Genomic DNA, 133,694 nt, shown 5'->3' with positions numbered 1-133,694 from the left:
ATGCACAATTCTTCAGAATGTTGTATGTCCTCAAAAATCAAATAAGGTTTTCAGGTATTTATCCTAACACTTAATTTCCCCCAGGAATGTTACACCTGTTTTTTGTTGATACAGACACCATAAATGTTTTCATATTGTCACCACATATTTTGGTACCCTGTTCTACACTTACATATATACGTATGTACGTACACAATGACATTCATTACCCATGTACGTCTACAGTGACATCCATAACCAATGTACGTACAAAGTGACATCCATTACCCATGTACGTACACAATGACATTCATTACCCATGTACGTACAATGACATCCGTTACCAATGTACGTACAGTGACATCCGTTACCAATGTACGTACACATTGACATCCATTACCTATTTACGTACACAGTGACATCCATTACCCATGTGCGTACTCAGTGACATCCATTGCCCATGTACGTACACAGTGACATTCATTACCCATGTACGTCTACAGTGACATCCATAACCAATGTAGGTACACAGTGACATCCATTACCCATGTACGTACACAGTGACATTCATTACCCATGTACGTAAAAATGGCATCCATTATCCATGTACGTACACAGTGACTCCATTACCAATGTAGGTACACAGTGACATCCATTACCCATGTACGAACACAATCACATCCATTACCCATGTAGGTACACAGTGACATCCATTACCCATGTACGTACACAGTGACATCCATTACCAATGTACGTACACAGTGACATCCATTACCCATGTACATCTACAGTGATCTCTATCCATGGTAAATAGGGGTAAATAATAACGTTATACATCAGTATTCATCTTATCAGTCATAGAGAATTCGGGAAGTTCGTACTTATTTGCAATGTCCACTTTCATGGAAAATCATACTGAAAGGCCATTGCACGGTCAAACTGGTTTCCGCTTTGTCCTTGAATTAATAGTATATAAATCGATAACGGCGCTCTCCACAATATCGTGTGAATCTTAAGCTCTGTAGACGGCACTCTGAGTCCTTCTTGACATACCGCTGAAGACTTCCTTGTCATACAGGTATGTAAAATTTCTTATTTTATCATCATTATTATTATTTTGAATTTCTTTCGATACAAAACCCGTAGAATTAAAGCATGCAGGGAGGCAACAGGTTACACCATTCAATAGCTTTTTAATGAAAGAGAAATTCTAGCGACATTAGATTATTTTCTCAGTTCTTTAAATCCCCCCGTAAAATTAAAATTTTCTTCTTATGAACACGAAAAAATGTAATATTACGGCAATTCCAAACTTTATTACTTGGCGATATAAGCAGTGTTCATAAACAGTTGCTGCTGATCATGAAATTGAAAAAAAAAAAAAATGCAAAATAGTTTTTTTGCCCGACAAATTATGACATACCTTCACAGAAGCTATATCTTGTAAGTATCTGACAGAGTAACACTTGTTTCTTCTATTCCATCCGATCGGACAATCTTTGAATCATAATTTAAAACAAAAAGTCATGCTGCTTTGTGCCTTTATTTCACAATCTGAATAACAGTTTTACATAGTATGTACGAACTGTTAAGGCAATACTACAGTTAAATGACCATAAAGATAAAACTATAATAAAATAAACAATTAGGTAAAATTACGGCGTGAAATTTATTTCTTATATTGGCAAAATATTCATGTCGTCACGTGTTGGTGTGTTGTTTATCTATAGTCTAGTGAGGTTTACCCATGCACCATGCAATTCTATTTTTATCTGACCGTCTATGACCAATGTTTTTCATGAAAATGTTATTTCAATGTTAAGTTCGTCTGAACTCTGCTGCAGGTATTCGAGCATTAAACCCAACCGTAATATCATTCAACATGGCTCTACATGATGATTTCACAATCCTAAAAAATTCTCGTTTCGCTCGATGACCACTGTCTGAGTCTATATATCTTTTTGATGATGCAATTTAGTGTTATCGTATTTATCTCTAAACTTGTATTAAAGGGTGCTTGTTTATATTTTGTACAATTTAACATATTGGTTCGATATTACTTCATTATAAGCTATCTACCAGTAAGTAATAGTTGTATGTTTATCCTATCTATTTTTAGGTTTTATATATCCAGTTGTTGATGTTTCTTTCATGCCTCATTGTTTTGATTTGAAGATTAGAAAAGCATTGGCGAATTAAAATTATTTGACTTAACTAACTAACGTATTCTTTTCAGATCTTTAGATATGAATCGAAAGTTGTACACGGCCCTGGTTGGTAAAGTTGTTAGAGACCCAATAGTGCGTTCTGGCATGAAATTGGCCAGCAGGGTAAATTTATTCCAGGCGTTGAGGGAGAAACCCATGACCGTGCGCACACTTGCTTCTGAACTAAACATGAAAGAGAGGTAAGGGTTAATAATTAAAGGAAGCGCAAATGATTACCTCCCTTAGTGCACATAGGATTGTAGAGAAGATAGCAACTTCTATCGTTACCTCTCTCAGTGAACATAGGATTGTCATTGTGTATCATTGTGTTGTGAAGCCCAGTTATTAAAAGAGCATGATATCATTGTATTTCTGTGTATTGTGGAGTCCCTGTCTCTCTCACAACTTTCTAGATAGATCCTGAAAGTACTACTTCATAATCTTTCTTTAAAATTGTACACTGTGATTACATTTGGCGTCTGTACCTGTATCTGCTGGTGTTGCAACTCAGAAAAAATAAAACTCACCAAATGGGCAATCTATTTCGAGTGTCGTAATGCCCTGCGTTTGATACAGGATAAATTACTTGTAATTTGCAAAGCGGATAAAGGAAGGTATTTAATTGATAAATAGTGGACAAATGTATTCTCCATTAGGTTTGTTGACATCAACTAATTATTTTCTTCTGATAACATATGTGCAGTCTTAATCTATCATGGTAGGACTGACCATTGTAAGTCATGTCAGTGTAGCTAGATAAACATAGTCAGTCGGCTAGCTATTACTCTTATACATACAACAAATAGATGTTATTACCCAGTTCTATTTTTAATGTCCATGTAATATATAGTGAAGCGTATTTACCGAGACTTTGACATTAGTTTGTTGTCCTCTTCTCTGAATGAATTAAACATTTTGTTTTAGGTATATATGGGAGCTCAGCCAGGCCATGATGGCGTCCGGCGTGATCACCATGGATGCAAAGGAGCAGTTAGCCATACCACCAGATTGTGTTGACATATTGTTAGCTGAGACAGAAAAAGCTGCTTGGAATCCCCATCTTTTTAAGACCTTACCCATCCTTGATAGCTGTTTTCCGTTGGATGGAAAACCAGGTTTGTATTATTCATGTTAACTGAAAAAATCAATTGATAATATAATGTATATATTTGCCTAATCCCACATTATTTGGATGTAAGCAAGTGCTTTTTAAAAAAAAAAAAAAAAAAATTCTGCGGCTATTTAGGTGACATGCATAATCAAAGTTTACATTGTTGGGAATGTATTGTAGTGTTCGCATTGAACATTTATTTTGTATTTTCTGTTCAGTAGGAAAGATCTCATTGGACCAAGATAATCTAGACTCTATGTCCGTTTGCACAAAAACTTTAGATAATGAAGTACACTCAAATGTGTATCTATCAACATCTTGCTTATTTACAAAGTTCCGGCAAAAAACTAACAATTCAGAATAAATGTTAAAGAGTGAAACAATTCATCTACGATACCCTATGGGTTACGCTCACTTTCGTTGTACCCCTGGAACGTTCCAGGATTATATTGAAGAATTCATGACTCCATGTGGATCAGACGAGAAAACTAGTTTGATCCTTTCATGTAAACGAAAGTTAAAAAACTCGAGATCGCACGGGATTGACGTGTTGAGCTGACGTCTGTACTAGAAAAATCCTGCGCACCTAACGAGGCATATATATGAATCTTCATTCCTGTAATTTCAGGTTACACACTTGATGAGGCACCGTTCGTGCTGGATTTGCTAAATGAAGTTCGATCTCCATATAGAGCAAGTTTGGTTACAGAACTCGTGTCCAACATTAACCTCAATTACACGGTAGGTAAGTAACTGTTTAAACTTAACCGAGAAGCAGCTTGCCATCCGGGAAGGTAAAGGTAATTAAAACCCTCAAATAAAAGATCGAATCGTGACTTAGGTTATGAATTAGGCTTTCTTTACGGGGAAAAATTCTATAACAGAGAATTGTAAAATGTTTCTTGTCAAAACGACGAAAAACATGAAAGACAAAGAAACAACAGTGTTAATTATGATGGATATACATATCTGCAGCATAAACAATGTTTTATTACATATGTTGAAAAGAAAGAAGTAAAGCATAAGAAAAAACTAAACAACATTTGGAACTGATTTTAGTGATATATAAAATAAATAATCAACCAGAGGGAGGGAGTAATGAACAAATATGTGTCGCCGCAATAAAGGTGTAATAAAGAAAATAGAAATGTTGTAAAACTATTTTGTGGAAACTCGAGAGTTTGTTAACAAGACATCTGGAATTAATATACTACTTTATTATAAATAGATAAAGAGTCAGTTATGTTCTATCATATAAACATAGAGAAAAAAAATTCTTATCAAAATAATGGAGGAAAATTCATTATCTTATTCGGGAACTACATTAGTATTCAGTAAATTCACTTACGATCGTAAATGTATACAAGGTATTTCATGTAACAGAAATGATCCTATTTTGTGAATTTGATCAATCGTTGATACATCAACAGGTTTAATGATGTACTAGTTACTTATGAATATTGTTTCCAAAACAGTAAACGTTATAAAAAAAATAAAGATATTTGTAATGTATGTAGCCAGGTGATAGAATACATCATTTTAAATCATCGCGTAAAGCAAGTATGAAAGAATGTATGTATGTGCACGTCGAGTTCACGTCCTCTGTCCAGTCACCGCCAACTCCCACCAAGAGCCACCACACTCGCACAGCATCACTCAGACAGTCAACACGTAGGCTAACCTGTCAAATCTGACAGAGCACCAAAGCCGGCGTCCCTGGTAAGCTTAATTAATATAAGTCACATTAATATATTGTAATCTTCAAACTATAAAACATTCCTCATAATTTACCGCAGTGTGCAAGGTGTGTGAGTGAATGTGTATTTATAATTGTATTTTTAATTTTAGGTCTTCTTCAGACAATTAAATCATTTTCCAACCAAAGAAGGGGTTTTGGTAGTCTATCCACCCACGGTTACATGTAGATCAAACCGTGTCCGGTTTACCGAGTTTTTTCATCACTGCATATACTTAATATTTTCCCTAGGGATGTCCGCGTGGTGTATTAGTAAATTAGTTGTAAGGTACGACTAAAAAATGTCTTTCAACGTAATTACGTGTTTCTGTGTCAAAATACAAAACTATTAAATACAATGTACAAAGTAAAGTATTTGCTACAAAGGTTTATTTTTTGTTTGTTGTATGTGCACATTTGTTGCATATGTTTTCTTCATCTTGATTCAGGTAACCTGAAAAATGTGCTGGATGTTGGATGTGGTTCAGGAGATATCACTATTCCCCAGGCAGAGCAAATGCAAGGTATCAATGGTGTCGGGTGTGACACATCGGAAAAGGCTATCGTCACTGCATCAAAATCTACAAAGGTCAAGAACGTGTCATTTACTCATGTAGATAGTGGAGCCTACCAGAGGGATTGGATACAAAAAATGGACGTCATCCTGATGTTCGATGTCCTTCATGATCTTCCACATCCCCAAGAAACCATGACAGAAATTAAAAAAGTGCTGAAGGATGACGGTATTATGATTATCATTGACCCAGACGTCAGCAACAACCCTCAAAATAACATAGGGAACCTTCACGCCGCCAACGCTCTCACCTTCAGCTCGTTCTACTGCGTTCCTAGCAGCTGCTGTCATGCTCACAGTTCCGCTCTAGGTATCAGCTGGGGAAGAGAAGGAAAATAGTATTTACTCAACAGTTTAGGGTTGGTCGTGAGAAGCAGGGTATGCTTATCAAAAGTATGTTCTTTCACGCGTTTGTCTGTGTCAAATCCTCGTCGGCAACAGAAAAGAAACTGTAGCAATCTTCAGAATATAGCAATGACATGTCCACTGACGCGTAATGTCTTGATTCGATACCAGGTGATAAGCTGATTCGTTATTTTCTTGTTTTAACGCCAGTAGGTACATGGTGTACACTTGTGTACTTATACGAAATAGCAAGTGAATAACTAGCAAAGCATTGTCACGAACATACCAAAACGTATGATAAACCATGTATCTTATATGTCAATTTATACGTAGTTTCCTAACATGAATGTAGCTTTAGATTTTATTCTGTATAGTGTGCATTTCAATCCTTTTGTGGTACAGTGAATTTAACCTAGCCGCGATTTATAATGCACCACAGGCGCGTTATAGCAAAAGTAGTTTCAACTGATATTTGGAAACGTCATATTGAACACTGTTACTCGCAAACAATATATTCAGAATTGATATTAATGTAGATTTTTCCTCATGCTATATCGATAGTTCATCCTGGATAAATCTCATTTTACATACCAGTGTAAAGGAGATGAGCTGTGTCAACATATTATTATTCCAAGACATCGGCCTGGACATTGATATCGGTGTTCCTGACTCTCGAACACAATACTTTTCTCGCCTCTAGCCAATCTTAATAAAAATTCAAATCATCAACCATTCGATCAGGTTATTTAGGATGTCAACTTGTTGAAATTGCAAGTTTGACCCAGTTTTCGGCAAAATATAGAGCTTTTATATTCACGAACTGACATAAAACAGTAATTCAGGTTAGATTGCCTTTAAGTGCGATCGCCTACAGTTCCATATTAAATGGAAACGAATATAAGTATAGTTTATCATATACAATAGATACTTTTGTAACTATTTGTAAATATAACTTTTATTTAGACTAATACAAGGAATCTAAAGTGGCGATATTCTCACTCCACATCTCTTTCTTTGATGTGTCGCAAATATATGGTGCCACAAAGCTTTGGCAATGATACTGTGATAACAATATCAACCTCTTGCCAATCTTAGTTGCTCTAGGCCATGTTACACCTGTATGATAATCAATGGTAATGTTAGTGGTGTTGTTATGCTGACAATAGGGTGGTTTTGTGATAACCTCGAATAGATTTGTCAATGTTTTTAACATTCATCATGAATCACTTATCGACGGAAGTGGACACCTCTTAGGACAGGCTATAACTGGTATCATATGTAGGGAACAAAATGACCCTTATACTTCGTGTTTTACCGATAACCATTAACACAGATAAATGCCAATATCTATGAATATTTACTTTACTGTTCGACTCTGCGGATCGGCAATTCCACTCCATTCTGTTGATGTGGCAGGAATTTCTCCAATAACCATATTTCTGAACAGACAAAGTAACAGAGAGCAAAAATCTGCTAAGATAAGTAAAATGAAGCTTATTACATATTTTAGATAAACATACATTGAAGGCACAGTATACAATAGAGATAAATAAAAGTTAATCGAAAATCACCATCTATGAATTCAAATTCCTTTACATTTAACGTAATCATTATCAAAGAATGACCGTATTTATTGAAATGTAACACAATGCATGACGAATTTCAATTGTTTTCTCCTTCCATTAATGCACCAATCTGTAAAAGAACAATTAAAAAGATAAAGTAAAGAAATATGGAAGTACAATTATCTTAATAATTGACATAAATACATGAATTTGAAAAGGCAAATATAATTCATATTAGTGCTATTTAACAACCAATTAGAATTATATAAGAAAACTTATTAAATGAATCTTTGTAATCTAGTAATATTCAGTATTCAAATCATTACGTTTTTATTTTAATTGAAATGAAGACAATGTTAGGAAAACATCTATTCAATAGATCAATTTCAATGAAAACAGCACACATAATATATAAGATTTCTTCATTAATCATTGTATGTACCAATGCCACGAAGACAAAGTTATATTTAACACCAAGCCGATAGCAAAGGTAACAAAGCATTAACGGAACTCAACATGATACAAGTTAACTACGAACAGTGCAACATGACTCAAGGTCAACAGCTATAGTACATGAGAGCACAAGATTGGCATCAACATACAATATGGAGCAAGTTTGATATCTTCATCCAACTTACAACCAGATTTGTATTCACAATACAACATGACGTAAGTTTGACATCCACAATAAAACAACACAGAAGTTCTACATACACAATACAGCATGACATAAATTTGACATCAACATTACAACATGACACAAGGTTGACATTCACAATACGAGAAGCAAATTTAACATCCGAAGTACAACACGACAGACGTTCTACATGTACAATACAACATGACACAATGTTGACATCCACAATACAACATGACACAATGTTGACATCCACAATACAACATGACACAAGATTGACATCCACAATACAACATGACACAAAGTTGACATCCACAATACAGCATGACACAAGGTTTGACATCCACAATACAACATGACACAAGTTTGACATCAACAATACAACACGAATGAAGTTCTACATTCACAATACAGCATGTCATAAGTTTCACATCCACAATACAACATGACACAAGGTTGACATTAACAAATACAAAATAACGCAAGTTTGGCAACACAATACAGCATTCATAATAAACATGCCTTAAGTAAGACATTTACAATACAACAAACTACAGAAGGTGTACATCCAAAATACAACATGGCACCAGTTTGATATTCACAATACATCCTGCCAAAAGTTGTTCTATATTTACAATGCAACATAACATATGGTTGATATTCATATTACGACATGACTCAAGTTTTACGTCCACAATAAAACGAGACATAAGTTTAATATTCTTAATAAACATGTCTCAAGTTAGACATCCACAAAACAACATGACACAAGTTTGACATCTACAATACAACATGGCACAATACAAAATGAAACAAGTTTGACGTCCACAATAAAACGAGACACAATTTTGACATCCAAAATAATAAAATATAACATCAATTTGACATGCACTACAATATGTATCCAAGGATTCATTTCTGACAACTTATCAATAAATTCTAATATTTGTAAAATGAAATTAAAATGTTCAAAGCATACTTTAAAATGTCCAAAGCATACTTTAACTTTATAAATTTAATAAGTAAGCGTTTTATGTACTATAACAAATTGGCGTTACCTCCCCTTACCTCTTTAATTATATTTCAATGAATTAATGTATCGTTTTGCAGGATATGAATTGTATTCATGTACTAATTTTGGACTGAAAACGGAATAACTTGTTGCCAGATCCTATCAACATATGAAAAGTTCATGAAAGTAGTTGAAATTGAAATATATATGTTATACAGCATGAGACCAGTTTTACATCACAAACCAACGAGACATCGATTATATATCCACAAACCAATCTTAGCTCGACATGAAGAGTTCGACAGGACACCAATTATACATCAACAAAACAAGAGAACGCCAGCTGGACATTCAGAGTTCAAAAGGACACCGATTATACATCCACAAAGCAAAAGAACGTCAGCTGGACATTCACTGTTCAACAGGACACCAAGTATACATCCACAAAGCCAAAGAACGTCAGCTGGACATTCACAGTTCAACAGGACACCGATTATACATCCACAAAACAAAAGAACGTCAGCTGGACATTCAGAGTTCAACAGGACACCGATTATACATCCACAAAGCAAAAGAACGTCAGCTGGACATTCACTGTTCAACAGGACACCGATTATACATCCACAAAGCCAAAGAACGTCAGCTGGGCATTCACTGTTCAACAGGACACCAATTATACATCCACAAAGCCAAAGAACGTCAGCTGGACATTCACAGTTCAACAGGACACCGATTATACATCCACAAAACAAAAGAACGTCAGCTGGACATTCACAGTTCAACAGGACACCGATTATACATCCACAAAACAAAAGAACGTCAGCTGGACATTCACAGTTCAACAGGACACCGATTATACATCCACAAAGCCAAAGAACGTCAGCTGGACATTCACAGTTCAACAGGACACCGATTATACATCCACAAAGCAAAAGAATGTCAGCTGGACACTCACAGTTCAGCAGGACACCAATTATACATCCACAAAACAAAAGAACGCCAGCTGGACACTCACAGTTCAACAAGGCACCAATTATACATCCACAAAACAAAAGAACGTCAGCTGGACATTCACAGTTCAACAGGACACCGATTATACATCCACAAAACAAAAGAACGTCAGCTGGACATTCACAGTTCAACAGGACACCGATTATACATCCACAAAGCAAAAGAACGTCAGCTGGACATTCACAGTTCAACAGGACACCGATTATACATCCACAAAGCAAAAGAACGTCAGCTGGACATTCACAGTTCAACAGGACACCGATTATACATCCACAAAGCAAAAGAATGTCAGCTGGACACTCAAAGTTCAGCAGGACACCAATTATACATCCACAAAACAAAAGAACGCCAGCTGGACACTCACAGTTCAACAGGACACCAATTATACATCCACAAAGCAAAAGAACGTCAGCTGGACATTCACAGTTCAACAGGATACCAATTATACATCCACAAAGCAAAAGAAAGCCAGCTGGACACTCACAGTTCAACAGAACACCAATTATACATCCACAAAACAAAAGAACGCCAGCTGGACACTCACAGTCCAACAGGACACCAATTATACATCCACAAAACAAAAGAACGCCAGCTGGACATTCACAGTTCAACAGGACACCAATTATACATCCACAAAACAAAAGAACGCCAGCTGGACATTCACAGTTAAACAGGACACCGATTACACATCCACAAAACAAAAGAACGTCAGCTGGACATTCAGAGTTCACCAGGACACCGATTACGCATCAACAAATGAATAGATATTTAAGTTCGATATTAGCAGATAATACCAAGTGTACATTCACAGTCCGATTAAACATCCACTCGAGATAACACAATTATACATGCCACGATATCAGATCAGTCTAAAAGTCAGCATGTATAAACATATGACATCAAATATCCTTCCTTGTAATTATTTAATATCATAGTGCAATTTTGAAATAGAAATACAGAAAGTAGAAAAGTATTAGATGGTCCTGGAATTTAAAGAAATCGAATCATTTAATGATATTCTGAAACTTCTGAAGAAAGTCATCTCTTCTAACATTTCTAATGGATTAATTATTTTTAAAAACCGAAACTTAATTAATCTCCTTATTATAATGTCTTCTTGGACAGAAAACGTTCACCTGTAGTTTTGTAACTGATAACGACCACTACAATTAGGTAAATAACACACTCTTTCATTAAAGCATTAACAGAGAGACATATCCATATCAAATTTTCTTCTCTTTAATATCCATTTAAGCAGAAAATATTTCTTATACATCTTATAACATTAGGTTAAACGACTCTCGTCTACTTCCTGAAAGTATTATATACTTACTTCCAGTTACTGTCAATGTAATGGCGGCGCTCTGTCCTGTTCCTACAAAGTTGGTGGCGAAACAGGTGTAGTTTCCGGTATCTTTGATATCGGCATTGATGACAGTCAGGGATGGACTACTGACTGTAGATCTGGAGTAGTTGATACCGTCAGTGGTGATGTTCTGTGTGGCAGTACCAACATTACGCTGCCAGAACACTGAGGTGTGGGCGGGGTTTGAGTTCACGTTACATTCAAGAGTGATATTGTTTTCTGCAATTGTGCTGTAGAAGTTCTGTGAAATGGTGACAATTGGAACAACTGAAATGAGATCATACCATGTAAGGACAAAGACTTTCAATAATTCAGACCATGTTATATTGAAATATCAATAACAATCCTTTCCGTTCAGAGATTGATGCAGGACAAACAAATATTAAATGTATATCCTCAAATCCGAACGTTAATTTTACAAGGATTAGGTTCAAATTATTTTTGTATGGTTAAAAGTAAAGTGTTAGTTGAAGTAAATAAGTTTAAATGTTGTATTTTGAATAAAAACCCTTATTCATCCTCAAAGGATGTCGTTGTGTTATTTAATAAAAAAATTCCAATCATAGGAAAGTTGCAATTCGTCTTCTATATAAAAGAAACCAAAACATATTTGCCAATTCGATCTCATTTCACGAAATCACTAAAAGAGAGACATATTCACATCAAATTTTCTACACTTTAATATCCATTTCAGAAGCAAAGTTGTAAAAGTTCTTATAACATTACGTGAAACCATCCTCGTCTCCTTCCTGTAAGTATTATACACTTACTTCCAGTTACTGTCAATGCAATGCCGGCGCTCTGTCCTGTTCCTACAGAGTTGGTGGCGCACATGTGTAGTTTCCGAAATCATTGATATCGGCATTGATGACAGTCAGGGATGGACTACTGACTGTAGATCCGGAGTAGTTGATACCGTCAGTGGTGATGTTCTGTGTGTCAGTACCAATGTTACGCTGCCAGAACACGGAGAAATGGGCGGGGCTGGAGCTGACGGTACATATAAGAGTGATAGTGCTTCCTACAATTGCGCTATAGGCATTCTTTGAAATGGCGACAGCTGGAACATCTGAAATGAAATCATATATAAGGACAGAACCTTCCAATATCGAAGAGCATTATGTTGAAGTTACTATTCTGAAATATCAATACCAATCGTTTTCGTTTCATGATTTCTGTTGGTAAAATTATTTTAAAGCAAAAAAACCCCAACGTTTTTATTACGAGGATTCGGTTCTTTTTAGTTAGAACAGGGTGAAAACTTTTAGCTGAAATAAACAAACCCACTTTGTTAATTCTGAGCGCATCAAATCTTTCCTTCATGATTACACAATATTATGTCATTTAATAATACATTCCGAGTTTTAGGAAAGTAGAAATTTCTCCCCAATTTTCGAAAAATGCGTAAAGTTTATGCCAAATGATTGGCCTTTTCTAAGGCATACAAATCAATTAACATCCATCAGACCTTATCTACTTTTGTGTATCTTTCGACATAAAACGTTCACTGAGTTTTGTAACTGATAACGGCCACTAAGATTAGATAAAACGACACTCATCTCCTTATTGTTGGTATCATATACTTACTTCCTGTGACTATCAACGTAATGGCGGCGCTGTGTTCTGTTCCTATAACGTTGGTGGCGAAACAGGTGTAGTTTCCAGAATCATTGATGTTGGCATTGATGACAGTCAGGGATGGACTACTGACTGTAGATCCGGAGTAGTTGATACCATCAATGGTGATGGACTGTGTTCCAGAACCAACATTACGTTGCCAGAACACTGAAGTGGGGACGGGGTTGGCAGACACGGTACATACAAGAGTGATGTTGTTTCCTGCAATTGTGCTATAGGCATTCTGTGAAATGGTGATAGTTGGAACAACTGAAATGAGATCATACCATGTAAGGACAAAGACCGTCAATAATTCATACCATATTATATTGAAATATCAATACCAATCATTTTCATTCAGAGATTGGTGCAGGAAAAACAAATATTAAATGTATATCCTCAAACCCGAACGTTAATTTTACATGGAATAGGTACAGTTGTTTTCCTGTAAGGTGAAAAGTATGCTTTTGGTATTTTGTGAAAAATAAAGTGTTTGAACAACTGGGAAAATATCACGGCTGGATACTCACCCTGATCCTTACATATAAATCCTGCCTGGATACTCACCCTGATCCTTACATATAAATCCTGCCTGGATACTCACTCTGAGCCTTACATATAAATCCTCTCTGTATAAGCATTCTGAGCCTTAAATATAAACCCTGCCTGGATACTCACCCATATCCTTACCTATAAGCAATATCTGGCAAAACACCCTGATCTGTACCTATAGGCTCCGCTTGGGTACTTATCCTGAGCCTTTCCTATATGCCTCGCCTTAATACACACCCTCAACCTTACCTATAACCCCTGTAGGATACTCACTCTGAGACTTACCTTCAAACCCTGTATCGATACTTTCTCTGAGTCTTACATATACACCCTGCCTGGATATTCACCCTAAGCCTTACTTATAAACCTTGCCTGAATACTCACCATGAGCCTTACCTACATACCCTGTCTGGATACTGACAACAAGCCTTGCCTATATACCCTGCCTGAATATTCACCATGAGCCTTACCTATAAACCCTGTCTGGATACTCACCTTAAGACTTACATATAAATCCTTCCTAGATACTCACGTTCACAAATACATCCAGGTATGGTGATAGTTACCAGGAACAAAATGATACAAAGACGAAATGTGGATGATTCCGTCATTTTTATATTCCTCACAAGGACATATATCAAAGTCCTATAAGGTAGGTTAGTCGACCTGTCTTGGAACTTCTGTTGAAAGATAAACATGAAAATTTCCTATGATAAAGGTATTTTCTCTTTCTACGTCAGGGCACATCAACTAGAATAAAAAAGTTTTTTCATAATTCTCTGTCCAAAATTTCAAAAATATGAGATATTCATCATGAAGTTAGATTCTACTACTCGAGTAAACTTCATTCGAGTATAGTAATGTTCAGCTACACGTAAACAATTGATCATTAGATATAGACCAAAAAGTCAACTTCACTATCAGCAAGGCCGTCAATTGATGAGCGTCAGGAAATGTTTATGTACAAGTTTATTTATCTTAACATTATACAGAAGGTGTGTATTCCTTTCTTGGTAAATCAAAATAACTAATTTGGTCAATCTACCTTTACGTTTTTCTCATTTAGTCTAAATTTTGTGATTCAATTTATTCCAAACATTGGAAATAGATTTAACTATTCTTGCAATATATGGTATTTGACAGCAGTTAAGTTAAGCAATATGTATACAAATGATAAACTATCAGAATATTAAATAAAAAAAGAATTATTGCATCTTTTAGGCAATTAGTAAGTAAATCTGCATAATAGAGCAGTTTCGTCCTTTAAGGTCTCGTTAGTAATGTCATGGACCCAACATGATGAAGACTATGGGCGACCTCGGAAAATCGAAATTGAATTGAAACAAAATATCCCACAGGGATGTTGGCGCCCACCATTGTTTGATCTTGATTTGACCTTTGAAAGTTGGGCTTCTTCTCTTCTTTTCACTTCTCCAATATTGCTCTTAATGATAAGAAATATATTCCTTTGCAGAAAAAATGATGATAATCTTTATCTGCCAAATTAAAGATGGTCGCCTGAAACCGATTTAGTCCTTTTCTAAACACTCCCAAAATCAAACGAGCTATTATCAAACGGGAACACACGTAAGAAATTTGAGAGCGGTCAGTACTTCTTAAGAAATGTTTTCCATTTTCTTTTCCTGATCAGTACAAAAAATTAAAAAGCACAACTGGGGATCAAGGGAAACTTTCCCATGAAATTTGATGAAAACCTAGGCTGTTGTAGCGATAACAAACTAAAACAAAATCCAAGATGGCCGTTGTCAGGCATTTTGACTTTTTGATCAGACTCAGAATCAAATGGGGACATCTAAGATCAAAAGGAAAACAACCTACATATGAAATCTAAGAAAGATACATTTAGCACTTCTCAAGAAATAGCAATAACAAACTTTGCTTAGAAAAATACAAGATGGCTGCCTGTCGGCCATTTGATGTTTTGGATCGTTCCCATAATAATACAGGCACAACTAGCAACCAAAGGAAACTATCACATGAAATTTGAGAAAGATCTATGCTGCAGTTCTCGAGAAATAATGATTACAGAAGTTCAAAGTCAAAATTCAAAATGATCGCCTGTTGGCCATTTTGTCTTTCTGGTCTGTCCCAAAATTACAGTGGCACAATCAAGGACAAAGGGGAACCTACATATGAAATTGGAAGAGAGCCCATCAAGTACTTTTCAAGAAATAGCGATAACAGTCTGCATTGAAAAATACAAGATAGCCGTCTCTCAGTAATTTTGTTTCTCTGATCAGTCCAAAAAATCAAACGGTCACAACTAGGGACTAAAAGAATGTCTAGTACATGTATTTGTGTATAATTTGCATTGTTTCAATATAAATTCAAATGAGTTAAAAAGTGTTATGCGCAACCTCAAAGGAATATACACAAGAAACAATACCAGAAAAACCATTTTAAACGAGTTTGCCTTGTCTTACGTTTCATGTTAAGGTCTATATATGGACGTCACCAAGGACTATGCTACCATACAAATTTGCTACTGTTTTATGTACTGTATTTCTTTCGTATCGATCCCCAAAAAAGCAAAATTCACCAATATTGGACACGCAAATGTATACCATACTGTCCTTTTACCATTTGATCGGTATTGCCAAGCATACTAGTATGTAAGTATTTATAAATTACATTGACAGTACACTTCTCTCAGACAGTTTTATCCACAGCTTAACCTATGGGAGATTTTATTTTCTCCGATTAATTTGTTTAAAATCTTAAAAAATTCTTTTAAATCTTCCGTTTGTCAACTTAATCGTCTTTCCTTCCTTTCGAGATCTCCCAATCTCATCTCCAACGTAGAGACACCACAGAGGTAGTTTCTAGTAAGGATATGTCTGTGATTTACTTCTAAAAAATTAATATGATGAGAAATATGATTGTAGTTTGGTTCTTGATTATTAATACAAATTTACAGTCACGCAATTTCTCCTACATTGCGAAGTCACCACATACTAGCAAAAATAATGTATATTTGAAATTTTCAGAAAAAAAAGTTTTTTCACCAATAATTTCAAAATTATACTTTGAAGTATTTCATGCCTGAAACAGTGTTTTTTAGGGTGTATTGTTATATCTGCAAATTGGAATCTACTCACAATTGCCCGGATATATTAGCGGCCTTCCGATGTCGTGAGACTACGGTGTGATACTTCCACGAATGGTTCACAATCACATGAGTAAGTATCGGTGATTTTATAGGTAGACGCAATGCCAACAGTCAAATACTTCCTCTACGAATTGTGCAGGAGGTGTATATGTACTACAAATAGATATAACACTTATCGGTAGTCGATGTTACCGACACAGTTATAAATTGTATTCACCATTTAAAATTACCAATGATTATGTTTTGTGTATAACGCTAATTATCGTTAATAATTATCCTTAATAGGTAACCCTAGACCGAGAGTATGTGTGCAGTTAGGGACTTCAATGCCTTTAGCGTCCTTCAGCAGGTAAATAAGAGACATGCTGGCGATTAAATCATGTGTCCCTTTACTTCTTAGGGCTATTAAACTAGCGTGTTTCTTTCTTGTTGTATTATATACAAAGCTGTATGTTAAGCGTGATGATTGCAATTTCCCTATGTTAATAAAGGCTATAAATTGTATTATACAGTCTCATATACTACAAGATAGCCGCCAGTTGGCCATTTTCTATTCCTGATCAGTACACAAATCTAAAAGGCACAACTGGGGATCAAGAGAAACTTTCACATGAAATTTAATGAAATCTAGGCTGTTGTAGCGATAACAAACTAAATCAAAATCCGAGATGGCCGTTGTCAGGCATTTTGACTTTTTGATCAGATCCAAAACCAAATGGGCACATCTAAGAACAAAAGGAAAACAACCTACATATGAAATCTAAGAAAGATACATTTAGCACTTCCCAAGAAATAGCAATAACAAACTTTGCTGAGAAAAATACAAGATGATCGCCTGTCGGCCATTTTGTCTTTCTGGTCAGTCCCAAAATTATATTGGCATAACCAAGGACAAAGGGGAACTATATCTTTTTCATTTTTCTTTTACAGATTGGTGCATTAATGGAAGGAGAAAACAATTAAAATTCGTCATTCATTGTGTTATATTTCAGTTAATACGGTCATTCTTTGATAATGATTACGATAAATGTAAAGGAATTTGACTTCATAGATGGTGATTTTTTGATTAACTTTTATTTATCTCTATTGTATACTGTGCCTTCAATGTATGTTTATCTAAAATATGTAATAAGCTACATTTTTTCTTATCTTAGCAGATGTTTGCTCTCTGTTACTTTGTCTGTTCAGAAATATAGTTATTGGAGAAATTCCTGCCACATCAACAGAATGGAGTGGAATTGCCGATCCGCAGAGTCGAACAGTAAAGTAAATATTCATAGATATTGGCATTTATCAGTGTTAATGGTTATCGGTAAAACACGAAGTATAAGGGTCATTTTGTTCCCTACATTTGATACCAGTTACAGCCTGTCACAAGAGGTGTTCACTTCCGTCGATATGTGATTCGTGATAAATGTTAAAAACATTGACAAATCTATTTGAGGATATCACATGACCACCCTATTGTCAGCATAATAACACCACTAATATTACCATTTGTTATCATACAAATGTAATATGACCTATAGCAACTAAGATTGGCAAGAGGTTGATATTGTTATCACAGTATCATTGCCAAAGCTTTGTGGCACCATATATTTGCGACACATCAAAGAAAGAGATGTGGAGTGAGAATATCGCCACTTTAGATTCCTTGTATTAGTCTAATTAAAAGTTATATTTACAAATAGTTACAAAAGTATCTATAGTATATGATAAATTATAATTATATTCGTTTCCATTTAATATGGAACTGTAGGCGATCGCACTTAAAGACAACCTAACCTGAATTACTGTTTTTGTATTAGTTCATGCATGTTAAAAATTCCATATTTTGCCAAAAAATGGGTCAAACTTGCAATTTCAACAAGTTGACATCCTAAATAACCTGATCGAATGGTTGATGATTTGAATTTTTATTAAGATTGGCTAGAGGCGAAAAGAGTATTATGTGCGAGAGGCAGGAACACCGATATCAATGTCCAGGCCGATGTCTTTTAATAATGATATGTCGACACAGCTCATCTCCTTTACACTGGTATGTAAAATGAGATTTGTCCAAGATGAACTGTCGTTATAGAATGATGAAAAATTTACATTAATATCAATTCTGAATATATTATTTGCGAGTAACAGTGTTCAAAATGACGTTTACAAATATCAAAACTAATTTTGCTATAACGCGCTAGTGGTGCATTATAAATCGCGGTTAATTCTTTGAGGACATGAATCCGTGCTAATTAAGAAGATGGTCCTTACTAGCAATGCAATGTGAAAAGGCTTCCCTTTTCAACACTGTAAATAGAATAGGAATGTATAACTGGTACTGTTTTTTTTATATGATTGACATCACATGAGTATATCTCGATTGTCTTTTTAAAGTGGTAACTCTTATTTCAGGTGTGACAGGGGAAAGCGAAGTAATTAAGATGTTTTCATCACAAGAATTTCTATGCGAGGTAAATATTAAAAATTCGAAAATTTTGATGTCATAAGCACACTGATAGATAATTATACCATATTATCTATAAACGAAACTTTCAACTTTCTTACCTTGGTAACATCTCCTGTTCGAAAAAACAATCGAAACATTCGACAACAAAGGAAATGCTATTGAAATATGCATGCGTTTCTGATAAATATTTTAGAATACCAAAAACTGATGGTGATTTTACAATCTCGTTCATAATTTGTAGAAAATGTGGACGTGGATTAAATGGTATATGGAATTCAAAGAACCCGTAATACATAAACCATGTATTTTTCGATATTTGGTTATGCCTGAACATCCAGGTAACAAAATCACTTCACAAACAAGTGTCTTAACCACTTTCTAATTGAAGGAGCTTTTCATGCTCTTCTCCTATTAAAATCACTTTCAATGGAAAATCGAACGCAATTTGAACCTTTGTGCCAAGAGTTTTCACAATTTTCCATAATGACGGAAATGAACCAGACCTGCTTCAAAAAACTAAAACCGGGATGAAACATTAATAAAACCCACTTGTCTATTATTTGCTTAGGCGTTCTTTTGATTTAATACTGTTAATAGTCGCCGTGGGATTGAATCATTCATTTTTTTTCGTTTCATAATATATATCATTACACATGTATTCAATATAATGGACAAATAGACAATGTTAAAGCATACAAAAGCTTATCCACTGAAATATACAGACAACCAGGAAACGCCCTACAATCAAGATATCTGTTCATTCATCATTATCCTAATTCTGAACAATTGTTTATTAGTTACGTAAGAGAATGTTAGTGTTTTAGTATGTATAAATATCAAATAAAACTCATTCATGCTAATTGGTCCAACCACATAAGCTTTATGTATGAGAAAGCTTATAAACGAATAAATATTCTTAGAATGTTTAAGTACAAATTTGACAGAAAGTCACTTAAATTAATAAATATAACATTTATTCTTCCTATTTTAGAATATGCTGATATTGTTAGGTCTAACTGCACAGAAAGGGAATGCAACATCTTAGAATCAGTTCAATTAGAGGCAATACATATTATTACTGGTCTGAGACGGGGCACCAGTCATGCTATCCTTTATAATGAGTCTAGATTAATATCATTAGCTAAACGAAGACACCTACATCAAAATATCCATTTTTTAAAACATTTTAAAAAACAGATGCCCTCTTCATGTAACTAATTTTATTCAGCCTTTTATCAACAATGATACTGCTCATTATCCTCTTCGACACAACAGGTTGTTTGATGTGTCCCTTGCAAGAACTCGTCAATATAGCACTAGTTTTTTCCCAAAACTCATGACTGAATGGAATGACCCATCCTGTCTGTTTCCCTCATTGACATCCATTTATACAATAAGAAAAGCATTTTTGTCACAGCCTGTTATCAATCCTCTTTTACAATGCACTGATACTTTTAAATATTACGGTAACAGAAAGGCAAACACAATCTTGTGTCAACTAAGAAACTCTGCAAGTAATCTAAATTTTGACTTATTTAATTCCCACCTTAAAGACAACCCTGCCTGTACTTGTGGCCACCGAGTTGAAGATCCTACTCACTTCTTTAATCCATTGTCCGTTCTTTACTATCCAAACACAACTCCTCCTTAATTCTCTTTCTACTCTTAGTGATTCTATACCCCTTACCACTGATACATTTCTTAAAGGATCTCATACACTTAATGCAAATATAAATAAATATATTCTTGATTTTGTTCAGAGATTCATAACTGATACCGGTCGCCTGTTTTAGCCTTATTCTACTTATATATACATTTTTTTCTATTTTTAATTTGAATCTGTTATCTTACGTTTGGTCTGCCTGTCAATTTTTACGGACTCGGCTCAGGAGTGTGGGTATATGGACAGTTTGAACCTGCAGCCGTGATCAACTGACAAACTTTGACTACATCTTGTTATATATAATTTTATTACCTATCTAATCTTACTATTATTTAACCCTATAATTTAAGTGATGGTAATGCTTGCCTAACATTTCTGTTAGATAATTATTCATTTGAATCCATATTGTAAATTCTTATTCATAAAACTTTAATATCATGAGTCTTGGCAATAGGAATTCTATTGTTTTGCTTGAATTCTTTTATAATACGTGCCTGATGCACAAGGACATTGTCATTTTGGAAGCAGTATGGACTTGTAGAGAACTGACGAGCAATAACACATCAAGGCGGTGATCAATAATAATATCTTTTGAGCAGAAATAATACCTTGAACTATGCACAGGGTCCGAACACCACAGTATGAAATACACAAATACAAAAACTAATACACGTCATTGTCAGGGGACACACGTGTTGGGGTAAATATTATCCATAAGCCGTTCCACACATAACCAAGTTTGATACAGATAACCACATGACTTCATCGGAAAAAATATATACCAATACTAGCCCATGCAGAATCGTCTTTTGTCCGAATACCATGCTCAACGTTGTGCGGATACCAATCTGTATAGGGAGACTCTTAAGTTTGTTATCGGTTAATTACCAGCTGTAGCTAAACCGATTTTGAAGTTGATATCCCAATTTTAAGATGACATCAACTGAGAAACGCAGGGTTTCAAATTATATGGAAGTTGATAAAAATTATGAGGATGTTTTACGCTCGTTATAGTGATCGCACTGAGAAATACTCTACTTTGTGCGATTTGAAGGAGGATGTGTTTGATGCTCGTTAGTCTGTATCTCCAAACAGTTAAGATCTGTTTGACGACCTAAACAACACGCATGATAGACAAATGGAAAATGGCATAAACACTCAATATCAGAGCACCGAATAGCTTAAGTTTTTATAACTTGTCAAAATGTTCTTTCAACATAATATATAAGAAGATCCTTTCATTCAACTGACACACAAGTGAAAAATACTTTTTCACACAAATTTAGACAAGCTGCAGTAAAGCTTAACAATGAATTAAGCTGCATCATGCAGCTGTTTCGTCCTCCTTAGACACGTCAATGATGCTTACGACCTAAACGTTAAATATAATTAACCGAATTTCATATATATGCGAATTTTAGAAGAAGGTGAAGTACATATGCATGAATGAAAACTTGGAGTGCAGCATAGGGCAAACCTCGGAACTAATAGAAATGTTTTTCGTCCTTCTAGAAAGGAAAAAAAGTTGCAGTTTGATCCATTCGCATAAAATGATGTATGCAAGAAAAAAGCGTTATGGAATTAATAGCAATCTTCTATAACAAAACAAAAATAAGTCGACTTTTAAACTCCTGATGTTATACAGAATACTTTTGATATATAGAGTTGAATTGTTACATCCGAACAGAAAACAAAATAGGTGTGTATGGTCACATAATCAACGTGTTTTTTTTAATAAATTCCATCGCATGCTTGATGTTTTCTTTCATATACGATCCCGAAATTTCCCTTAAAATTTTATTTTATCATGAATGCATCATGAACTCGGATCTACATCTAGAGTTAGATCAATTCTGAAGTATGTGTATATATTGTTCTGTGCAGTATAGTAAAATAACAGGATATGTTAAGTGTCAAACACAATGACCAGATGTCGGTCACACGTGATGTCGGTCACACGTGAATCTGTATACATTTATAGATTTTGAATCAACATCGGTGTACAGTATATAACAGACTCAATTTACTTCTGATTGATAACTTTTTATATATAGACCAAACAGTGCCAATTAATATGTACGTATGATGATGATGAAGTTGTTGTATAAATATATTCTAAAAACAGTTTAGATAAGCATTGAAAAAAGAGATACTTCTGAGATTTGCCATTTATCTCACAGAAACTAATTTAGCGGCAAAAACAATACCTTCAAGACCTTCCTAGAAATAAGGGGGGCGTGATCTGATGAGTAGAAATCTTTTATCTATTCCAACATACAGTTATTCCTCTTTCGATAGATGATAAGTTTAGTATATACGTCAACACAAGTGTTTGTCTACTCGTCAACAGTCTTGCGTATACACATTGTGTGTGGTGACCTTCACAGTTAGTTTGAATAGAGAACTGTCCTTATGGAAGTCTTTATAATTAAACTAAATATTTGTATTATAATAAATGATAAAATCGTAATATTTTCTTATTTCCATGACCATAGATCATGCTAATGTTGCTACATACATAAAGATATTTAGATTCATGGAAATGTAGCTTTATAGAATTTTTTTCCTCCTTAAATGGGGGCGATTGCAGATTTTGGCTGTAGTCCAATTTCATTTGTATACAGATCTTTAACATTTTCCGTTGTTCTGAAATACAAAGTAAAACTTCAATTAACTCTAATAACTTTGAATTAAAATTAAACTGAACGATATGTCTATATCCAACTGAGCATTTTCAGCCAATAGGAAAATAACATGATATATCCATGATCAAACCTAAAGGTTAGATGTCTTGGAACATTTTCTACGGGTTTGTAGTGTCAATAGAATATAATTTCTTATGACATAACCAGTAGAAGACTAGAGTGTGACGTGTCGATGACTACACGGTCACCTTCATCTGACACATGACCAGTGTGGAGCGTACAAGCACTGATGTACGTAGTGTACGAGATGGTACGGAATCGACCAGCTTTTTCGGCTACACTATAATCTTATGTACACTAAGGTCGAAAATAGTGTGACGAGATGGTAATCAGATTATAGACCAAAAATGCACCAGATGGTCACAATGTACTGTAGTGAATTCGGCTACGGTCATCTGTGAATCTTCTATATACATTTACGTACATCGAATGAGCATCGTTAACCATGTAGGTAAGATACAATATCTTATCCTGATATGAATTTAAGTATATTACACGTAGATACGGGGTCTGGTTACTTTTTACAGATATCTTTTGCAAAATAGACCATTTATCAAATGTAGTGCGAATTAAAAAAAAGTAGTTGGTAAACAAAATGTACATTTATAAGTATGTAATTTACATGTATGACGATGGATGATTATATAGCAGTAGCAATATGTTATCTATACATTTAAAATAATCATTGATCAAAAAGGAGATAAATTGCAGACTTGTTCTTTGTATATGCACGGTATAGTGATTAATCGACACAAGTGATGCGTGACATTTCTCAAATTATAAAAAAGTTTAATAACACAGTTCAATTAATCAGACTTGACATAATGACCTCCCTTTCCATATGTGTTGCTATTAATTTTATGATACTACAAAAACCAGAAGCAGTATTCCATGGAGAAATTATTTCGAAGCAAGTAGTGAAACCGCAGCGAAATATAGTATTGAGTTATATAAACGTAGCTTGATTCTCTGTAATTTAAGATTTAATCTTCAGTTACTCGATGTTGTAGCAAGGAAAGGCAGTAAGCAAAAGAACATGATACAGAACTGTATATCATGTCCTATTCTCGCGAGAGTGAAAAGGGTACATTGTAAATTGCTCCTCCCGTGACAAGATATTTGCATGGCCAAAACATTCAAATCCGTATCAGCATACATCTTGAAAAGTGTACTCCGTGCAAACGTAATTAATTATTTCAATTAAAACTAACAAGAATCATGTAATGCTCAACATAGTCGTATTTCTTCGAAATTGAATAAAATATGGAAACCTGTCGCACAACGACACGTATAGGGGAGGTAACTCTAACAGAAAATAGCTCATGTGTATTGAGTGCTTGGTTTAGGCCAAAACACAAGTTCGGAAATGCTTTGCTCTTTTAAAAAATTTGTATTTTTAATTATCAATTTAGATTGACATTTTTGTAAATGAAATGTTTTTGAAACATGTAATGTTTAACCTAAAATCAATCATGTAACACGCAAAAATATAATCTAGATGACTCTATGCTTTGAAAATCGCTTCAGAAGTGCATCAACATATTACATAATGAATTCAGATTCGATCAGCATGTCAGTATTTTCTTTCTTGTTTTTAAATGGCATACATGTGTATGTATGTAAGCTGTGTATATTAGTCAGGCGTGAAGTTGTGTAATCTATACAAAGCTACCTAATGCTATGCTCCTGGTACAGAAATACAAGCATCGCAAAGTCATGTGAGTCAAACGTTTTACGGACTCCAAATGGTATATACATTGTAATATATAATATATACACGTAAATTCATGATAAACCCGTTCATATCTTCGAGTAAATTAAACAGGTTTATCCACAAAGAAAAATGTCTAACAAATTCCGTTATGTTATTTCAGCAAGGTTAGGTTCAGTACAATGGACTACAAAAGAATAGAAATGCACACTATACAGAATAAAATCTAAAACCTACATTCATGTTAGGAAACTACGTATGTATTGACATATAAGATACGTGGTTTATCATACGTTTTGGTATGTTCGTGACATTGTTTTGCGAGTTATTCACTTGCTATTTCGTATAAGTACACAAGTGTACACCATGTACCTACTGGCGTTAAAACAAGAAAATAACGAATCAGCTTATCACCTGGTACCGAATCAAGACATTACGCGTCAGTGGACATGCCATTGCTATATTCTGAAGATTGCTACAGTTTCTTTTCTGTTGCCGACGAGGATTTGACACAGACAAACGCGTGAAAGAACATACTTTTGATAAGCGATACCCTGTTTCTTACGACCAACCCTAAACTGTTGAGTAAATACTCTTTTCCTTCTCTTCCCCAGCTGATACCTAGAGCGGAACTGTGAGCATGACAGCAGCTGCTAGGAACGCAGTAGAACGAGCTGAAGGTGAGAGCGTTGGCGGCGTGAAGGTTCCCTATGTTATTTTGAGGGTTGTTGCTGACGTCTGGGTCAATGATAATCATAATACCGTCATCCTTCAGCACTTTTATAATTTCTGTCATGGTTTCTTCGGGATGTGGAAGATCATGAAGGACATCGAACATCAGGATGACGTCAAATTTTTTTATCCAATCCTTTTGGTAGGCTCCACCATCTACATGAGTAAATGACACGTTTTTGACCTTTGTAGAAGATTTTGATGCAGTGACGATAGCCTTTTCCGATGTGTCACACCCGACAACATTGACACCTTTCATTTGCTCTGCCAGGGAAATAGTGATATCTCCTGAACCACATCCAACATCCAGCACATTTTTCAGGTTACCTGAATCGAAATGAAGAAAACATATGCAACAAATATGCACATACAACAAACTTTAATAAAAAATAAACCTTTGTATCAAATACTTTACGTAGTACATTGTGTTTAATAGTTTTGTATTTTGACACAGAAACACGTAATTACGTTGAAAGACATTTTTTAATCGTGCCTTACAACCAATTTACTAATACACCACGCGGACATCCCTAGAGAAAATCTTAAGTATATTCAGTGATGAAAGAACTCGGTAAACCGGCCATGGTTTGGTCTTATCTTTAATTTTTATAAAAAAAACGTTTACTGTTTTGGAAACAATATCCATAAGTAACTAGTACATCATTAAATCTATCGAAGTATCAACGATTGATCAAATTCACTAAATAGGATAATTTCTGTTACATGAAATATCTTGTATACATTTACGATCATTGGAATAAGTGAATTTACTGAATACTACTGTATTTCCCTAATAAGATAATGAATTTTCCTCCATTATTTTGATAAGAAATTTTTTTCTCTATGTTTATATGATAGAACATAACCGACTCTTTATCTATTTATAATAAAGTAGTATATTAATTCCAGATGTCTTGTTAACAAACTCTCGAGTTTCCACAAAATAGTTTTACAACATTTCTATTTTCTTTATTACACCTTTATTGCGGCGACACATATTTGTTCATTACTTCCTCCCTCTGGTTGATTATTTATTTTATATATCACTAAAATCAGTTCCAAATGTTGTTTAGTTTTTTCTTATGCTTTTTTTCCCCTTGTAATAAAACATGGTTTATGCTGCAGATATTTATATCCATCATAATTAACACTGTTGTTTCTTTGTCTTTCATGTTTTTCGTCGTTTTGACAAGAAACATTGACAATTCTCTGTTATATATATTTTCCCCGTAAAGAAAGCCTAATTACCAGTCTAAGTCACGATTCTATCTTTTATTTGAGGGTTTTAATTACCTTTACCTTCCCGGATGGCAAGCTGTTTCTCGGTTAAGTTTAAACAGTAACTTACCTCCCGTGTAATAGAGGTTAATGTTGGACACGAGTTCTTTAACCAAACTTGCTCTGTATGGAGATCGAACTTCATTTAGCAAATCCAACACAAACGGTGCCTCATCAAGTGTGTAACCTGAAATTACAGGAATGAAGATTCATATATATGCCTCGCTAGGTGCGCAGGATTTTTCTAGTACAGACGTCAGTTCAACACGTCCATCCCGTGTTACTTGTATATGCATGTATTCCACGTGGTGCCGGATTAAGAAGTAGGATTCAGTCCTAAATCAGTTTTCCACCAGTCTTTATGATAAGCGTGATGATTTCAATTGCCCTATCGTGAATTTTCCACTTTCGGACACCAGGTTTACAAGGTACATGTCGCCATTGATTTTATGGCTTGTTCCCAGTATCATGATGTTGGCGCAAGATATTACAAAATAAAACTTGATAGATGCATTTGCTTTGACAACCAAAACAGACCACAAGTTTCCTGTTTATGATTAAATTATAATTAAAGTCTTTCATCTCAATTTTAAAATAGAATATTCATATTGTCAAAGAATATAGTGGATATTCAGTATAATGCCAAGTCAAAATACCATATTTCAACGGTGTTCGTATAAGTACATATTTAGGAGCAAGCATAGAACAGGTTTCAGAAAAAAAAACACAAAAAACTGAGCAATAACATACCGATATCCCCCTTTCAAGATTACACAGGAGCGGCACCCAACACCAAAGCCAGTGCTACATACCGTGCGATCTCGAATTTTACATGAAAGGATCAAACTAGTTTTCTCGTCTGATCCACATGGAGTCATGAATTCTTCAATGTAATCCTGGAACGTTCCAGGGGTACAGGGTGTAACCCATAGAGTACCGTAGATGAATTGTTTCACTCTTTAACATTAATTCTGAATTGTTAGTTTTTTTGTCGGACCTTGGAAATAAGCAAGATGTTGATAGATACACATTTGAGTGTACTTCATTATCTAAAGTTTTTGTGCAAACAGACATAGAGTCTAGATTATCTTGGTCCAATGAGATCTTTCCTACTGAACAGAAAATACAAAATAAATGTTCAATGCGAACACTACAATACATTCCCAACAATGTAAACTTTGATTATGCATGTCACCTAAATAAATAGCCGCCGAATTAAAAAAAAAAGCACTTGCTTACATCCAAATAATGTTGGATTAGGCAAATATTAACATTATATTACCAATTGATTTTTTCAGTTAACATAAATAATACAAACCTGGTTTTCCATCCAACGGAAAACAGCTATCAAGGATGGGTAAGGTCTTAAAAAGATGGGGATTCCAAGCAGCTTTTTCTGTCTCAGCTAACAATATGTCAGCACAATCTGGTGGTATGGCTAATTGCTCCTCTGCATCCATGGTGATCACGCCGGACGCCATCATGGCCTGGCTGAGCTCCCATATATACCTAAAACAAAATGTTTAATTCATTCAGAGAAGAGGACAACGTACTAATGTCAAAGTCTCGGTAAATAAGATTAACTATATATTACATGGACATTAAAAATAGAACTGGGTAATAACATCTATTTGTTGTATGTATAAGAGTAATAGCTAGCCGACTGACTGTTTATCTAGCTACACTGACATGACTTACAATGGTCAGTCCCACCATGATAGATTAAGACTGTACATATGGAATCAGAAGAAAATAATTAGTTGATGTCAACAAACCTAATGGAGAATACATTTGTCCACTATTTATCAATTAAATACCTTCCTTTATCCGCTTTGCAAATTACAAGTAATTTATCCTGTATCAAACGCAGGGCATTACGACACTCGAAATAGCTTGCCCATTTGGTGAGTTTTCTTTTTCTGAGTTGCAACACCAGCAGATACAGGTACAGACGCCAAATGTAATCACAGTGTACAATTTCAAAGAAAGATTATGAAGTAGTACTTTTGGGATCTAACTAAAAAGATGTGAGAGAGACAGGGACTCCACAATACACAGAAATACAATGATATCATGCTCTTTTAATAAATGGCTTCACAACACTCTGAGATACAATAACAATTCTATGTTCACTGAGAGAGGTAACGATAGAAGTTGCTATCTTCTCTACAATCCTATGTGCACTAAGGGAGGTAATCATTTGCGCTTCCTTTAATTATTAACCCTTACCTCTCTTTCATGTTTAGTTCAGAAGCAAGTGTGCGCACGGTCATGGGTTTCTCCCTCAACGCCTGGAATAAATTCACCCTGCTGGCCAATTTCATGCCAGAACGCACTATTGGGTCTCTAACAGCTTTACCAACCAGGGCCGTGTACAACTTTCGATTCATATCTAAAGATCTGAAAAGAATACGTTAGTTAGTTAAGTCAAATAATTTTAATCCGCCAAAGCTTTTCTAGTCTACCAATTAAAACAATGAAAGAAACAATGAAACATCAACAACTGGACATATATAACGTAATATAGATAGGATAAACATACAACTATTACTTACTGGTAGATAGCTTATAATGAAGTAATATCGAACCAATATGTTAAATTGTACAAAATACAAACAAGCACCCTTTAATACAAGTTTAGAGATAAATACAATAACACTAAATTGCATCATCAAAAAGATATATAGACTCGGACAGTGGTCATCGAGCGGAAACAAGAGAAGTTTTTTTTAGGATTGTGAAATCATCATGTAGAGCCATGTTGAATGATATTACGGGTGGGTTTAATGCTTGAATACCTGCAGCAGAGTTCAGACGAACTTTACATTGAAATAACATTTTCATGAAAAACATTGGTCATAGACGGTCAGATAAAAATAGAATTGCATGGTGCATGGGTAAACCTCACTAGACTATAGATAAACAACATACCAACACGTGACGACATGAATATTTTGCCAATATAAGAAATAAATTTCACGCCGTAATTTTACCAAATTGTTTATTTTATTATAGTTTTATCTTAATGATCATTTATGTATATGCACACTACGACAAGAATCGACACAACAATGAATATGAATGAAAAAGGCCAACCTTACAGAGGGGGTGACTTTGTATTTATTTATGAAATTAAAAACATATCTTACAGTTACATAAACCATAAAATGAAAAACAGATTATTTTTTCAGTAGTTATAATAAAAAGCCAATTATTATTATTAACTGTAGTATTGCTTAAACAGTTCGCACATACTATGTAAAACTGTTATTCAGATTCTGAAATGGAAGCACAAGGCAGCATGACTTTTTGTTTTAAATTATGTTTCAAAGATTTTCCGATCGGGTGACAGGAATAGACGAAACAAGTGTTACTATGTCAGATACTTACAAGATATAGCTTCTGTGAAGGTATGTCATAATTTGTTGGGCAAAACAACTATTTTGCATTTTTTTTTTTTTTCAATTTCATGATCAGCAGCAACTGTTTATGAACACTGGTTATATCGCCAAGTAAGAAAGTTTGGAATTGCCGTAATATTACATTTTATCGGGTTCATAAGAAGAAAATTTTAATTTTACGGGAGAATTGTAACCTGTTGCCTACCTGCATGCTTTAATTCTAAGGGTTTTGTTTCGAAAGAAAATTCAAAATAATAATAATGATAATAAAATAAGAAATTTTACATACCAGTATGACAAGGAAGTCTTTAGCGGTGTGTCAAGAAGGACTCAGAGTGCCGTCTACAGAGCTTAAGATTCACACGATATTGTGGAGAGCGTCGTTATCTATTTATATACTAAATTAATTCAAGGACAAAGCGGAAACCAGTCTGACCGTGCAATGACTTTTCCATGAAAACGGACATTGTAAATAAGTACGAACTTCCCGAATTCTCGATGACTGATGAGATGAATACTGATGTATTACGTTGTTATTTACCCCTATTTACCATAGATACAGAGATCATCTCCACTCATGTCTGTTTGTGGTAGTTATATCAATGTTATGTTGTTCACATCAAGAAATAAAAATTCTAAAAAAACCATCCAAATACAAATATATTTTCAGTGAATTTCATCAAGTTTTCACACAGGAATAGCTTTTTTTAATGTGACTGTATACATATGGACTTACATATATACATATGTACATAATATATATATATATAAATGTGTGTGTGTGTGTGTGTGTGTGTGTGTGTGTGTGTGTGTGTGTGTGTGTGTGTGTGGTGTATGTGTTGATGTGTGTGTGTGTATGTGAGCGTTTGTGTGTGTGTACTAAGATACCCCGTTGTATCGGCGTTGTCGATAGTACAGTTGTGGTAACGCACAACGCACCAAAATCTTCGTGTGTAGGTCGTGCGCACATCGCGGAGACATCGTGCGCACATCGTACATCGTGTAACATTGTGCGATCCCACAACTGTAGCACCGCGACACCTGAATATTAGCTCCAAAGGAGTTATCACTCTTAGACGATAGTATTTAGCTATAACACATACATAATGTAATCTACAGATGTGCTCTAACGTTAATTGGTACTACTGTGTATAGAATAAGATTAATATTTGGTATCAGGTTACAGAACGCATGTGTTTGTTGTTACGCCAATTGACATTTCTTCAAATACAGAAGTATATATCAATGCATTTTCGTTTCTATTGTTACACTTCTTGGGAAAATAAATGGAAAATAAAACTTCCGGTCAAAATATTTATCCCGAACATTTAAAATTTTTTTCATTCGCCCCAATATTTCAAATGTATGCCAATCAATATATCTGACGGGTCCTCTATTCATTCAACCCCAGAGAGCACAATCTTTTATAAAAATCACAATTTTGATCTACCAGGATGAAACAGAATTCCACTCGCTCATGTGCTGATTTAGTCGTGTGAGCCGTTTACACAAAAATAAGAAGATAAACGATATTTTGAGACATTTATTAATTTGTGGAATTAATTATTTTGCAAGTTAAAAAATGAAAGAAAATATCATTTGAAATGGAAAGGTAGGTTGAGAATATTGTATTTATCGTTTTCATTCAGTTAATAATGCCAAGAAGTCCGGATGTTACTGTTGATGAACAGGGGTAATGGATGTCACTGTGTACGTATATTGGTAATGGATGTCACTGTGTACGTAAATTGGTAATGGATGTCACTGTGTACGTACATGGGTAATGGATGTCACTGTGTACGTACATGGGTAATGGATGTCACTGTGTACGTACATTGGTAATGGATGTCACTGTGTACCTACATTGGTAATGGATGTCACTGTTTATGTACATGGGTAATGGATGTCATGTGTACGTACATTGGTAATGGATGTCACTGTGTACGTACATTGGTAGTAGATGTCACGGTACGTTCATGGGTAAATAATGTCACTGTGTCATTGTTGACATACTGGGGTGTGGACCTCATTGTGGACGTACTTGGGCGAGGACCTCATTGTTGACGTACTTGTGTGAGGACCTCATTGTCGACGTACTTGGATGAGGACCACATTGTGGACGTACTTGGGCGTGGACCTCATTGTGGACGTACTTGTGTGAGGACCTCATTGTGGACGTACTTGGGTGATGACCTCATTGTGGACGTACCTGGGTGAGGACCTCATTGTGGACGTACTTGAGTGATGACCTCATTGTGGACGTACTTGGGTGATGACCTCATTGTGGACGTACTTGGGTGAGGACCTCAATGTGGACGTACTTGGGTAATGACCTCATTGTGGACGTACTTTTGTGATGACCTCAATGACCTCAACAGCTGTATATTGCAGTTTCAGTCCTTATTTGGCTCTAGTTAATTTGTATTGAAATGTATCGTTCACGTGTCTTATACAATCTTCCATTACTCACTTAGAAAGCTACAGTACCAGAATATCATAAACGATTACAACTGAATGGCAATATCTAAAGAATTATCGTTAGACGACTCATCTAGATGTTTTTGTGTCGTTGATATACAGTCACAAATCTATGTATTCAGGTGTATAGTGACCTCGATCAAGAATTCGATCACTCCGGTGTGAGGAAGAAAACAGGAAACTGACATAAATAGCGTTCCGTCCACTAAGGCGAAGATCCCGATTCATTTTAAGTGTATAATATGACACATAAGTAAATAGAGTGTTAAAATTGATACTGGTATATACTTGTGTATTTGATGTTCTCTAACTTTATAGTAAATATGGCTTCGTCTTTTCATAACATGTTGAGTGAGCACGATCTTACCCTGTGAACGAGCATGATCCTGCTGTATGGCGAGTAAGACATGTATTACCGTACATTGATTTATTGTGAATATGATCCTGTCATATTTTATAGTAAATGAGGGTTTTAGATTATTCTGCGTGAGTATGGTCTCGAGTAAGTCCAAAGTTCGTGTGCAGATAATGATTGATTTAGGTCATTGTGAGTATGAGCCTACCATAGTCCATAATAAGTGTGTACGATCATATTTCAATTTATGATAAGTGAGTTTAATTACACTTATTTAGTCTAAAGTGAATGAGTATGATAATATTTGAGACTATGGCGAGTATGCCTGAGTTCATATTAAGCAAGTACATGCATGGCCTTGGTTTTATCGTTTTGTTTGACCATTATCATGTGAGGACGGATGCCAAGACGAATACCAATGTTGGAAAAAAAGCACATAAAGAAACAGCTGAGAAAAAAAAGATAAATAAATAAAGATCCAAATAGTTAAAATATTGGTTGTATAATCTATGTTGCTCTCCTGTCCCCTTGGTTAAAGACACCGAAGAAAAAAACTTGCTTCCACAAGGGGCCGACTTCGTCACCTTCTCTGATCACAAAGTGACACACAGTCGTATTCTTGGATTCCCCGAGTGAGTAAGGATTTCCGGTCCATTGTGAGTGAGTATGACCATTGCCGGTCCATTGAGAGTGAGTATTACCATTTCCGGTCCATTGTGAGTGAGTTTGACATTTCCGGTCCATTGAGAGTGAATGTGCTACTCATGGGAGTATGCATGATAATGTTTTAAGATGATTCGAGTAAAAGTTTTAGCTCCAGTCGAATGAACATATAAATAAATTAAGTCTGATGATAGTATTGTATGATTTTGGTTTACTTTGTATTAACAAAATCTAAAATCTTCCTGTGCCACTATTCAGAGCGTACCGCGGTTACCTCCCTTTATCCATGGTTGACATGGTTAGTATTAAGGAAGTCATAGTTCTGCCGATATCATTGAAATTCAACTACCTTCTTTACATAAAATACATTATTCATTACGTGAAACGGATTGTATGTCACTTAAAAAACCAGATCAACAAAAACGACCTACTTATGCTATTCTAGTCATCAATTGAAAGAAATCTTTATGAAAGCTTAGGTATAGCGAAAGAATTCCATATGACGTCTCTAACCGCTATAGAGATGACTTCTATTTCGTTTGCTACCTGTTTCAAACTTTGCTTTACAACCGACAGAGTAAGTGTGTGGAACAAGCTTTTTTTGGGTGTGCGAGCGATACCAGAGTTGACGAAGAAATAGTGACCTTTTAATTATTGTCAGCAATTTTTTTAGTCTTTGTTAATAGATAAACAAAGGTTTGATTTTAAAATAACTTATCAAAAATGTTTCCTGTGGAGAATTTCACAATAAGTTGGTCTAATACATTATAAACAACAGTAAACAGGTTTCTATTTCTACATGTACATAACAAACACTTAGTAAACCAGATTGTTGCTTTAAAATACTTTTCTTTCTCATTAATCACAAAATTTGGTTTTTCCACAGAAATAAGTTTTCATTTTAAAGAAAGTATTTACACAGATACACGATCCCGTTATAGGAACAGTGTGTTATCTACTACGCAATATTCAATGAATCAGAATAAGATGATTTTTTTTAATTGTTCAACTGAAAGCCATGGTAACGCTGAGACTGACAGAATATAAGCTTGAGGAAGTGGAAAAATATACTGGAATAAGACGATTTTTTGTACAGGACGATTGTATTCATTCTGCAAGTTAATTTCTTTTGTGATCATCAATTTTACAGAAAGAAAATTTCCTGAACAAAGCCTATGTGCAGTGATGTATAAACAAATTCTATCAGGGAAGAAGAATCAGAGACCAGCGCGGATTATTAACATTATCCATCACGGAGGCTATGCTTTAGTGTAAACCATAAATCTTGTTATCCTTATCGGTATAACATAGAAACCATTAGAGTTCTCGCTATGTGTCGTGACATTACCCAATCCAACCAAGAAAGACGTATAAGAATGTTTATAATGGTTTATACAGACCTTGGCATTTTGATCTCAATATACACAGAAATCAACGTGCGGAAAACCGTTCGATGTCATTTGGAAGTTTCTACATATAAATGATTATGGAGTTCTGACATTATATTTCGATAATGGCTAACCTTGACCTTTACTTTTGGAATTTGGACTCCATAATCAATAAGCAGACCTCTCGCTTTATAGTTAAGGTAGTTATTCCAATATAATCTATTTCTGTATTTGTCACATTCTCACTGACAGCGACCTTAAACTTTCACGTTGGGACGTTTCCTTGACATTAAAAGAAACACTACACTGTTGTTCTCTTTACAAGGACACCTCAATTCCATATTGAAATGTTAACTATCCTAATTGACAGGTGCCCTCTTTTATACATAGTCTCTTGGCATCAGATCAAACCAAATGTCGAATTCATTCTTTGGCATTCTACACAATTTGAAATGTGAATGTCAAGAGCGATTTAAGTTAAGTAAAAGGCCGCGAGGTAAATAGTGAAACACTTCACGCTCATTTCAATTACAAAGATGAGTTTGAAAGTAATGAAAAAAACACTAACAACTCAAAAATAGCTACGTGTACCAATATTGATACTGAAGACCAAAAAAGGTTACATTGTGATGTCAGTAAACATCTTGGGGAAGATCATTGAACATATAGGTTGCATAATATGAGAGATTGTATTCGTTACGAAATATTGAAATTCAGTTTCAAAGCAGTCAATACAATGAATTAACTGAAAAAAGAAAGAATAAAAAAATCATTATAGACGTTTGGGATGCCTGATCAAACCAATTGAAAAAACAATTGAGAAGACTTTAACATCATTTTCGATTTTTTATTGAAGCAACAAATGAACATGTTCAAATCAAACAATGCATCACAGATATCTTAACTAGAATGGTAAGATGAAAAGAATGTCACAAATGTGGCTACTGTTTAATTAATTTGATCATAAAAGACGACTACCGGGACATCTTCTCGTCAATATCACATTAGTAGGCTAGACTAAATGACGAGATGTGTGAAATAACATGACGTACGCCAATATTCTGTTGCTACAGCGATTGACAAATCCTCTCCACTATCTACATCACAATGTCACGACATTTTACATTTCTATTACATCTTTTCTTTGACTATAATGAAAGTTTTTTTTTTCTGTTAAGATTCTAGAGATTCTTTTTTTTAGAATCAATGAATTTTTTTTCATATAATATGATAATGTTTTTGAGGGAGGTAACCCGGTAGTGTCCGACAGATGAGACGCCCATTAGAATGTTTGTGTCTAACAATTATAGTTAATAATATGAGGAAAAGACGAAATACTTCTTATAGGATTTCTAATGCAGACATCTTGACATTTAATTTTGAAATTACTCACGCGTTTAACTAACATATCCCTTTCCTTTCAAACTAAGACTTTAATATCGGTTCATCTTTTTATTTCTCGTCTTTGAAAGGAAATTAAAAGCTGTACTTACAGGTGTAAACCTGGCAATGAAGCAACAACACAATCTGTATAGTTTGTTATAATAGTAATTTGTAAACATACGCGATGTGCATAATGAGATTAATGAACTAAGCATTGTGAAAAGGTGATATTCTATAATGACATAATTAATATTTACGACTGCCCTAAGGTCCTCTGAGGAATGTACTATTGTTGAACAGTTTTCAATTCCATGAATGAGGAAGGACTACAGCACTTTTGATGAAGGACCACTTCACTAATGAAGAAGGACCCCAGCACTTATGAAGAAGAGCCCCAGCACTATTGAGGATGAGCTCAAGCAGTATTGAGAATGAGCTCAAGCACTATTGAGGATGAGCTCAAGCACTTTTGAGAATGAGCTCCAGCACTATTGAGAATGAGCTCCAGCACTTATGAGGAAGGACCCTAGCACTAATGAGGTACTGAGCTTCCAGTTTCGGATAATTTTGTCGTAATAAACGGCATTGGAGATTTACCATCAGTTTAATATATTCTATCTAATTTATTAGAGTTTTGTTCTCTTCTCTCTCACACGGATGTGTTTCTGGTAATGCTGGTAAAAGAGAACATATGCCTTATATTTGGTATTCGTTCAGATCATAGTTTGACGGAAGCAGAATTCAATTCGTCAGGTCATCATCTTGATTCTGCTACAGATATTTTGTAACAATCCTATTTGTGGAGGAGATGTTGCTTACTCCGAAAATATGCATTTTGAGTGTTCATTGAAATACTTTCCCATCATGGATCGTTGCAGAGATTCCGTCGTGTTGCTATCATTAGGGAGGGGATATGTTTGCAACAGCTCCTTGTGCATATTACCACTGACACAATTATAAGCCAGCACTGGATATTAGCTGTGCGACTATTACTAATATTCGAGTGGCGTGTATATTGCTCGTTACACATCAGGTTCGTTAGATTAATGGTCATTGCTCTTCATATCTATTACGAAATTAATTCCAGGAATCTATTTCATGAAATACGTTTTCAAATTTTCTCATTTTCGTTACTAAAATGGACTTCATCGATGTCATTATCACAGAATAACAATTACAAACAGTAAAATTTATTGACGTCACGATCAAGACCACGTGACGCGGTAGTGGCGATGTTTCCATTGCCGTTTTTGGTTAATATGATCCCAAACTATTAACATTTATCCATTAAACTACATTTCAGTATGTAAGCAGTCTAAAGATGATTAAATAAATGAATACTTATGATATTGTATAAAATAACGAATAGGGCAAAATGGAATCACAACCTGCGGTGACGTCACGTCTACATGGAATGTTAAATCCGTGCAAGTTTACACAATATAATGACGTATTACACAAAATCGATAAAATTAATCATCTAAATAGCTGTTGATATTAATATCATCAGTTCATATTCAATATTTCATCAGCCATGTAGGAATATAATGTGATGATAGTCGAATTCTGTGTCATTTCTTAAATATCCTGTAAACTCAAGGGCATATCAATCTCACGACAAATGGAAATTGTTTACGGAAGTTGATAGCGGCACGTAAAACACGCTTATTTCGAAAATACAAATCTCGCTATTACCAGTGAGTCTTGTCATTGGGTGATTTTAGCCACTTAAACTGTACTACTTGGTTGCTGTTTGTTTCCGTACTTAAGACAAAGGTATATACGACTCCCGGTACATGGCTGTTTCGCATTCCTCATTTTTCTTTGACATTTGCTTATCATGGCACTGGTGTAAGGAATTTTAACGTGTACTGCGATACCCTGTCACTTTGCACAAGGGTATTGCTATGGCTGAGTTGATTCTGAACAAGGTTTCAACAGCAAACAAGATTTCACACATGTTACAGGTGTGTACACATACTACTGTTCAGCAAAAATCTTTCATATTATGAAAATATGTACTATATAAATGATATGCGAATCATATTGATTATCATTTTACAAATATGTATATGTATTAAACATGCATTATCAGCAAATTTATGATTATGCCAACAAAATCAAACAACGAAAGGAATTATCTCAACATATACGTAACACCAAGTGCAGTATATACAAACTGTGATTCCAAATATTAATGTTAAATCTCCGTGTAACCTTATTCTATATACATTTAGAAACACCCCTACACAGTGCTATACTTATCACATGTAAAACCTTTATTACGTATCGTGTAACTCTTCACAGGTATTGTCCTGTATCAAAACACTATCCTTAACATTGTTCTGAATAAACATCTTCCTTTGTTTAATCTTGCTAATAATTTGGGTATAAAATTAAGTTTTTAATAATAGATGTTTCCTCCGGTTAACAGTAAATTATATGTTTGCTGTATGCACCAAATACAATGAACATCTTCCAAATCTCATAAATCAGCTGTATAGATAATGATAGATAGATACACAATAAACAAATAATTCCGCAATGTTAACATCTTATAACTACCATGACTGTTGGCTGTTTCGGTCGGTTTTAATTTTCCAATATCGCCTCCTGGGTTTCAGAATTAAGGTGGAGGATGGAATTTCATTCATTGTGTGACTCTACTGTATCTAATTCTTATTTAGAGGTGCTATTAATTTGTGTATATTTTGTGTTATGTTCTAGGAGCTTGTCTTGCTATGATATATAAAAAGTTACTTTATAATTTCAGTATTTTACTAACAGTGTCGAGTGTTAATGGGGATTATACAAGAAAGACTTACCATGTAATGATACAACAATGTATTTCTACCTTGGTTACAAGTTAAGAACCATCAACAGCGCTGACGATTTCTTATCCTAGAGCTCCATTTTGTTTCTCTTTCTTATATCCACGTAATTTACTTGTCAGGCGTACAAATATATCTTATATACAATGCAGACAATGCATACGCTCTATTAACAAATACGAGTAATATATACAGGAGACATTCTGCTACTTTCTGTCCAGTGTACAGTATTGCTATTGACGTACATTGTGGTAACATACACAGTTATTACGTGAGACATGTTCATTTAATGAACAGAAGTAGATAAGGTGATAATGTTTGTGGTGTTGATGTTTGATATCATCAGGATGTTCGATAGTTTCACTAGAATCATATGCGTCTATCCAAAAAGATTGCTTTAATTGATTAAGTGATTTTTGCTTATCCTTTGCTCTTGCCATGCCTCGCTAGTCAAGTGAAACTGTCAGATATCCCAGGTTGGTGATTTTAGTGTAAACATTTCAATGATGAATTAATAACTATACAATGATACTGGATGTTCCACATGGTGAATGGTTCCCCTCAGTAACGTAGTGCTTCAGTGATCACGAACAAATCGTCCTTAGCATGACGCCGTCTGTTATAAATCTGATCTCGTTCAAAATCATTATCCGTCCTAGCCAGTCGTACACCGGAGTTACATCCCTTAATACGTTGTGAAATTTCCGGCAAGGCAGAATATGTTCCTCCTCGCTATTCTAAGCAGGTGCATTGCACGTATTTTCAGACTTTTTGTTTCATTACAAGACACCAATACTAAGTTTTCGAACTGTTTGTCCTTTACCACGTGTTCGAACGCTAACAGTTGACTGTGTGTTAAATGATCACTTGCATTTGTCATGTGTATCGATTTTAAAATGGACTGCAATTTGATTGCTTTTTTTATCGTTTTTTCTCTGCCTGTTGTTCAATCGTTCATGAGATTGCTTTCAATAACTTAAAGATTGCCGTCTACTTCCATCAACATCTCTCGTCCACAGCAATCTCATGTGCTTTTGTTGCTGCTGTCGTTTATTTAGCCAATAACGATTTCCAAGACAATGCATTGTAGACATCGCATGTGAATTCTACTGTATGTGTAAACTAAGCGCTGATCACCTGTGACACGTCATGTTGAATGTTTGAACATACACCCTCGAAGGCTGGGAATAGTTTCACGGAGTTTTGCTCGCCATCGTTATAAAGGTCAGACAACAAGACCTCGAGCTGAACGACGGGAGCTACAATGATGGGGCTGTTGATCTCATTTCGCACGTACACAGAAAACGATGACGTTTCCGCTCCACGAACACAACAGGCAGCCATCCACACCAAGTATGGAATGTTAACACGCTTGTTCAGCAACATCTCTGGATTAGTGGATGGGACTGCACCGGTGATTACATACACTTCTGGATAGTCATGTGACTGTCGTCGTTTTTTGTTTTGGTCACTTTCGGTATAGATCGGAATGCTGCAGTGATCGACTGCAAAATGGCGGACGTTTTGCACGGCCTGGTTCCATGCTGTATAAAGGGAAATGTGGATTGGAAGCGTGTTGGTCATGGTGTATGTGGCGATTCTCTTACTCACTTCGAAGCCGGCGATGTCCGGGGAAAGCAGTTGCATAATGTGATATTTGGAGTCTTTGTAGTCGTTCTCCAAAGCTTGGTAAAATCCAGTTTGACAAGCTTGTTCTTTGGTCTCGGTTCGTTTTTGTATCATGCCTCTCCGCTTTTGCTCAAAGAAGAGACTTAACAGAGTGTAGTCAATGGGAAGAAGACCTATAATGAGAGAGTGCAGAACATTAGTATTGACTCCGAGGTTTCCTTAAGTTGGAGTGTTACAGACGACAGAAAGACTCGTAGATTATATGTCTATCACCATGAAATAGGATGTAAAATGTAAGTCAGGGACGGAGTTTGGGAAAATGACTCCTTCAAACATTTCTCAAGTATAGTTATCAGTAGCAACATCATTGCTTTTCATTCTAGTTCGTTATGTTGGAAAGTATGAGTAGCAGTATTGCATTGAAGTCCATTATCACATCAAAAGATATGCAATAGTCTGGACAATATTTAGTTAGAAAATACCAATAGTGATGATGTAATATTAATGTCTTGGCATAAAATTCTTTATAGGAAACCGAACTACATTTTTTCTTCATAATTTATAAGAGTGTGGATTATATGATAAATAACATTATACTCGTCTCCATGTCATAATGATTATATTTCAACTCGTCAATTGATAATATAGAACACGATTCTTTAATCGAATCATCGCATGTCGCCAATGTACAGGTAAAATTATCTATTTATTTATCGCAAAGCGTTTGACTGGAGTTCTTCTCGAAACAGGAATAATAGATTTATAACTGTAAGTGAAAACAATATTCTGACAGTCAAATGCTTGTTGGACGGTATTGTTTTAACTTACGGTTATAAGTCTATTATGCCTGTTTCGAGAAGAATTCCAGATTCTGTCTCTTTGGGTGATATCAATATCTCCTTCAGACTGGAGGTGATAATGTGCAGAGACTAGGTTATGCAGATTTATACACCTTATACCTATTTTTGGAGCATGGCAATGCAGCTTTGTTTGGACTTACAATCTATTTGAATGTCCCTAACAAGGTCGAACATTGAGCAGACTCACCTTTCTCCAACATAAAGGGAAGCGTGGGCCTCAGCGAGTCTCCCAGGTCTTTGAAGCGTGCGAATGACATCAAGGGACTGCGCCTCACCGTATCGTAAACGGTTGCAAATTGTGTTGATTTGGGTCCAAAAATATCCGCAAACTCTGTCCCTGGGGCGAAACGCTGGCAAACGTGATATTTATCTGAGATGTTTGGAAAACCTTTAGGAGAGACCTCGTCCAAGAGGAACTTCTTCCAACACTTGTGTTTCCGGTCGCCTTTGTTTTTCATGGTCTTCTTCTTTGGTCTACATTCGGTCTCTTTCTTGCAAAAGTCTTCTAATTTGTCCTGACAGTGTTTGGGTGCTGAGGAGAACGGGATAAAAATCGCTCTGTGATTGCACCAGATGACCTGATCTCCTTTCTCCATCAGTGTCCGCCATGTCCAGTTGGAGTGGACAAATTTCTGCATGCCAGCATCGTACAGGGAGAATTTACACTCCATTTCTGTAACACATTTACCAAAACATATGTGTTGAAATTTATTTACAATTGTGATTTTGATATTACAGTTTCTGAACAATTTCTAGGTAGGATTTTCCTTTTTAACCGGATCAAATTTGATTGTATTTCGAGTAAAGTAAAAGAACGATTATAAGACTTCAATCGAAATAATATACAACGGTGATATCGAATTAAAATTCTTGGATTATGTCGAACGTCTGATATTGCCTATTATACTGCTGTTTAAATGTACTGAATTAAACAGACAATATGATAACAATGTTTCGATCGAATATGGCGGATCAATTTCAACGACAAAATTAAAAATTGCTGCGCAAACTCGGGCAAAACCCCACAGCCTTATTATAAATTGGGTGCAGGTCTGAGATTGTGAAGAACCTCAACAGGCTGTGTAGGTCCATAGGCCCAACATGCCCAGCGAAAATGGTGATCGCTAGTGATGTCGTTCTTGAGATAATGAGCGGAATGCAAATTCAAGATGACGCCCGTAACCGCCATATTGGATATCGCGCGGTGACGAAAAACAATAGGGTTGCGTAGGTCCATAGGCCCAACATCCCCAGTGAAAATGGTGATGACCGGTGATGTAGTTTTGGAGATAATAAGCAGTATGCAATTGTGGACGGACGGCTGGACGGCGAGACGGCGAGACGGCCGGCCGGACGGACGGACGCCGTGCGTGATCGCAATACCCCACACCCTTTTGGGCTGTGGGGTAAAAATGATTAATCATCATGAGGATAACATTTTGAATTATCCAGTACATTTTATTTCAATATTCTGTTGGATTATGAAGTTAATAACAAAACCATTCACTTGTAACAATGAACGAGTAAACAACCTTACACAATATGATTTTATACGATGTTTCTGTAAATACATTTAACATCGATTCTCTACAATGTAATAAGCTGGCGAGAACGGAATCTGTGTCATCTCACACTCAGGGTACAACGTGTAACATTAAAGGAATCATTTTGTGGTATTCCAATCCAAAACTCGTCTTTCGTATTTTGGAATTAACTTAGAAATAAAATTAACATTAGCGGAGTGCGTGTTATTGCTAAAGTACGTCATTACAGTATTCCATTTTTGTTGTAGTTTGTTTCATCTGATCTAATTTCTGCACTTGTAGGAATTTATTACAAATCATCAATTCCGTAGTTTAACTAAATCGGTTTTAATCGTTAGAAAACTCTTTCCGGAATTTTAAGATATCTGTAGTACCCGGAAATTGGTGATTTTGAAAATTTGGTGTGCAGAACATAAGCGGAAAATCCTTACTGCCAGTAGTTTCCCGGTAGACTCATTACCCTGATCAATATCACACCGCCTGATGGATGGGTCGGATGTCAATAAAATACAAAAGGAAATATTCTCACTTACCATTGGCGAGCTTTCCGTCGAACAGTTGATCTGTAAAAAGGGAAAAACTCGAGAATTATTAGCTGGAAAAGAAGACGGTTTGTTTTCTCTACTTTCTGGTTTTCAGCATCGTCAAGCCACTTCAATTCGTAACACTATTGTTCATTTCATACTGATTACGGTATTAGCTTCACAAGATATAAAAAAAGAAAAAATAATTTTTGTAGAAGGAATATTAGAAATACAGAAATTTAAATGTAATCCTTTTAGAGAAAACATTATTTTATCGCCTTGATACAAGAACAAACACATTAAAGAACTACACAGGATGTTAAACATCAATACTTAATTCTTTGTCGTTGGTGTTGAACAGGAAAAGATTGCATGATCATAAGTTCATAAAGTACAGTTCTAAACAAATAACACCGAACGATACCCAGCTGGTAAAAGCCCTTAATGTATCAAAATATAATAGCTGTGTTTTCATTGGAAATAAGAAATGAGATTTTTAAACTGCGTCTAAATATCTTAGTTGAAAATACGACTATATAATATCGATGTTCTAATAAACCAGAAATAATAACTTGAAACAGATGAATCACAGACCGAAATATCGACATAATATGGACAAAAGATATACACGACTATTCTTGAAAAAGTACTATAACACTCGAGTTGTCAGCCCATGTCAAGTCATGTCAACTCTCAAAGTAAGAGCCGTGGCAAAGAAAGGACACACTACAGTATATACCTACTAGCAAGCGTCAAACATTGGTAGCATACTGTACTATTTATAATGAAAAAAATGTTAAGCAGTTTATATACAAAGAATGAGAGAGAGAGAGAGAGAGAGAGAGAGAGAGAGAGAGAGAGAGAGAGAGAGAGAGAGAGAGAGAGAGAGCTTTAAATTCTAATTTAGTTTAATTGGCGAGAGAAGAACACATTTGACTATATCATGCGTTACACTGGTACACTGCAACTGTAACAACGCAAGTGTACTTGTACTCGTGAATATGACACGTGCGAAGTTTGACACGGATACATGTATATCACAAGTTTTTTTCACTAGGTAAGTAAAATGCATGCAAAACATTAAGATTGGAGATTTAAAACACGTGTAAACGTTTAACACTGGATATGTAAAATAAATGTGAACAATTAAGACTGGTGATTTAACAACACGTATAAAATTTTTGGTTAGTTGACAGTACATTCGATATCACTATAAGTAATATGACCTAATTGATATTTGCAACAGGAACAGCTTTATTTGACTCTGAGAATTAAATAATAATGTTTAATATGATCACGTTTAACCATAACATTAAGAAACAGTGTTCTTTATTAAAGGATGACCTACCTGTGGTATGCCTAAAGTCACCATAACTTATGTATGGTAACAGTTATTACCGATGGGAAATTGTCGTTCTAGATAAGTTATAGTATGACAGGATTGTTATATAGACTTTATATCAGTAAAGGACTGGCTTGCGTTTTCGGAGCGACAGTTTTGCTCCTCTAATATGTAAGAGCGCTGTTGAGTATCGCCGACATCTTGTTGTAATGAATTTAATAAAGCACTTCGCATTAGTCACATACTGTACTTTAAATCTAATCACGTTTCATAATGAAGGCTACAATCTGTAATAACTTGATAACGAATTTAGATTAAAATAATTAATGTTGAACAGGACAGGAAATATTAGAATGCAGCTACATATTCAATATCCTGACCACCCACCAATCAATCATCGTAGTTTGTAGTGTTAATTACAAAAAACGATACTGAAATTACGCGAAAAGATTAGTTATTAGCCACACCTCCTAGAAAGACTTACCTCATATACATCGTTATAGACTAAGAAAGCAATTATAAATATAACTTATTGGTTTTATCAGCGTCATCATTGCAGCGTTTTAACGGTAAAATAAGACATAATATGATATTACTATATAAGGTAGACAGGTAATGGAGGACAGTTCTCTTGGTCTCCGCATGAAGATAAGGTAGACAGGTAATGGAGGACAGTTCTATCGGTCTCCGCATGAAAATAAGGTAGACAGGTAATGGAGGACAGTTCTATCGGTCTCCGCATGAACATAAGGTAGACAGGTAATGGAGGACAGTTCTATCGGTCTCCGCATGAACATAAGGTAGACAGGTAATGGAGGACAGTTCTATCGGTCTCCGCATGAAGATAAGGTAGACAGGTAATTGAGGACAGTTCTATTGGTCTCCGTACGAAGATAAGGTAGACAGGTAATGGAGGACAGTTCTCTTGGTCTCCGCATAAAGATAAGGTAGACAGGTAATGGAGGACAGTTCTATTGGTCTCCGCATGAAGATAAGGTAGACAGGTAATGGAGGACAGTTCTCTTGGTCTCCGCACGAAGATAAGGTAGACAGGTAATGGAGGACAGTTCTCTTGGTCTCCGCATGAACATAAGGTAGACAGGTAATGGAGGACAGTTCTATTGGTCTCCGTACGAAGATAAGGTAGACAGGTAATGGAGGACAGTTCTCTTGGTCTCCGCATGAATATAAGGTAGACAGGTAATGGAGGACAGTTCTCTTGGTCTCCGCATGAACATAAGGTAGACAGGTAATGGAGGACAGTTCTCTTGGTCTCCGTACGAAGATAAGGTAGACAGGTAATGGAGGACAGTTCTATTGGTCTCCGCATGAATATAAGGTAGACAGGTAATGGAGGACAGTTCTCTTGGTCTCCGTACGAAGATAAGGTAGACAGGTAATGGAGGACAGTTCTCTTGGTCTCCGTACGAAGATAAGGTAGACAGGTAATGGAGGACAGTTCTAATGATCTCCGTACGAAGATAAGGTAGACAGGTAATGAAGGACAGTTCTCTTGGTCTCCGTACGAAGATAAGGTAGACAGGTAATGGAGGACAGTTCTAATGATCTCCGTACGAAGATAAGGTAGACAGGTAATGGAGGACAGCTCTATTGGTCTCCGCACGAAGATAAGGTAGACAGGTAATGGAGGACAGTTCTCTTGGTCTCCGTACGAAGATAAGGTAGACAGGTAATGGAGGACAGCTATCTTGGTCTCCTCATGAAGATTAGGTAGACAGGTAATGGAGGACAGTTCTATTGGTCTCCGCATGAATATAAGGTAGACAGGTAATGGAGAACAGTTCTATTGGTCTCCGCACGAAGATAAGGTAGACAGGTAATGGAGGACAGTTCTATATTTTTTTCGAGTTATCACAAGGGTAGCTACATTGAAATTTAATATACCGTGATAGGAATAGCGATCTATGTGTAGTTTAATGTATACTGACCTATGGCCTGCACGTCTTGCATGTCTGTTCCGGCACATTCGTAGTCGTATTGTTGGCTTTCCTCACCAAACTCCGAGCTGCATGGCATTGCGTCACGCTTTTTACAGGGTCGAACCTCTATCCTGTCGTTCCCACAGTTGGCATGTGATTCAGCAACACTGCTTCCAATCTTGCAATACCGGATCCGGAAGTCAGTACTCCCTGACTGTAGCCATATTGACCACGAGCTCCAAGATGGCGCTAATAAAAAAGAACAATAGAATGAGCCGTGACTAGTGAAGAACGATTCCCCTGTTCTTTAACGTACGTAATTTTGTAATGATTGTGTAACATAGGTGTGACCGCGTTGGATACGTAATTATCTTTAGCTAAAAAGTTACAATAAATGCTGCTATTAGGCATAAGAGAAACTTGTCGCTTCCTCAAGTACTTAAATGGTCATTTTTCTTATTTTTCAGCTAGCTTTATATAGGTTAAATAGTTACCTGCGTTTTCCTCACAGAAAGTCTCATAGGGCGCACCTGTAACAAGAGATTAACTTGTCAAAGTTCAGTTTAAACAACTTGTAAAACTGAAATTTTTAACCTCAAACAATTTCTGTAACTAATGATATTGCAAAACGAGCTTTACCGAAACATTAAAGACAAGATCGATACAACTAGAGGTAATCCGTTATAACCCCTAATTGATGTTCATTGGAAACTGTTTCTGTAAACTCTCAAGATAATGGAAAGATGGAAAGTTTATACAGTACGCCAATCAGAAGGGTTTCCTTACTTTCCTGATTAATGCTTTCAGAAAGCACACCATCATTTACTCCAAAATCAACGCTAAATGATGTATTTGAGATATCAATACTTGATAAAATTTCCCTCTAATGTTCTAAACCAGGATCTCTCATTTACTAGACCGACGCTGTATCCCTTTAGCCGAATTAAAGCATTCTTCTTACATGAAAGAATGCGTTGTCTAGAATTGTTATCAGCTATGCTTTTCGAGGTGGAGATCACAATGGGGTCACAGAAGCGTTGTTTAAGTGTAGTTACACTGAATTATCAGAGCGTGGACGGGATAGAATGAAAGCCATTCGGTCACATTGTGATGGGATTTGTAACAGAACGTGCGGCAAAAATATTAACTATCGGTTTTATTGTTTACTTTTCGGATAGAAGGTTAGAACCAAACCTCCTATATTACGGTCAGGCATAGAACTGATAACCTTAGGTCGCTCGGTCAGGTATAGAACTGATAACCTCAGGTCGCTCGGTCAGGTATAGAACTGATAACCTCAGGTCGCTCGGTCAGGTATAGAACTGATAACCTCAGGTCGCTCGGTCAGGTATAGAACTGATAACCTTAGGTCACTCGGTCAGGTATAGAACTAATAACCTCAGGTCGCTCGGTCAGGTATAGAACTGATAACCTTAGGTCGCTCGGTCAGGTATAGAACTGATAACCTTAGGTCGCTCGGTCAGGTATAGAACTTATAACCTCAGGTCGCTCGGTCAGGTATAGAACTGATAACCTCAGATCGCTCGGTCAGGTGTAGAAACAATAACCTCAGTCGCTCGGTCAGGTATAGACCTGATAACCTCAGGTCGCTCGGTCAGGTATAGAACTGATAACCTCAGGTCGCTCGGTCAGGTATAGAACTGATAACCTCAGGTCGCTCGGTCAGGTATAGAACTGATAACCTCAGGTCGCTCGGTCAGGTATAGAACTGATAACCTCAGGTCGCTCGGTCAGGTATAGAACTGATAACCTCAGGTCGCTCGGTCAGATATAGAACCGATAACCTCAGGTCGCTCGGTCAGGTATAGAACCGATAACCTTAGGTCGCTCGGTCAGGTATAGAACGGATAACCTCAGGTCGCTCGGTCAGGTATAGAACTGATAACCTCAGGTCGCTCGGTCAGGTATAGAACTGATAACCTTAGGTCGCTCGGTCAGGTATAGAACTGATAACCTCAGGTCGCTCGGTCAGGTATAGAACTGATAACCTTAGGTCACTCGGTCAGGTATAGAACTTATAACCTCAGGTCGCTCGGTCAGGTATAGAACTGATAACCTTAGGTCGCTCGGTCAGGTATAGAACTGATAACCTTAGGTCGCTCGGTCAGGTATAGAACTAATAACCTCAGGTCGCTCGGTCAGGTATAGAACTGATAACCTCAGGTCGCTCGGTCAGGTATAGAACTGATAACCTCAGATCGCTCGGTCAGGTGTAGAAACAATAACATCAGGTCGCTCGGTCAGGTATAGAACTGATAACCTCAGGTCGCTCGGTCAGGTATAGAACTGATAACCTCAGGTCGCTCGGTCAGGTATAGAACTGATAACCTCAGGTCGCTCGGTCAGGTATAGAACTGATAACCTCAGGTCGCTCGGTCAGGTATAGAACTGATAACCTCAGGTCGCTCGGTCAGGTATAGAACCGATAACCTCAGGTCGCTCGGTCAGGTATAGAACCGATAACCTTAAGTCGCTCGGTCAGGTATAGAACGGATAACCTCAGGTCGCTCGGTCAGGTATAGAACTAATAACCTCAGGTCGCTCGGTCAGGTATAGAACTGATAACCTTAGGTCGCTCGGTCAGGTATAGAACTGATAACCTCAGGTCGCTCGGTCAGGTATAGAACTAATAACCTTAGGTCGCTCGGACAGGTATAGAACTAATAACCTCAGGTCGCTCGGTCAGGTATAAAACTGATAACCTTAGGTCGCTCGGTCAGGTATAAAACCAAAGCACACCACAAAAGGGAGGTATGTAGTGTCAGATGACGCACGTGAGAGAAACTAATTAATTAAGAATTGGAGTCGATCCGAGGATCTGAAGTTTAGGCGCCTCTTACGATCATGTAATGGTTTATTTTTTCCCATTAGGGCAGCAATGCAACAAAGGCCATTACCATTTTTTTGCGTCAGGGTTCAAGCTTGGAACAACTGACGTGTTCTGCTAACGCTCTCATGACTAAGCTAAAATGAAACAGCTTTCAGTCGAGTGAGAGGGGAGTGGCTAGAACTGGACACAAACACGTGTCTTCATTATGCACGTTCAAATGAATACAAGGTATTAAATAAGCAAAACTTATTCACAAAGCACTTCTTGATTAAATAAAGTACCCATAATACAATGGTTAACAATATACCTACACGGCAATCAAACAAGTATATCAAGAATAGTGATTAATGTAATGGACATTTTCTTGTCCATTTTGGCCAATATGTGCCATACAGTACAACCATTAAGATCGGATGTGTTGTTTCGGTGACTACAAGCGTGTGTGTCACCAAAACCCCACATCTATTATCATATTATACGTATATGTAAATGGAAAGCAATTCGTTTTGAGCATACAGTTTTGCATGCAAACGTGCGAAATGACCCCCAAAGAATCGATAGTAGAGTGACAATCAACACATCATGAGGAATTTCTAATTGGTTGTCACACCATATCCACAATCCTTTGTTAAATATATTTATTCTGTTTCCCCCTCCCCTTCCCACAAGATCAAATCCCGAATTACTCATAAAGACAACGATCCTGTATCGACAGCATATGTAAATACGTACATTCCCGGTAATCACCGCGCGTGATATTTCTTTGTTGTTCGCATGCTTGCTGTTCCATGTGGCATGGGCTAGGATAGAGTGTCCCGTCAGAGCCACACAACTGATTCCCAAACTCATTTCCGCATTGTACTGGACATGCGCACTCTACACTGTCATCTCCGGTTCGAACACATATTCCTCCATACTTGCAGTTTTTCTTCTCGCAAAGCTTGAGAACTGAAATGAGAATAGGAAATACAGTAAAAACCACGTCCTCGAACCTAAATACCCAGATACTCTCTCCCCCTCCCCGTTTTTCTTGATTTTTTTCGAACAAGATAACATCCACTTACAGTTCACTCGCTAGACAGATGTAATGTCGTTAAGATTAGAATTGTATGGTAGAGGAATATTGAAGCTGACCATGGCACTAAAGTAGCCAATATTCAGGATAAGAGATGTGACAGGGAAGTTAATCATACGTACAACTTGGAATTTTGTCTGCGTCGTCAAAGACTTTGGCATTTTCATCTGAAAGTACAAATGATTGGCATTATCTAAAATAATTATTTTTCAATGTTTACTACTATGTATAACATCAAATTTTTATTCTGCTGATTTTTTTTATATTCTCGCTCAATGCTATTAAATCTACATATATAAATCAGTCTATATAATATAAAGATATATTAATTTTGTTTAATATCTTATCCCCTGCCAAATATTTGTGGATGGTGACGTACTCGGTTCCTCGGTGATGCCGTCATCATCTCTCGCAGTTACAATCTCTCTATTGGCCGACGCTTCTACGTCATCGTCCTCGTGTTCCTCAGAGGTAGCAGATGTAGTTATGGAAGGTGTAGTCTCGGTTGATTCTGTAATTTTATTTTTTAATTTAATATTTTCATAATCATTTTTATTTCAGTGAAATTCTTTATTGACATAGACAAATATAATCATATATATGTACATTGTAGGACAGAAAGCAATAAGCAATACGTTTCTAGACGTCTCCGTATATCTGTCTCTTTTATAAATGATAGACAGGCTTTCTCCTGGTCGACAGCTACAATGTTAAGATAAATCTAAAAATATTCCTGTTGGCTACTATTTTATAAAAAGTATTATCGTCATACGTTACTCCTTAAAAATCTACGGGCCTGAAATCATGACAACACCGCTAAATTTATCTCCTCTGTAAGATATGAATAATTCAAGAATTGTAAGTGTAATAGATTTAAGTCTCACGAGAGAAAAGGATTCATTCTTAATCAAATTTGAATAAAAATATTTTTAGAGTTTATGAGAGTATGGTGTGTGTCCATAAATAAATGTCTCATCATTTTATTGAGGAGGAGGAAAAAAAAAAAAATTCAGCGGATGCAGCGGCAACGTCAAAGTTTGTCACTTGGTCGCCTGTATGTACATTGTAAGTAACAGTGAACAATTACCGGAGCAAATCTTCAACAAGACAGTTTAAGATTATCTTAGTTACATGTATAATACTGAAACAACAAGAAAACATTTCATTTTTTTTGTTAGTAGTATTGATAATATTGATGAAGAATTAAAACTTTTCTTTAAAAATTCATCTTCATGCAATTCCTCCTTTAAAAATCCCGGTAAGGTTATCCACCGTTGTTATAAAGTCAGAGCATGGCTGTTTTCTTAGATTGAGTTACGAATAATCAAATTATTGTAGACCATTTCCATATATCCGTTTTGAAATTTGGGTTGATTGTAACTTTTAAAGTAATTGTCGTCAGAGTTATCTCCCATTTCTTTGACGTCAGACTAATGCAGTGTAAGCAATTTTCGAAAGATCACTTCAAAAACTCACTGACCTGCTGTCTTCAGAGACGTAAAGGGCTCCACTTCTGTCACATTCTTTGGTTCTTCCCCAAAACCGGAACCGGAACCAATAAACCCATCGACGTCATCGCTGATAATATCACGTGATGATTCTACAAGCTTTGTGGGGTATGTCTCGAAGATGATTTTTCCGTCTGCTGCCTCCAGAAGCGATTCATTTCCTGTGACGCTGGAATCGTCCAAATCAATGACATCGTCTACCGTTCGGTTATCTTCTGTAAATACATAAAAGGAGAAGGTCTTCAATATAGGCAGCAACTCGACTGCGATAGAAGTTAATAAATAATGGCGGCCTGAGCGGTAGAACCGATTACCTAGTTGTGGAGATAATGGTCGTTATAACAGGGTCTGACGGTAACAAGAGGAAGGAAGAAGATTTGGGAAAAGGGGAGGGATGCCTTACTAACGCTGTCAGACGCAATGTGTTGCTGGCTGGAATATTGAGACCGACAGGGCCAGCAATTACTGACCACTACACGCTGAGATTCCCATAAGTGACCGGTTCCTGAGGAGGAAGCCCATCAGATAGCCGCCTATCAATCGATAGGACCATTTATGGTGTAATAGGTAGATACCGCTTACATCTAACAGTTCGACGTTTACTGCAGACCACGTGCATGCCTCTTAGTCGGAATCGGAGAAAAATATACGTCATACGTTTTGTAGATCATTTTTTCATGTTGGTTCTTATATGAAAAATAAAGTTTTTCCATCACAACCATTTAGCAAATTTTGTGTGACGTTTCGATGACGACACCGTCACCTTCATCAGACAAATTATCATTGTGAAGATTTTATTTACCTCAAATACCGTGAATTCTACTCCAAGCAGGATGAAAACGGAGAATAGCTGAAGGTGTATAGTTACGTTACAATATATTTCAGTATTCCTATTGATATCGTTGATCAGCAGGGCTTTGTATTGATTTTAACACTTTCAGTCACACTCATGGCTAATATCCTAAATAATTTATGTTCATTGGTTCGTAAATCATAGACAGTCTTCTACCAGTCTCCCTATGTGATTGTTTCAAATGAAACTGAAGCTGTTTATTCATCTGGGCTACGGCAAATTTCTGATCATTTTTTTGTTGTGTTTTCACCATGAGTGTATACTGTTAGTGTGAAGTCACCACTCTAATGACAAAAGATTGCGTAGTTAACACCGTATCATATCATGTCACTGAATCACGATATGGTCTCCATCAGCACACAACATGGCAATATTTCCATTTCGCAATTAAGAATTGTTAATCTATTTTGGTATTGCATGGACCGATAGCGTCTGTAAAGATAGGTGAACCTCGTGAAAATGAAGTGAACTTCCTAGCAATTTATGCAGCATTTGCATGAAGTTCATTTCCCTTCAACAGCTCATGCAAGGAATAAAATAGACAATCAATTCTTATAGAGAAATCATCCATTTTTATAAACCCCGCAACTCGAACACATTTTCTGTTGGCACTGCCGTGCCATGGAGTGTCACGTTGTAGCTATTATGGCAGTTTTGGAACTTGTTGATCCAAAACGCGATTTGATTATTAAAATATTTAAATATCATGTTGGACATTATAACATCATTGACGAAGGAAGACATTAATTTTACCAATGCCTTGTCCGAGCCTCGAATTTTATGATCTACGGAGCCAAATCGCCTAGTCAAGAAATTCCAGACTACCTCATCATCACACCAACAAGACATCCTCAAAAAAGGATGTCCAGAAGTTGTACTGATAGCTAGCTGGAAATTCTCTCGATATGATTATAGTGATAACTTGTCTAATTACGTGATATGAACACGTGATATGGATCGCAATGTACAAATAACACGTGCATTCAAACATCGCGAAAATTTCAATAACTTCATTATTTTACGTATTTGGTTTTGAGTAAAAAATCATTTATAGCACATTCATATCTAACGAAGAAGTGAAGGGGCTCTCAATACTTGATCACTGGACGATTTTTTTATGTTTAAACATATATTATTGACATATGTATTCCGATAACCTGGAAACTGAATTTCTAAAATTCAAACTAACCTTTCCAAATGTTTTTTTGATGGACAAGATATACCGGGTTAAATGCAGTTTGCAAATTTGGAGAAAGTGCCTTTTCAGACAAAGACACACCCACCGTCCTCCTTTGGTGTTTTTCTCATATTGGTTTCATAAATTTGTCTATGTGGGTGTAGAGTGCTGTTTCAATTAAATTTCAATGCAACGAATAAAACCAAACTATCAAGAGTTATTCATGTTTAAAATAACAGTTTACGTAGCAATGGTTTCGAAAAAAAAAAGAAATATGGTGAGAGTTTGAAGCTAATGGGTTCTTGTGTAGCGGATCCGTTACACACGTTCAACATGCGTTACCGATCAATGATAAGCAATGATATCATGTAAAAGTAATAAGAAACAATTAGTGAAACAGATGTGGAGGTAAAAATTTAATTCCACAATTTACAAAACGTAATAAGCGATGTTGCTTCACTGTTTGATTTCGTTGGTATTCTTAAACTAGTGTATTTTGAAATGAATAGATTTGAAACACCGTCATAAAAAATCCCAATTACATATTTATATATAACACAAAAGCGAGATTAACACACGTCTTCACAAAGAAGCCATGTGTGATTTTTTTCCTGGCTAGCCTGATTTGTCACCTGGACAAAGCTCCCAACTGAACTAGTGTTCTTCTGAGACCTATAATCGGATTTTCATGAATGCGGCCGTGCTATGTCCGTTACGGTCTGCTGAGTTTTAATCCGTTAATTTAACTCTTGATAAATTGGTGTAAATTGCATCCTGTCGATATGTTGTATGGTCTAGGGTCACTTTGTATGAAAGCCTGGGTTATGTCATTCAGATTGGTTTATATAGACATATTTAATATTACACGTACCTCGAGAAACTGGCGATCCTGACAGATATTTATTTTCGGCTTACGCACGTATATTTCTCGGACAGTGGAAGAAAGTTTGTATAGAGCCAGCTCAGAACAAAACATTATAACGATTTAAACATATTTTATTGCAAATAGATATATTTGCAAAATCACTGCACACAAATTTTCACAACATATTGCAGTGTTTCTCTTCAAATTACATCAATACAATCGATTAAATCGGAAAGAGAGAGAGAGAGAAGAACAAGGGGAGAGAGAGAGAGAGAGAGAGAGAGAGAGAGAGAGAGAGAGAGAGAGAGAGAGAGAGAGAGAGAGAGAGAGAGAGAGAGAGAGGTTGAATGCATTCTTAGAGAGGGGGGGGGTTATTTAAAGAAATAGAGGATCAATGGATTTTTAATTTTGATTTTGTACCGGATGCCCACATCATTACTCAGCTGACTGTTGTCTATAAATAGTTAAGTTGGCTTGCTCGATTTCTTTGAAGAGAGTGAAGACTATTTAATTTTTTATATCTATAATTAACAAACGTCTTGTTTGGTTGTTTAGGTTACAGTTCATCAACATAGCCTTTTCATATTTAAATTGAATTACTTTTATGAGAGTGGATGTCTAATTTATCATTTAGATTGTTCCATTCTAAATATTCGTTAAAGAAGGAAGAAAAATAGAAGATGTGTTTTCATCGATGTAATTGAAAGTGTTGTTACCTCAGCAGGTGAGCTACTCGTTAATTATGTGACAGTATATTTTCAATATGATCTGCTAACGTTATGAAACTATCATGCCATATAGTTAACAATAGAATAGAATATGTTCCGAGCATCATTTCATTCATTTTCCAGTTATTAAAACTAAAAACAGATGGACAATGCAGTTATAATTCTAGCAGCTTGTAATTGAATTATCTCTAGTGTTACCGAGTTACACCGTAAATGGCACATACCTCAAATATATAATAAACAAGCAATTTATTTTGTTATTTTACTAATTATGTGTTTTACATGTTAATTCCATAATAAATATTCCTAAGTGTTTGTGTTTGTTGGTTATTTTGGTTGGTATACCATCGAAACTAAAAGACGAGACAAACGGTAGCTGTAGATTTTAGATGATAATGGGGTCAGTTTTACATCAACATTTAATTGGATCAAAGTTCAAGGTTCATCAGATCAGATGTTGTTTCTATTGATATTTAAGTCACGGGAGGAGTAAGAACACGATGTATCGTCACCACAAAGTCTAGCAGAGAAAAGAGTTCACACAGATTATAATTTATGTACGTTAAGAAAACAAAGTCTTTAGAACTGAGGTGCATAAGCACTTAAAGACTTTATAATGTGCACCTTAGAAAATCTGCTCGCTATCAGAAACATAGCTACCAAACCAGAGCAGATTTTTTCTTTGAGATGCCAAAGTTTTTCAGCTTTTCAATTATATATGTGAATTTTATTCACATGCTCGAATGGCTTCAACAAAAAGTTTTGCAGTGAAATTTGAAGAAATAGGAGTCGCTTTTTTACTTGTATGTCTTTTATACCGTCTTTAAGATAGCAAGTGGTAAACACCTCTGGTGGATTATAAGTTCCCGAGGTTTTCCGTAACTTACATGCCACATTTTGATAAATTGATTCGTGGCACGGTTCAGAATGTACACGTGTACTTGACGTTGTTTTCAAATTATCGGATATATGAAAATAACGGAAGTTATCGAATTATGGGGTCAGTATCCAGATTTTTACAATTCTTTCCACCATTTTGAATTTCCTCAATCGCCTCTGAGCTTCAAGCTTTATTACTGACGAGTCCTCGAAGGACGAAATAACACGATACTTTCTCTGCAGTTTCTGTCAAATACGTGTGATAGCTACGAGCTCTTCCTGTGATACCTTGTGTCTGCACTATCCTCCATAAGCATTGGGCGGGAAAACCTCTGCAGCCCACCTCTACTGGCAATAGCCATACTGCCCATCTCCTCTCTCTGCACTTTGCAATCAGCTCGTCATACGTGGATTGCTTCCTTTCATCGGTGTCTTCCCATGGTACCGTTAGCTCTATTGCGATGAGGAGTTTGGACTGTTGCGATGACATCACGATATCAGGCCTCAGCGTTGTCTACACGGTATCCGGGAAGACAAGCATCCTGTCCAATTCCACCTTCATCTCCCATGACTGAGCCCTGTCCAAGATAGAAGAGTTGCTTGTCCTTTTCTCTCTTTCACCCTGCCTGACAAACCGAATAGAAGACTGTTCGATTTGTTCCTCTTCTTCCGTCTTTCCGTCTCAAGGTTATCAGCCAATACTCTCAGTACATTGTCATGCCTCCATCGGTATCTTCCTTGCTGAAACGCCTTCTTGCATCCAGCCAGGATGTGGGACATTGACTCTCTGACTGCATAGTCTGCAGTTCAAGTCCTCTGTCATTCCCCACTTTGACACTTTGAACTCTTGACGACTCCCGTTGATGGCAGTTGTAGTTCAGTAGAGTGTCCATACATACCAATACCTGGCAAGCTTGGCGGGACGCCTAACCATTTTCTCAGGTACCTGTTAACCACCTTCTCTAAAGACTTCACTCACGTCGTCGGGATCTCATAGTTTTATCATATGCAATATCTATGGAGTGACCTGTCTAATATTCGAGAAAAAAAATACTTTTTTGTGCCGTGCATTTATGTGATATTCACAACATAATAACCATGTAAATAGAAGCTGCTCTTGTCAATTATTGACAGCGATAATAGACGCAGCAGACGTTTATTTGTAACAGGTTCCAACTGTTGGTCGTCGGAACGACGTCTAGTACACAACGTTGATAAACATGATAATCCTATAAGTTTGACAATAATACTTTTTCTGTCATAATGTTATTTCTACGTACAGTTATTTTAATTTTTTGTTCAGTGAAACAGCCTCGTTATGTTAAAGTATATTGGTATGGAATGTGATCGTAGGCCATTTTTGTTCACTTCGGAGATAACGTTATAAACATGAAGCCGTGTTCCTGCACACACCGACCGAGCCCCCTTAAATGGAAGTATACACTTTCATATAGTACCTTTGGTGTGCTAATGATGTATGACAAAACTCATACAGAATAATATTTATATATATAAAGCCAAATCATAATGATGAATGGTGTAAACTTACATTGTATTATTATGGCTGCCACCGAAGGATTTTGAACAAGAAAATACAGAAAGGTCAACAGTATTCACATCGATGAAACCATGACAAAATATGAACAAAAGAAAGATTTACAAGGAAACCAGGCCCCGGAGAGGAACAATGGATTAGAAACAGTACGCATGGTCTAATACGCAGTTGTGCCTAGGCTCAATACTTTTTGTCATAAATCTGAAATATAGATTAATAATTTTTGACGACTTGGAAGAATATGGTTTTTTTATTCCAATGCTTGGGTTATTACTTCAAGGTCTAACCGAGTTTAAAGAAAGTTGGATTGGACACAGATTTCCTGTTTGAGCATGACAATGTTTTTATGGATACGGGATCAGGTGTTCCGAACGAATAAGAACCTTCTGATTTATCGAAGGCTTGAAGGCTTTCGCGACTTCGAGGCCTCTAGTGACCACTCGCGATTTCGACTATTTATAGCAGAGTCAGAGATTTATACATGTAGTGAATGTCATACGTGAGGTATTATCATGAGTACATTTAGTGTACAGTAAACAACATTTGGGTATTCAGTCTCAGCCTTATTAGGTAGCCGAGTTGGAGATGCTCTTTACTGTAGCTTTGTTTGAGATATCATGCCTGACTACACGTTGCTTTGAGTAAATTACTGATTTACAGTTGGTGAAAAGTCCTAGGTTTTTCTTGATTGTCTTTCAGTTTCCATACCAGCAATACGTCTAATGAACGAGTGTAAATACACATTAACATGTAGGCTGCCGAACTCTCCACGAATCATACCTTCCCTTCCTACTGTATACACGTGTGCGAGACCGAAACGCTATTGCAGGTAGGAAATTCAGGTTCATGGGAAACATTACGGCGCCTTATCGTTTCATTTATCAATGCAATTTGTTGAAATAAATAAGGTATGTGTTGTGGTCGCCTGCTCTGCGTACTTTTATCATGACAGCCATTGCTAGGAAATGTGCTGAAGATGATATTCAAATTCGTTGTCTGTTAATATGAGATTCCTGTGTTAGCGATAAAAGCATCATTCCAGTTGTGTCCCCTGGGTTTGATAAGCATAGAAACAGTGTTGGCACCTGGTAATATATGTTTGTCCACATTGAACTTTGCATACACTTGATGTTTTGTCTGTAAAAATGTTACGATGACAGCGTGGTGTGTTAGGAGCAATAGTTCCATTTTATCCACGTGACTGCTGTCAGTATCCCGTTGACGGATGGCATCATGGGTAATTATGGTATCGGTCTTCCATGCGTTTGATAGACGTAACGAAGTTAGCTTGTTTGGCTCTGCATCAATACGACCAATACCAAATAATGAAGGAAGACGGCTGAATCAGCAGAATTGTTTATCGATTGGTAGAATTACATGGAGGCTAGTTTAGAAGGATACAAAGCGCTTTGTTTTAACCTCAGATACATGTAGATCGACACAGAGAGAGGATACACCGATGCATTAGTAAAGATAGGCCTGGAGCCAGGGGACAGAAACTGTTCAGTTAGATAACACACTTTACTACGACTCTGCCTGTTAAATTCGCCAATGGCTTGTAAAAATTTGATTATCTTCACCAAAGTACACCGATATCATTTCGCATTTATTGCCGCTCATGTGTTGGCACTAAGAATCCATTTAAACTTATTATATTACCGTATGCCACACTCAAGTTACCCTACCACGAACTGATTTAAACATCATTTCCGACAATAACAAGGTTAATATATCGATAGCAAGCTTGACTATATATCCATATGCCCACATTCTTATTCACCATTGCATGAAAAACTGAATTCAACTTTAACCAATAACAAGTCTGACCAATCACCATTAACTAGCGGAACCATGTAATATCCTGGCTTCGTTCTTAATCAATAACCCTACCCCTTCCTGAATTAAATGACGTGTTTTGTAATCGTTATTATGTTTCTTTTACAGATCTTGCAAAAGATACACAAGTGAATGTTACTTTATTACACAATTTTAGAAAGTAGTGCCAAAACATGAATTAAACTACATCATACAGCAGTTTCGTCCTTGTAAGACTCGTCAGTGATGCTACATCATACAATTGTTTCGTCCTTCTAGGACTCGTCATTGATGCTACATCATACAGCTGTTCCTCCTTCTAGGACTCACCAGTGATGCTACATTACACAGCTGTTTCGTCCTTGTAGGATTCGTCAGTGATGCTACATCATAAGCTGTTTCGTCCTTTTAGGACTCGTCAGTGATGCTACATTACACAGCTGTTTCGTCCTTTTAGGACTCGTCAGTGATGGCAATGGCCTAAAGTTTGAAGCCTATGAGGTGCCAAAGTAAAACTGAAAGTGATCGGAAGAAAAGCAAAAACCTAAGCGCACTTACCCCATATTTCAACAAATTTCCTAATTATCATATATCTGATAATTTAACAACGCCAAGCACATCACATGTATATATTCTGAACCGTGTCACCATTAGAATTAATTGAAAGGTGGCATGCAGGTAACGGCAAACCGCGGGAACTACAAGTCCACCAGCAGTGTCTATCACTTGCTATCTCGATGATGGTACAAAAGTTATACATTCTTTAAAAACAACATAACAGTAGAGTCAAAATTAATGAAACTGTATTCAACTCGGTCTCGGAAATCATTTTCTTTCCTCCTCCTTCTTTAGAACAAAACGTTGCATACAGTCATTTCCTCGTCACTTCAACTGATCGACATGGTATCTGTCATAGTTTCCTTGTCCGTGCCTCACAGATACACGTTCCCTGTCATGTTTCTCCGCCAGTCAGTTTTCCCTTTTCATCTTTAATACTCTCGGTATTTGCATAAAAACGTATATGTACTTAAATGTACTTCCAAAAGTGCTGACCATTAAAAATGTGTCAAACTATATTAAGATAGTGGCGTGGGTGTTGTTTTATATGGCTCTAGCGACATCAAGGAATCAACTTTGATTACTTCTTTCGTCATAACAATATGTGAATCATTGCCGCACAACATTTCTGTTCGGTTTTAAATAACCTTTAAGCACAAGAAACAAGATTTTATCTCCAGATGTTAAATTAATGTATTGATTGGCGTTGCTGGAGTCATTACAGAGAAGGATCGGTCATATGAGAGTTAATGCCCCTGAATCACACGTCGTAGCCTAGATTTTAGTCAACTACTTACCAGAATCAGAGAACTGCAATGTATCTACGTGGACTCCGAATTTGTCCAGACCCGCGGTAACGTGGCCATGGACAGACATAAATCTAGGCGATATACTGTCACATTTGAAGGTGTAATGGCTACTTTGCAAAAACAATTACGATCCATTATGTTCGAAATATTTTATATTCGCTTTCTCTCTCCGTGCTTCTCAAAATTCAAGTGGATTCTGCTCCAGCTATTACTTATTGGAGACTTCATAAAATTATTGATGATGTCGCACAAATCAGGCTTTTTAAAACCTGTGCATACAGATGGCCGCGATCTTCCAACAACTCGTCAATTTATAAAAATTGAGTTTTCATAATTTCCCATTGTTACTCCAAATCCGTTGCATCCAAACATAAATTCAGTTACGAACAAACGCTTCAATAACTGTATGTAGATGGCTTAAAAACTACTCCTTCGTCGGCTTGTCTTTGTCTTACCTCTACCACTGACCAACTGAGCAAATGGCAACTTGCTACGAGGGCTTTTCATGAAGGGTCCTATCTATGAAACTCGCGAATAATTGTTCTGTTTCCAATGCGCATGGTCTATTCATGACGCAGTTAATTTGATGTTTAATGTTTTTTTTCGAATATCACCATTTCATTCAATGATGCACACAGCTGACCTTTGAACCTACAGTATACAGCACCGGGTTTCCAGTAATAAAGGTTGTGGAGATAACTAAACCCTTTCACAACTATGACGCCATCGTATAATTATCTATATCCTTGTGCTATTTTAAGTTAGACGTTTTCAGTTATTATGCTTCGTGGTCTCGTTTGTTTCAGTTCACACTTTTCTGAGTTTAATTATCGCTAGCAAGTAAACTTGATTCCGGAGTCAACCTTGATACATGGTTAGTTCTACGTCATCATAGTGTAGTTTACTTGTGTGAATAGTCCTTTGACTAACTCTGAATTTAATTGTAAAATAATTAAATACAAGGAAATAAAAGTTAATTTACAAGAGAAAGCTTCAACTTTTATATTGCAGAGGTTTAATCGATATTATAATTTTAAATGTCAAATGAAAATGATGGTTTGATAATATAAAGTTACTTGACAGAAATGTTTGCTATTTGAGAGAAATCAAGCGATACACAGAATCATACTCCAATGCATTTTTTGACAATAACCCTGTCAAATTTTCCTTGCCTCTATAACAACATATCAGCTTTTATTAGACATTAATATATGTATGTAATTTTAAATAAATGTAAATCTTGTTTTCTTTAACATTTGCGAAACAAGTTATTGCAACTAATACTAATCACTCTCGTTGGCTTAGGTGTAGGAGCAGGGTCTTACTTTAGGGGAAACCCACTTAATGGAACATGTGACCACCTTCCTTTTGACGTCTATTCCGGGAATCGAACCCCGGACGGCTAGGTCAAAAGAGAGTGCGTTACCAATGAAACACCCGACTACCCAAAAATTGAGATAGTATCAACGGACAACAAGAAAATGCCGTTATGTTTACCGCAATCTTTATTCAAGCGCAATTAATCTAGGGCCAAATATAAGCAAAAGATTTACGCGGAAACTTCGGAAAAAGTACGACGAGAATAATACCACATGTTCCGGAGGGTTAACGTCTTAAACCGAAATACTCAGTAATTGAAGGCAATATTGTGACATTTTTAAACAATCAAGGGAAGGGAAGGTAAGAGATCTGACGCTAGATCACACCGCTCCAATTATGACTCATTAGATCGTGAGGTGCAATCAGTACTAACATCTCAATAAACATTTGCACCTAAATCTTTTTTTATTTCTTTATTCTTAAAATACCACGGAAATGAAAGGGACGATGCCGCTGACGTCATAACACGATTTAAATACCACCATTTGGTATATCTAAGATTCTGTAATGCTACCTTCTTTCTGCGGATCCAGTTCTGGCACCAGCTGTTTTACGTTGAAGAGAAAATTTAAATGAAAAAAAAGGAAATCAATTTGATTTTGGGATCGTCTTTCCTGACGTAGGTGCAACATTTTTGTTGTTACTATATACGTAGCATGGAGGAGCGAAGGTTTACAGACAGTATGGTATTGGAAACTAGGTTTGATTTTATGATAATGCACATGAGTTAAGTATGAATCTGATATCCATAACATAACTGACTTATTTACCAGGAAGGAATCTGGTTCATTTATATTTTGATAAACATGTTTTAGTCGGTGTGGTCACTGATCAAGCTGTTAAAATACACTGGAATCGCTGTTTGCAAGGTATCAAAGTCAGAGAAACTCACTTAGGTGAAATACATGCATAAACCTCTTTAAACTACAACCAAAGACCTATCATTTGGTCGTGAAGGAGAGTGGTCGGAAAGGACAGTGGTCAGAAAGGACAGTATATCAATAAACCTGTCTATAAAGGTACAAAGAGGAATAATTAATTGGTCGGGTAAAACAGTTTATCAATTAACCTGTCTGTACAGGTACAAAGAAGAATGATGAATTGGTCGGGTAAAACAGTTTATCAATTAACCTGTCTGTACAGGTACAAAGAAGAATAATTAATTGGTCGGGTAAAACAGTTTATCAATTAACCTGTCTGTACAGGTACAAAGAGGAATAATTAATTTGTTGGGTAAAACAGTTTATCAATTAACCTGTCTGTACAGGTACAAAGAAGAATAATTAATTGGTCGGGTAAAACAGTTTATCAATTAACCTGTCTGTAGTTTATCAATTAACCTGTCTGTACAGGTACAAAGAAGAATGATGAATTGGTCGGGTAAAACAGTTTATCAATTAACCTGAATAATTAATTGGTCAATTAACCTGTCTGTACAGGGTAATTAACAGTTTATCAATTAACCTGTCTGTACAGGTACAAAGAAGAATAATTAATTGGTCGGGTAAAACAGTTTATCAATAAACCTGTCTATAAAGGTACAAAGAAGAATAATCATCTATAAAGAGTACTGATCACTTTCCTAGACAGGAAGACACGTATTCAATCAATGGAAATGCCACTGTACAACATCTCATGGACAATTTTCACGACACAAGAACAACACAATAACGACAGACTTCTATTCCGACACAACCGTGATAAGTAGAACGGTTTAACGTACATATAGAGCTATTAACCTGTTTTGAAATCCTCTATATGATCAGTTCTTGCCAACAAACCAGACCGAGCACCGACCTCTATATGCCCTTCATTGGTCAGGCCAGTTACGTAATTTTCCGATTTAATGTTATTATAACACTCGTCTTTTCCCATATTCCAAAAATCGATGCAAACTAACTATCCTCGACATGAGTTTTATATCGATGGAGGACGATTACATAAAATATTTATGTCCACACCGTTCTCACCAGAAGCCGAACGGCATCAAAAGGAGACCAGACTTAAGCCAAACAACAAGGAATAACATCCTCAATCTCACAAGGGCCACGTTTTTCGTCAATAGGATACAAGGCAGTGGCGTATCCCAAACGCCCCACCAAGGGCGCGTTAGTTCAATTGGTCAAAGTAGGAGCTTTTCAAAAAATCCTACCAGCGTTCGCTTCAGAAAAAGTGGTAAGACTAAAACATAACATACAAGACTACCATTTTGGCTCTCACAAACGAATAGCTTCACATCGACAGGAAACTAAATCCCTAACAGTAGCGACGTTCCTTACAATACACTTTATTTTATCTCAAGGTCATGCATATTTGTATTTTAACAATATGGCGGCGCTCGCGTGGAAGAATGACTCAGAGTCACCCACAAGTAATTGTTGATATTTCGAGTTTGTAAAAGTTATAACGTGTGTTAAGCAACCCCTAAGATTGAAAACTACCTGTCGTACATCATTGACATTGTCAAATTAAGATATAATTCAGTTTTTTCAATTATCGCGAATTCGAGGGGACCTTTTACAGACATTTGTAAAGTACCGCAATGCACTCTGGGAGTGATCAAGATTGTAGAAAAGAAACAACCTTTTCATAATTAAAGTGAGATATATTAGAGCCAAACAATGAAATAAACTACGTCATACAGCTGTTTCGTCTTTCTAGGACTCGTCATTGATGTTACATCATACAGCTGTTTCGTCCTTCTAGGACACGTCAGTGATGCTACATCATACAGCTGTTTTGTCTTTCTAGGACTCGTCAGTGATACTACATCATACTGCTGTTTCGTCCTCCTAGGACTCGTCAGTGATGCTACATCATACAGCTGTTTTGTCTTTCTAGGACTCGTCAGTGATACTACATCATACTGCTGTTTCGTCCTCCTAGGACTCGTCAGTGATGCTACATCATACAGCTGTTTCGCCCTTCTAGGACTCCTCAGTGATGCTACATCATACAGCTGTTTCGCCCTTCTAGGACTCGTCATTGATGTTACATGATACAGCTGTTTCGCCCTTCTAGGACTCCTCAGTGATGCTACATCATACAGCTATTTCGCCCTTCTAGGACTCCTCAGTGATGCTACATCATACAGCTATTTCGCCCTGCTAGGACTCCTCAGTGATGCTACATCATACAGCTATTTCGCCCTTCTAGGACTCCTCAGTGATGCTACATCATACAGCTGTTTCGCCCTTCTAGGACTCCTCAGTGATGCTACATCATACAGCTATTTCGCCCTTCTAGGACTCCTCAGTGATGCTACATCATACAGCTGTTTCGCCCTTCTAGGACTCGTCATTGATGTTACATCATACAGCTGTTTCGCCCTGCTAGGACTCCTCAGTGATGCTAAGGGCCTAAAGTTTTAGGCCTAGGAGGCGACTTAGAAAAATTCAAGGCTCTCAGTACGGATCACTTCAAATCGACTGGGCATTGTGGGCAATCATCAGACGTTTCTTGATAACGACAGGAGACCAATCAGTGGTGATATTAAATATATAACATTCAGAACTACCATTATGGCAAACATACCTAGACTTGAGACAGCCGAGTGGCATGATAATAAGTGTATTTGATAACCACAAAGACTTCACAGTATTAATATATCTTTTATTTCATTTTTTCACAAAGGCAATGGTCTCTCGTGACAATCTATATTATCACTATTTCGTCCGCCATTTCAAATTTCAAATTAACATTTTTTATACTGATACTGGCACTAGTCTGTTAAAAAACTCGATAAAACGCTTCAAGGATAAATTTACATTTCAGTCAATATAAAAATTGATACCTTACAAATACAAGTAACAACAATAGAAATACCAGAAATAAATACTAGTAACAACAGTACAAATACCAGTAACAACAGTACAAATACCAGTAACAACAGTACAAATACCAGTATCAATAGTACAAATACCAGTAACAAATACCAGTGACTACAGTACAAATACCAGTAATAACAGTACAAATACCAGTAACAACAGTACAAATACCAGTAACAACAGTACAAATACCTGTAACAACAGTACAAATACCAGTAACAACAATACAAATACCAGTAACAACAGTACAAATACCTGTAACAACAGTACAAATACCAGTAACAACAGTACAAATACCAGTAACAAATACCAGTGACAACAGTACAAATACCAGTATCAATAGTACAAATACCAGTAACAAATACCAGTAACAACAGTACAAATACCAGTATCAATAGTACAAATACCAGTAACAAATACCAGTAACAACAGTACAAATACCAGTAACAACAATACAAATACCAGTAACAACAATACAAATACCAGTAACAAATACCAGTGACAACAGTACAAATACCAGTAACAACAGTACAAATACCAGTATCAATAGTACAAATACCAGTAACAACAATACAAATACCAGTAACAACAATACAAATACCAGTAACAAATACCAGTAACAACAGTACAAATACCAGTAACAACAATACAAATACCAGTAACAACAGTACAAATACCAGTAACAACAGTACAAATACCAGCAACAACAGTACAAATACCAGTAACAACAGTACAAATACCAGTAACAACAATACAAATACCAGTAACAACAGTACAAATACCAGTAACAACAGTACAAATACCAGTAACAACAGTACAAATACCAGTAACAACAGTACAAATACCTGTAACAACAATACAAATACCAGTAACAACAGTACAAATACCAGTAACGGCAGTACAAATACCAGTATCAAATACCAGTAACAACAGTACAAATACCAGTGACAACAATACAAATACCAGTAACAAATACCAGTAACAACAGTACAAATACCAGTAACAACAATACAAATACCAGTAACAACAGTACAAATACCGGTAACAACAGTACAAATACCAGTAACAACAGTACAAATACCACAAATACCAGTAACAACAATACAAATACCAGTAACAAATACCAGTAACGGCAGTACAAATACCAGTAACAACAATACAAATACCATTGACAACAGTACAAATACCAATAACAACACTACAAATACCAGTAACAACAGTACAAATACCTGTAACAACAATACAAATACCAGTAACAACAATACAAATACCAGTTACAACAGTACAAATACCAGTAACGGCAGTACAAATACCTGTAACAACAGTACAAATACCAGTAACGGCAGTACAAATACCTGTAACAACAGTACAAATACCAGTAACAACAATACAAATACCAGTAACGGCAGTACAAATACCTGTAACAACAGTACAAATACCAGTAACAACAGTACAAATACCAGTAACGGCAGTACAAATACCTGTAACAAGAATACAAATACCAGTAACAACAGTACAAATACCAGTAACGGCAGTACAAATACAAGTAACAACAGTACAAATACCAGTAACGGCAGTACAAATACCAGTAACAACAATACAAATACCAGTAACAACAATACAAATACCAGTAACAAATAGCAGTAACAACAGTACAAATACCAGTAACAACAATACAAATACCAGTAACAAATACCAGTGACAACAGTACAAATACCAGTAACAACAGTACAAATACCAGTATCAATAGTACAAATACCAGTAACAACAATACAAATACCAGTAACAACAATGCAAATACCAGTAACAAATACCAGTAACAACAGTACAAAGTACAAATACCAGTAACAACAGTACAAATACCAGTAACAACAATACAAATACCAGTAACAACAGTACAAATACCAGTAACAACAATACAAATACCAGTAACAACAGTACAAATACCAGTAACAACAGTACAAATACCTGTAACAACAATACAAATACCAGTAACAACAATACAAATACCAGTAACAACAGTACAAATACCAGTAACGGCAGTACAAATACCAGTATCAAATACCAGTAACAACAGTACAAATACCAGTGACAACAATACAAATACCAGTAACAACAGTACAAATACCAGTAACAACAATACAAATACCAGTAACAAATACCAGTAACAACAGTACAAATACCAGTAACAACAATACAAATACCAGTAACAACAGTACAAATACCGGTAACAACAGTACAAATACCAGTAACAACAGTACAAATACCACAAATACCAGTAACAACAATACAAATACCAGTAACAAATACCAGTAACGGCAGTACAAATACCAGTAACAAACAACAATACAAATACCATTGACAACAGTACAAATACCAATAACAACACTACAAATACCAGTAACAACAGTACAAATACCTGTAACAACAATACAAATACCAGTAACAACAATACAAATACCAGTTACAACAGTACAAATACCAGTAACGGCAGTACAAATACCTGTAACAACAGTACAAATACCAGTAACGGCAGTACAAATACCTGTAACAACAGTACAAATACCAGTAACAACAATACAAATACCAGTAACGGCAGTACAAATACCTGTAACAACAGTACAAATACCAGTAACAACAGTACAAATACCAGTAACGGCAGTACAAATACCTGTAACAACAGTACAAATACCAATAACAACACTACAAATACCAGTAACAACAGTACAAATACCTGTAACAACAATACAAATACCAGTAACAAGAATACAAATACCAGTAACAACAGTACAAATACCAGTAACGGCAGTACAAATACAAGTAACAACAGTACAAATACCAGTAACGGCAGTACAAATACCAGTAACAACAATACAAATACCAGTAACAACAATACAAATACCAGTAACAAATAGCAGTAACAACAGTACAAATACCAGTAACAACAATACAAATACCAGTAACAACAATACAAATACCAGTGACAACTGTACAAATACCAGCAACAACAGTACAAATACCAGTGACAACAGTACAAATACCAGTAACAACAGTACAAATACCAGTAACAACAATACAAATACCAGTAACAACAGTACAAATACCAGTGACAACAATACAAATACCAGTAACAACAGTACAAATACCAGTAACAACAATACCAATATCAGTAACAAATAGCAGTAACAACAGTACAAATACCAGTGACAACAATACCAATATCAGTAACAAATACCAGTAACAACAGTACAAATACCAGTAACAACAATACAAATACCAGTAACAAGAATACAAATACCAGTGACAACTGTACAAATACCAGTAACAACAGTACAAATACCAGTGACAACAGTACAAATACAAGTAACAACAGTACAAATACCAGTAACAACAATACAAATACCAGTAACAACAGTACAAATACCAGTAACAACAATACAAATACCAGTAACAACAATACAAATACCAGTAACAACAATACAAATACCAGTAACAAGATTACAAATATCAGTAACAAATACCAGTAAAAACAGATAAGATACATGTAACAGTGGTTAAATACCAGTTATATGAGAACTATTTTAAATATTTGTAATACGTTAACTTGAGAAACGTATTCCAGCACAATTTCCTGACCATCTTGATTACGTGTTGAACACTTGGTACAGGCATAGTAAGGTGAAAACATGATAATAAATTATTTCCCTGAATAAAAAGCAAATAAATGTGGGATAATCGATAGATATATTGGACGCCATATTTAAGTATTTATCTTCTTTTAGAAAACATGAGATAAGTGTTCCTTTGTTGTTTTATCTCTACTGACTTAGCATACATTTTAATGGCAAGGCGCCGGAAATTAAGCACCGATCGTCGTCCCTTCGAGAACCCGTGTTTGGATGCAAACATGCAACAGACATAGCGACACAGAAGCACTCCATCACAGGAGAGAGAATGTCATACAATAACATTATTGTCTAAAATCAGATAACGACGGCTAAATGATTAATAAGCATTTGAGAATAAAAACAGACAAATCGGAAATTGTAAATTGTAAAATAACACCACGTAATACTTTCAGAAGTTTGATTAAGATTTAAGACTGTTCTCACACAGAGGGATGACGTAATCCTCAAGACCTCCACTTTTCCTTTCCTCATTCTAAATCCGTACTGGCTCTCTAACGACAAGTGATAAACGATCGGTCGACCGAGCAGGATTTAAACAGTGAATTTTATTAATATTTGCATTAAAATATTAGAAATGCAATTCAATTTCCAGAGTTTTTTCCCCATGAAATAAAATGATTGAAGCATTTTATCTGAACGTTCAAATTCCAAAAAATTATCAATAACGGCATTGATCTACACTAGAAAGGAATCACATCTCTCAACACAAGGAACGTTTTGAATGATGTTTTACTTGGCTTTACTCAAAGACGTTGACATTTTGTCAATATTTGAAATGAAACTTTATTGCATTTTCGAATACAACTTGCATAACAATAACTGTCAGACAGACAGGGAACGTTTGCTATCGTTGGAGCTACACTGGTGTACCCTTTGGGCATTATCTACATGTATTCTGTACAACATGTGGTTTACACACAAATTTACAGCATTTTCTGAACAATACAAAACTTATTCATACGAAACTTTAATAGATGATTAATGATTCAAATGAGAAAACGGTAACGTAGGATTTGGCAGTACGAGAGAATACAAAAGTCCTGAGGCACTCAGCAAAGACTGTCAGGTTGTTAATGATGTGTAATTCGAACTCTTAGATAAAGATAACATAAAAATCGCATGTAAGTGGAATAAACGGTGATAACAATGAGGTATATGACTGACAAACTACCCAACTCAAACGGTCTGAAGAACCCCGTGCTAGTATAAGATCACGCAATATAGTTCGAAATTCAATTATTTTCTACATACATGCATATGTATGTATGAACGGTGTGACAAGGCTGACATAGAGAGACAATGCTTTCAGATATGGGCAAATGAAATTTTAACAATGCAGGAAACTGAACATCATTTTTCTGAACATCATTTAAAAAAAAATAGATAAAAATAGTTCATAGTATCAAAATGTAATTTCCTTACGCGTTAAAATACAATTATAAAATTCCTATAACTTAAGTTACGTTTGACAGTAGTTTTCGAGCCAGTATACTTTGTAAATGACTTAACATACCACCGAGACTATAGGATCATTGTCTTTAACATGTGCTCAACAATTTCAGGCATTTGCATACACCCATTGCGTCATGAACCCTATTGAAAATAGATATTAATCCCGTTAATTGTATGAATTTACGCCACATACAATAATGAAGACTGAGTGCTTTGACGTCAGTACAACTTGTTTTCGCACCGCCTTGTTGATTGGCTACATTGAATAACACAAATTTCAGTTTTAATTTCCCGTCCGTCATGGAGTAACAAGTGAAGCACTGCTCAAACAGCTTTGTCTAATATATTGGATGATTTTCTGAAGTTGTGCATCGAGGAAAATTGGTCAAATCAATTATGGAATTTCAATTTCTTTATTAGAATATAAGGTTACGTAATGATTTGTAGTCGTGGACGGAGTAATCACAACGCCATTAATTATGAAATTTCAATTTGAGTATATTGGTTACAGACTAAACCTCAGAATAAAAAAAATCCCTGGCTACTTGTACAGTCTGGAAATCAAAGTGATGTCAGAGAAAAGAATAGATTGGTTACATGTAGGTATGCCTTTTAACACAACCATGCGTTTTCAAAATTGACCAACAGACTTCAGTTGAACACTAGAAAGATTAGGATGAATAGAAGAACCAGGGATTCCAGAGGATAAAGCGTCTTCTATTTCAAAGATGACATTCGACACGTACAGTGTGATAACTGACCATACATGTTGCAAGTGTTGCCACGTTTTCAACAAGAAATACATACTCATAACGAAACCATCAGAAATGCTTGTGAGTATAAAACACTTCTAACGATGTATCCCACACTTCTCCTAGTGAGATTAGGATGACAGCCGTCCATGTTCTGAAAGTTGCATCTTGCTGTGAGTGTTGTAATTGGTCGTAACTGTTGATCATCAGGAACTCGTGAAACAGAATCAGAATGCCTAGAGAATTTCATCTCTCATTTCGAGAAAACGAAGATATTCAAATTCAAAAATATCCGTAAAAATACAGCTACTGATATCCGAATACATCAAAGGACAACAGAAGGGAAGGGGCAGACAGCTACACAGACTATCGGGACATGGGAAAACAGGCTGTTGAAGATGAATCATGGAAATGAATCTAGATAATAGAGCACATAGTATTGATATGTCCGTACGATTCGAAAGGTTTGGGCCTCACGCTTCCGGTACCACACCTAATATGTATCTTTGTCTTAGCAACTGATTTTTTGAAGGATCATATTACTGACTCACAATAACCTGTTGGCTAGAAGCACCTCCAGTGAGTTGGTAAAATGGACAAAAATGAATATAGAGTGTTATAACGTTACTGGATCATCAATCTGCCAACGAGGAGGAGCGAGTGACTTAAGTTTATAGAAATCCTTCCAGCCTATTGCTACTATCAAATGTTGACTGAGGAAGTTCCAGCGTGGCAAAGAGAGAGTTTAGTGGATGGAACCCCCGTCAGGACGGCTATCACCAGTACTATTCAGAAAACATTGACTTTGTGTCCAAACTAGTGATGGGAAACCACCGTGCCACTCTTTAATGTTTTGATAGAAGCAAAAGGCATTTCCAATGAACCATACACGTCATCTTATGATACACTACATGACCAAAGTAAGTGCACGGTGGGGGCCTATGTTTTTGGATGACATAAAGCAATTAAAAGTCATCAACACTGGAGACTTGATAACTCTGATGGTTTTCATTTTAAAGTCGTAAACTTTGATAAAAACCTAAAACAATCCTTAAGATCCGGCGACTTATCAGAAATCCACTTACGTTATTCTCCAAACAAGAACTATAAAGTCACCAGGGTCATCAAAAAGGTTCTGGTTTACATTACAGTAAAGGAGTGATTCAGATCGACTACCTGTCTCGTGGAGCAACAATTAATGGGGAGCATTACGCTAACCTACTGAAGCAGGTGCGCCAATCAATCGAAGGAAAAATCTGCGGAAAAAATCGTCGAGGGATTTTGCTTCACCATGACGACGCCAGCCGAGTAGTGATTGAAGCAAGTGTGGCTATGAATTCCCTCACCCACCTATTCTCCAGCCTCCAGCGACTACACCTTCCAAGTCGAGGACGATGTAATAAGCTGTGCTGCCTTAGAGGGCTGGTTAGGGGACCAAAACCATGTCTGCTGAACACTGATAGACTTCGATGAAAGCGGATGTCAAACCCGTCAACCAATCAACCTTAGGAACCAAGATCTTGAGTTTTCACAATACAGTATCAAAGGCTGTCAAAATGTAGACAGAATAAGTTGGAAGGGGTTGGTGTTCAAGAATAAGATTGTATAAACTCACACATCTTTTTTGTATGTGTGACCCAAAATATTTTGATATCTACTCAAGCATATGGTATAACTAATTTAGGTATGTGGGTAATTTTTTTCTGTAGAATCTTATATGCTTTTTCCTCTATTATCGTTTTCCTTGTTTAAAAAAAGTCTTTAAGACCAGTATATGTGGTAATAAGAAGTTTCGACAGGTCGGGTCGAGAGTTTTGTAAAATGTGAGGGAATTCTCTCTGCTGTATATAATTAATCCTAGCCAATCTGAATTAGTTATACTTCAATCCTATTAAGATAATTAAAAAAATTATGTCCCAGATGGACAACTTTATTTTATGGTGGAGTAATGATAATAAAGGCAATGATTCTGTCAGTTACCGCGTTGTTTACCAAATCTGTCAGTTACCGCGTTGTTTACCAAATCTGTCAGTTACCGCGTTGTTTACCAAATCTGTCAGCAATCGCGTTGATTACCAAATCTGTCAGTTACCGCGTTGTTTACCAAATCTGTCAATTACCGCGTTTGTTTTTCCAAATCTGTCAGTTACCGCGTTGTTTACCCATTCTGTCAGCGCGTTCTTTACCAATTTTTTCAGTTACCCCGTTGTCACATATCTGGTGTTTACCAATTAATATGGCTGCTGTGTTTTAGTTGCCATGATACAGAAACAACAAGAAACAAAATCATAATCCAAACTGAAATTTGATAAAACCGGGCAAACTATGAACAAAATGATGATTTACAAGGATACTTTGAAGGTAAGTTATCAGTTAATTCATTATCACGTCTTACGGTAGCATATCATTGCCATCCAGTGATATAAAAAATGGACCAGTCGTCTTAATTGTGTGTATTCCGTACAATATTCTTGATTGCTGGTTGTATGAACTGCTGGTGAACTTTAATTCCACGAGGTTTGCCATAAACTGCATGTTACATTTCAATTCGTTCGAATAGTGGCCCGGTTCTCAATACGCGCACTTTCTTCCGAAATTGTCGGAAATGTGAAAATTACAAAAGTTATTGAATTAATGGGCTAGTGCAACTCGCTAACTAGATTTTGATTTCTCTTTCTATCACTTTTAATTTCCTTCAGTCTTTTTTCGGCTTTTAGCATCTCAGACGAGTTCTAGAAGTACAGATGTATGATGCAGTTCAATTCAATATTTGGCTCTTCTGTACCTCATTCTAACTTTGTATTGAAAGGTGATATTCACTTGTGTGTCTTTTGTACAATCTTTGTAAAACGAATGTATTTTTTGCCATATTTATACGACTTGTTGATTTAACAATCAAAACGAGTGAAGTTAAATGATTTAGTCGACATCCATTATAATTTAATATTACCACAAGTCAACAAGAATTAGGGGGAAAGTTAAGCTATTGTTTCTAAATAAGGCGATTCGTCACCTAATTTATACGAAAAACAATGTTACGGTTATGCGACCTCAGATAACGTAATGACAGAAATATGATACCATCCATTTTGGTACAACGGATACCGAGACATATGAAAGAAATTGTTATATTCAAGTCACGACTGCAAGATCAGTAAGCGTCCGCCGTCAAACCACAGTAATATTAACCAACTCTGACGTTATCATTGCTTTATTTGCCTCCATAAATCTCGTTTTATTACATGCTACAATCTGTAAACAAGTTTACACGTGTCGCTGTCGTATTTATATCAAACTAATGATCAGCCCTACTTCATGATGATGTCTGTCGGCGCACTCTAATCCGGCCAATCGATAGTAATCTGATAGCTTTCGTGATTTCTTGGGTAAAACTTTTTGGCGCCTTTTTGTAGATACGTTAAAGCGGCGTGCGAGGAATCTCGATGATGATTTGACGCTCTAGGCGGCAGACACTTTGATCGTGGTGAAGACGGTTAATAACAGATTTCAAATGTTTGAAATTCTATCACGGAAAACAAGTCTGTGACATGACACGAATGAAAACGCTCCGGGGGCAAGTCCACGTGACAAATAGGTCTCAGAACCAATTTAAAGGTTGCTATGGCAGGCATACTCAATTATCTCAATAGCAAAGAATAAAAAAGCCAAGAATAATAAATACGGTGCGTTGTAACTCGCATGATGATCACGTTATTGTAAGGTTAATCCCCAGTCAGTTCAGTGAAAAGCGCAATGTCGGATTTTTTTTGAGGTTAAGATGAATTGAAGTTGGTAACAATCTTACATCTCACAGTCTCGCGTCTCTAAGTAACGGCGCGTTCTTGTTACGTTTTGAAATAATGTCTTTTTACCTACTTCATTTCTCTTCCGTAATTTGGTACGGTGAACAAGAAATATTGCCACAACATATATCCTCTTCACTAACGAGCGCCACTCGACGTAATTTACATCTCGCTCTATCTAATTATCCTCGAGATATATGTGACCGACACACTCACACTATTCGTTCTAACTCAATTAGTGTCTTTTTTAGTAGTAACATTGAGCCATCCGATACAACATTAGAAATCCCGATGTAAAATTACAAAGACCTTTCTTATACTATGCTTAGCTATCATGCAGCTCATTATTTGCCTTCTTTACAGCATAATGTGACACATGATGTGGGATTCCTGAATTAAGAGGTCACACACTCGGGTACGTCTAGGGCAAAGGGTCCAAACCTATTTCATATACAGTGCTAGTTACCTCGCAGTATGCTTTTCTGTTTACTACTGAGCGTAAAGAACCTTGATACATATAAACATGTTTTCTGTTGGTTGTTAAGTAAATGATATAATGGTTATTATGGGTAGAAAAAAAATAATATGCCATATGTTTTTTTTTTTTACATAAGTGTAAATTGTATAATATTCTGCTTATCACGAGGTATGAAAAGCATAATTATTTCACGCGGCGTAAAGGGCTATGATTCGTGCAGCACGAGGTGCAACATACCGTGACCTTTTGTTAATTATAAGGCCCAAAATAGAATGACAGCTCTGTCTTCTTTTCAGTAGTGTTTAAGACTTTGCTATTCTGTTCATCACGAAGTGTGAGAGAGAAGGCTCTGTTTCACGAGGTATAAAGAGCTCTAAAAACCAACAAGAAAATACCAACACGTCAACACAATCATAATCCAAACTCAAATTCAATAATGAGTGCAACATATGAACTAAAGAAAGATTTACCAGGAGATTGTTGAAAAAAAGTACAAGGAGAAAAAAAGGTATTCCGGAATAGTAAGCGTTTTCTGCTTCATCGACGACACTGGCCACAATCCAAGTAATATGACGTTTTCAAACGAGAATAAGCTTCATGTAGCAAAGCAAAGAAACATAATATTTCTCAATGAGATCATTATGACCACCGTAAAACTGCCCTTGGCCTGCATCTTTGGAAAGCCTGTGTTACGAGTCTGTTTGTCAGTTGACGACTTCTTGCAAGCAAATCGTGTTAGTTGGAACAGGACATTAAGAATCGAATCAACTGTGACATGTAAATACAATAGGTTGGGGATGCAGAAATGTTGCTATACAGAAATTGAAAATTTACAAAAGGGAAATGAAATTACCACATTTATCATACAGCTTGATGGAAAGCTGTCCATGTTGGTTTCGTTGTAGGAAAAGAGCGAGATAATCGGAGGATATAGAAAAGTCCTGTTCTTGATTTCCAATTCTGATGTGTATATACGATTAACGTGGTCAATACATTTCTTGTCATGTAAAGAGAAGACGTCATCAATAATGTTTTGTGTAACCCGAGTTGTGAAAGAGTATGTTATCCGTTGATTGTGATATTCTGTTTATCACAAAATGTGAAAGAGAATATTCTGTTTCATGAGGTGTAAAGTGCTTGAATGATACTCTGTTCATCATGAGGTGCGAAGAATTATGATAATCTGTTTACCATGAGGTGTAATAGATTATGATATTCCGTTTATCACGAGGTGTTATGGATTATAATATTCTGTTTATCAAGAGGTGTAAACAATTATGATATTCTGTTTATCACTGATCATAATGAGCTATGGCATTTTGTTTATAATGAGGTGTAAAAGGTTACTCGTACATGTATGATATTCTATTTCTCACTAGGCGTCCACACGTATATCAGCCTGTTTATCATGAGGAATACGAGTATGATGTTAACGTTAATCGTCAGATTTCTAAATAATTTGATAAAAACTAATTTGATAATGAGATAATGTAATATTTCAATATACCACTCTTTGTTAGACCTACTGATTTGAATATCACACTAAAATAATTGTAAGGCAAGAAAAAAAAAAAAAAAAATATGCTTGTCAATCTTAAAGGAAATTTATTATCAGGAGATGGAGATATCACATGAAGTCATTGTCGTTAAGAAATGCTGTGACTGATTGTTAACAGCATTGGGCATGCGCAGTACGCAGATTGTAACCGTTGTTGACATTTTGATGTACCGCTTTTCATTACATTTTCTCCGGGGCATTGAGTGACATTAACAAATAATCCACATGGAATCATCAGTCATTGGGATATATTTTATTGACGAGTTGTTCTCTGCCAGGTTGATCTTAGAACTATTTGTTACAGGTTAACCAATGACATGCTACCGACTTAAGTGTTACGGGTTCATCTACATGTACAAAATAACGTATAGCCTGGTACCGACTTACAGTGACTGTCACGACTTAAACTATAGCCTGGTACCGACTTACAGTAACTGTCACGACTTAAACTATAGCCTGGTACCGACTTACAGTGACTGTCACGACTTATACTACAGCCTGGTACCGACTTACAGTGACTGTCACGACTTAAACTACAGCCTGGTACCGACTTACAGTGACTGTCACGACTTAAACTATAGCCTGGTACCGACTTACAGTGACTGTCACGACTTATACTACAGCCTGGTACCGAGTTACAGGGACTGTCACGACTTACACTACAGCCTGGTACCGACTTACAGTGACTGTCACGACTTATACTACAGCCTGGTACCGACTTACAGTGACTGTCACGACTTAAACTACAGCCTGGTACCGACTTACAGTGACTGTCACGACTTAAACTACAGCCTGGTACCGACTTACAGTGACTGTCACGACTTAAACTATAGCCTGGTACCGACTTACAGTGACTGTCACGACTTATACTACAGCCTGGTACCGACTTACAGTGACTGTCGCGACTTATACTATAGCCTGGTACCGACTTACAGTGACTGTCGCGACTTATACTACAGTCTGGTACCAACTTACAGTGACTGTCACGACTTAAACTACAGCCTGGTACCGACTTACAGTGACTGTCACGACTTAAACTATAGCCTGGTACCGACTTACAGTGACTGTCACGACTTATACTATAAACTGGTACCGACTTACAGTGACTGTCACGACTTAAACTACAGCCTGGTACCGACTTACAGTGACTGTCATGACTTATACTATAAACTGGTACCGACTTACAGTGACTGTCACGACTTAAACTACAGCCTGGTACCGACTTACAGTGACTGTCACGACTTAAACTATAGCCTGGTACCGACTTACAGTGACTGTCACGACTTATACTATAAACTGGTACCGACTTACAGTGACTGTCACGACTTATACTATAAACTGGTACCGACTTACAGTGACTGTCACGACTTAAACTACAGCCTGGTACCGACTTACAGTGACTGTCATGACTTATACAACAGCCTGGTACCGACTTACAGTGACTGTCATGACTTATACAACAGCCTGGTACCGACTTACAGTGACTGTCATGACTTATACAACAGCCTGGTACCGACTTACAGTGACTGTCATGACTTATACAACAGCCTGGTACCGACTTACAGTGACTGTCACGACTAAAACTTACGATGAATTATTATGAAGGATGTGATTCTGATTTTGATGTAGGTAAATGTAGGTCAATGATACTGATGTCATATTTCTATGTTACATGACTATCAAAAAGTAGTGTTGTTCAAACTTCTGACATAATACACGTAAAAACCGACCTTAATGGGAGACAATTAATAAGATATTCATAGTCTACTATGTGACATGAAAGAAACTTGTGGCACCTGTTCGTGAATACAAACTACAGTCTCTCCAACAAAAGAGCTGGATATTGGACGTGCTACAGACCATTTTACAGTAAAGTGATATAATTACAAGTGTATTTCTTTCGACCTGTCATATTACGGAGAAATTCCTGACAGCATTATGGTGATGTGATGGACATTGTAAATACAAAACAAGATTAAACAAAACATCCTTAAAAGCAGCAATATATTGTGAATAATCGAGTTTCGGAAGTTCGACTGTGCTTAAAAGCGCCACCGTTTATGCATAAGTGAAAAGGCCTTTCCCTGACTACTACAGTAAATCGTCCGTGTGGTGTAGCAGTACAGATGGACATTGCACTGTTCGTAATATTTACTACGTCAGGCTGTAGGCAGGCACTTTATATAGTCAAGCCCAACAATTCCAAGAACACTCAAACGCACGCTGACATTTGCTGGATGATCAAGTGCATGAAAAAAAAAAAAAAAAACCATTTTGTATCTGAATCACGTGACCATTGAGCGACCAGGTCGTGATATCAATTAAAAATCCTCAATTAAGTCAGAACAACAGCGGAATTTTATCTGGGAAGCTGAGGTGATCACGTTTACATGTAAAGTTTTTGCCTTTAGCTCTTTGCAGCTAAAAGTACATTTTCATACTGCATTTGCCTAGTTTTCATATAGGCTTTCAAAGAATTTGGCTCACCGTATCCATTGAAATCAAAGTTTGCAAAAACTAGTTCCTAGGTGACAAGTTTAACGCATGGCTTTAGACCCCAGATAACAATATATGGCTGTACTTTCTGTATGATAATGGTATATGTTGTGATACCATAAACACATCACCCATCATCTACAGAAAAAAACAGTTAAGACACCAAAAACTCACGTCAGGCTTGCATATCAGTCAAAAAACGTTTGTTTTTAAAATGTTGGGTTGGGCCATGTCGGTATCAAATCCATCATGTAGTATTCACACGAGGATGCGGCTGCAACAGTGCTAAATGTTAAGTCACACATGCCGATCTCTTGAAGCCTGCCAATGTTCCTACTAGTCTATAGTATATACACAGGTCTAGGTGACATAAGGAGTTCTAAACGTTCCAGAAGTCCTAAATCACCACGTCAGAGTTTAGGCATCGATCGCTTGTTTCAAACCTCGGAATCTTATCCAACTACCTTCAGATTGAAACAAAAAACACCAGTCTCTGTGGCGATAACGGAATCAAAGGAGGTGTGATGAAATAAGTTATTTGTAGAAGAAACAAAAGCAGGTATAAGGTGAGGAATGTTACCGTTCGTACAACACTGATAATAGGCTTGTTCGAGTGTGGGAGATACACTAAAACATTTTAAACACGAGTATAGTAAATCTGATGAGAAAACTTCGTTCTCCACATCTTAATCAAAGGTTGCCGTTTATACAAACCACGTGTAATCCTCAACAAATGTACGTTACATATTCAATTCACCCCAAACACACAGCTACCCATACAGCGAAAGAATATAGCAAAAATACTGTCATGTTTATGTAAATTTCAATTCAAAGATAAAGTTCTTGTCAAAATGTGAACAAAATACACATTTCCAAGCAGTCTCCTGCATAAGTACAAAAAGAATAAGACCAGGTGTCAAGGAAGGGTTCGCGTCTTCTGTGTCATCGGTGATACCAACCCGCTATGTAAATCTTAAAGAAAGTCGTTTTGAAAATGATATTTTTCACTAACAGTGTATGGAAGTCACATAAAATCTTTCCCACTCTTTGAATTACTTTTAGAATAAATAATTACGGCTCTCATATTGTTGTAAAAAAAGAAGGAGCGGGGCTGTCAGTGACATACAAGACTATGGCAGTCGACTGCGCATTGCCCTGTCATCAAGTTGGGAAAATTAAATGTTTCATCTGAAATATATGTTCAAACGTTAGCGGTCGATTTGTTTTTAGTTTGCGTTGCAAGACTTAGTCAAAATTAACAGATAGATATTCCTACTAAAGGCTCCTAAAAACTGAAAAAGTCAAAAGAGTGTAGTAAATCTAATGTCTTCACTAGAAAATGAATAGTATGTTTGTATGGTTAATTTTGTTTAACACTGTCTTGCCTCTTCAATCCACAAATTTAGAACAGTATACCTCTACCACAGGAAAATGCCACATATTTACACGTTATGAAGAAAGAGAGATACAATGTCCGACATTGACCAAGTTGTAGAGTTTAATCACAAATACCAACAGAAGAATGTAATACCGATGTTATACTTTATAGCACTTTAGTCACAGGATAAATCACTATTGTTCGGAAACGAGACCTGATAAAGCAGTTCTAAGAACAACAAAAACGAACATATACCGGTATCATATGCCTCTATAAACCGGATATATCTACATATCTCGTCCGTCCTGTCAGTTGTTGTCAAATCCCAGTAATTTAGCGTTGTAAACCTAAACACATATTCGGTTGAAAATCTGATTTATAAATACGTGTATCAACATGTCCGAATTCCTCAATTTATATTTCGTACTCAGAATCGTGGTAATATTAAAAGTAGGTGAACGTAACGGTATTCAATACAACACCACGTATATATAAAGTCGGTATGTTTAGAAAATGTAACACAGTTTACCATCATTATCACCATGCTGTATAACTTTATATAAAATTGTTTACTGTAAGGGCCACTCTATTGATGGCTCATACTTTTGTGGTTTTAACAAAACCATTAGGCACATAAGGTTTTGGCTATTTCAGTTAATTCTTAAAAAAAAAAAAAAAAACACCCCCACCTTCCAACATAGAAAATACAAGATCATCTTCTGTAATAACTGGCCTTGTTATAAAATGAACAATCAATTGTTGTATCCTTTTCAGACCTTTAATTGATGTCAATATAATATCTACTTTTGGTATGATATGAGATATCTGGGTCCAATTGCATCGCTTATTTGACTTTCACTGATGATTCACCCGTACCGAAGTAAGCGGATCTAAACCGAGAAAACAGTACGCCACCATACACAACATATTCAGGATTAGTCAGACCAATAGCTGATGCATTCATTCTGGGAAGCTTTTACGTTTCGTGTAACTCTGAAGATAAAAGGAGAAACAAAAACAGCAAATCGATGATCATACGAAAACGTCAAATTAATTAACATACAAAAATGGAAAGGTCAATTAATCTTCAAAATACAGATCAATCCATACACGAAAACGACAGGACAGATCAATTAACATACAAAAAAGACAGAACAATTAACATACAGAAATGTCAGATCAATTAATCCACTGAAACGACAGGTCAATTTATCTACATAAACGTAAAAGCAGATGCCACGGCTTCCTGAAAATGGTATTTGAAATTCCTTGAAACATATTTTTTGAAAGTGTGACAGAGAATCGGTAAAAATCGACCAAAAAGTAACGTTTCATTAGAAAAAGTCGCCGGTTTTATTGCGCTGTCAGCCTGTAATAACCTTTGTGACAGAAGGACTTGGCCAGGACATGCCACGGAGGACAAACCATTACTGTAGAAACCTGTAAAAAATAAAGCATTCTTCGCATTGGTCACACGAGCATGGCATCACGACACATCGATCAGTGCAAACACGACACGAAATAAACGAGAACAAAACCATCTAAAAAAACTTTAATCTTCTTCACATGCAACTGGATGGCAGTTTCCCGCCATCACGATACCGTGCCAACCTTCATTGGTGATATGGCTGTCATTGTGAATGATCGAACATCAGATCATAACAAATGTAATTATAGAGTGGAATTGGACTCAAACATACAAACAACAACGCTACAGTTTTAGGAACAAAATGAGAGGGGAGGGACAGAGGTAATAACATAAACGACAGTCAGCGCCATATTGTGAATGTACAGAATATCAACAGAAGAAAGGGAGGTTGTCATCAGTTAGTAATACTCTATTTAAAAAAATAATCATACGAGAAAGAGGATACAAAACCAAAATTATCTGTATATCTTAATAATTATTTCATGGATATTTACCTATAAAACAGCTGTCAGGTTTGAGGGGCATTTTGTGCATTCTCCAAATGTAACTGTGTTCTCAAGGTGGAAAAAGGTCGTTCATTATTCATCTTTCATTGTTTGTTTTAATATGGGTACATATTCTGAATGTTAATGTGTATAAAGTGACACGTGAGATACATGATACCTAGGTCATAATTACCAGCATACAACAAACGGAGTCATGTGGAAGTTTGTCGTGTGATTATTGTTTATTTAAAACATACCGAAATACCGCTCACAACCTTTTCACTCTAAAAACTGGTGATGAGAAAACGAACGCTGGACATTTTTCTGCAATTCCATTTCTTATTTACACGTGAGTATTCTCTGTTGTTTACACGACTTTTTGTTTACATATAATTATTCTTCTTTTGTTCCCATGATTTTTTGTTTGTGTGTATTATTTTGTTTACACGATAGCGCAATTACTCGGAACTGGACAAGTTCTAACAGCAGTTTACTGGTAGTTCAACAGTTTGCAGATGCAGGGTTCGAGTTCTGACCCTCCCCCGCTTCTCTTCGAAAAAAATGTACGACCAACTGCCACCTAGACTACCAGTTTGCCTGACTCGACACTGTTTATGTGTTAACTCAGCTCGATGCCACAAAGATGTCTCACGGATATTGATTCGATAAAATACGTCAAGTTGACAGGGTTGCAGTGTGACACAGCAATGTTTACCGAGTGATGAGTTGCGTTAGTAATTAATATGAGAATTGACCGAGCATTACCACAGGAATTACTCATCTAGGTCGAATTGACTAAACAGCTCTGAATCACCGACATACAAATGTAGGCATTCTAGCACACTAATACAATCCTAACATTTTTACAGGTGATATGTTTTGATATCCAATATATATACATGACTGTGTATGACAAGTATTCAGTATGAGGTCTGACCAACACTTTCCACCATTTGATATGGCCAGGCACGCTATTGATCTTACAGTGAAAGAGATTCAGGAAAAAACAGGGCAGCGAATAATAGCTTGAGTGATTCACGGAAATTTGGTTCCGGATGCATAGCTGTCTCTCGTTTTTTTAGAATGTAATCCTGAATTACGAGCTCAAAAAACAATAGCTGCTAATTGATTAATTAGTTTAGAAAGCCATTGGTCGGACTTCGTCAAATATTTAGTAGTTGTCACGTGACACACATAGCTACCATCCGCAGCAACGGTTTTAATTACATCAATCCTAAGAGTTGTCCTTATTTGACGTGAATCCTGAGACCAATCCGCGTTTAACAGCCTAGTGTTTTCTTCACCAGCCTTTATCTTGTTTCATTGTCAGGCATTGTTTAACATTTTGCTATCGTCAGACGTTTTGCATTATCATCTTTCATCATCATTTTTTTCATCGTCTAATACCAATTCTAAAATCTGTCATCGTCAACCATTGTCTTAAAATCTTCCATCGTCAGACATAGTCCAAAAATCATTCATCGTTCAACACCAATCCTAGAATCTTTCATCGTCAGACATAGTCCAAAAATCATTCATCGTCCAACACCATTCCTAAAATCTTTCATCGTCAGACATAGTCCTAAGCTCATTCTATCGTTCAATGAATATTCAGGTTTTTTCCTTTTTTGAAATGAATTTTTGTTTTTCATTAAAAGGTAATAGCATGCTTCCTAGTGTTATGTTCTCATTTAACTAAAAAAAAAAAAAATAAATAAAAAATAAATAAAAAATTAAAATTTTCAAAAATGACTAACATCCTTTATTTATTTTGCCACCTTATAGTATTTTACCCTTTTAAAGACTTAATATTTGGATATAGAAATTTTCAAGAATACTTAATTTAAAACGAAATTGTCTCTGTGCTTTCATTTTACTCGATTTTTTTTTACAATGATCAAGAATCAAGCTGGAATGTTTGTTTTCAGGTCCTAATAATAAGAAAAACTTGGTCCAACAAATCTGGATTCACGAATTTGAAATCTATGATTTGTGGTAATAATTCATAAAAAATCAAGCAGAAATTTACTAAAACTTCCAGCAATTAACTCAAGGTTCAGAGAAGAACTCCAGCAACCAGAAAGCATCGAAATTAATGGCACTATTAACCGGCTCACGCCGTCACCAAATGTGGTCTACAGGCGAAATTTCTTCAACAGGTCAATAAATCACCCCCTTTGAGCTTACAAGAACAACTGCAGATAACAAACTATAGGGAAAACACAAAATTCAAAGATATCCCAGTCCAACATTGGAGGAATACAGACTTAAAACGCTAACACATTTCAATGTGACCACATATCAATGTAATCATATCGTTTTAGTATTCTGATCCATTCCAGTGTGCCACTGGTCAGTACAGTCACACCATTAAAGACACTGGAAGGAGCCATAACGTTAAAGACATCGTATTAGATATAAACATACTAGCCGTGGTAAGCCAGAGGTACCATACGGTGGAACCCATTACCACGTATATTTTAAAATAACGCGAAAAGATCTTAGCTAATGACCGTTCGACATTGCATCGCCTTTTACAGCGTTTTGTGTTGAGTTACAATATACTGCCTATAGTCTCTGTGTGTAAACAAAGCTTCATTGACTACCCGCCATGGTCAGGCCGACCTCATGATCACTCCCTAGGGGGCGCTAATCTTTTCAACTTCAGACACGACAAACCATTTCAAATGGAGACTCCGTTCTTCTCGTCTTTATTTCCGGGACATGTGAGGCCTTTAAGCACAAACGTGAGACAGTTTATGGCAAGCACAATGAAATATTTAGTAGACATTGAAAGTTCAGTCCGAGACAGCGCCAAGAGGAAGACACAGCGTACAGACACATTATGATATTACAAAAGGCTAATTTCAGTATTGGTAGTCTACAAAAGAGGATGAACTAAAGTGAAAAGAGTGACATTGGAAGGTATTGTATTGAAATTAAGTGATCATTTCTTGTAAATTTTTGGACTTCGGAAGCTATGTGTATAAACAATGTTTATATTGTAAGGTCAGCCAGAAGAATCAGAATTGTATTCATTAAAAAATGACTTCAGATATGTTTAACGACTATATTCACTAAAGGACGGGTTTGAGCGGAGGTTCGGGGAAAAAAGGTGTTGGAATGTTTAGGATGACATACGATTTGCTGATGTTTAAAATCGCGAAGTGTAAATACCTGATACAGGCATGAAGGCTGTTTAGACTGAGGTAATGTGTATTAGGCTTATGAAGTATACTTATGTTTACTAGAAGACAAGATTATACATAATTGGAGTTTATTGAAATATCTGCAATATCCGAACATTTACGTTGAAGAATAAGTTGTGTAAAGGCTCAGAATTGCAAAATTAAAAAGTGTTAAGGGAGAATTTTTGTATTTACCTTTCCAGATTTAAAGTTAATGGGCAGATTTGTGCAGCTTTTAAAAAGCTTTTCAGAAGAATGAGAAACAGTTTATTGAAGGCATGGCATAGAAATGGCACCATAATGATATCAGGGCTATAGAAATCGATTCTGATGTATTGTGATGTCACGTATTTATTAACAAAAGTGCAAGACATGGTTTAGAAATGGCACCAACATGATATCAAACCTGTAAGAATCGGTTCAAAGGTGAAGTGATGACAAGTATTTATCAATGGAACACGATGACTATGATTTGAACTGATGATGATTGGAAGAATGTTGTTGTTGGAAATAAAGACGAGAAGAAAACACCAACATGTGTACAAAATCATTATCCAAACCCAAATTCAATAAAACCGAAGCAAGACAATAACAAAAGGAAACTTTTCAAAGAGAATGATACTAGATGTTCCGAAGTGGTAAGCGTCTTCCGCTTCAGCGATGACATCCGCCGAGGAAATCTTGGTAAATCCAAGTAAATAATGTCACGTTCTCAAATAACAACAAGGCACACAATAATGGATCTAATAGGCAAACTACCGAACATCAAACATTTCTAGCTTCATTTTACATAAAGATTGAATACTTTTTTAATGAGATGACTATAACGACCGTAAAAATATATAACAAGAGTTCGGAGATATTCTTTTAGTACAGAATGGAGTATAGTGGTCTAAAGAGTGGAGTGCAAATCTCAAATGTTTTATAAAAGACAAGTGTTTAAAGGAGGGTTGTCAAGGTAGTTTATATGTATTTTGTGAATTTAAGGAATCCAATATAAACGGGAGAGGTCCGTATCCTTATTAGTAATAGGCAATCAAAATAATTCTAATACAATACTGAAGTATGATCAGGTAGTATTTCTTCTTTGGAAAAATTGCATAATGTTAAGGTGATCATTCTTCGTTATCAAACAAGTCTGGTATTGAAAACAGAAAATGTCGTAATGTCTGCAGATACGAATCAAGTTATCGGATGCTTTATCTGGCACAATAACATAACTGTCATGTAAATCTTGAAGTGCGGAGGTGGGAGGAATGATGCAGATAAAGAGGTAATTTGGTGCAGGATCTCGTTGATATATTTTAGACGAGCAAAAGAGTTGTTGTTTTCAAAGAAAGAGAAAGGTACATGTACATGCTGTTGTGTACGGTAGTGCTTTGATATGAACGTGGCTGTTCGCTTCTATGACACCATAGAAAGACACCGTGAGTTGATTGCAGAAAAGGTATGAGTGTTTTGTACCGTACTTCAATCGCTGGGCGGATGGGAAGATGACGTGTACAGTATTTAAATTAACATAGGGAGTGAAACGTAGAAAGAAAATGTAGGGAGTGGCCCTAGATAGGCGTGTCATGATGAGGCTAACAATAGGGTAGCAATTCTAGTCTAAGATAATGATATGTCATTATCGTGAATTGAGAAAGAGTGCTCGATTAGTCCATATTGAACAACTCCTCACATGACGCAAACGCGCACAATCGAAGTTCGTTACATTTTCCTTCATTTTTTTTCACGTCTTGAAATTCAGGTGGCATTTTATTTCCTAAATACGAAACAAAAAATGTCACTCTAATGATGATTTATCGGGAAATTCTTCAAGAACTTGGTTCGTTACATGTTACAAAATAAAGAGTTTATCAACCTGCTTAACACTCTGACTGAATTCTACACAACCAGATGTACATGTACATGCTAAAAATAGCGCCTTTTGACTTCGTTTTACTGAAATGTATAAATGGCAGTACAAGATTCACGTAAGTTAAAATCAAGTTTTGACTTTTACGAAAATCTTCACATTGGCTCTGAATGTTAAATTATTGAAAAAAGTTAAAAAAAAATGCTTGGGAGTCAGTAACGGATATAGAGATAAATGTTTATCCTTCAGCTTGTATCGCATCTAAGAGCCGTTATATATCTGTTAACTTCTACTTCTACTGATCCGTCTAAAAACAACTGAAACAGTTATAAAACTAAACTCGCTTTGCAACACCTTCAACCGTTTTTACCAGACAGCAGTGTCGTAAAAAATATGCCATCGAAGCAATTTCGTAAAACCATGATCGATCGGCTGTGTAAGTTTTGAATCTTCGTATGGCTAGAAATAGCTAAAGAGGGACCATTTAGTCACAAGGTCGATAAGACCAATTTAGTCCCGAAGTCGATGGAACAATATCGTCATGGAATCTATATCAAAATATTTAGTCAAGAGTCATGAAGTCGATAGGAACCATATAGATATGTAGTCGATAAAGACCATATAGTCATGAAGTCGATGAAATAATTAAGTCACGTTGTCCATAGCAGCCACTTAGGAACCATAAAGACATATAGTCGATAAAGCTAAGTAGTCGATAAAGACCATTTAGTCATGAAGTCGATAGGAACTATATAGATATATAGTTCATAAAGACCATTTAGTCATGAAGTCGATAGGAACCATATAAATATATAGTTCATAAAGACCAATTAGTCATGAAGTCGATAGGAACCATATAGATATGTAGTCGATAAAGACCATATAGTCATGAAGTCGATGAAATAATTAAGTCACGTTGTCCATAGCAGCCACTTAGGAACCATAAAGACATATTGTCGATAACGCTAAGTAGTCGATAAAGACCATTTATTCATGAAGTCGAAAGGAACCATATAGATATATAGTTCATAAAGACCATTTAGTCATGAAGTCGATAGGAACCATAAAGATATGTAGTCGATAAAGACCATATAGTCCTGAAGTCGATAGGAACCATATAGATATGTAGTCGATAAAGACCATTTAGTCATGAAGTCGATAGGAACCATATAGATATGTAGTCGATAAGGACCATATAGTCCTGAAGTCGATAGGAACCATATAGATATGTAGTCGATAAAGACCATTTAGTCCTGAAGTCGATAGAAACCGTATAGATATGTAGTCGATAAGGACCATATAGTCCTGAAGTCGATAGGAACCATATAGATATGTAGTCGATAAAGACCATATAGTCCTGAAGTCGATAGGAACCATATAGATATGTAGTCGATAAAGACCATATAGTCCTGAAGTCGATAGGAACCATATAGATATGTAGTCGATAAAGACCATTTAGTCATGAAGTCGATAGGAACCATATAGATATGTAGTCGATAAAGACCATTTAGTCATGCAGTCGATAAGGCGGATAGGAACCAGTTAGTGTTATAGTTGATGTAGACATACAAAGTTCGTTGTATTTACACAAGTCTACCTTAGACAGATAATGTGTACATTTGTATGTATGATATACATGTACATTGATCTGTTAGGGATCGATACATCGACATATAACTAATAATACATTTCTATATCTACAATTTCTATACCGTTATAAAAGATACATGAGAATTCTACCTCTAATTATGACTAGAACACAAGCACTGGGTTGATTAAAACCGAAGCTTATCATATATTACCTACCCCAGGAGGTTTTAATTTACCAAGTCCCGACTTCGCTCAAACAGAAAACTCAATAATCATATTAATTTCTAATTTGAACGCACCTTGTAGAGAGGACACGCGGGTTCAATATCACCTAAGGCTTGTATAAGTTATCGATTTCCATAAAAACATACTTCATTTACCATACATGTATGTTTCACGTTTGAATATCTGATGCAGTCAGAACTTGATTTAACCTTCTGTTTGTACGTTTTGGTATATAAACAATTTTCTACATTATACATGAACAGCATGTTCTCCCATTCCATATATTCAACAATACCATCAACAGTCCACTGTCACGTGAAACAGAGATAAAACCTCCAGACTGTCAATGTTGTATCTATACTCTTACATCTACCTGGCACCCCCATATATATATTCATATACATATTCCCAAGACGAAATATCAATCAAAGTAATTACATAATGCTATTTTATTGTGAAATGTTCTGATGAGATCCACCTCTAGTTTGATCATTCATAATTTCACCTTAGGTAGTGATCAGTGTCTCTATATGACGAGTCTTCCTATATTATGTATTGTGGCGCCATCTATATTTTCCCTTCTGGAAGCAGTGCCATCTATGACACGTCTACCATTATAATGCGGTAGAAAATCATGATAACCTAAATATATGGTATTACCATTTCACGGAATGCACGTTACTGTTCACAAACGTCATTCAAATACCTAAAACAACAAACCAAGCAGAATAACACAAATAGACATTAAAACTAATTACCATACCAGGGACACAGACTTCTGGAGTGACATAAAGAAGGTCATGTACATCGTGTCTAGTCGTGCGAGACAATCCGACAAGGAAGCAAGTTAGACATTCCTGTGTCCCGGAATTGTTTGCGACACACGATCATTTTGGTCTGCTATCCTGTGTCCAACGTGGTAGAAAAAGGAAACGCCACGTAGTATCAAAAGGATTTGTTTAGTCTTTCGTACTATAATTTTCCAAAACTAATCAATTCATCGTCAAATTCTAAATGACATATTTTCCTGTGTAATACTAACCGTACATGTAGATGTAGACGATGCTGTCTGACTAATGGTAGTTAAAGGGAGAATTATTCAACACAGCAGATCTATTGACACCACTGTCTGCCTACACAGTCTGCAAGTTCTCTTTGAAGTCAAAGATGGTACTTGCAAACCTTCTCTGTGAAATTGTAGTTAAACCACAGCAGGATTTCCAAATCACTGGGTTAGTCTTGTCTACAGACTGATCTAAAGATCGGATGCCATATCGAATCAATTACATGTATGTATGTATCACCAGCAAATTCAAATTGTATCCTTGTATGGATGCACATTACCAAATTGATAACACATTCGCTTTAAAAAAACAAAGACTGTCTATTTATTTATTTTTGAACGCAAATGACTGATCAATCTGGCGAAATTACCTGTAGGTCATTAGTTGTCTTACTAACACAAAGATAAATGTTACCTGTACGTCATGTGTGGTCTTGTTTAACACAAGAGTAAGGGTTACCTGTACGTCATGCGTGTTCCTGTTTAACACAGCACTAAGGAATACCTGTACGTCATGTGTGATCCTGTTTAACACAACAGTAAGGAATACCTGTACGTCATATGTGGTCCTGTTTAACACATCACTAAGGAATACCTGTACGTCATGCATGGTCCTGTTTAACACAACAAGAAGGGTTACCTGTACCTCATGTGTGGTCCTGTTTAACGCAACACTTAGGATTACCTGTACGTCATGTAAAGTCCTGTTTAACACATCACTTAGGAATACCTGTACGTCATATGTAGTCCTGTTTAATACAACAGTAAGGGTAACCTGTACGTCATGTGTGGTCCTGTTTAACACAGCACTAAGGACTACCTGTACGTCATGTGTGGTCCTGTTTAACACAACAGGAAGGGTTACCTCTACCTCATGTGTGGTTCTGTTTAACACAGCACAAAGGATTACCTGTACGTCATGTGTGATCCTGTTTAACACAACAATAAGGGTTACCTGTACGTCATGTATGGTCCTGTTTAACACAGCACTAAGGACTACCTGTACGTCATGTGTGGTCCTGTTTAACACAACAGTAAGGGTTAGCTGTACGTCATGTGTGGTCCTGTTTAACACAACACTAAGGACTACCTGTACGTCATGTGTGATCCTGTTTAACACAACACTTAGTATTACCTGTACGTCATGCGAGGTCCTGTTTAACACAACACTTAGGATTTCCTGTACGTCATGTGTGGTCCTGTTTAACACAACAGTAAGGGTTACCTGTACGTCATGCGTGGTCCTGTTTAACACAACACTTAGTATTACCTGTACGTCATGTGAAGTCCTGTTTAACACATCACTAAGGAATACATGCATGGTCCTGTTTAACACAACAGTAAGGGTTACCTGTACCTCATGTGTGGTCCTGTTTAACGCAACACTTAGGATTACCTGTACGTCATGTGTGATCCTGTTTAACACAACAGTAAAGGTTACCTGTACGTCATGTGTGGTTCTGTTTAACACAGCAATAAGGACTACCTGTACGTCATGTGTGGTCCTGTACGTCATGTGTGATCCTGTTTAACACAACAGTAAGGGTTACCTGTACGTCATGTGTGGTCCTGTTTAACACAGCACTAAGGACTACCTGTACGTCATGTGAGGTCCTGTTTAACACAACAGTAAGGGTTACCTGTACGTCATGTGTGGTCCTGTTTAACACAACAATAAGGGTTAGCTGTACGTCATGTGTGGTCCTGTTTAACACAGCACTAAGGACTACCTGTACGTCATGTGTGATCCTGTTTAACACAACAGTAAGGGTTACCTGTACGTCATGTGTGGTCCTGTTTAACACAACAATAAGGGTTACCTGTACGTCATGTGTGGTCCTGTTTAAGACAACAGTAAGGGTTAGCTGTACGTCATGTGTGATCCTGTTTAACACAACACTTAGTATTACCTGTACGTCATGCGAGGTCCTGTTGTATACAACAGTAAGGATTTCATGTCAATCACGTTAGACGTTTTAAAAACAATGGTAAGAAGACGCTCTCTTGCTCAATATAAAGATAACAGCCTATTATCAAATAACAAATAACTCATGTTTTCAAACTTAGCAGACGTTACTTGATCCACCGTATGCAATCATGACCACGCAATTGTTACTATCGCTGCGACAATTTCATCTGTACTTAAGTGAGGATGTGAAATAAAGATAAATATATAGACATTAATAGTTTTGTTGATGTGTTTTGAACGTTTTCCCTGTCACCTTTTTCCTGTCATAACATATTGCCCAGGTTACCACCTGCTAAGGTATTGTCGTGACGTAACCAGGCTAATTAGAGATTACCAGCGAATATGATTTTTTCAAAACAAAATTGATTACATTATTTATCATTTAACATTTGGAAGTATGTTGAGACAGGTCAGATTGATATATTTGGCGTGTTAATTTTTGCTTTTAATACTCTTGTTTGTTCAGTGACTTGAGCTTTCACTAACAGCTGGTTAGCACAACTAACTTTTGAGCAACCGAGGCAAGGTGGAGTAACAGTATCGGTACACAATTTTAAATGTCAGGGACGATGTTTGTTCCCTGATGGATTGTGTATAAAGTTCTACGTAAAACAACCTATACATTCATAGCATTTACACTAATCCTTTTGTATGTGTTCTGGCTGGCGGTAGTCACGTTAGGTAATTCAGCACTGTAATTCAATTTCAAAAGATAACTAAATTGTAGATAAGTAAGTGAAGTGAGTCATTGGCTGCACAGACATGCTTATAACCATTTTAGGATATTTAGGTAATTTTGAGTTAATCGAATTCTTGTGACGTAGAGGAACCCTGAAAGCTACATGAACGCAAGCTGGTAAGGGTCAATTTGAAGAAGAAATAAAATACAGGTATGTCGTTAAAACGCATTAGTTAAATTGCATCTTGTTCCAACCCTAAGATTATTTCGTTAAAACGCGTTATTTGTCTCGTTGTAACGTGGTAATTTCCTCGTTACACTGTGTTATTTGTCTTGTTTGAACGTGATAATTACATCTTTCTACCCCATTATAACGCGTTAAATGGCTTGTTTTAACGGGATAATTATTTCGTTATACCGCGTTCATTTTCTCGTTTTACCGTGATGATTACCTCGTTATACCGCGTTGAATGAAGCATGTGATCTTATTGAAATTAAAGGACAAATTAAAATAACATCAATTTCGAATTAAAAATATTTTTCATAGAAATCTGTTATCAAATTGGATTAAGTTATATTGAAATTCTTGCTCTTCTGACCTTTTCAAAGTGAATCGTAATTAACTTGTCAGACTGACGTCTATAGACTTGTTTTGAAGCAAAAATTATGGCCCAAACTCACTACCTACATGATTGTTAAATAACCATTTCTAAAATATCAGTTCCCCTTTCACAAGGATGTCTCTGACCAGATTTAGTAAAAATACCTTCACTCTAACAGAGGAAATATTTCAATGAATGTTAAATTTCCCCTTCCACTCACCCGACCGGTGTTCGATTCCCGGAACGGACGTGAAAAGGTAAGGGTTCACCTGCCCGACCACGTGGGTTTTCCCCGGGTACTCCGGTATCCTCCCACAATAAGACCCCTCGCGCGCTTACATCCGGGACATAAGAGTGATTAATATAAGTTGACATAACTTGTTTCGCAATTGTTGTAAAATAAAGTTTATTAATTTCCCCGATGGGACCCAACCCTTAGTCTTCGGGCCAATAGGTAATATAGGAAATTGGTTTCCATGAAGGATTCTTCTTACCAATTACAATAACGAGTAATACTGCTGACTTAAGGGTGTGCATCCAAATTATCATTTCTGATATTATCAAGTCAATACCTAGCCACACTGATATAATAACGTGAGTATACAATTTAGGGGTAAGGGGATATCTGACTTAAACAGGAGTGAATAAGACCACCGGTTTTAACATATTATACAATGTGATGGTGAATACACTTAATTATATCCTAGACAAAATAACGACAATTATATAGTGATATCAGTACTAAAGTGTTGTCATATGGACCCTGCGCTGTCCGGCACGGGACCTTCTGAGTTTATGTTTATTGGAAAGTTATGGTTAGAATGCCCAGTATGTTTATGAATCATTTGTAACATGTACACACGTAGAAAGTGGTTGTTTGTTTTACAAGCATTTTTGTGTGTGGATAGAATTTTTCCTGGACTCTATCGTGATGCATTCCCAATTACCGCTTTGCCTCATTATTTTGTTTTGTTTTGACAAGGCAACTCGACATAACGAGATAACTAACGCAATATCACGACATACATGTTATTATTGTCAACACAGTACAACACTAACGATTAAGATAGAACCAACCAGAGGATAATTAAGTTATAGAGGCATAACGAGCAAGAGAAACATGGAAAATAAACTGATGTAAATATACTTATACTCATAATAATAGCAATCAGGCAATTTTAATTCTAACCTGTATGTGTACCTGTGATGTAGACATTGTACACAATAACAAAACATAATCGTACACACAATATACAGGATAAAAATGTAGATATACTTAAGTGGTCTTTCGTATCATTGTTCGCAGCAAGAAATCTTGAAAGGCCATAACAAACTGGAAAAGTAATCCTACAAGAGTTTTAAAAATAGGCATCACTTTCAAAACATTCATTGTATGACTTACATGTGCTCAAGAGTCCCAAAGTTTGTATTCTAAACATCAAAACAGATTTCATTTCTTACTCCTTACGACAATTGTGGGGTATACATACATTTACTTGACGATAAAACTGAGCAGAAAAAGTACATGTACCACAAAACTGTACCATGATACACAAACAAAGTCCTGTATAAATGCTTTGTTTGTGTACCACACAAAATATACCACAGAACACAAACGGAGCACGCCTACGTCAAATCTGCCTGGCTGCCTCCGGCCCTTGGACGTTTCTACCAAAGCAACCTAGTTCGTGTAAAGATAAAGCAGACACCACAATAAGACGCCGGGGAGAACGATAAAACTGTCAAGATCTCTTGTTCGGTGTAGCCATTTTGTATAGAAACAACAATACTATAGAACTCTTTATTTCGACCCCTGTAAGTCTTGAAACCTCAAATAATCATATGATAGTGACGCACGCCATCGTTACTGGTCACGTGATAGTGACGAACTGAGATTAACTGCCTTATTTAATCACGTGATGGTGAAACACAAGTCACTACTGGTTAGTTGATAGTGACGACCCTAATTTTATTTCTTCTGCTGGTCATGTGATAATGATAACTGTATTTTATTTTCTTGAATGGTCATGTGATAGGAGACACAAAGGTCCTTAGTTCATCACTTTACTGATCATGTGGCAATTAGTACACACGTGCAGGCTTTCTATTGGTATTGACATTCACTCAAGCCAATTGCTGTTTGTGCTGAACCAGGTAAGGCTTTCAGTTTTAATAAAATAAAAACAAAATTGAACGAGTGTTATCAGGTTGCATTGTATTGATTGCTTCTAAAGAATTGGCTGATTAATTGTCTGCAAGACATCTGTATACAATTGCTATGTAGTGTATATAAAAAGAGCCTTACTAAATTCTATACCTTATGTTGTGTTTTTGTTTATAATCAAGAAATAAATTGCCTTTGGTTTTCTAACCTGGTGATGTTGTTTTACTAGTTTTTCGTCTATGTTGTTCGATGCATTTCGCCAGTGTGCTGTGGTACGGTTAGAGTATCGTGGTGTGTGATTGATCTTAGTTGGCTGTAACTATACAAAGCATCCACACCGTGAATTTGTCATCATCAAACTGGTTAGTCTCTCTTGTCGTCTATGCCAATGCAAAGTGTAAATGCTACAAGGAGTAATGCCGACAATCGAACGTTGACTTCCGCTAGCCGAGGAAAGTGCGAATCGAACGTGCCCTTCGCCATTTACTTTGTACGCCAACAAAGTACATGCTGCAGGTGTTCGGGAAAGTTGTACTCTACAAGTCTATTGGAAAAAGCACGTATGACACTATCGATACAGGATAAATGTACTGACACTCACAGCCCCTCCCTCCTTCCCTTGAAAAGAAGAAAAATGTCAATGTTACACTCCTCCAAATGTAAGATTTATCTTATTATACTTTCGGATTTAAAAGAAGCGCTCTGAGGAAATAAACCAACAAATCAAAAAGTCACTGAGAGACAATAACAGCCCTAACTTTCCATGAAGGATCTGCTTCACAGTATGGTCTACATATCCCAGACACCAGAATGACAGGAAAGGTTACGTCACATTCAAGACGCTCGCCAGGGAAATCAAACCTCGACTTCATATCTTCACATGTTTAAATCGTACTGGCTCGAACCAGGAAACAATTCAAGGTTGCTAACGTCAGTTGAGACTAGAAAAAGAGTACAATAGAATCATGAATGTTTGGCCAAGAAATCTATTGTCATCGAAAAGGTGAATACCATGAAAATTGAGCCCAACAAAAATATATGATTATACAGTGTTACTAATATGCTGTTATTCGGTTAAAGATTTTACATTTAACGGGAGTCTCAGTGTAAATCTTTCCTTTGTCTAAGTTTCATCGAATTTCAAAATGCAGAAGTCAAGTAGTGACAGTGAAGATAGCCATCTTATAAAAATTCTGACTTCAGGGAGTTAAAGCGATACGAAAACCACAAATTGGCGTGACAAATGAACATTAAAGGTATACGCAATACTAGCTATTGGAAAAGTGAAAGGATAATAATTAGGTACAAAGACAAAGGATAAGGTGCGGTCGCTTTTGTTATCAAACTATCAGACTTGCCTAAGACTTGTGTGGAAACTCTGGCAGTCATATGATCGCTGAAATTAGGGCTAATTTATCCATTTATTGGAATGTAAGTTTCAAGATACTTATGGATTCCGTAGAAGACTATTTCAGGGAATGGGTGACACGAGAGCAAGCCGCATTGAATTAACTTTCTGAATGGGTTAAGTCCATTCGATCCATCACTCTGGAAAGAATTAGCAGTTTGTAATTTAAAATGAAAATAAAACATAGTTTAGAGTTCCTCTATCTTGATGTTAAATCCACACTTCGAGATTTTTATGATAGGTATTCAGATAAGGCGTCCAATATATTTATCTTTGTCTGTAGACATTATTACGATTTCTGTTCACAAAAGAACTGGCCTAGCTAGAAAACGAAGGAAATCCCAACTATACATAATGCAATTATTCCAAAAAATAAATACATGCTTCAGTATTACAACAATTTAGATTGTCTATCAATGATAAGGATACGGACCTTCCCCGTTTATATTGGATTCCTAAACTTCACGAGAATGAACTTTAAAAGATGTTTTATTGTTGGCTCATCTCGATGTTTAACCAAACCTTGGTCAAATCTACTTACTACCGTTCTTGATACTATCAAATCTGGGTTACAATCTCATTGCGATACTGTTTTCTCAAGAATAAGAATTACTAGCATATGGATTTTGAAGAACTCCAAAGAACTCTTGGCCAATCTTCAAAATCCTGTTCTACAGTCATTTTTTTGCATAAGAACATTTGATTTTTGCACCATCATACCCCATTCTACAGTGAAAGAGCTCTTTTCCAAGCAAGGTGAACGGTGGTGCAAATATATGGTTGTGGCATTTTTTCTGAAGCGCATTTCGTGAAAAATACGAATAAATCAAAGAAGAAATAATAATAATAATAAAATCCAATTTCTGGTTGGCCAAATAATCGGTAAGTTTGGTGGTAAAATATTCGATCAGACTATTGGCATACCTTTGGGAACTAACTGTGCCCCTCTGTCGGCTGACTTTTTTCAAACGAGGCTGAATTTGTCGAAGAGCTTATAAAACCAGTTCACAAAGACCTTAATTTCACTTGCAGATATATTGATGACGTCTTGTCTCCAACCTATGATAGTTACATGTCGCAGTTGCTTCAATATTCAAGGGCCAGTTCCCTTTATCGTGATTTTCGTGCAAAAGGTCGTCGACTGACAAACAAACTCGTAACACATGGTATAGAAATATAAAGGTTGGGGGAGTTTTACGGTCGTTGTTGCATACCGTCTTCTCATTTGACAACGTAACATTACTTTCTTGGATTGACAGATTTACATGGCCGGAACATCTGGTCTTATTCAGGAGTCTCCTTGTAAATCTTTTGTTTTTGTTCAAACTTTCCCCTAGGTTTGTTGAACAAGAGTTTTGAGTGGGTTTTCAAGTCAAAAGAGATTTTTCTTTATGAGACCAGGTAATTACTCTGGTTATATATCCCATGTACAATGAAGTCTCTAATCAGCCTGGTGATATTTGTGTGGAGACAGTTCATCTGCAACAAAGACTGTTAATCACTATACCAAGGACGAAATGACACACACAGAAACAGATCTTCTAAACGAGGGCAACATAGGACTAATTACTTCGTGATATTTACCTTGTGTGTCTGCGTCGGGAATGAATACAGTTGGCGTTTAATGTTTTTCGCTAGAGATGTTTGGTACAAACTTGTTTAACTTTAATTATAGGAGCGACTTCGAATTACTGTTATTGGGTGTACAGGTTCGGTGATATTTTATGTCAGTAAGGACAGGGAACCTATCAATTAAGTACAACAAATAGATCTCAGTGGTGAAGCACATGCATCTGTTTCGGTCAGGTACAGGTCAGAATGATGTTTATTAGAACAGTTGAATGTTCCTTACTCGAGGCGAGATCGTCTCTGTTAACAGCATATACAGCTGATGTTTGTGTAGAGTGACTCGTGTTAGAATGCATGTGACACTGGTATAATCCATCACATGATCTAAAAAAAATTGTTGAGGCATGCACCATCCGGAATACATGCAGAATACGGACGATGTAATGTATTCCATAAGGGATATTGTTGTAACACTCTGACACAATATCACAGGTATCCAGGATTTCTGTCTTGGGATATCTATATTCTTTCTAAAACAGTTGAATTCATGAACGTTTACATACGTTTCATGTATGTTAGCCTTACATACTAACGAATCTGCGTGAACTAATACAGTGTAAGGGAAGAAATCGTCATAGTAGAAGCTTCAATGAAAGACGGCAGGACAGAACGGGGAAACCTGACTGAATGCCAGCAAGACAGAACATAGAAACTTCATTGACATATGGCTTGGCAGATCAAGGAAATTACACTGAATGACGGCATAACAGAACAAGTAAACCTCAGCAAGACAGAACATAGAAACCCTACTGACAGACACGAAGACAGAAAATATAAACCTCACTGATAATAGAGACCTCACTGATAAACAACAGGAGATAAAAAGTAAACCTAAATATGACTTATAACAGGAAATATCAAGGAAACCTCACTGAAGGTCAGCAAGTCAGTACAAATAAATATCGCTGTAGGACGGCAGGAGAGAACAGGGCAGCCTCATGGAAGGGACAGAACAAGAAAACAAAGAAACGTCACAACCAGACAAATATAGAGAACAAGAAAATATGACAAATAGGAGAGCAGGAAGGAACAAAAAAAAAAAAAAAAAAATACGGAAGGACAAAACAGGGAAATGTAAGTGACAAAAAAGTAGGACAGCAGGATGGAACGACGAAACAATTACTGAGGCACAGTAGGATAGAACAGGAGAAATACAACTGAAAAAAGAGTAGGACAGCCAGATGGAACGAAGAAACATCACCAAGGTACAGTAGGACATAACAGGGAAACATCACCAAGGTATGTTAAGACAGAACAGTGACCATTACCAAGGCACGGTAGAACAAAACAAGGAAACGTCATTAGGGGACGATAGGACAGAACAGGGAAACATCACCACGGTAGGAAAGAACAGGGAAACATCACTAAGGTACGGGAGGACAGACCAGGGAAAATAATTGACAAAAGAGTAGTACAGCAGGACAAAACAGAGAAACATCACTTACGTACTGTAGGACAGAACAGGGAAACATCGCTAGGGGACGGTAGGACAGAACAGGGAAACATTACCAAGGTACGGTAGGACAGAACAAGGAAACATTACCAACGTACGGTAGGAAAGAACAGGGAAACATCACTAAGGTACGGGAGGACAGACCAGGGAAAATAATTGACAAAAGAGTAGTACAGCAGGACAAAACAGAGAAACATCACTTACGTACTGTAGGACAGAACAGGGAAACATCGCTAGGGGACGGTAGGACAGAACAGGGAAACATTACCAAGGTACGGTAGGACAGAACAAGGAAACATTACCAAGGTACGGTAGGACAGAACAGGGAAACAATACCAAGGTACGGTAGGACAGAACAGTGAAACACCACTAAGGTGCGGTAGGACAGAACATTAAATATAACTGACAAAAGAGTAAGATAGTATAATTGGGTACATGCCCGCATTATTTACTCAATCACTTTCTAAGGTGTTTGAAAATGTTAAATCATTATTATCTTAAGCCAGTACCGATGTTATTCACAAACCAGGTGGATATCAATATTTTCACAGATCACAGTTTAAATATGATTAAGGACCTTTCAATTGACAAGGAAGTAAAATTAGAAACACAATTACTGCAGGGATGGATGGCATCTTTGTTGTTTTTGATACGGAACAGGAATTTCTAAATCATTTACAATACAGATTGTCATGGGGGTTACCTTGGCACAACTTGATTGTCACCGCTAGTCAACATCTATTATTGATGAAATAAACCTAGTCCCACAGGCGCTGCTTTCATTTCCATGTCATTGATTGAGCCGCTCTTTCTTCTAGATATAATGGAGGTATTTTTGCCGTTAGAGACGAAATGCAGCTTCCATTTGTTACAAAGCAATACGCTGTATTAGGTTTTGTCCCATATTGTAGTTTATGATTTTCATGTTATGGAATCCATTTGAAAGGAACTGTAAAATACTGCTGTCATTTAAAGACCCATTTTTGATATTTTTAATTTTTTTCATCTGAGGTCTTAATGCATGAAAATGGATGTACGGATGGAATATTGTGCCACGGTGCATTTATTTTCTTTATCGTCATTGACGTACACACCGGTGAAACAAGCCCACGCAAGTCTCTGTAGATGAGCACCGATTACGTTGGCATTCTTACATTTAAAACATCAGGACGTTTTTCACAAAATGTGATCCATTGAGATAGAAATATCTCAAACCGTATCCAAAAGACTTGCAATACACAGACTTGATTGAAGGGGGCTATATACACATATACAAATAGTTTATCTAATTGTTGACATCAGTGACGTAACCCTCGTGAACAAACACTTCATCATGCGTCTAAAACTAAGCATAGGTTTTAGAAAAAAATGTATTTGAAACTAAGCATTCATATGATATATATATCTGGAAGTAACCATACACAAATATCTGAAGCTAGGCACAGATGTAAGGCAATTATCTGAAACCAACCGCAAAAGTGAAACACGTTCAATATATCTGAAAGTAAGAGCGAAAACACACAAATCTAGGTTGTACATGGAACGTGTCTTGATCAGAAGTTATGCGACCCCGATTTCTGATTGGCTAAAATCTGACAAAATATCTATGTTCTCAGAAAGTGTGTCATAAACAAGTTGAGAAATCTCCAATGGACGGAGGAGCATTTCTCTTGTCTATATAATCTGTCAGCGCTGAGCAGCCACCATTCTAAAGGATTTGATTTAGAAGGTGTTTTGCCTAACTATCCTGTTCAGCCGCCATAAGTCTTCACATCGGGTTAAGTCTAGATAACGTAGCGAAGCGGGCCTTTTCTTTTATCAATGCAGAAGTTGTGTGCCGGTTCTTCAGCGGGAAGAATTTATAGCTTCTGTACTTAGCCACGAATCGTATATATTTCTTATTTCTGTAATGTTTGAAAACAAGTTTTTTACGATAATTATTTTTGTCCATCAGGGAATTGCAAAGACAATCGGTGCGAATTGTGAGGTGAGATAAGCTATTGTTCTTCAAAATAACATTGGTTGGAATAAATTTTCGCTTGGGTAATCCCAATAAATCTGTGTCAGTTACTAGACTGCGCTGTTTGATACCAGTAGAAGGAGGAAGTTTATGTCCTGGTGATGTAGTATGTTTAATACGAGCATCACCAGGAAGCAGTTTGGTGTTATAAGACTGAAAAAAAACCTAACATAACACTGAAGGTATGTTTAGCACATAATACATATCTGGGTGTAACATCATGGAAAACCTCGCATGTCTACCGTAAACATACTACATTTGGCAAAATCAAAGCATAGCAAAAGTGTCACTTTTTGACAAGTTATCGCTATATTGAATTTTACGCTTCCATAATAATGACTTTATAAGCAACATGCGGAATTCACGATTATAGCAAACATTTTGTCGGTATGTATTTGAAGCGAGAAGCGCTGAAACAGGAATATCGCTTTCAGCAAAGGGAGGTAATCCATGGTAAATGGTTCTCTCCATTGTTCCTACTAATAGTTAGTTTCTGTGTAATGTGAAACGTCTCATGCCCTATATATCTATTTTCTTATCTGTTGTAGAGAACGCAGTTAGGTGCGGTAATGTTACAGTCTGTCTTCTTTTGATACAATAGAATTGTAGAAGATTTATCAACATATCGACAATTATGAGAGTAGTTGTGAATCCGGGTGATCAGTTTCCTTCGTGATTCTTTTAAATGTGAATACCTCATTGTTATCAGTCCATGTTCAGTAAAAGCCGAAAATGATGTTAATATTTTTTTTGCATTCAAACACTACAAACAGTTACACTTTCCTGATGGTGGTGGTGTTCTTATCATATTATCTGTCTTCACAATGACGTGAAATCAATGTCGATAAAATCATTATCTTTTCCGGAAAGCTTTGATCAGAATACGGGACGTCACCGTCTCCTATAGATATACATTTTTTAATCAATTTAGAAAATCCAAGTTCGATGAACGCTGTAAGTTTCATTCATAGTAAATTCGGAAACTATACATGAGTCACTGTTTGTTTCCAATTTATATTTTATGATGATTGCAACCAATACGAAATACACCTTCCTGGAAAAACCACGAGTTCGAGATTTTGTCAGGATCATAATCTACATCAGCGCTGCTTGTGAAATTTTATTTTTGAAATCTCCACTAGGGATCGAATTTGGGACTCTGTGGCTTAATAGAGTAACAGTCTAATACATGGGCATATATGAAAATTGGTAGAGTGATATATTGTTACCATAGTCGACAGTAATATTCCAATTTTTTCAGTCAGATGACAGGTCTCGTGCGCAGGTCGCTACTATGAAATGTAGAGTTCGTGTGTTGTGACGTTGTGAGGTAGGTACAGAACTTGTGTCGCACACTGTGTAACAATGTGAGACGGGTACAGAACTTGTGTCGCACACCGTGTAACAGTGTGAGATGGGTACAGTACGTGTGTCGCACGCTGTGTAACAATGTGAGATGGGGACAATTCTTGTGCCGCACACTATGTACCAGTGTGAGATGGGCAGAGTACTTGTGTCGCACACTGTGTAACAGTGTGAGATGGGTACATAACTTGTGTCGCACACTGTGTAACAGTGTGAGATAGGCAAAGTACTCGTGTCGCACACTATGTAACAGCGTGAGATGGGTACAGTACTTGTGTCGCACACTGTGTAACATGTATTGCATTTGTGTCGTTGTATAGTTGGACTGAGTGATAGATACAATACGTGGGTATGAACGCTGTGTGGTGGTACAATCCTGTGCCACCACGCTGTAACTCTGTGTTAAAGGTACAACGCTGTGTCGTCACGCTGTGTAACAGGTACAATACGGTGTCGCCACACTGTGTGATGGTACAATTCTGTGTCGCCACGCTGTGTGGCAGATACGGAACTTGTGTCGCCGCTGTTTGACAGGTTCAGCATTTGCGTCGCCAAGCTGTGTGACAGGTACAATACTTGTGTCGCCATGCTGTATGTTAGCTACGGAACTTGTGTCGCCGCGCTGTATGACAGGTACAGAGCTTGTGTCACTACGCTGTATGACAGGTACAGAACTGCGCCGCCCCGCTGTGACAGGTACCGAACTGAACTTTTGTCGCCTCGCTGAGTGAATGGAACAATATTTGATCGCCACGCTGTTTGACAGGTTCAGCATTTGTGTTGCCACGCTGTGTGACAAGTACAGAGCTTGTGTCGCCGCGCTGGGTGATGGTAAAGTACCGTATCGCCACGCTTGTGTGACATGTAGAGAACTTGTGTCACCGCGCTGTATGACAGGTACAGAACTTGTGCGTCACGCGCAACGCTTGTGTAACATGTAGAGAACTTGTGTCGCCGCGCTGTATGACAGGTACAGAACTTGTGCGTCACGCGCAACGCTTGTGTAACATGTAGAGAACTTGTGTCGCCGCACTGTATGACAGGTACAGAACTTGTGCGTCACGCGCAACGCTTGTGTAACATGTAGAGAACTTGTGTCGCCGCGCTGTATGACAGGTACAGAACTTGTGTGCCACGCCGTGACAGGTATATAGCACTTGTGTCGCCACGCTGTGTGACATTAAGTGTGTGTTGTTACGCTGTGTAAGAAGTATAAGACATGATCAGTATGCATCCTAAGTACTCCATGATTTATCATCAGTTTCAATATCTGCAACCTTGGAACGTGTCATGGCAAAATTGAAGGTACAAGCAAATCAATCTGATTGGTTCCAGGAGAAAACAGCTGACCATTCACAGGCTGATATGGTCCTTTTGAAAACAATAAAGGAGCTACACCCAACTTAAAAGTCATTACAATATGCCTTTATGCGACATAGATATTCTTTTAATTTTCAACAAAGGATCAAACTAGTCTTTACGTCTTGTCCACAATGTGTCGCACACGGAACCTTCAATTTTTCCGTGACATGTTACTGGGTTTGAGAGAGCTAAAGCAAGGATAACCCCTGGAGTATCGAGGATGGGTGATTACGATATAAGGCAGGTATTGTATGTCGTTATGGTATGTGACAAGTCAGTACTTGTGTCACCAGACTGTGTCGTACATATCATATTATTAGGCTGTATTGCATGTAGATCAGTCTTAACTGAAAAAAAAACCAAAAAACAAAAAACAAACAAACCAAAAATGATGTGTTTTTAACTGGTCAATTTACTGTATATTATGGAGTAAAAACTACTGTTTGCATCTGTCTATATTCAGCTCAATGTGCCTTTGGGATATTTTCCTTCCATGGAACTGTTCCGAAAGATGGATATTATAATAAATGGATCGGTCTTTTAGTCACTCCTCCGTAGATTTAGGATGCATTACTAGGTGTTATCATTTCATTATCAGGATTTTGAAGTACGGCTAATTAGTTATTATATACGGTCCCAAATCTAAAATTTTCGGAAATTACTTTAGACATTCTGTGTGTTATGTACCCTGAGTTTGGATCTTTACAGAGAACATGGAACTGTATCCCTCGTCAAACACCCTATAAATATAGGTATTATTTCGCAGATTAGTCTAATGTGCTGACAGCCTTGCACTGAAGACGTGATGATAACACGTTGGAGTGTTTGTTTGGCTCGCAAATGTGTTTAGATTTGAGAGCAACTCTCCGTTCAAAAAGTCGTATAGTTTGTGCCGGTTTCATTAGAGAGGAAAATTGTCAACCACATACATATATCGACGCCAGATAAGGGAACAGTAGCTATTAGTGTATAACATCCTTGCAACGTTATCATTGTGTTTTTTACCACATGAAAGAGAGGGAGAGAGAGAGATGGTGGAGAAAAGTCACAAAAGACATTAAAGTCCTCTCACAATTGCCCCCATAATTGCAATTCATTAATTTTAGATTAATAATGTGAACTAAATGCCAAAAGCATAAAAATCTTATAATTATAAAATTATTATAATTCAATACCTATTTATAGAACAATCCCGTAGCGACTTAAAATTGATCTGAATGTGTCAGGTGATTATTGTTCCACGCCATATTGGTTGTATGTGACGTATGTCAATTGTTTACTACTTTTTCTTTTGCTCTAATACTTTCTTTAATTCATAAAAAAATATCTTTTTTACCCCCGCATAAATTTCTTTTTGATATAAAAACAAAAATGAGGGAAATTAACATTTTAGTTCCGAAATCACGTTAAAACGTCGTCTGCTTCCTGGCTCGCGGTAACAAGATGGCGGCGTCGATGATGATTAGGTAGTGAATTGGCAACAAATGTGTGTTGGTTAGGGGTATTTTCAGTTCATAGAACTTATACATGTATTATATACCCCTTATGAATGATTTCCTTGTGTCATGCATCAACGACAAGGTTAGGTAATCGCTAAATGAGGACGTAACTCAGACTGAAGCGGCGAACTGTGAAATAGTATGAACGAGGTGACCGCTTATTACTCAAAGAGATTGAAGATCAGCTGGGACATTTTTACACCAAAAAAACCCGGTAAGGTTGTAATAATAATAATACATCCGCTGAGATGTTTTTTTCAGATGTAATCGATGAAACTTTCTTACATCTCAGCTGTAAACTGTCAGTAGTATTTCTGATAAATCGCAATACACTACGACCACCAGCACGTGGATCTCGTCTATATTAGTGAATCATTACGACTTGTTTGGGATGTATTATCCTATGGAATCGATGCTGCTCTATCTAGACAGTATACGTCCATTAAATAAAACACAGTTACTTCCCGCACGACATCTTCAAATTGAATTTCCTTGTCCCGGGTAGACCTATTCCTTTATACGTGATGGAGCTGGAAACTTAAGCCAGCTAAGAGCACTCTTAAAACAACCTCACAACGCACAGTCTCGCGGTGGTGTGGTACAACTACATAAATTAGGGTCATTGAGCACTATTTAGACGGTTGTGTCTATAACACGATACGTAATCATATCATATATGACCATTAAGCAACATTTGGAGGGAATATGTGGTAGATTTCTGACGTAATTGTGGCCATTGGTATGACTTAAAATTAATCCGGTGGTGCAATAAATATATTTTATTTCAGTTCAACAGTAAATGTGGTGATGTTAATATCAGCTTTTTTCAGCAACCAATATCTCAGAGCAAACTTTCGTTGGCAAATAAAAAAACAAACGAACAGCAAATGTCGAGCTCAATGATAAGAAATGGCGGCACAATTAATAGAAAAAGTCCTACGTTATACATATATAACTATGTGTACATGAAACAAATAAGATCACGTTCTTCAACCTGAGCCGAGGAAGAACACCGCGACGTCAAGACGCACTTTTACAACACTATATGAAAATAAAATACAAGAGTTCCTATTGATCATTGATTTTAACTATCTCAAACTGATACATTTTCTGGAAACTTTTGATACCGACAAGGTTTGTATAGACAATATAAAATCCTTCCTTATAAAATACCGATCACGTGGCCAGATAATTTTGTCTGATTATATACTGGGCTTAGTCTAGTAATATCTAGTTTCACAATACAACAACTCTATCTAATAGAAACGAATTACACCAGTTTGAAAAAAAGAAACATGTAAAAAAAAAAAAAAAAAATTGAGAATAAAATTCCCGGGAGATAGAAAGTGACAACCAGATACTGACGAAAGGTCAAAGGGTTACTTATCTAGATGTCTCTAAACACACCATACACAGCGTTAAGTTTGGTGTTCAATTTCATTTCATCGAAGATTCTACACCAACTTCATCTGCCATTATATGTCCACCAGCTATTACCTTTATAACCGATGGACCTTGTGATGATTTCTGAACGCAAGACTAAAGTTCTGCACACCATTGTCTCACAGCCAGGATATCTCTGAATTCCGTGTTGTTCTAACAGTGCTCTTTATTACCATGGAACCTTTTGTCTAAGTATTGTATTCTATAAAAAACTCATTCATTCACAGTTCGATTTTCTCTAGCCAAACGACCTACTTATGACCTTTCAGAACCAATAAAACATGGTAGATAGAACGTGTAAGTCTATATACATATATCTAGAGATTTTCTCGGCGTAACAAACAGAGGGAATTAATCGGCCCATTCATTAATAACACATTTATTACACTCGTGTCTGAAATATTATTACATGTATCCTAGCGCACAAGTGAAGATGTCAAAATATTATCCACATGAGTAATATATATTGTTGCTGAAATCCCCGGTAAATATTATCTCTATAACGTGTTTTGTTTTCTATGTAACTGTCTTTTACATTAGTCTGATTTACAGGTATGAAGTAAGTGTTCTCTGTTTACATTGTTTTCACAACCGTGTTTTATCAATCTGATCCCTGTCTATTTTTGCTAGCGAATGCTACAAAAAGTGATGATAGATAAGTAGAAGGTAATACAGATAATGATAGATAATACTATCAGACATACAATAATCTCATACGATGTTAAAATAAAAAGGTCATTTTATCATACAACGTAAATGTAACCTGGAATTACCATCTGCAGCAACGCAATTTCAGCTGAAACTGAAAGGAATGACAAAAGGCTTGGCATTGTTAAGAAAACACAAAAGTGTAAGTAAACACAGTTATGTACATGATGTACCTACATCAGCAGAAATTGCAATGACGGTTATCCGAAAATTGTGAACCATATTCTAACCGATAATTACATGAACGCGTCGCACGCACGAGGTCGGACGAGGAAAAGTGTCCTTCGACGACGATAAACCTGTTTACTGACTCTGCATTGCTATCATTTGTGTGTAGTGAGGTGTACATTGATATTGTCGAGTCTCGTTTCCCCGGTATTTAAGTTGATATAAACGTTTCATTATGTGATATTTGGAAGAAGATACCTTGAAAGCTGTTTATGAAACCATTAAACGTGTGTTGTTAATTGTTTTAGTGTTCTGTGATGACAGAAAGTAATTACCAGTCTCTATAACTGAATCGCTTTTTTAATAAGATTTAGGTACATATGTATCTCATACATATGTATATGGCATGATCAATTGGCTTATGATAATCAACTTCCGAGATAATCATGTTCTTTAATATCAGCACAATATATTTTAATAAATGTCAGAATTCGCATTTAGCTTAATTTTAAGAATTATTTTTAGAAACTGTCAGAAATTCAGGTTGATATATGTATGTTTTGTCCTCTTTTGTAGATGCAATTTTCTAATCGAAAATTTCTCTATTATTGACCAATAAACGGTGAACCTATTCTGTCTTGTTTGTAGATTACGTAAGCAATACCAAAGCTGAGAAGGCAATTATAAAGGTGATTTGCCATCTACGGATTCATTATTTACTATTTGCTGTTTAAATTTTATAGCAAATTGAGCATTCGTTCAGTGCTTCAATGGCCTCCTAATTTCTACTTCTACAGCAAGAATTGATACGGATTTACTCGACACATTCCAGGCCATTTTATCATTGTTGGCATGACATCATGCTTAGTTGCAAGTTTGTTGTTTGTTTTTGTGCCTTCTTAACTATTTCTATTAACCAATGTAGGATTTGATTCATCAATGTCTAATAATGAATTTTGTCCTATTGCAGAAAAGCTATGCGATATATATACATGTATATACAGATGGAATTATTTAAGTATTTAACCCTGTCAGGCTGACGCCAACTGCAGCATTATTTATGGACTTAACAAATTACCTCAGTTTTAATGTATTTGCAAAATGTCCCATTGGGAATTACAAAATATCCTTTTGGGAATGTATTTACAGGATTCATAATTAGGATTATAGTTACTGAATGCCTTATTTGGGATGTATGTTTTACAGAATTCCATATTAGAAATGTATGTTTTACAGAATGCCATATTAGAAATGTATGTTTTACAGCATGCCATATTAGAAATGTATGTTTTACAGAATGCATTGTTCGAGATATTTGTTTTACAGCATGACTAATTCGGGATGCATGTTTTGCAGAATGCCTTATTCGAGATGTGTGTTTCACAGAATGCCTTATTTGGGATGCATGTTAAAAGCAATGTCTTATTCAAAATGCATGTTTTACAGAATGCCTTATTTGGGATGTATGTTTTACAAAATGCTGTGTTCGGGATGTATGTTTTACATAATGCCATATTTAGGATGAATGTTTTACAGCATGCCCTATTCGAGATGTATGTTTTACAGCATGCCTTATTTGGGATATCTACAGGATATCTGAAGAATTCCTTAGTAGGATGTATCTACTGAATTCCTTATTTGGATATATTTAAAGAATGCCCTGTAGGGATACATTGAAAAAATGTCTTATTCGGGATATATTTACGGAATGCACTGTTGGGAATATCTTTTGACAGAAGGCCTGATTGGAGATATGTTTACAGCAAGGTCATATTGGGGCTTATGCTCCGGTTCCGTCGCTTGGCACTTACTTCCCTCCGGGAATATGGACGACCAACACACATGGTAAAATAACATTTCTAGTGAGGACATACCGGGACACCGTACTGCTGCGCTATAATTGTCTAAAACATGTTCAGGCTTTCATCTCATATTAAAACAAAAGTGGTAATAATTGAAATTCTCAAAAGGGAAAACACAGTTGAGCATAGGGGCGGTTCCAAAGCATTATCGGGGTTTTCTCTAATTATTTAATGTGCACTCGTTAAAATAAATCGATTCTTGATTTTTAACAGCCCTTTGAAAACAAATTCACAATGTATTTCAAATGGCAAAATTTTGTATCTTAACTGAACATTATTGTTGGCAATATACACTTAAGCAGGCAATAAATCTTTCATTTCTTATTCGGTCTTAGAACAATACTTTTTACATTGTAATTTGATATATCATGACTTTAAGAAACGATATATATATACTCTAAGACGTTAAATAACACTGTACATTTTAGGAAGTGTTGATGCAGAACATTGTTATATATGCTGTTATTTGGCATTGGTTTTTCCTGAAATGAAAATTTGGTAGAAGCGTAACACGACGTTCGGACTATGCATTGATTTTAATGGAGGTTTAAAAATACAAACTGTGAATCCCATCTATATGAATAAAAAATGCTTTACTGTGTGTTTTATAGTGTACAATATAGCAGTTTACCGGAACCTTTCCAGACTGAGAAAAACAACGCATCACGCGGCTGTATATAGATACATAATGTGCCGTGTCTCGGGATTTGTTGATAATATAAAACTCCGATCACCAACATCCTAAATCAATACATCCCTGATACACACAAAACATCCGTAATTTCCATCGACCAATTCTTGAAATAAATTAATCATCGCTGTTACAGGGCGATATCGGGCTTGTTTTGGCGAAGAAGGATGGATGGGGTCAGCATCGGAAGCCTCCTGTCACGGAAGCCTCTAATTTTGGCTCCGGCCCTTATACATACGTTCATGTGGGGTTCTACATCACGAGCTAAACAAGATATACATGTATGTGTATAGACACAGAATATCCCAATAACTGACACATGCTTCGGTAAATATCAATTCAAATTCTACTAGCGTTGTCTCTCAACTCAACAGTTAATTGTATTGGCAATGTTTCGTCAAATGGTTTTACTGTTTGCGCTGTATGTGGTGTAACAACTTGTAGAAACAATGTATGGTGAAATATCAAAGATATTGATTTATGTTTCAATTAATTACTGGAAGCTGTTATATAAAAGAATCCGTATTAATTGAATTTGTTTTTCGCTTTGGGATATGGACCTTCTGTTGTCACAGTGGGTAAATGTACGGGTAATATTGCTAATAAGATAATACTAAAACAACCACGTACCTGTGTCTTTGGTCACGGTATCCGCGGCGTGGGCTGATGTTAGGTACATGAACACAAGAACGCACCATGCTAGTCTGTGTAATGTTGGAGTATCCATGCTGAATTCAGTCTTTTCTGGTTATACGATATCACACCAATATTTTACTAACATAACACACTGAACTTTGTCGTCCTGAAAGAGTCAGACTGCATTTGGCACCAAAGGGCACACGGATCGCCTCTCGATGAAAAGTTCTCGTCTGTTCTAGCCGGCGTGAGTGGACTTGCCTCGTGCTACATCGGATGCTGGGTGAGATACTGGCTCGGTCGATACTCAGACGCGCTGCACCAGCGCATTCTTCAATTGATTTCGGTTAGTCATTCTATGAATAATAAAACAACGCTGTGAATCGTTTCTTGATTAAAGAAGTAAAAGTAGTGATATGAACCAAGTCTATATTGAAGGTTTATAGTGTACATAGCAATGCATATATCTATTCTTTTAATTAGACCTCCTGTTCGATTTGTTTTGACCCGGGAGACGTAGTTGTGGAGAGATGAAGTTCCATGACTTGGGTGTCTGGTAATAGACTATCAAGTCACTCCGGTATGCTTGTAAACTGACGTTAACAAGGACAAAATAGAACTAAAATTGCATGAAATTATATTGGCCTTGAAAAAAGAATTTGAAAATCCAAAAACCACTGAAATAAGAACATAAAGTGATCTCGTTTTATTTTCATGTGTCAGTCGTTAGATAGGAACACAAGATAAGGTCTGATAGGTGTGCCAGGAGAAAAATGAATTTGATAAGTTAAGATAAGAGAAAGAAGCAGACACTCCCATTGTTTACATTCTAGCTTTTTCATGAACTTCAGGAGATGACAACCGATGTACGCAAGTTTTTCAAAATACAATTACCTGAGAATCTATTGATTGACGGTCATCACATCATTCGTTCATATGTTTGATAAAATTTGATTGTAAAATAGTTTATTTCAGTGAATGTTTCAATCATCAATGTATCCCCAAACTATGCTGTCCTGATATTTAATGGCTTGTTCCAAATGTCATGATTTCGGCAAAATTCTGTCACCTGACAGACAAACTTACAGCACAGGGTTTCAAGAGATAAAGGAATGATATTAACTTTGATTTATTTGATGCTCGTTAGTATGCTGTTGTGTTGACACTATTCTCATTTCGGAACGTGACATTGCTTACTCCCACTGACCGAGATTTGCATGACGAGTGTCTACGATGAAGCAGAAGAAGCTTATCCTCTGGATGGCCTGCTCTTTCCAATTTTTTTTGTTTTCTGGGATCTCCGTCTAAATCTTTCTCTTGTTCTTATCTTATTGTCATTGAATCTTACTTTTAATTAAGATTCTGTTAAAATGTCAGTATTTTATTTGTTGTTTTAGATACAAATAAAAACCAACAAGAAATGCAAACATGTGAGCGGAATCAGTATTCAAACTAAAATTCAATAATTCAGGACAACAAATGAACAAAAGAGAGAGTTAAACATAGACTCCTAAAACACAAGGGGAACAACACCAGGTGTTCCGGAAGAATACGCGTCTTCTCCTTAACCGACGACGTCCGCCAGGTAAATCTTGGTTTATCCAAATAAGTAATGTCACGTTCTCAAATGAGGACAAGGTATCAAACTACGGAACCAACATGCAAACTAATGAGTATCAAACACATCCAACTTCGTATTACATTTGTTTGTGAAGCATTTCAGGATGTCCTGAACTTATCAACATTATGTAAACAGACAATATCGATTTCAAGTGATATGGTTCAAAACTAACTATGAGTTGTGAAGTAAACGACAAAATGTTCACACGTGTTTGTCATACCATAGTGTGTAGCTACACTACTGTATAGAGGACTGTAGGTAACAATAGAGTTTTAGCGAGAAGTATATAAGAACAGAAAAAATACAACAATTTAGCAATTAGGAGATGCACGAGCTCCACGTGTAATTGTTAACTTTGGTGATTGTGTCGGTATGGTCATGTACAGATTCGTTTTATTGGAAGTAAATATCAATAAATATCTGGGTTTTGTGGTCTTATTGCTACAACATCCTCAACACAGGTGATGATACCTTTTGACCTGAAGGATATATACATTATTATAGAAATTGTTTCTGTAATAGCTGCAAAATAACTCTCCAAAGAAGGATTTTTTCAGGCTTTAAATTGAGGGTAGGATTTAAGTGGTGTCAGACTTGGCCAATCAAACTGTCTGTGACAAAATGAAATTTCATGGAGGGTTTCTGAGAAAGCTTCTTTCAGTGGTTTCACTCTCGGCATTCTGTACAGGTATGTCAATACAACTTCGAATGAAACTACGAGGCATCCATTTTCTTTCTATGATAGCAGTGCGTTTCCAAAGTTTACAACATCCGGAAAGGAGGGTACAGCTTACAGGTTTGTCAGTCGTTAAGGTTTAGGGACTCTTTACAAATCAGCGAACAAATACTCTACTATTGCATTGAACATTGCAATTATCACACCTGTCTTTTTTACGTCTTTTCGCGGAGTAAAGCGGAAAAGAGGAAATGTCAGGTACATGCCACCATAGCTGAGATTTATTGAGTCATCGGACGTAGATGATTACACAGCTGATTTCAAAATGATGTTGGTGACGGGTGATACAGTCACTACCAGTAGCTGATAAATGTAAACACGTCGTCAGGTTATTATCATTCCCAGTTATATAAATATCACGATATGGAGATCAATTGTGTGTCAATGAGGTGACTGTTTGGCAGCCAATGTGACATTTAATTTGTTATTGTACCTACTATACTCGGACCGTTACCAGGAGGAGATAATGCTTCCGGCGACATTTTGGTGATCTTAAAATATCATCGTATAGAAATAACACAATAAGTTCTAAACTGGGTATTGCACAATAGAGGGATTTTTTTCTCTACGAATATTTTTGATTTTAACTCCCGTATATTCCCATAGTCCAGATGATTCATTCCTTTGTCACTGAAGATGAAGTTAATTTTTTCGTGATGTATCGGATTGTATGATCCTCCGAATGCACATGATTGATTTAAATGTAAATTGCCCTTGCAAGTGGGGAACTGAAAGACTTGTTACATACAGCCCACCAACACATACAAATCTCTCATACACTGTACACAAAATCGTGTATATCGGGAAATTAAATGAATGAATTAGACAAGTGTATATTTACCCGATTATAATAATATATTGGGCGAAAACTTACAGAAAAAGGGCAGATTTATTAACAAAATGTACATAAATTCGTTATTCTAACGAAATATTGATCAGACGATGGCAAACCTTTGGTGAAAGGGCACGCAGAAAATGACCATTTGTTCTCTAAGGATAAACAACATCTGCTTTGAGGGCAATCTAAGCAATATCATGGTCGTAAACTCAACAGGAGTTAATCAATTTGAATATTTATTGGTTCAACACAATCACAATTGATGTCTCGAGTTATCAATCATATTTGAAAGCGTTATACGTCAAAAAAGTACAAAATATTTCGGTTTTGCATATGAAATGCTTGATGCCCGTTAATTTACCTTTTGGTTCCGTTGTTGTATACCTTGTTATGTTTGAAAACGTTACATTACTTATTTCAATTGACCAAGGTTTACATGGCGGATGTCGTCAATGTTGCTTAAGATGTTTACACTTCTTATTTTCCTTGTACATCTTCGTGTAAATCTTCGTTTGTTCATGCTGTGCCCTATGTTATTGAATTAGGTTTTGGCGCATGGTTATGTAACAACATGTCGGTTTTGTTGTTTTGGACACTCTTTACCTTCTGCGGAGAGACATGACTGTTTTGGATACACTCGATTTTACCTTCTGCGGAGAGACATAGCTGTTTTGGATACACTCGATTTTCTCTTCTTCGGAGAGACATGACTGTTTTGAATACGCTCGATTTTATCTTCTGTGGAGAGACATGACTATTTTGAATACACTCGATTTTACCTTCTGCGGAGAGACATGACTGCGACGAAAAAAATGAATGATGCTAGAAAGAATCACTAAATTTATCTACATTTTATCTTCACCACATGCCTATTCCTAAATTTAATGTAAAATGACTTTTATCTAGTCTGACGTTACCGGTATAAAGGGAGTTGTTTGAATCTTTAAAAATATGATTTATTTTATCATGTTTAAATACAGACTTCATTACATTCATACAAACAAAAACGATATGCAGCAGAATGGAAACTCAAGCCTAGAACTCAAGCAGGAATTATATGATTACCGTGTTTGTTGTTTAGATTTGTGTTTTAGTGGAGGGTCCCAATGTTATTTGATATCCATGGCGCATAGAGATCAAACAGTGCAATATTTTGTTACAAATAACAAAAATCGCTATTAAACAAAGCATTACTCATTTCGTTTATGGCTTCAGTGGATTATGATCATGGGAATGGACTGGATGGATCACATTTGATGATTTATATGTGTTCATTAATATGTTTTGTTGATCTTTTATATTAACTTTGTAAGACAACCGAAAGTGACTTTCTTGTATAAACGAGAGACCATAAATGCTACGATTGTCATTGATCCGTAAAAAGTTATTCTTTCAAATTTTAAATCAATTCTTAATTCAATGTAAGCAACTCGTTTATCGTGGGAGATACTAAAAATTCAAATACTGTTTCATGTTTATGTAGACGTCGTGAACAATTTCAATAGGACCTAGTACAAGACAGAAGAAGAATACAGACTTGGCTCTGTGACTGTTGGACCCAGCTGGAATATTGCTAAGGCATCGTGAAAATTTTCTATAGAACTAAACTACATTATTACTAAGGTATGCTGTTTCATAGTAGGCATTTCATTGAAGCATATGAAGACAAAGGCATAATTTACCTGATCATATGTCTGTATTAAACAGTAAACATGACAAAAAATTCAAACTATATTACGATGAAACTATGAAAATATTAATAAAACTGATAAGACCAGGAGTTCCGGAAGGGTTCCTTGACGACACTCGTTATGTAAGACATATCGATCCAAGTAAGCAGTTTCAGGTTTCAAAATAAAAGGTAAAGAACAAAGTAACCACATCAACGAACATTACGTCCAACTTCTTCTTGGGAAATTTCAAATAAATCACTATTCCGATTTCCTGTAATTCCCAATCAACTTCTCTGAAATTATGTGTTGTGAGTTTATCTGTCAGCTGTGGACATCTTGTACAGAATTCGTGATATCAGGAATAAGGCTTGAAATTAACTGTGACATCTAAACAACATTTCCTTCAGTTTAAGGACAGGGAACTTACGTACGGCTGACTTACCTTAATGTGGGATGTTCTCACTGAATTAAAAACGAGTCGTGTCTAACACATATATCATACATTTAAGAAATGAAGTATGAAACCCTGTGTTCTGTAATAAGTAACGTACGGGGTTAAGGACTTTCTTCTAACTGATTTTATTGGCAAGTACACATTGATATAAATCTTTTTGAAGTGACTTCTTTACGTTCCTACCGCCTTAGACTCTAACGACTTTAGCAAGTCTTGGATAGATGTTAATCACAGCACTTTGCGTGTGCTCTAAGCATCTTGTTTTTAACTGTTGCAGTCGGCGCCTAGAAACACAATATCAGAATAATACATTTAAGGGTTTTTCCACATAAGGGAATTACTGTTTAAGAATGTTTCTATCAATGTGTAAATAATGTAGAAACATGTAAATGTATTTTCATTTGAAATGAAATGTCATTATGTCATAGATTTGCCACATTGCATTACATAGAAATTAATTTTAGGTCACAAGAAGAGTTTAAATTTTAGACAAGTAATAAGAGAAAAAATGATAATACAAAATACCCGGCCAAGTACTGAGCGACATTACCCCTAATGTCGATGTCTTTGGTCCTAAGTAAACTATTATTATGACACTCAAGAATTGACAATGTTTAGGATCATATATATATAGGATATATATATATACATGCATATATGTAACATATATATATACAGTAATAATATTTCATCTGTTTGTGTTTTATTTTCACATCAAATTAAAAAAGAACTTTATTAATTTAACAACAATAACGAAACCATTTTTGAACTTTACAGAGAGAGAGAGAGAGAGAGAGAGAGAGAGAGAGAGAGAGAGAGAGAGAGAGAGAGAGAGAGAGGGAGAGAGAGAGAGGGGTTGAATGCATTCTTGGGCGCCTCCTGTTGTCATGCAATGGAATTTAGCTGGCCTTGTTTATGTGCTCTCCGATGTACGCTGAACAGAAGGCTGCAGGCGGAGATAATTTGTCCCCATCTCCTGCATGGGTAGCTTTTAATTTGTTATTTGTGAAAAACACATCATAATTGTATCAAATGAGTAATGCATCCTTTTATTCGAAGCCAGTTTCAAAACTTGTAGGTTAGCGAGGATGTGACTTCAAGCTTTGTGACCAAATTTGTTGTGCTACAATGTTATACCTTATCACTGAACGGGCCGTGAAATTTGACATTAATTCACCCTAAAGACTTTGTTGTTTTGCAGATAGGCTTACTCTTATCCAACGGCGACACTGTTCCTTACGTCTGAGTATGTCCATATACGGCAAATGGCAATTAAGATCTATGTAAACCAGACCTGCCTTTTCAATGTAATTTCCCTCCTTTAGCACCATAAACCGAGGGTAGGACCCAGTGACCGTGCTGCGTGATGTCTAGACGAAGGAAGCACTCGCTTGGCATATTCCTTATACCTGCCCAGCCTCCATTTTTAACGCATGCCGTTCAAGGAAATGTCCACGTGTGCTACAACGATCAGTCTCTCCGATTTCCTTTAAAACAAAGGGTCTGGTGTCCTTGTAGAGCTGTCATGAAATAGTCACTGTAAGTCCCCTACTAATTTAACCTCGGGGTGTTTTTGTGTTTTGCTTTCTTTAAAGTTGCCACTAACATCCACCGCCACAGCAGCAGGTCCATATCTTACCTTAAGGTCATTTGATTGACTTTCGGTCCGTTGACTGACCTCAGCCTTTTGCTTCTTGATCATGGTATCTAAGATACCGTTATAGAAATTATCTTCTTTTATAGCCGGTAGGCGGTTAGCATTGTTATAGACAGACAGGGAAGTCGGTAGAGGCAGTGACCTGTCTTCAGGTTGAAGTGAAAAAGTGTGCATTTTAGCGTAATATAAACACAAATAAATAAATCTTTGTTACAGATGGACCATACATACCTTACACATTTATATATATTGAAAGGTGAAAATAAGCATATGTGCATAGCATGTGATGAGCCATTCACCGTTAAACATTTCTTATTGGGCTGCATTGACCTTCTCTCTACTCGAGACATTTTTTATCGTAACTCTTTTTGAAACTGTTGAGATTTATAAAATTCTAAGCTATCTGAAAAATGTTGGTCTATAAAATAGACTATGACTTACCATTTTAATCTTAAGTGATAATGTAACAATTTAAGATTTTTAGCATTTGTCTTTTACCTTTTAGTTTGTTTGATGTTATTTCCTATTTGATCGCTGTGTTTTACCGGTTGATGGCCCTAATGACCTTTTATGTGTTGACGGGCCGTTAAGAATGTCATAATAATAACAATTGTTACAGATTGAGGCGCTGCACTACGTTGTAAAGCAATTAAACGAACAAAACCTGACATTATACATCAAGCATATATTTAACTACTAAAGCTACCAAACAACAAAGTTCCTAGTAAATCCTACAAATATAGTATTAAGCTTCACACTCAATCATTAATATTTGGTTTGTAATATTGTTCGAAGTGAAGGTGTGGTTACAAACAGAACATTTTTGTTCGTTAATGCTTTGTTAAGCTTTTGTCAGTTATATTGATAAACCAGAATAATTCCCATGTAAGTCAGTCAGTGTAGGAAAGGTAAAAACTTTCACTATATGTAGCAGGATGTATGTGATGCTCAATCTTTTGCTTGTTGGTTCTATTGTTGTATATATGAGAACGTGACATAACTGACATGTCTTTGAAGAAGCAGAAGACAAACTCTCTCTTCCGGAATACCTGGTTTCATTATCTTTGTTCGTTTTTTGAGTTTCCGTGTAAATCATCTGAAATACTTTTGATCATGTTTCACCCTAGTCTTATGAATCTTTAATTTGGATTACGATGATGTTGAAACGTTTTTATTTCCTTTATATTTTTCCAAAAATGCATAAGTATGTTAGTCCATGGGAACAAAGCAAATGAACTTGTCTAGAAATAGGTTGTTTGATCTACTGTTTCTGGGGATCAATGGCCACATAAAACCAGCTTGATATATTAAGTCGAGACAATGTGAAAAAAAAGAAAACCCAATATATCACGAAATGTGAGCACCATGGAAACCAGCAAAGGAAAAAGAAAGCACGCGACTGCGGTTTATGAAATAGAACAATCATTGCAATGGGTATCCTGATACAAGGTCAACGATTTTCCATCCTCACTCATCACGGTATTATCATGTATATCTTTTTAAAGTTCTATATCAATTACCATAAACCCAACTAAACAGTGTCATTGTCAAAGTGTCGATTCTTAACACGGTCAGCTTGAAGCGGACAAGACAGATGTTGACTACCCCATTATCATCACCGTACAAGTTAGATAGTCTTACAAATAAAATTACATATACGTTTTCTTCCACAAGAACGTATACCAACCTTCAAACTCAATAGGAGGCATTCTTAATATGACAGACTACAACTCATTGAACATGTCTGATAGGGGCAAACATTTTCCTTGACGTTATAACGTGTATTTCGTTCTTCATTTTATACGATGTAATCATATACCCTTAACAATAGGAAAACGGGCACGTAATGCATATCAGATAAAACAATATACTGAATTTCGCAATGAAGCGCCATGATTGCATCGTTTCGTATAGTGAAGTACCTTACATGTACTTTATAACATCCTGCGGTAGGCTAACGGAAATTAGATTTCAGTTCTAAAGTGTCCATATCTCTCCAACCGCATCAGCAGGTGTATGGAATTGTTCAAATGTTCAATCTATAACTTTTGAACGATTGATGAGGTAGAGTACTGCTAGTAACTAATTTGTATTGTTTAAGATAAATAGAACATTTTTTTTCAAGTGAAAAGATTTATCTTGAAATATTCATTAAACGAGTACATTCTACACATGTAATCTAACTTAATTATAGCCCCATGAACTCTGAGATTAATTGCATCTCTACTCAGAGAAGTTTCCAGTTATCATTTATAAAAGTGCAACTTATACACCAACAGATGGCGCTTATAAATATGCTTCCATCTTCCGCAGGCTTTGATTCACGAGATGGTTGAGACGTCAATAAATCTGCAATACCTGTTTTATGATAGGATTATCATTTTATTTCGCCAATCAATATTCTAAAGACATTGTTAGTGAAAACTCTTAATAACCGTCTATATGACAATCATTAATTGTATACATGTAAGCACGCGTCCACATGCATATCCATATAAACTATATAGGATTCAGACAAGACAAGGACCCATATTCTCTATGGAATATCCATGGACATGGTCCTGTTGATACAGGGTTCGTCAAAGTATTGTAACAAGACTATATAGCCTTCACCGTAAATATCTGCTTACATAGGCAATATCTGTGTTGACCGATGTCTCGTTCATACTGCTCTAATATAAAGCCTCGGTATGTCTCCACAACACGAGCTCTCACAACAAGACGTGATCTCGGCAAGACGTGATCTAGGCAAGGCTTAATTTCGGGAAGATGAGGTCTCGGAAAGACGTGATCTAGGCAAAAGGAGGTCTCGGCAACACGAGGTCTCGGCAAGACGTGATCTAGGCCAGAGGAGGTCTCGGCAACACGAGGTCACGACAAGACGTATTCTAGGCAAGGCTTAATCTCGGCAAGATGAGGTCTCGGAAAGACATGATATAGGCAAGCCTTGATCTCGGCAAGACGAGGTCTCGGCCAGACGTGATCTAGGCAAGACATGGTCTCGGCAAGACGTGATCTCGGCAAGATCAGGTCTCATTATCTTTTTCTATGGTGACCCATTGAATATGATATTACGATAACCATGTAAATTATAATATAATTACGTTATAGAGAAAGATATTTTGGATGTGATTTTCACCAACTTAAATTCTATGTTAGAGTAATGTAATGCTGTTTTCACAATTTCTTTCAAATACATTGTTTCTGATTGATGTGTAGCTCATGAAACTGTAATTTGACCTATATTCCTGCATTAGAAGGAATCATATGTCCGGAAGTCAAACTTAAAAGAATATGAATAGAAATGAATTTATACACACGACAAACAAATAAATGGTCATTTTGTTTTATCAATTCCAGTTAGATATACTCTGAAATCAATGAACAAAGATAAGTATTGCTAATATAGATCACAGAAATATGTCATGAATACATGATTTACGCCAAATGGGTATGAGAATATCTCTGACATGCTAACCAAAAATACACAAAGAACCCCCTTTCCACAAAGCAAATCAATCTATTACACACACGATTCAAAATTGTCAACACCACAAACACAAAATAGCAAAACGTCAACAGACATGGTAAAAACAGCAACGTAGCGGTTGAGATCCTACGACAGTATCAGCACGCTATACTAAAACCACCTAAAGGAACGATCTATCAATGTATTTGTACAGGTAACATTCCAGCCATTCTCTCACCAATCCTATAGATGTAGCGCACATATGTTCTATCGAACGTAAATCGTAATTTTAGCGGATATGTTGATAAATTCAATGGGATATACTGTTGAGAATTGGACAGTGGTGACATATCAAGAGAAGATAGCTGTGGGGAAGTCTGAATTTAGGACCCTGTAGTACGTATAGACGTAATAAAATACACTAATACTGCTCGTATGTTACTGATCCGTATTCAATACATAACAATTAATGTACGCCAATAAAGGTTAAAAGCACAACCAATGTCTCATCTTTAATGTAAAATGCTCAAAGCACCATGTCATATTGTTCTAGAATAATGTTAAGTCTTATCGTAGTGTTGCTTTAGATAGGAGCTTGTTTCCATTTACACCCATAACTAGCATATTTAAAGCGTCTCGTGACGTCAGGAGAGCAGTTTTCACTGATAGAGCATGGCAACTTTCACATACAACGACGATGAATCACATATTTCCATTAGTGATTAATGTAAGTAAGAGTGGTACTGATATTCTGTACTTACATTGTACACTGATAACAATACCGTTGTGTTTTACTCGTTTTCAATCTAAAATAACATCGGAAATAGAATGGGTATTTATAGGTTACACCCACTACAAGTCTGGAATGTAAATACGCTGAAGAGAAGATTATTAAAATTTATTTAAACGTTTTTCAAGGAGTGTTGTTTTGCTATGAGATACCAAAATATTAAGCATTCTATTCAAGAAGATATTTTGGAACATTTCTTCAGGTTGAAAATGGCAATAGAAGAGAAGTTCTTATAACACACCCATTAGAAGTGAAGTGAATAGAGTGTGAGGTTTCATCAGACAAATGACCACTATTTAGCGTACTAGCACTGACGTACGTAATGCAAGAGATGGTACGGAATTGACCAACTTTTTCGGCTGCACTATATCCTTCGTACACTTAGATCGAAAATAGTGTGATGAGATGGTAAATAAATCATACACCAAAAAATACTCAAGATGGTAACAATGTACTGTAATCATTTCGGCTACGTTTTGTTTAACACTTGGGCATAGATGTGAGAGAGTCTGTGGCCCCCCTCGTCCCTATTAAGTACTACCCCTCTGCAGCGTGTGCAGATTGCTTCCTTAACAAACCGTCTGAAAATGTTGTTTTCCTTGTCGACTATTTTGGAATTTTTCCATCCAATGATGTGACTTTGCTGTGTGGGATGATCTGTAAGTGTAGAATTATTGATCAGGGACTGTGAATGTTTTCACTCTGATCTAGTGAATTGTTTTGTCTTCTTGGGATTCTGCGTCTTTTTGATGTTCATTGAATCGGATCCCGAATCTCCTGCCTGTTTTACCCGATATATGATGTGTTACTGTTCTTTCATCCGATTTTGTAAACGCATTCTGCGAAGTTTTCTTTGGGTGTTTTACAACAAAACCGAACTCCTGGTGTAAGAGGTTGGTGGCCCCAGTCAATGTTTTGATTTTGCTGTGTGGAATGATCTGCAAGTGCAGATTTATTGATCTGGGACTGTGAATTGTTTTGTCTTCTTGGAATTCCGCGTCTTTTTGATGTTCGGACGCCGAATCTTCAGCCTGTTTTCTCCTACATAGGATGTGTGACAGTTCTTACATCCGATTTTGTGTACGCATTCTGTGACGTTTTCTTTGGGTGTTTTATCCTTAGGGTGGACTAGGATATTTGCCTGAGAATATCAATACCGTAGATATCCACCAAACGCGTCTGAATCACTTGTGAGGAAGAAATCAATAGCGCTATGCCATTCATTGACACCCTCCTAGTTAAGAAAAATGACGTTACTATCAAAGTATTGGTCTATAGGATAAAGACGCTTTTAGACCAATACCTCAACTTCCGATTACATCACCCCTTACACCAGGAGTTGGGCGTTGTTGTGAAAGACCCAAAGAAGAACTGTGACACATCATATATCGGGTAAAACAGGCAGGAGATTCGGGATCCGATTCAATGAACATCAAAAAGACGCAGAATCCCAAGAAGACAAAACAATTCATTAGATCAGAGCGAAAACATTCACAGTCCCTGATCAATAATTCTACACTTACAGATCATCCCACACAGCAAAATCATATCATTAGATGGAAAAATTCCAAAATAGTCGACAAGGAAAACATTTTCAGACAGTTTGTTAAGGAAGCACTCTGGACATGCTGCAGAGGGGTAGTACTAGGGGGCCTCAGACTCTCGCACATCTATGACCAAGTGTTGAAAAATACGTAGCCGAATTGACAACGATATATTGCTACCATCTCGTGTATTTTTTTTTTAGGTCTATAGCCTGTTTACCATCTCGTCACAATATGTTTGACCTTCGTGTACATAGGATTATAGTGCAGCCGAAAAAGTTTGTCGATTCCACACCATATTGTGCACTGCGTACGTCAATGCTAGTACGCTCTACACTGGTCATTTGTCTGATAAAAATGACCGTGTAGTCATCGAACTCTCATACTTCAATCTCCGACTGGTTGTGTTATAAGAACGTCTAATCTATTTTTTAAGAAGATATTAATGAAAAGGTATTAGACTGAATTTCGGGTTGACATCTTTATCAGTTTTGTGTCAATTCTTTCAGCATACTACTGACACACCCATTTGAACTGTTGTTTTCACGAGGAGAACTTTCGTAAAACTAAAGGACATTTGTTGTCTGGAGTAGTTAGAAATTGGTTGACTGTCACCATCGGCATTTATATCAATATGTTGTATGATAAGGTTGATGATTTCCTACAGTGAATATAACATTTATAGTTCTTATGTATTTCTGATTGACCACCATGTAAATCCTCGTTAATTGAAGAAAGTAATGTCATTTTCCAAAATGAGAACAAGGAAAACGATAGCGGAGCAACCAACACATCCAACGTCATCACACCGCATCTAGTTATAGAATATTGCACGATATGATCATTATAACAATCATGGGACTTCCCAATCTCTTTATCAACCTGCATATCTAGAGATCTTGTGTCGTGAGTATTTTTCTGCCGTTTGTCGATATCTCCCACGCAAATCGTGCTTTTGGGAACAAGCCATTGAATATTGAATCAACTTATGTCATTATAACCGCTAATTTTTCATTTTATTAGGTAATATAATATGCATTGACTTGTTCAATAAGAGGACATTCAACCCTTCCGAAACACACATTCCCTTTATTTTTGCTCTGTGTGCAATTTATGCAATTTTGTTATATCAGTACAGTAGAAAATTATTCAGATTTTGGAGAGGGATATTTTTGTATCCTTGATATTCACGTGATTTTGAATCCCACTATTATTGAGAATGTATAACTGCACTTTAAACAGTTTAGCCGCTGATATATCGGTAAGGAATTAAACATATTTTACCCAAAACGGTCAGAATTATCATCACTTCGACATCAAACTACCCCACCTCTATTGTGACCTGACGTGCCCACCTTTCGTACCAGGGAAACTTAAACCATATCGGATGGCTAATGGGTTTTGGGAAACAATATTATCACTTTACGTGAGAAACAAGCATGATCAATACACGAATTTCTTGTTTTGTGACTCTTAAGTAATAAGTCTGTATTTTTGTGTAACACTGTCACGCTAAACTCTGCCATTCCATGTTAAGTTTGAGGACGAGATAACTCTCTGACTGAATCCGGACTATAATCATCAGTGGTAAATTGAATTTTCAGAAAATCTTTCTGTCGATTTACACTGTATATTGTATAGTAAGTCTTTACGAGACACGCATCCCTGTGCGACTACATTACAGCGGTAATTAATGCCGTTCCACGATTGTGTTCGTTTACCGTTTCTGTATACTGTATATACCTTGTATGTAAGAAAAGCTGATCAATATTTTCTCATCTAATCCCCCACCAAGGTTATGTTAATGGACAGTTCGGTATTAAACTGCTGTGTGATTGGTGCCGTGTCAGTCACCATAAGGGTTTTACAGCGAAAAATTTCCTCCCACTTACCCCTTTTGCCCTGTATTGCCCAAGCGTAGTCTACCCCTATATATGCAGAGTCACGCCAATCTCAGGCATTCTGCCCTGCAGCACTCCTAAACCATCACATCGCTCCAGTCATTGATCCCGCCATCTTAATAAGGAAAAACACACATCGAATTAACTTGGTTTAACCAGTACGCGCTATCTCTCGCAGTGTATTTATGCGGTGCGTTGTGAAGTCTCAGACGGTCATTATGCCGACATCACGTGTGCTATACCTGGCATAAAATCTCCCAGGGCCCTATAACAGCTACTTTGGAGGCAACCATGTTCAGTCACGTGACCTTTCTGTCTTATTTCCATAAACTTCATGCAGTCAGAATCTGGTGTTGAAACAATGTGTAACATGCGACGATGTCACTTTTGATTAAGTAAAGTGTACCTTTCTTTTCCTGTTCTGACGTTCCATCGGACAGTGGGGTATTTTTGTTTGAGACTGCATAATTCAGGGGAGTGCCAACAGCGAGATAACTTCCTCAGAGTGAACTGTACATATATGTTATTGTACGTACTACAACAGAATATTGGTACAGTATGATCCTCACAGTCATACGTAGGTGTCAATAAGTAGCTAAAAATACGAAACTAAGGTTAGATTACGGTAAATAAGACCACATGATGGTATTTAAAAAAATAAAAAACAGGGCACCTGTACAGTTGAGAAGGCACCGGAAGAAAATTCAAGCGAATATGATAAAGAGATTCTTGTCATAGCTCCAGGAATGTCAGTTTCTAAGAGCTGGTGTCATATTAAGGTTTTTATCCTATTATTACAAAGAAAATATCTGGTTGCTTTTATATTGCCACCATAATAAACAGCATCGCTGTATTCACATGGCACACGGTTGAAGTGAGGAAGACAGACACATATACACAAAAATACCTGTACATATGTCAAGGTCACTATTTTAGAACAGTATTTAATCAATGACCCCTGTTCTAGCTATATCACATGTAACAGAAGAGTAAGGGTCTTACCTGCAAGAGAGGAGACCTGGGTCAGGTAAATTTACCTTTATCTTATTCTAGCAATGTATACATGCTGTATTTATATGTATTCTGTTGATCTACATGTAAATCTTACCTAGATAGTTTATGATGGCAAACATATATGTATCCACTTAATACATTAATTTGATTAATCTCCCTCTAGTTACTTTTCTGGTGGCCACCATGTAAGTATACTACCTCTTTAGAGTATATATGTGTATCAAGAATGTTAATTTACCAATGAAATAAAGAATTTGCAAAAACAATATTTTGCGTAACGTATGTATTTTTAATATTTGCTCTCTATAGATTTACTTTTACGTATAATTTGTTTAAATAAATCTTCGTCGTCTTACAGGGGCATTCAGTACCACTGATTTGTGTAAAAAATCGGAGTCAAACTGTTCTGGTGTGATTAGCTTTGAAAAGGCACACCCATTTATCGAAGTTATATCGAATGTCAAAAAAGATAAGTGATGCTCTGTGTTACGCTCTTGACAATATCGCAGCCAATTTATTTAACACGTACTGTAACAGTTCGTTTACTTAACATGTAAATCAATATATCATCAATATATGATTAAGTTTGCTTTCTTTCAGACTCAAGTACCTAAGTCAATGTGGCATATACAGCGACTGTTTATGTGTTGAGTATAATACTTATGTATAAACGCGTGAGCTGACTGGAATCATAAAACACATTTATGGTATTAGAATAGAACTTGTAATAACACGGTCTCTACTGGTTGTGCTGTAAGACCTTCTATTGACATTACCAACCCGAAAGAACTGTTCCGAAACATTCATGTAAATATATGATAAAATATTGTTTCCACACTTGCATATCATTGTAGAATAGGGCATCATTCGGAGGCTCAGTGTCTGTCACTAGAGGATTTTCTTTGTATTAAAACGTGTGGTGTAATTTACTGATTCCAGTGTCGCTTCTAACATGATTTCCCCTCAACTAACGTAGATCACCGGGTGTTGTTTACCTGTTTATTTCCTACGAAAGGGCTTTTTAAGCAAAACTAAGCTCAACATATATAAAACTAGAATATATGAATCAACAAATCTACAGCTGCTAAATGAAATATAAAAAAACAACTTAATAGATTTTGTTTACTTCAAATTTGAAACTTCACGACGATTTAAATTCCCTACTAACCAATGGTTTCCCGACAGGTCAGATTGGTCCTTTTTTTGAAAATCTTTTCAATGGCAATGATTTTATTAATTCCACTAAAGTGGTTTCCCGCAAACCAGTTATGCTCATTAAATGTTGTTTTCGGTAATAAATGTGTTCAACAGATGATTTTTTCGTTAGCGAAATTGCTCTCCAGATGTTTCCTCCTTAACAAGTGTACTTCATCACCTTTTTGCCCCTAACCATTGTTGTTCAATACAAGTTTTCGTTTTCCGTTAACAAATGTTGCACTCAATATGTTTTCCCGTTAACCAGTTTTGATCAACATTATCGAGTTTTGTTCTGAAGATGTTTGATTTTTTCGTAAACAAGTGTTGTTCACCAGATATTTCCCTGTTTGCCACCGTTACTCACCAGATATTTCCCGGTATATTACCGTTACTCACCAGACATTTCCCCGTTTACCACCGTTACTCACCAGATATTCCCCTGTTTATCACAGTTACTCACCAGATATTTCCCTATTTACCACCGTAACTCACAATTTATTTTCCTGTTTTTCACCGTTACTCACCAGATATTTCCCTGTTTATCGCCGTTACTCACCAGATATTTCCCTGTTTATCACCATTACTCACCAGATATTTCACTGTTTACCACCGTTACTTACCAGATATTTCCCTGTTTATCGCCGTAACTCACCAGATATTTCCCTTTTACCAACGTTTATCACCAGACATTTCCCTGTTTACCACCGTTACTCACCAGATATTTCCCTGTTTACCACCATTACTCACCAGATATTTCCCTGTTTATCACCGTTACTCACCAGACATTTCCCTGTTTACCACCATTTCTCACCAGATATTTCCCTGTCTACAACCATTACTCACCAGATATTTCCCTGTTTACCACCGTTACTCACCAGATATTTCCCTGTTTATCGCCGTTACTCACCAGATATTTCCCTGTTTATCGCCGTTACTCACCAGATATTTCCCTATTTATCACCGTTACTCACCAGATATTTCCCTGTCTACCACCGTTTCTCACCAGATATTTCTCTGTTTATCACCGTTACTCACCAGATATTTCCCTGTTTATCGCCGTTACTCACCAGATATTTCCCTATTTATCACCGTTACTCACCAGATATTTCCCTGTCTACCACCGTTTCTCACCAGATATTTCTCTGTTTATCACCGTTACTCACCAGATATTTCCCTGTTTATCGCCGTTACTCACCAGATATTTCCCTGTTTATCGCCGTTTCTCACCAGATATTTCCCTGTCTACCACCGTTACTCACCAGATATTTCCCTGTTTATCACCGTTACTCACCAGATATTTCCCTGTTTATCGCCGTAACTCACCAGATATTTCCCTGTTTATCGCCGTAACTCACCAGATATTTCCCTTTTACCACCGTTTATCACCAGACATTTCCCTGTTTACCACCGTTACTCACCAGATATTTCCCTGTTTATCACCGTTACTCACCAGATATTTCCTGTTTACCACCATTACTCACCAGATATTTCCCTGTTTATCACCGTAACTCACAAGATATTTTCCTGTTTATCACCATTACTCACCAGATATTTCCGTGTTTACCACCGTTACTTACCAGATATTTCCCTGTTTATCACCATAACTCACCAGATATTTCACTGTTTACCACCGTTACTTACCAGATTTTTCTCTGTTTACCACCGTTGTACACCAGATATTTCCGTTTACCAGAGTGACTGACCAGATATTTCCCTGTATATTACCGTTACTCACCAGATATTTCTCTGTTTATTACCGTTACTCACCAGATATTTCCCTGTTTACAACCATTACTCACCAGATATTTCCCTGTTTATCACCGTTACTCACCAGATATTTCCCTGTTTACCACCGTTGCTCACCAGATATTTCGCAGTTAGTCAGTGTTGAATATCAGGTGTTTTTTCCCCCAATGTTACTTATCGGCAGTTTACCTATTTACTATTGTTGTTTATTAGATGTATTCCAGTTGGCCAGTGTTAGCTACCTGATTTCCCCCCGTTAATCAGTGTTGGTTTCTACGTGTTTTACCGTTTATCTCAGTGCTACCTTAGATTGTTCGACTTAGACAAGTCGTCTAAATTATGCATTAAT

General features: G+C 36.5%; 3 protein-coding genes across 3 annotated transcripts; 1 reads left to right on the top strand and 2 right to left on the bottom strand.

Moving 5' to 3' along the window:
• Positions 1-2,225: 2,225 nt before the first annotated feature.
• LOC132552330 (uncharacterized) lies at positions 2,226-5,945 on the top strand. The gene is made up of 4 exons (XM_060216490.1): positions 2,226-2,386; positions 3,111-3,301; positions 3,926-4,027; positions 5,464-5,945. The coding sequence occupies exons 1-4, from the start codon at positions 2,226-2,228 to the stop codon at positions 5,943-5,945; spliced, it is 936 nt and encodes a 311-aa protein (XP_060072473.1).
• An 18,482-nt stretch (positions 5,946-24,427) lies between these two features.
• On the bottom strand, positions 24,428-31,141 carry LOC132552245 (uncharacterized). The gene is made up of 5 exons (XM_060216397.1): positions 31,076-31,141; positions 29,615-29,785; positions 28,704-28,894; positions 27,456-27,572; positions 24,428-26,434 (listed from the first exon to the last, which is right to left on the bottom strand). Exons 2-5 carry the CDS (start codon positions 29,773-29,775, stop codon positions 25,851-25,853), a joined length of 1,053 nt encoding a protein of 350 aa, XP_060072380.1. The 5' UTR covers positions 29,776-29,785; positions 31,076-31,141; the 3' UTR covers positions 24,428-25,850.
• Positions 31,142-41,006: 9,865 nt separating this feature from the next.
• Positions 41,007-114,796, bottom strand: LOC132552336 (uncharacterized). Its single transcript, XM_060216497.1, has 10 exons — positions 114,700-114,796; positions 53,130-53,372; positions 52,029-52,160; positions 51,772-51,816; positions 51,307-51,522; positions 48,218-48,253; positions 47,733-47,972; positions 44,451-44,480; positions 42,561-43,046; positions 41,007-41,686 (listed from the first exon to the last, which is right to left on the bottom strand). The coding sequence occupies exons 1-10, from the start codon at positions 114,794-114,796 to the stop codon at positions 41,007-41,009; spliced, it is 2,205 nt and encodes a 734-aa protein (XP_060072480.1).
• Between the last annotated feature and the right edge of the window lie 18,898 nt (positions 114,797-133,694).

This window comes from Ylistrum balloti, unplaced genomic scaffold, assembly GCF_031769215.1.
Source record: "Ylistrum balloti isolate Yb309-2 unplaced genomic scaffold, AGI_CSIRO_Ybal_v1 Utg370242, whole genome shotgun sequence".
Classification (NCBI taxonomy): domain Eukaryota; kingdom Metazoa; phylum Mollusca; class Bivalvia; order Pectinida; family Pectinidae; genus Ylistrum; species Ylistrum balloti.
Note: the sequence above shows the minus strand (reverse complement) of the source record. Positions and strands in the feature narration are given on the sequence as shown.

Coding starts and splice junctions, on each gene's coding strand:
- LOC132552330 (XM_060216490.1), top strand. CDS start 2,226: ATGAATCGAAAGTTGTACACGGCCCTGGTTGGTAAAGTTGTTAGAGAC. Junction 3,302..3,925: donor TCCGTTGGATGGAAAACCAG/GTTTGTATTATT, acceptor CTGTAATTTCAG/GTTACACACTTGATGAGGCA. Junction 4,028..5,463: donor ACTCGTGTCCAACATTAACC/TCAATTACACGG, acceptor GTTGCATATGTT/TTCTTCATCTTGATTCAGGT.
- LOC132552245 (XM_060216397.1), bottom strand. CDS start 29,775: ATGAATCGAAAGTTGTACACGGCCCTGGTTGGTAAAGCTGTTAGAGAC. Junction 28,895..29,614: donor GAACTAAACATGAAAGAGAG/GTAAGGGTTAAT, acceptor ATTTTGTTTTAG/GTATATATGGGAGCTCAGCC. Junction 27,573..28,703: donor TCCGTTGGATGGAAAACCAG/GTTTGTATTATT, acceptor CTGTAATTTCAG/GTTACACACTTGATGAGGCA.
- LOC132552336 (XM_060216497.1), bottom strand. CDS start 114,796: ATGGATACTCCAACATTACACAGACTAGCATGGTGCGTTCTTGTGTTC. Junction 53,373..114,699: donor TACCGTGACCAAAGACACAG/GTACGTGGTTGT, acceptor ATGTATTTACAG/AAGATAACCGAACGGTAGAC. Junction 41,687..42,560: donor TCCCTTTATGTTGGAGAAAG/GTGAGTCTGCTC, acceptor CTCTCATTATAG/GTCTTCTTCCCATTGACTAC.